We start from the raw sequence: 112,929 nt of genomic DNA, 5'->3' as shown, positions 1-112,929 counted from the left end.
GATATCTGTCCAAATCCACAACAATCGGAGAGGCTCAAGAGACAATGTTTTTGAGTGCAGTGTGTTCAGGGGTACTGTATAGTAGTCTGAGTTCCTGACCACTTTGGTAATATTTCTCTTGTTCTTCATTAGCAATCATGCACATACCTGGTTAAATAAAAAATACTACTGCTACTATATGCAGTACTTAAAATATCCTATTAATTCTATATTTTCCTTTTTTTGAGAATGTAACAAGACTGACATTTTATCAGTAATTTAAAACAGGCGCCTATTTAGAATGCAAATAATTGTTTTATGAAACTGGAGAAACCAGGGAGAGTTTGTTTCAATGTCTGTACATCATATATATTTCCATATTTTCTGTTACAGTTTAGAAATTTACACTTTAAACCAAAACTTATATTATTCGTAAATTACAGTGTCAAGCACAACTAGTGCTGTTTTTAATGCCCTATTACACCAATAATAATAATTAAAAAAAAACATTTTAAGATTTTAAGTGTTGTGCATAAATGTATTGGGTATAATAAATTAAGTTTTTTCAAATTATTTGTTGTGCCACTTCTACTTTTATTTTTCAGGAGCCGTTATCTAAAAGGAAAATATCTAAATTTTTCAGGAAATTATTCAGGAAATTATCTAAAAATCACAAACTATTTCATCAAAATTGACATGTCATGCTTGCAATGAAAAATATGAAAAAAATAACTTATAAAAATCAAAAGTCTCACCAGTCCCCCTGTGAAAGAGGATATTCAGCATAAAAGATGATATTACCAAATAAAATTATATAAATAAATATAAATATATAATTTATAACTTATTTATATAAAATAATAATTCAACCTTCAGTGGAATACAAATCAGAATATAATTTGCAAATAGCTGAAGTCACAGACCTTTCAGAATTTACACGTAAGGAAACACAATGTATATTGTATAAGTCAGCTGGCAAGAAGTGCAATCACACCCAGGGCAGGTTAATGGAAATATGGAAGCAAACATTAGCATAAATCACACGGTCTGAACAGTGTCACTTTGACCCAAACTGTGACAAAGAGTTTCAGCTTCCATCTATCTGTCCTCTGTGTCACAGTGAAGATGGATGTATAAGAACACCTCGCGTTACTGGCTCCTCCCCTCATCTAACAACACATGAGACCTGAGAAAAAGAGAGAAGAGAGGGAGCGAGGGAAGAGAGAGGGCTAGTGAATGTAAGAGATATGTTGTTTATACTGAGCCCAGCTCAAATTCAACGCCATCAGTGCACCGGTGCTCATGTAATGTGGGGAATTAAGGGACATTTCTTGGAATAAATGGCATGCTTCTATCCAGTGGATGCATGAAGAAAAGGAGCTCTGAATTCTGTGAAAATGAACTTAGGTGAAAGCTGCAAAACTCCCGCTTTACAAGTTCACACGGGATGGTGAAATATCTCAGCGCTCTTCATAAGCACAGCGGCTCTTCTGTCTACTAACCATCACAAAGAACAACTGCAGCTCTGAAGAACTGAACGAGGCTCCTCACAAAACACATGGATTATTGCTGCTGATTCAAGAGAAGAGAGTAAGTTTTTCATAAAAAAAAAATACAATTCATCTAAACAACAAAAAATGTATTTTCTTTTTGAGTTTGTTTTGCCAATAAAAATACATCCTTAAAACATTTATGCAAACAATTATTTGAAAAGCAAAATTCTGGCTTGTTTTCAGATCATATTCTGTAATTTATCTGGAATATCTTCACCCCATTGTCACCCCCCCCCCATCTAACAAAATCGAGTTTTACAGTTTAATTAATAGTTAATTAACAAAAACTAAAGAAATCTTGTTGAAAGGATGAGATATCAAAAAACTGTCAAATATTAAAGTGTAATTTTAAAAGTGCCAACAGACCATTTTCAGTGTTATGCAATATGCAAGCTCTGTACATTCCATTAGAATGGACACATAGTATATAAATGCCATATTGACAGGTCTATAGTTTTCCTATGCTCGGCGGTTATTTGATTTATTTATTTATTTTTCTTCTGAACTCAAGGGCACCTAGAAAGGTCACATTGAATTCTATTGAATTGTTAATAACTTGTGTTATAATAAAGAAAAGGTTTCCTTCTATTTGATTCATGCATTTTAGTGTAATAGAATAAAGTAGAAGCTACTATAAAAGTGATAAGCACGCACTGACAGAGCTGAGCTGAGCATGGAAGTTTTACTGAATAATTGTCATCCGTTAATTAAATAATTGTCAAAAATATGGGTTTTTGCCATGAAATTTGACATATTACTATATGACATGTTATAATATATATATACATTTAAGTAATTTAAAACATTTAAATTTTTTGAGTTCAAGTGGTGAAAATACTTTCCATATCATATAAATCATATAAACCTAAAATCTTGATCTTGAAAGTCCACTGACATGTAAACAACCAAATGTGGAAACAAAGCACTATTAATGTGTTTACATTTAATGGAAGTTTGATGAGTTTTGCTCATGCAGACTTGTTATGTGGTCACGGTGTGAGAATAATGCTTCTTTATCATCTAACTAATCCCTCAGAACATGGAGAATGTTACATTGCATAAACATTTCATTGTTATTTCTAGCAAAGTTTTGACTTCTGGAAAAAGTAAGAGTCTCTGAGGCCATGAGGATGGATTCCATTTGATGCCGTCAGTAAAGGCCTGAAGGGAACCCAGGGCTGGCCGGTAGCACAGCAGCATTTAAACATTGTATGTGTAGATAATGGCCATATCATGATCTAAAATTCAGCCTTTTGTGTAGCTCTTGTGTAAGTGTAGGTGAGATTTAGTATAAAAGAATGAAAGATGAAACAGTGCAATAAAGATGACAAATGTCATTTACTATTTTTATTTTATCATGGCATATTAATCTAGTTCTTATGGTTTCTCTCAGCTTTCTGAAAACTTTAATCCTACATGAGATTCCTTAAGATGGTTTTAAGTCTGTGAATTTGAAAGTAAATATTCTTATTGGGTGTGAGAAGCTGTTGCAATCCAAAAGGGAAGTTTTGGACACATGCTGATGCAATATTTAAGTGTGTGATTGATTGAATTAATAAGCTGGTGAATACTATTATATGATACAGCGCAGGAATCCATGACCTGGAAAATTAATTTGTAATTGCATAAGCCATTGGAGGATGAAACGAATGAAAAGTATTTTGGAAAGAAATTAAATTTTTAATGATGCACTCGATTGCTATTCAACCTGACCAGTTCTAGATGCTCACCATCTCGAGCAATTATTATGACCTAGGCATATCTGAAATTCTGCCGTATCGCAAATCTATTTCAAACCCTCTTTTAATTACTTTGCATTTAAATTTATTTATTGTCAAATATCTTTATATTGTCAGTATATAAGGTAAAAACAAGAGATACAAATAAAAGAGATATTAATTGTAAGATAATTTTATGGATCATACAAAGCTTAGACACACTGACACGTGTGTAAATTATATTTCACGAGTTCACCCTTACATCTAATCTGAAGGCAAATAGTAAGCATATTTTGGCGTGCTGTCCTGGGGGAGGGGTCCGGGCCCGGAGCATAGCCCGAACCTAAATAACTCCCCCTATCCCTAATTTGGGATAAATAGATTAGAAGTGAGGAGTTGGGGTGGAGGAGGGTTGCCGAAAAACTGTCGTGGGACAGTAGGTAGGAAGACTGGATATATATACGCTTGCGTGCTATTTAAGATGATTAGCTAAACGAGATGCACCTGTGCCAAATTGGATGATTATCTGATCGTGCTTCTCCCGAACTTTGTTAATAAAACCACATATTTTTAAAGAGTGTCTTGATGTATTATTGGAAATATTTTAATTAAAGTGCATTTGCATATCTGTCTTTTTTTTATAAATATGGTAAAATATTATATCACATTAAAAGGATGCAAAACACATTGTTATAAATGATCTACTATTACAATGACCATAATTCATAGTACAAATTAATTAATATATTTTTTTTTTATAAAAAAAAAACATATTCACATTTTTATTGCAAACCTCATATTAACTCCACGCAAAATAAAACTGCTCAAATAATAATTAGTTTGACCTCCACACTTTCTTTCAAAAAACCTTTCCATTTGCATAAACCAGACCCTGACGCATTTAATAAAACACAATTTGCTGAACAATTATTTCATGGCCAAACATTCTGAAGCAACCTGAGGTGATCTGTCCTTTGCAGTCTATCCATGTTTAAAACACTTTCAAATATTATGCATAAAAAGCAGCTTGCAAGAGCGAACTGCTTTTTCTGTATCATCAGCTATATTTAGTCTAGGTCAACATTTCTGCTGCACCATATTAGTGGATTCCTCCGAGGGAAAGGGATTCAAGGAAGGTAGAAAATGACAAAGCAAGGGTAAACTAAACAGCTCATGCATTAGCTGCTTCAGAGAATGACCTCAAACACTGCTGTGACAGGGACACTCGCTTTTATTTATGACTGGACCTGGAAAGCCAAAGCGAAAGACATCTAAAAAAAAAAAAAAAAACTAATTCTGTAAAAAAGCAAGAGTTTCAGAATGATACTATTTATATTTGCTAAAAAAGGATTAAGTGTTTCAGGTATTATTTATGAGGTGCTGTTAATGATTTTTCTAAATGAGATGTTCTAATTTCAGTCAGACCACTATTCAGATTCAAAGAGTTAAAGAGTTAAAATTTATTTCAGATCACTGATTATGTATATGTATATGTCTATCTGAAATTGATTTTCTGCCAGAAAATTTGAAAGGTGGATGACATAAAAAAGAGAAACTGTAGGCAGAAAAGCAGTATATTGTGCACCTCTGTTTTGAGATTACTGGACTATGATATATGATTCATTTCATCAGACAACCCATTCTCACTCCAAAGGCGTCAAAAACCGAAGCATGGTCAAGCGCCCCTAGCGTCACTTTTATGACGCCAAATGTGCCTCTCGGCGTCGACTATCGAAGCACTACGACCTTCATTGCTTTCAGTGGGAAACTTTTGGCGTCAGAATTCGACACGAGGACATGAGATGTTTATCGCTATGAAATCACGTTCAAGAAGTCTCATTCAGCACACATCGCGCGATACTTGCTATCAGTTCCACAGTTTGGGTGAGTAGTCGTATATACGCTCTTTTAATGCCTTTTATCAAATGTATTCTGTCTTCTTTATTAATCAGATTAGTGCCATATGTTTAATCGCTGTATTATGTCGGTCATCCGCGGCTGTCTTTGAGTTTCATTGCGTTTAAATAAATGAACACAGCTGCTAATTAGTGTGATTAAACTCTATCTGTCACGTGACGTGCCATAGACCTTCGATCCGTTTTATATTATTATTAATTTCAGGATCAATGATGTAAGTTGTATTTGTAGTAAAATCATGGTAATCACGACACAATAGTAATAAATGAAATGTGAAGTTAAAACACAGTAAATGGGACATTAGTAACTGTAACTGTAGTTTTACTATGATATATTAATAATCAATACAACAATACAATAATCACCAAACCAGCTATGTTTGTATCACTGTAATGTTAGTGTTTTTATGTGCTTTTATATGACAGAAATCACAGTAATCATGTGTTCTGTACCATGCTTTTAATACCTTTTAATGTGAACCCAAAAAAAAAAAAAATCAAATTAAAAATAAATAATAAAACATGTATTTTTCCATCTTGCAGTTCATTCATATCAGTTTATATATATATATATATATATATATATATATATATATATATATATATATATTTATTTATATATATATATATATATATATATATATATATATAAATATTTTGCTCACAGATCATTATTAACATTCTGTATATAATTCAATTTTATTTTCTCTCCCCTTTTTTATTATTTTTATTTTTAGCTGAAAAGACGTAAAGGCAGTCAGCCCAGTGGTGTTTCTGGAGAGGGATTCCTTCAGAAATGGAGAAGACAGAAAGCTGCGGAGGCAGATATTTGCAGCAGTTAGTCTGTGATAGTTTGTCTCTTTTATCAAAAATTCCTGCTGTTATAATTTGTACAGCATTTGTTGTTTCTTAAACTGTTGCACTGTCCAAATACCCACACTTGCCATCTTTTCACTTGACCACTTGATTACTTATTTGAAGTCTTTCCTGTATTTGGCCTAGTGTTCGAGTGAGCATGATGAGCACGTGTGTCGAACTTTTCATGACCTGATGACTGTGTTTCCCAATCCTGATCCTGGAGAACCCCAGCACTGCACGGTTTTGGCGTCTCTCTTATCTGCCTTGGAGTCTTCACTGATGAGCTGATGAGTTGAATCAGGTGTGTTTGATCAGGGAGACATCTCAAATGTGCAGTGTTGGGCTTCTCCAGGACCAGGATTGGGAGCCACTGCCTTATGGGACACTTATGTGTTTAAAGAGATTTTTAATATCTAATTATCAATATTTAACATACTGTACTAAACACATCACAGTCTTAATAATCCAGTTTAACACTTGTATGATATTGTACAAGCCCCAGGACGGTCTCATCTGACACTATCAAAAGAATTCATATGACTATAGCTTGTTATTAATTACTTGCTTTCAATAATGGATTCATTTAACATTTAATTTTACAGCATCTTTACAGAGGCTGCTTTTATGGTCTAAACAAAACACAGTGTAATGTATAAGTTGAATGTAATGTAATATTTCTGTTTTACAGGATTGTTTGAGGATAACACTGCAGTTCTCCATCATGCACAAGGACTCACCTCGTTAACTCTTTATCCCCCACACACACAGATATGGTCCCTGGATCAGTGATTAGACTTTGCAGTGGTTTGATTTTTGCAGAAGATGTAACTTTGTTTTATTTATAAGCTCATAATGAATACATTACAGAACCAGTGATGAAAACAATAGTTAAAAATAGTATTTTTCGTATTGATAAAGCATTTTGTTCTCTTTTTCAAGCTTCATACAGTGAACTTTTTAGACTTTAATTAAGAGTTTTAGTAAAGGAGATATTCATACACAGTCATCCCCTAGCTCCAGTCATGAAGTGAATTCATGATGTTATGTCAAAGCTAGCAGGTGTTTGTTTTCCTGAACACTTTCTCTGTCTTCCATTGTTCAGACAATCAGTGTTTATTTGATGCTGTGCTGATTGAGTTTTATAGATGATATTGCACACTTGACATGCATGTCTTCATGGTGTTTTTTTGTGAGTTTGAAACATTTACATTGTGTTGTATAACATTTTGGTCAATTTAATTTTTTTAATAAAATTGATCTTTTTCCAGTGTTCTCTGAAAGACATACTGTAATTACTGTTTTGTTTTTTAATAAAAGCATTTTCATTTGCATACTGAAAATAGTTAATGTTTACAACATAACTGCCTTTTTATTCTTTATGGTGGCAAAAACGAGCTTGGTGACAGAGGATGCAGTGTAGTAATTTGGGCATGTTGTCTTTAAATGAGTTTGACATATCAATAAATAATGGAAGATCCTTACAAAAATATGCATGTTTATTATGCTTTATGTATTTATTTGTTCATTCATTCATTCATTCATTCATTTATAATTTCTGTTTTTATTCCTAGGGTTCAAATGGTAGAGAATGGTAAATCACAGAAACACAAATGTGAACAATTTTAACTTTAAAACACAATGTAATATACAATGTAAATTTTAGAAGCACGTCATTTGATTAGTAAATATATTTGTCTTTGGTCAAAAAAAAAAAAATACAAATCTTAAAAATGTGTCTTATATTTAATGAGAGGAATCTATCTGTTGGATACAACTGCGACTGCTGGGCATGTGCACATCAATATTGCCCAATTTTTGTCAAGCTGAACAACGGAGGAAGGTGAAGACGTTAATAAAACAGTATCTTATAAGTAGCAAGCTTAATCTATTGTTAACCGAATCTATCCCTTCAGCCGAAAAACGAAAGACGTCGGACGTCGGTCACACATGGATAAGGAAGTGTGACGCTGCTGCTCAGCTTAGATGTCATTGGCTATGACTTTTCAGGACAGTCTGTGGTTGGACTATCTTTTAACCCATATTAAACAGCGCATCATGTTAAAAAGTATGTTTTGCTCCTATCATCACATTAGTAATATATTAAGTCAACAATGAAGTGTTGCTATCTTGAGAAAAATGACATCTTTAGCGAGATCCTAATCCTAACCCTAAGCATAACTTCAATGAACTACAAAAAACAGCCCCCTAGTGTTGCCTTTCTATAGATAGAACGACGGAGGCTTGTGGGTAATGTAGTTTAAAACTTTTTATTAACGAAACTAAATAAATTATTTATTTTAAGGTAAACTGGATATCTAAATATGTTTATTGTGCAAACATCTGTGATATATTTGAGAGGCAGGCTGAAATGTGGTATTTTACAGTGAGCAATATTTAAAATGCTTTTATGCCAGCTTTCCACTTATTTCTGAAAACTGAGCTCAACATTATTTTATCAGCATAGCATAAGTAATAATCCTGCCCATTTTCTCTTTGATATGTTAATTGGACTCTGATTTACAGCCATTTGAAATGTACAGTTTTGGGCTCTTCCGGGGGGTGCTACTGGGCCCCTGGGGGTAGCAGGGCAGTAAAACCTACATATATGTATTCTCCTCATCATGAACAACAAACTGAGCTGAGTCACATTTATATCTGACAGTTTTCACAGTCCTCTGTTTTCTATTCTATTCATCATGGCTATTATACCTTTTGACAGGACATTGTGAGGCCATCTGATGAAACATGGAAAAATTATAAAGAAATGATTTAATAATGAAAATAATAGATTATTTCTTTCATTTTTGAAGTAAATGGCAAGAAATATAATGGATGAACCTGCAACAACTTGCCATTATCTATTCCCCACTGTAAAGCAGTAATCAAGGACAATGTATACACATTGTGATACTTCACTATTACACAAGGACAAATTCATGCAGTGCTAAGAATATTAATTTATATATATATATATATATATATATATATATATATTAGCATTATATATAACTAATTAGCCGAAATCAGTGTAAAAATGTCCTCCTCACCCCCGTATCTTGCTCCTCAGGTGCTGGACATCAGTAATGTGCCTGCTCTTGGTTTTAATGCAGTACAAGATCCCATTGATAATTCCTGCTACATTCTCAGTTATCCCTCAAGTGCTTGTAACAATAAAGCCCATGGCACCATCTTGTAATGCAGAATAATTAATCTTGTAACTCCCTGTATTTCACAAAAAAAATGTGCATATTTGTTACTAAAATATAAAAAAATACTTTCTGGTGTACTGATGTCCCAGATGTTATTAATCCGATCAAAAATGTTTATGTCTTAAATAAAAAAATAATCCCAATAATTAATATGTCGTTTTTCCAAGTCTAAAATAAACACATATGAGCCTACCTAGTAAAATGATGTATTTACCAAGAATCTTCAGAACACAATATTCACCATTTTCATTTTATTGAAGCATAGACTATAAAGTTGATAAAGTAGCATCAAGACAAATAAGATTCAATGAAAATAATTATCATCAAAGATACATTAACCTCATATATAAATCAGTTCACACAGATGAGTGATGAAATGTCCTTAAAAGTCACACAGTCCCATCCAGTCAACTGTGATACAGATCATGTGATACATATAAGACATGTGATACTGTTCCAGAAAATAATGATTCCCATCATCACATCTAAACTGGTTTCATCTCCCCATCGTGATCTTCTTCTCTCATGTCTGGAAACAGTTTGTGGTTGATGTCCAGCACTGATGTGGTGTAGCTTGTTCTCAGCCAGAGGATCTCTCAGTCCTAACATCCCAGACCTGAAGTGAAACACACAATCCAGATCAAGTTGTTTAATGGACAGAGAGCGCAGCTTATGTTCTGTGTGATTTTAGCAGGGTGACCAACTATGACCCTTGTAGTACTGTACACTTACCATTCTTCAAGCTGTTTTAAGACCTTTTGAGAAGCTTTTTCTCTGAAGACAATTTACCACATCCTCTTCTTTCACTCCTTTCAAGAGCATCACTTGGTCAAAACCCCTCGTTTGGCTGAAGAGATCATCTGTACCAATAAAAATACTGCAATAATAATGTCATTCTGCAAGAATTAAGAAAAAGTTACAGAGGCAAAGATCTTGCTCATTAGACTGCATTAGCATGTGTAGTTCTCAGAGACTCTAGAATTCATCTATTGTTGCAGTAAAATGTGTTTTTTTTCCCTCTAGAATCTTTCTCCAAAGTTCCTGACTTCTCTCACAAATGTGTTTTAGTCGGTGCAGTGTAAGGCCTGGCTTCAAACCAATCAACTATCAATTCACAATTTATAACATAACATTTACAAAACAATGAAATAATGTCAATTGGTGTTTATATCAACTAAACCAATTTCGTGATACTTGTCTACTCTTAAAACAGGTGGTGTGTTTTTAAAAACATAATATTAAAAATGTCCAGTCACACTTTGCTAACATGCTGTAATTGTAATAGTATAAAACGAAATCAAGGCTGAAATGACCAGTTGAAAGGCTGAAATGATCATCATAAAATGTTGTATAACACATCATTGCTTCAACACACACATACCAGAGGACTTCTGTTTGTTTGAGCTCAAGATGGCCATCTTCATTCCTCATCCTGAGCAAATCATTTCCTTGGTCTTCCTTCTCTTCTGTCAAACAAGAAAATCTCTACTTACTCTGTGTGCAATTAATGTTGCTCATTAAACATAATTAAGTTAATTTAAAGTAAGATTCAGACCAGAGCATTTGATGAGTAAATGTTGATTAAAAAAATATTCTAAACAAATGTACCTGGGAAGAGCTGATCATGGCAAGATTCGCTGAGACTCAGTAATAGCTCTTTTAGTTTTTAGGAAGGTTTGTGAGGGTTGGCTCTTAAAATAGCTGTTGAGCTCGATATTTTAGACCTGAAAAAGAAGAACAGCATTATCTGGAAAAAATCCTGTAAGACACAAGGAAGGAAATATTATTAATTACGTGCAACTTGTACATTACACCTCTGTAAAGATGCTGTATAATTAAATGTTAAATGCATCCATTATTGAAAGCAAGTAATTAATAACAAGCTATAGTCATATGAATTCTTTTGATAGTGTCAGATGAGACCGTCCTGGGGCTTGTACAATATCATACAAGTGTTAAACTGGATTATTAAGACTGTGATGTGTTTAATACAGTATGTGAAATATTGATAATTAGTTATTAAAAATCTCTTTAAACACATAAGTGTCCCATAAGGCAGTGGCTCCCAATCCTGGTCCTGGAGAAGCCCAACACTGCACATTTGAGATGTCTCCCTGATCAAACACACCTGATTCAACTCATCAGCTCATCAGTGAAGACTCCAAGGCAGATAAGAGAGACGCCAAAACCGTGCAGTGCTGGGGTTCTCCAGGATCAGGATTGGGAAACACAGTCATCAGGTCATGAAAAGTTCGACACACACTTGTGGTCATCATGCTCACTCGAACACTAGGCCAAATACAGGAAAGACTTCAAATAAGTAATCAAGTGGTCAAGTGAAAAGATAGCAAGTGTGGGTATTTGGACAGTGCAACAGTTTAAGAAACAACAAATGCTGTACAAATTATAACAGCAGGAATTTTTGATAAAAGAGACAAACTATCACAGACTAACTGCTGCAAATATCTGCCTCCGCAGCTTTCTGTCTTCTCCATTTCTGAAGGAATCCCTCTCCAGAAACACCACTGGGCTGACTGCCTTTACGTCTTTTCAGCTAAAAATAAAAATAATAAAAAAGGGGAGAGAAAATAAAATTGAATTATATACAGAATGTTAATAATGATCTGTGAGCAAAATATTTAGATATAATAAATAAATATATATATATATATATATATATATATATATATATATATATATATATATATATATATAAACTGATATGAATGAACTGCAAGATGGAAAAATACATGTTTTATTATTTATTTTTAATTTGATTTTTTTTTTTTTTGGGTTCACATTAAAAGGTATTAAAAGCATGGTACAGAACACATGATTACTGTGATTTCTGTCATATAAAAGCACATAAAAACACTAACATTACAGTGATACAAACATAGCTGGTTTGGTGATTATTGTATTGTTGTATTGATTATTAATATATCATAGTAAAACTACAGTTACAGTTACTAATGTCCCATTTACTGTGTTTTAACTTCACATTTCATTTATTACTATTGTGTCGTGATTACCATGATTTTACTACAAATACAACTTACATCATTGATCCTGAAATTAATAATAATATAAAACGGATCGAAGGTCTATGGCACGTCACGTGACAGATAGAGTTTAATCACACTAATTAGCAGCTGTGTTCATTTATTTAAACGCAATGAAACTCAAAGACAGCCGCGGATGACCGACATAATACAGCGATTAAACATATGGCACTAATCTGATTAATAAAGAAGACAAAATACATTTGATAAAAGGCATTAAAAGAGCGTATATACGACTACTCACCCAAACTGTGGAACTGATAGCAAGTATCGCGCTATGTGTGCTGAATGAGACTTCTTGAACGTGATTTCATAGCGATAAACATCTCATGTCCTCGTGTCGAATTCTGACGCCAAAAGTTTCCCACTGAAAGCAATGAAGGTCGTAGTGCTTCGATAGTCGACGCCGAGAGGCACATTTGGCGTCATAAAAGTGACGCTAGGGGCGCTTGACCATGCTTCGGTTTTTGACGCCTTTGGAGTGAGAATGGGTTGCATCAGAGTATAATGGAATGAATGAACAAGAATTAGATCCAGATTAGATTAGTATCCAGGTTCAACCAGTCTAGCATCAAGGAAGATGGCATCAGTTTCACAAAACAACATAAAACCTGCAATAAGTCAATTTCTATTTAACACCGCCTTTCTTACTGTCATATATGGATAATCTTTACATTGGTATGTAAGGTCTTTCCTAATTATTTCTCTTTTGTGTGTTCTCGTCTCATGCCCTGTACCCCACCTCCTCTCCGTTTATTTAACCCAGTGTCCCATGCTACCATTCTTTCTCAAACTGTCAGTCTCGTTCTTGCAACTTATATTTTCATTTGTTCTATTTATTTGCATAGTTAAGAAAATAAACCAGATTTTATTGGGATCAAGGAGCAGTTGATAACAGACAGAGAGAGGAAGCGGTAGATATGGGATAAGAGAATGGGCGATGGAAAAATAGAGGGAGGAGGAAGGAGGAAGAGGACTCAGTCATGGATGAGAGAGATACTAGTGGAAGCGAACGTGATGGACCAAGCTAAGTAGGATAGTAGGAGTCAAATCAAGACAGGGAAAATTTAGAAAAGAAAACAAAAAAGACAAGACCAGACAGACTTGTTTTGGGGTGAAAAACAGCACCCTTGGGGAATTTAACAAGCCAAAGATTGTAAGAGGAAACAGATTGGTATTCTTTGTGTGTCTGTGAAATTGCTAAACTAACTGAGTGGCAAAAGTTCAAATCATGAAACAAGATTAAAGATGAGAGTTTCAATGCCATGTGTGATGGCCATGTTACATTAAAATATTTAGAAGTTCATTATAATTAAGATTTTTTACGTTCTTTGAAAGACGTCACATTGGTTACATTTATTTGATCAAAAATACAGTAAAAACTGTAATATCGCAAAATATTATTACAATTAAAATAAACTATTTTCCATTTTAATATATTTTTACAAGTAAAAAGTCTTTTTTTTCCTTCTCAAAGGCCCTTCAAAAATTATTCTAATATGCTGATTCTCATCTTTTCTTACAGTTTTGAGATAATCATGCTTTGTTTTTCTTGCAGATGGAGACTCTCTCAGGGGAGGCAGGTTGGGAAGGATCCCTCCATGCAACCGTTGCATTGTCTAACTTCTCCTCCTCCTCATTCTCTGAGCATACTGGACTCAACAGCACTTTCAAAGGAGGATCACACTTCTGGTTGGTGTCTCAAAACAGCTCAATAAACCCCACTCAGATGCCTGGTCCAGTCAGGGTGCGGGACATGTCTCTGGCTAAAGCTGAGATTGGCGTTCTGGGCCTGGTTCTCGCTCTCACAACACTAGGGAACAGTTTTATTCTGTGGGTTCTGTTGAGGCGGCGCAAATACAATGCACCCATGCACCTGTTTATGGTCAATCTGTGTGTTGCAGACCTTGTGGTGGCGTTTTTTCAGGTGAGCTGAACTTTGTATAATGCTTAGTGTAGCATTTTGTCTTTTAAGTGACTTGTCAACAGCAGTTCACTAATGTTTTTCAGGTGCTTCCGCAGCTAGTATGGGATATCACAGAGAGATTTCAAGGTCCTGATGTGCTGTGCCGCTCAGTGAAATATCTGCAGATTGTGGGAATGTTTGCATCCTCTTACATGATTGTTGCTATGACAGTGGACCGCCATAATGCCATCTGCTGCCCCCTGCAGGCTTACAAAGGAGGGGCAGTTTCACACTGGAATACACCCATCATGGTAGCCTGGGGTCTAGCCCTTGTTCTCAGTGTGCCACAGGTACTAGTCGTAAATATAATGTAAGGTTTAGGCCTACTACACTTAAAAAGTTTGGTAGTATCAGTCAGTAAATATGTATTCTTAAAGGTATAGATCACATGAAAATGAGAATTTGCTGAAACTGCACTTACCCTCAGGCCATCCAAAATGCTGATGAGTTTGTTTACAAACCAAACAGGTATGGAGAAATTTCATATATTACATTACTTGACCACCAATGGATCCTCTGTTGTGAATGGGTGCCGTCAGAATGTGAGTCCGAACAGCTGATAAAAACACAAGCAGCCTAATCATTAAGACTCCAGACCACTGATTAAGATTGTTTTATTGTGATTAAATCCATCATTAAAGGAGTTTTTCACTTCCAGAATGTACATGTTGTCATTTACTCACCCTCTAATTGTTTCAAACCTGTATGGCTGATGATACACGGGGCAACTTTTTGAGCAATTTTGCTGGGCAACTCTTTTTTGGGCAATGTTGCTTGGGCACTTTCCCACTGAGAATGGGTAACAAATTTTTTATCTGGATACTTTAGATCAGTCATGGGCCCTGTGTCTCACCTGATTGCCCATTGACACAAACTTTGGCCAAAGTTGCCCGGCAACATTGCTTAAAACGTTGCCCAGTGTATCATCAGCCTATGAGTTTCTTTCTTCTGTTAAACACAAAACAAGATATTTTGAAAAATGTTGATATCCGATTAAGAACAGTTCATTGGCACCACTAAATTCCATAGTATTTTTATTTTCCTACTATGGAAGTCAATGGTGCCCATCAATTGAATGAAATTTTCATTCTAGAGGTAAACTACTCCTTTACGATATTTTAACTTCAAACTGTGGTTTCTGGCCATTATAACATTGCTTCCTTGCCTCTGTTTCACAAGACATTAACTGATGCACTGGAGTTGTGTGGATTACTGTGTTTTTATCAGCTGTTTGGACTCTCATTCTGACGGCACCCATTCACTGTAGAGGATCCAATGGTGAACAAGAGATATAATACTAAATTTCTCCAAATCTTTTCTGATGAACAAACAAACTAATCTAAAACTTCAATAATCTGAGTGTAAATACTTTTTTTGTTTTGTTTTTCAACAGTTTTCCCATTATTTTTAACCTTCAGGTCATTACTAAAACCAATATGCTGCTGTTTATTCCATTCTGAAATGTGCTTCCAATGCTGTCTTCCCTACAGGTGTTTATTTTCTCCAGGTCAGAGGTCTCTCCAGGGGTGTTTGAGTGCTGGGGGAATTTTGCTGAGCCTTGGGGGCTGAAAGCGTATGTGACCTGGATGACTGTAGCGGTGTTTCTTATCCCTACCTTTATAATCACCGTTTGTCAGGTACTCCTGATGTCTGTGATGTCCATTTCTGTCTGTAAACCCAGTTTACTCATTCACCTTATAAAAAAATACATAAATATTAACACATTAGTTAAGAATTATTACTAGTGGTTGCAGTTTAAAAGTTAATAACGTATGATTTACTACAGTGTTTTTTTTTAGATCAACATACACTAAGAAAATAAGCTCTGTGACCAACAGAAGTTTATTATTCTTACACATTTTGTTCATCAAGATAATCTTCACAAATAAACAGAACTTTTATGAATTTTAAAGCCTATTCAATCACCGGATGTAACAGTTAGGATATATGAACTATGGTCGCATGACTTCAACATCCTCAACATTAAGCTTCTGTCAGCTCTTTCAATTTTTATTTAAATTCAATAAGTTGAAAAGTTTGAGTTGAGTATAATAAACATATTATACTAGAGCATAATAAACATGTGGTCTAGTGAGTAGATCCTGTTTGGTGTGATGTTGAATGTCCCAGAAAACCTCTGTTGTCCCATTTATCCGATTGTTAGCAAAAGCCTTTTTCAAAACACCTAAAAGCTTTTAAAAATCACAAGTGGGATACTGCTAAAGCCTTTCATGTCAGAAACATAAAGATATCTTGAGCTTGTGTTAACCACCAAACTTATTTTAGGCATTTAAGCAATTAAAAAAATAAATAAATAAAACTGACTTCATGACGATGGAAACAGCAGCACAAAAATATTTCCAGGCTGTTTATGAGAACTCGTTTCCAGGTTTAAGGACTCATTCCTGCAGCACTCCACTGAAATGTCTCAGCTGTGATCTGCATGGAAAAAGGACTTTTGTAATCTTGAGATAAAGCATGATCTTCTGGGGTGACAACAATTTGAGAGAAAGCGGATCCCCCAACATGTATCGCAATGCGTGTTTGGTGAGATTCTGCTCTCTGACATGGCCAAAGGTTTTTGGTCAGAGAAAATCTATTTCAGGAGAGGAATTCTCAAATGTGCAGATCTTACCCTTCACCAGCTGATACAGTTCCCAGGAGGTCATTCTTATTTAAGAAAGAGTGCACATTGCATAAACCAAACCTAAAACTGCTTCTCAGTGTGGACAATGTGTTTTTGGAAACAAAACATCTTTTGAAAACATTTAGCAAGAATCTTCTCAAGGCTGGTCTTGACCATTAAACTCCTGCAAAGTAAGCTTCCAGGCTAACGTCTTTCTGGCATGGAAAAAAATTCCCAGAAAAATCCACAAAGACTGCAGAAATGAACAAACTCTCACATTATGAACTTACATGTGTTAAGTTGTTTTTGCTGCTGACCTGCAGATGTCTTTTGACATCTTGTGAATGTTTGTACAAATGGTGTGTTTCACTTGCTGTTAACATTTCATACTTGTCACTGGTGATTCAGTTCAACTATACAAAGCTTTTAATTTACTTCAGTTAAACGTCCCATACGGGTTTGGTTTATAAACAAGATTTCCATTAAGAGAGGCTTTCTCCATAATTCACTTAATAAATGCATGGAAGAGATTGGAAAGCAGTGATTCTCAACACTGTACATTATGAATATCTTCTTTATGTAACATACCGGATCCAATTCATCAGCTCTTTGGCAGATGCTCAATGTTCTAAATTTGGACAGAATTCAGAACTGAGAACCGCCATTGTTCGTCTATAAAGTAAAGCTGTATCTTTCAAGTTTCAAGTAAGAATCCGTTTTTTGAACAAATTATTAAAGTGAATGAATCTCATTGGTTTCCATGTGCTGGCTTGTTCGTCAAAAGTCTTTTGCTTATGAGCCAATAGCTATCGAGTGCGGGTTGTGAAGGAAAATTTCATTTGCTGGAGCTACTGCAACCAGATTTCATAATTGGTTAGGATTTTATAACTCATTTAGTCCGAGTGTGGCTTAAGGCAGCATGTCCAGAGTTGACCTAAATTAAAGATAAATAGTCAATGGTCTTAAACAAAGCATTAAAAACTGCTAGATCTGATTACTTTTCTTCTCTTTTAGAAGAAAACAAACATAACCCCAGGTATTTATTCAATACAGTGGCTAAATTAACGAAAAATAAAGCCTCAACAAGTGTTGACATTTCCCAACACCACAACAGTAATGACTTTATGAACTACTTTACTTCTAAAATCGATACTATTAGAGATAAAATTGCAACCATGCAGCCGTCAGCTACAGTATCACATCAGACAGTGCACTATAGACCCCCTGAGGAACAGTTTCACTCATTCTCTACTATAGGAGAGGAAGAATTGTATAAACTTTAAATCATCTAAACCAACAACATGTATGTTAGACCCTATACCATCTAAGCTCCTAAAAGAGGTGCTTCCAGAAGTCATATGTCCTCTTTTGACTATTATTAATTCCTCATTGTCATTAGGATATGTCCCCAAAACCTTCAAACTGGCTGTTATTAAGCCTCTCATCAAAAAACCACAACTTGACCCCAGAGAACTTGTTAATTATAGACCAATCTCGAATCTCCCTTTTCTGTCCAAGATACTAGAAAAGGCGGTATCCTCACAATTATATTCCTTCTTAGAGAAAAATGGTATATGTGAGGATTTCCAGTCAGGATTTAGACCGTATCATAGTACTGAGACTGCTCTCCTTAGAGTTACAAATGATCTGCTCTTATCATCTGATCGTGGGTGTATCTCTCTATTAGTTTTATTGTATCTTAGTGCTGCGTTTGACACAACTGACCACAACATTCTTTTGCATAGACTTGAACACTTTGTTGGCATCCGTGGAAGTGCATTAGCAAGGTTTAAATCGTACTTATATGACCGCCATCAGTTCGTAGCAGTGAATGAAGATGTATCATATCGATCACAAGTGCAGTATGGAGTACCTCAAGGCTCAGTACTAGGGCCGCTACTCTTCACGCTTTATATGTTACCCTTGGGAGATATCATCAGGAAACATGGAGTTAGCTTTCACTGTTATGCTGATGATACTCAGCTCTATATTTCCTCGCAGCCCGGTGAAACACACCAATTTGAAAAACTAATGGAATGCATAGTCGATATAAAAATTGGATGACGAGTAATTTCTTACTGCTAAGTAGTCACTTCATCTACAGCGATATCGTTGACTTGATTGCAAATAAATGCACAGACACTATTTAAACTGAACAGAGATGACATCACTGAATTCAGTGATGAACTGCCTTTAACTATCATTTTGCATTATTGAGACACTGTTTTCCAAATGAATGTTGTTCAGTGCTTTGACGCAATGTATTTTGTTTAAAGCAAAATACAATAAAGGTAATTGATTGATTGATTGAAATACCTTGCATGAATGATTCCTGAATCTCTCATAACAAACACATTTATTTATTTATTTAACCTTTATTTATCCAGGTAAACTGTTAGAGAACCACTTCTCATTTACACACATGACCTGGCCAAGAAGCTACAGGAATAAATAGGAACATACTGTATAACTGTACTTAGTCAAACACATGAAACATAGAACAAGCAATTGAATTAAAAAAGATAGACAACAAAGAAAAACAGTAATGTGCTTAAGTATAACAAGTACACAAACAATATGCACAAAAATTCTGTGAAAGAATGAGTAAACCAATCTAAGTGAATCATTTCAGTGAACCAATTCAAACGATTCGAGTCACTGACAAAATCCCCACCACTAATTTGTTAATTATAAGTTAGCATATTATACAGCAACACCTACTTGTGATCTTTAGTAATAACCCAGGACTGAATGAAGCAGTTACATTGTATGGAATGGGTTAACATATTAAACTTCTTTAATTCATAATGTGTCATGTGCTCAGTATGACGGCCCTATTTATTTATTTATTTATTTGGGTCTCTAGGTACGAATATTCAAAGAGATCCATGACAACATCTACCTGAAATCAGAATGTGTGGTTTCTGCTGACATGAAAAAGAACCTGGTCATTTTTCACTTTCCTATCTTCAAAAAACGGGCTGGTACAGTCCGAGAGAGAGCTAGATGCTCACGCAAGATGAGAGACGCAAGAGAACTCCATAAAAAGAACACCATCAGTGACTCATCCCATTCACACACCTGCAACTCACCAGAGCCGGATTATTGTGACCAATCTGGTCAGGATGGCAGTCCCAAAGACCTGGCCTCACAGACTCACTGTTCATCCCCTGATGTGCTGCCTCGCATTCAGACCCACCCTAACGCTTTCTGGAGCAACCCTGCTGCTGTCCAGACACCACATGGGAACTCTGTTCCTCACAGGAACACTGACAACACCACCACTGAGGACTCCAGTGTTTCCTCAAACCCCTCTTTCCCGCCTTACCCCCTCCATCCACCTCTTAGAGGCGTATCGAAAGCTATGTCTAAAACAGTGAGGATGACTCTGGTGATTGTGCTTGTCTACACCTTGTGCTGGTCACCCTTCTTCATTGTACAGCTGTGGGCTGCCTGGGACCCCAATCCCCCTGACCAAGGTGAGAAACTAAAGCAGTCCTCACAAGAAAGATAACATAGCCATTTTTGGAGGTAAATGCATGAGGTACACTTCATTTGGCTGTTCCATAAGGGTATTATTAATTCCTTTACAAGAGGACTGACTCAGTGGATTGTGGAAGTGCTTTGGAATGGCTGCAAATTATCAGGAAAATGTGTAGCCTGTCAATGCAATGAGTCAAGTCAGAGTTTACTATAAGAAATGTCCTGCAAATGCCCTCCATTTCTCTCCTTGCTCTATCTCTTTCCTCGTTCTATTCTCCTAAAGCCCATTTCTTCACACCAATAACTAACCTATTCCCCTGCTGCTCTTCAATCGCCAACAAGATGTTGACATCTCTCACCACAGGCCACTGAGAGCTGCTAATACACACATCTGTGCTTTTACTCCAGCTGCTTTTGATTTGGTTCAACTGTTTACTTGCAGCCAAATTTGCAACATATCGCCACTGATTGAACAGTTAAATGTCATATAAACTGTTTAGTGTAAGAGATTTTCTTACTGCGTTTCCAACAAATGGAAACTTAAACTAGAATTAATTTTAATTGCCTTCCCATTATTTCCTATTCCAGTTTAAAACTCTATACCAAGTTTGGGTACAAGATGGGGCTGGTAAGATTTTTTTCGAATAGGTTAGAATGGGTCGAAAGAAGTCTCTTATACGGTACTGTAAAATACAGTAAAAACAGTGATATTGTAACATTTTATTTGAAATCGAAATATCTGTTTTCTATTGAGGCAATGCAACTACAAATAATGCTAAAATATAACTATAAATATCCTTAAGATTATAATACAGCACTTTGTAAAGGCTATTGCTGGTTTAATCAATAATTCAGAGAAAAGTGCAAGTATAAATGCTATATATATATATATATATAAGATGAACAGCCAACTAAAAAAAAAAAAACATTGTTATATGTTTTTGTGCTAATGTTTTGATAAAGTTATTAAAGACTTTAACTTATAACTTGGAACATTCTATGAACATTAATAGAAATTATTTTTTAAAAGAACCTTAGAAGAACATTAGCCAAAGTTATAAGGACGTTCCCAGCTAGCTTTGCAAGTTTTTCAAAAGTATAAACAAGGTAGTTGAGTTTTTAAACTTCTTTTAGATCAGCACATTTCAAGGAGTTGCTGTCTGTAATGTGGTTACACTTAAATAAGGATAAAAACTTGACCTGTACACTAATTGACTTGAAACTGATTTGACTTTCTCATTCTCAGGAGTGGCTTTCACCATCCTGATGCTGTTAGCCAATCTTAACTCCTGTACAAACCCGTGGATCTACACAGCCTTCTCCAGCAGCGTGTCCCGTGAACTTCTCGCTCTGCTGCGCTGTCGGCCAAAGCTGCCCCGCAGGAGCTCAATGCATGACCACTCCAGTGACATAAACACCTCCACTACCAAGGACAACCAGTCCTGACCCCTACAGAATAAACTCAAATTGAGTGTCAGCAGAGATGGCAATTTATGTGGGTGTCTCTGTCCTACACATGCGGAAGACATGTTGCCACATCTTCTATTCAGACTCAGAGTATCTGCCAATGCCACTTTAACCAAGTGAACTGTGAAGAGTGGCTTGTTAATGACCAAACAGGACCAATGCATGGCATGAAGATGAATTCATAAGAATCTTATTCAAAAATAGACCTCTGAGTATGAGACTGATCTTTGCCATCTCGTGAAACAGGATAAAGAAAAGCTTACTTGCTGACTGTCATAATAAACTTGAACTCTAAGAAAAATTTTAATAATTTATTAAACACTATATTTCATCGAAGTATTGTCCACTATTGTGTGTGAGCTGGAGATAAACGTCTTAAGTGCAGAGGAAGAAGAGATCAAGGCCTTAACCCCACAGCCAGCTGCTTCATCCCATTTATCTTTCTGCCATAAATCTGAGCTTACTGCATTCCTTATTGGACAAATATCTGAAATATGGCTTTCATAGTCATTCAGTACAAAAGGTACAGGTATAAAACGTTACATATGGTGAAGAATTGTATATTTAATGAGGCATATCGAATAAGAAAATAATAATGGTTTTATTCAGTGGTTTCAACACCAGAAGTGTGCAACGCAGCAACACTTTCATTTCCTCAATAACAGTCAGTTTATTTATAGAGCACTTAAAAGCTTATTTAAAGTTATGTGAGAATATACAGAAGTCATGAATGTGAGAAGAATGTGTATAGTGACATCAGGTCATACAGTGCCTTGAATTTAACTGTATATACAGATCCTGTCATCTGATACTCTGTGAAAATAATTTTCTTAATCAGTATTTTTGCTTAAAATAAGAACAAATAGTTTTCCAGTTGGCCAGAAGCATAAACCACTACAAAGTCATATATGCAAAAGATTGCTTATCAATTAAACATATCTTCTTTTAAGGATGGCTAAATATTTTTTTTGCTTTAAAACAAAACCAAAGTACTGGTTAAGAAAATATTTTTGTAGCAGTAGCTGGTTTGGCACTTCATATAAAAGCAACATTCACATATATATACTACATATAAAGGCTTAGAATACATGAAAACAAACAAGATGTACTGTAAATAAGTAAAATAAATCAATAAATCAATAAAAAAACTGTTGATACAAATGTTTATCTAAATATATTTATTTTTAATTTTAAAAGAGAAAATGTCTTTGTCAAATCCTTGTGATATAGTCCATAAACAAAAAAATAAATACTTTAATTCAAGGTTGAAAGTGGGGTTTCTTTAAGAGCAACTGAGCATTAATACAGCCTGAAATCATTTTTTTTTTGTTATCTGTAGACCTATCATTTGACTCTAAAAATGTGAGCTGATCTTCATTTAAATTGTACTGATAGTCAAAGACGGAAAATGTTTACACAATTACTTCACATCTATACATTTTTGTTGAGTTGCAACTCACTGTTGTTAGTCTTCACAGGAGTTGAAATGAGCAAAAGAAGCAGTCATATAGCACATACATCAGAAGGTCACTAATAACCCCAGGCTTAACAAAATAACCACTTGTCAAAGACCACCTGGATGATCCAAAGAGCTATTTGAAGAATGCACAGCAGACAGATAAGATGATCGTTAAATTTATGACATAAATTAGGATTGAAAGTTTGATGAAGACAAAGCACATCGCTGCAGACAAATTATCTCATTCCAGCTAAGATTTATGGTGATGAGGTTATCACCTGGCATCTGGACTGTATGAACAAATGATCTAAAATTCTTCACAAACTGATATGTACGAAAGATTCTTCAGAGTACTTCAGTATTAAAGGAAAAGTTCCCCCAAAAATGAAACTTTGTTGAAAATGTACTCACCAGTGCAGAAAGTTCAAACAGCTGATAAAATCCACAAATTATCCACATGACTCCAATCCATCAATTAACATTTTGTGAAGCAAAAATGTATGTAATGAACAAATCCAGCATTAAGGCTTTGATTTTTAAACCGTTGCTTCTAGAGAAAATACAAGTCCATAATCCATAATAATTCTCCATTTGTCCTCTCACAACAAAATCCACCAACATATTTGTTTAGAACTGTTTTGAACGGTTTTCACTTATTGTAAACAGTGCATATTTCTCTCCTGATTCAGTGAACAAAAACTAATATTATGGATAGAAGATAGAATATTTTAACTTGAAGCAATGGTTTGAAGTAAAAAAAATTTTTTTTTTTAAAAATTCACAATTATGTTTTTGTTTATTACAAACAAAGCTTTTTCACTTCACAAAAGTTTATACGACTGACTGGTGTCTTGTCAATTACTACTTGTGACATTTTTATCAGCTGTTTAGACTCTCATTCTGACGGCACCCATTCACTGCAGAGGATTTATTGGTGAGCAAGTGATGTAATTGCTACATTTCTCCAAATCTAGAAATTGACTCATTTACATCTTGGATGGCCTGAGGCAGAGTACATTTTGAGCAATGTTTGGCTGAACTATTCCTTTAATAATACTATAACTGTCACAGTTATGTTCGGTTTGAGTTTGATTTCCATCTTTGCTTTCTCCCTGCCTGTCCCTTTCATTATTTGTTTCCTTGGTTACTGCTTTGATTAGACATTCCATTCAGTTGTGCCCTTATTAGTGACCTTTGTTTGTTCCAAGTATTTAAGGCCTTGTGTTTCAGTTGTTCAGTTCTTCAGTTTCGTTGTGTTCTTTTTGTTTTTGGCCGGTCTTGCTTATACCCTGCATTTGTATCACTAAAGACATTTTGGAACCTTCATCTTCTTTGGGCTTTTGTACACAGCTTACCATGACGATAATCTTGTTTTTGTGTCCGTTTTGTTTCAAGGGCAAGTTATATGTGTTAATTATACTAACATAGCAATAATTGGATTATTTTCAACTGATCTGAATGATTTCTTTTTTTTTTTTTGGCCAGCTGTTCATTGCCAGTTGTTGCATAATGACAAAAAAACTGTTCATAACACTGACAGACCATTCATACTTAAAGAAAATGTTTACTTCATGGAGGGATAGTAATTGGAACATTCTGTTCTCACTTGCAAAACCCAAACCATGCCCTTAAAAGGGTTTCCATCCCTTCGACATCACCATATGTACGTCTCTTTGGATCCCAGATTATACACCGAATCCTTTTAAGCCAGTTTCCTTAGAGAACAGGAAAACCAATGAAGACCAGTACTGAACTAATGTGAACTGCTGGGCAAGTGAGCTTTATTAAACACTGTTTATGTGGCAAAAGAAAATACACATGCATTTTGAAGTGCAAACCTGAAATGGTCATGTGGGATAAATTTGGATCTCTGAAACATTCCTATGAATGAAACCATAATTTCTTCTCATCCCATAGGGTTTGTAAGACAGCTACGCAGGGCTTATTAATGGCTGCGGTTCAGGAGGACCAAAGAAATCCCGCCAGTGTTGGATAGCGCTTTGTGTCCGAGGTCATGCACCAATTCATTGCCATTTCTGGCAGTTTTAGAGATATAAATAAGGAGTATATCTGTTGAGAGGTCCGTGAAGAAGTAATTAGGGTCAGATTTAAAATGAAACTTACAAAGAAAATAAATCTGATTTCTTTTTCTAGAAGAATACATCACTCAATAAACAACGTGAAGTGACAACAAAGAATAGTTTCCAGGAAAGATTGGAATTCCACGCTGTAATTTTTGTGTCGGAGTGATGGATTCCCATATTTTCAATCCACGTGTGAAGTGTTGTTCACAACATTTTCTTTCTTTCTTTCCATTTTGGAGCAAAAGCATCTGTGGAATCTCATGCATAAATAATTATCATTCTGACAGCAGAATCCTTCAAATCTGAGTTTGGATTTTAGCACCTATTTACAGTTTTCATTCTAACATAAGGTAGTATATTATTCTAGTTCTGTTCTGTGTAACTGTTTTAAGCTGTATCCCTGAAAAAACAGCTGGGAAAACCGCAGTGTGTTAAACAGGAAATAGCGGTGTGAACTTCATGTAATGCAAAACCTGAATGAAGGCTATTGTCACATTCACTGATGGTTGTACACAACATGATTACAAACAGCTGGTCTACATTAGAACTTGTATATAAATGTTGAGAGAGGGCTGAAAGGATAATAAACAAAGTAAGGACGTTTAAATCTGTTGCTGCTAAAATTGCACACCTGATCAGATGCATGAAGATACAATCTAGAATCAGTAGAATCAGCTGCTCAGAATAAGATTAGTTTGTACTCCGTTTCATCACCAAAAATATTTATGTAGAAGCCCTTTGCAAGAATGTTTTCCAGAATTTCTGCAAGAATCCCTTGTTTATTTTACAGTATTGCATAAGCTTTGAGCATTACTCTCTAATAAGGATGAAATTACTTACACCTTGAGTTCCAGGATTTCTTAGACCACCCTGGCAGCCGGCCATGTTACTGGCACGCTGCTGAAAACTGAACGGACATTTAATAGCCTGTCTCTTGCAGATTTATTTGCAAATAACTATGAGTGTTGTAGTATAAAATACAATAATATTAATATATATATATATATATATATATATATATATATATATATATATATATATATATATTAATGGCCTATAAGATTTGTAAAAATGTAAAGCTGTCAGGTGAATACTACAGTGTTTGGAAAGTACTGTAGTCAATTATACTGACAGTTATATGGGGGGGGGGGGGGTTCAGGTTTGTGTTATTAATATTTGGAAAAATGATACTAAACTTATTAATGTTACTAAGTCTTGTTGAAAAGGAAACTGATGACGATGAATAGTCACTTTGCTCATGTTTGAAGAGTTTTGCTGCCCTCAGGTGTTCATTAGTCAGAACTACAGTTGGCTTTTAGGTTTTTTTTTTTTTTTTTTTTTTTTACAGGAGAACAAAATTAACTTTTTCAAAATAAACTGTTATACTAATTTGCAATTGACTAAAATGTCAAATATTTACACTAGTTTAACAAACCGAATGAACAACATACAATTGCAATAATACAACGATTCAGTGATTGAATTAGCTTGTTGCCGCAAGCAATTGCAGAACACTTTGTCAGGACTGAGATTGTGAACACCAGATAAAATCAATATCAAAGGGAAACTGACAAAAATAGGAAATCTATAGATTCCTATTAGACAAAATATTACACAGGAAATGGGACGACAGTATCCACCCAATAGCTCTAATGGCAAAAAATAAAATAAAAAGCTCTAATGGCTCTTAAAGGGTACATAACATACACAGTTTCACCTAATCTCGTGTTAATCTTGAGTACGTGACTTCTCATTCTCAATAGAGTAGTACTGAATCCTTCATATTTCCAAAAAGTCTTTAGTTTCATCATATTTATAAAAGAAAAATACAGCTTTCCCGATTCTTTCCGGGAAAGCCCAGCTGCTGATAGCGTGTCATGACGGAGCTATAATATTGTTTCGTGTTGTTTCCATTAACATACATTCACTTATGTGCTGATTTCCAACAAAAGACAGAAATCTGATGCACTTGTACTTACATGAGTGGCGTGTTTTATCACAGGGACGGCTCTATGTTTTAATAGCAAACGATGTTTAAATCCAGCATAGACTTGGGCCTTGTTTATAAAACGTTCGTCATTCAAATGACCAGAACACACAAACGCACTTGATGACACTCCGATAACAAACTGCATGTAATGTTCATGTAATGCTGGGTTCTTGGGGAAGCTGAACATTGTAACCTTTACCTCACATCCAAAAATGCACTTATTTGGAGGCATTCTCAAACAAATCCTGTGCAGCTGCCAACGATTTTGAAGCGCGTTGATGTGCGCGTCTCGCTCTCCTCTAGTCCAAACGTGTGTGCGCGGGCGAGCTTTTCAGGGAGAAATTCTCATATAAGGACTTCCGTTCTCGTCTACGTCATTAGATCAACGATCGAAAAAAAAAAACTTGTACCAACCCGGAAGTAAGATTTTCGGCACAGAAATTCTCAGTCATTCTTCTAAATTATTTTTTAAAACTTTGGCCATGTTTAGCATGAGAATCCATCTCTTTAACACTGTGAACAACTCTGAATACACGAAAACACCATTGTACCCCCACCTTTAAGGTCGGTTGTATGAGACCTACCATGTAGACACGCTGTAAACGAATGAATTCTGTCCTTAGTGGAACTTCGAATTTCATTTTTGTTTCTTCTTTCAGTTTTGGATCTCTCGGGTTTCCTAATCCACATGGTTGTTGAGCATTTGCCCACTCATACATATACAGTTTTGTTCAAAATAATAGCAGTACAATGTGACTAACCAGAATAATCAAGGTTTTTAGTATATTTTTTATTGCTACGTGGCAAACAAGTTACCAGTAGGTTCAGTAGATTGTCAGAAAACAAACAAGACCCAGCATTCATGATATGCACGCTCTTAAGGCTGTGCAATTGGGCAATTAGTTGAAAGGGGTGTGTTCAAAAAAATAGCAGTGTCTACCTTTGACTGTACAAACTCAAAACTATTTTGTACAAACATTTTTTTTTTCTGGGATTTAGCAATCCTGTGAATCACTAAACTAATATTTAGTTGTACGACCACAGTTTTTTAAAACTGCTTGACATCTGTGTGGCATGGAGTCAACCAACTTGTGGCACCTCTCAGCTGTTATTCCACTCCATGATTCTTTAACAACATTACACAATTCATTCACATTTCTTGGTTTTGCTTCAGAAACAGCATTTTTGATATCACCCCACAAGTTCTCAATTGGATTAAGGTCTGGAGATTGGGCTGGCCACTCCATAACATTAATTTTGTTGGTTTGGAACCAAGACTTTGCCCGTTTACTAGTGTGTTTTGGGTCATTGTCTTGTTGAAACAACCATTTCAAGGGCATGTCCTCTTCAGCATAGGGCAACATGACCTCTTCAAGTATTTTAACATATGCAAACTGATCCATGATCCCTGGTATGCGATAAATAGGCCCAACACCATAGTAGGAGAAACATGCCCATATCATGATGCTTGCACCTCCATGCTTCACTGTCTTCACTGTGTACTGTGGCTTGAATTCAGAGTTTGGGGGTCGTCTCACAAACTGCCTGTGGCCCTTGGACCCAAAAAGAACAATTTTACTCTCATCAGTCCACAAAATGTTCCTCCATTTCTCTTTAGGCCAGTTATGTGTTCTTTGGCAAATTGTAACCTCTTCTGCACATGCCTTTTTTTTAACAGAGGGACTTTGCGGGGGATTCTTGAAAATAGATTAGCTTCACACAGACGTCTTCTAACTGTCACAGTACTTACAGGTAACTCCAGACTGTCTTTGATCATCCTGGAGGTGATCATTGGCTGAGCCTTTGCCATTCTGGTTTTTCTTCTATCCATTTTGATGGTTGTCTTCCGTTTTCTTCCACGTCTCTCTGGTTTTGCTCTCCATTTTAAGGCATTGGAGATCATTTTAGCTGAACAGCCTATCATTTTTTGCACCTCTTTATAGGTTTTCCCCTCTCTAATCAACTTTTTAATCAAAGTACGCTGTTCTTCTGAACAATGTCTTGAACGACCCATTTTCCTCAGCTTTCAAATGCATGTTCAACAAGTGTTGGCTTCATCCTTAAATAGGGGCCACCTGATTCACACCTGTTTCTTCACAAAATTGATGACCTCAGTGATTGAATGCCACACTGCTATTTTTTTGAACACACCCCTTTCAACTAATTCAACTAATTGCCCAATTGCACAGCCTTAAGAGCGTGCATATCATGAATGCTGGGTCTCATTTGTTTCCTGAGAATCTACTGAACCTACTGGTAACTTGTTTGCCACGTAGCAATAAAAAAATATACGAAAAACCTTGATTATTCTGGTTAGTCACATTGTACTGCTATTATTTTGAACAATACTGTATATATGAATTTGTGTATAAATAGAATATCATCAAAAGTTGATTTAATTCCATTAAAAAAGAGAAACTTGTTTATTATATTCATTCATTACTCACAGACTGATATATTTCAAATGTTTATTTCTTTTAATTTTAATGATTATAACTGACAACTAAGGAAAATCCAAAATTCAGTATCTCAGAAAATTAGAATATTGTGAAAAGGTTCAATATCGAAGACACCTAGTGCCACACACTAATCAGTTAATTAACTCAAAAACACCTGCAAAGGCCTTTAAATGGTTTCTCGTGGGGAAGACTGCTGACTTGACAGTTGTCCAAAAGACGACCATTGACACCTTGCACAAGGAGGGCAAGACACAAAAGGTCATTGCAAAAGAGGCTGGCTGTTCAAAGAGCTCTGTGTCCAACCACATTAATTGAGAGGCGAAGGGAATGAAAAGATGTGGTAGAAAAAAAAGTGTACAAGCAATAGGGATAACCGCACCCTGTAGAGGATTGTGAAACAAAACAAATTCAAAAATGTGGGGAAGATTCACAAAGAGTGGACTGCAGCTGGAGTCAGTGCTTCAAGAACCACTACACACAGACAGCGTCAGAAGCGTCTTGCCTGGCCTAAAGAGAAAGTGTGAAAAGTGTGGTCCAAAGTTATGTTCTCTGATGAAAGTAAATTTAGCATTTCCTTTGGAAATCAGGGTCCCAGAGTCTGGAGGAAGACAGGAGAAGCACACAATCCACGTTCCTTGTGTAAAGTTTCCATAGTCAGTGATGGTTTGCGGTGCCATGTCATCTGCTGGTGTTGGTCCACTGTGTTTTCTGAGGTCCAAGGTCAATGTAGCCGTATACCAGGAAGTTTTAGAGCACTTCATGCTTCCTACTGCTCACCAACTTTATGGAGATGCAGATTTCATTTTCCAACATGACTTGGCACTTGCACACAGTGCCAAAGCTACCAGTACCTGGTTTAAGGACCATGGTATCCCTGTTCTTAATTGGCCAGCAAACTCGCCTGACCTTAACCCCCTAGAAAATCTATGGGGTATTGTGAAGAGGAAGATGCGATATGCCAGACCCAACAATGCAGAAGAGGTGAGGCCACTATCAGAGCAACCTGGGCTCTCATAACACCTGAGCAGTGCCACAGATTGATCATGTCACGCCGCATTGCTGCAGTAATTTAGACAAATGGAGCCCCAACTAAGTACTGAGTGCTGTACATGTTCATACTTTTCATGTTGGCCAATATTTCCAAAAATCCTTTCTTTGTATTGGTCTTAAGTAATATTCTAATTTTCTGAGATACTGAATTTGGGATTGTTGGGATTGCAACCTAAGTTGCCAGTTATAATCAAAATTAAAAGAAAGAAACATTTGAAATATATCAGTCTGTGTGTAATGAATGAATATAATATACAAGTTTCACTTTTTGAATGGAATTAGTGAAATCAACTTTTTGATGATATTCTAATTATATAACCAGCACCTGTGTATATATACTGTATATATAAATTTTAAAACATTAATTTAGTTCACCCAAAATACACTTCCATAAATCTATGATAATAATTTATATTTTAGAGAACTGCATACATAGCACATTTGTATCTGCTTGTACCAAGTTTTAAATCAATACACAAAGAAAAGTAGCTCTGTCTGTAGCAGCTTAAAGTTCATCACAAGGAATGAGAAAACTTGATCATGGATCGTTCATATGTTTTATACACTTCTGGACACTTTTTTTACTGTTTTACTGTTTAAAGAGATTGTCATGATATCTCAAGACCGTGTTAGTTATATTTTAGGGTGTAAGTGTCGTGCTGTGTGGAATTCAAAATTTCTTACAAAGTTCTCACATTATAAATAAAAAATATATTAATAATAATAATAATAATAATAATAAAATAAAAGATTGTTAAGAGTCTAGCCTTACTGTAGGCCTGATATCGTCTCATTTCACAGGGTAAAGTACACCAGAGTACAGTTGCTTGTTACTACAAAGTGCATCAATAAGAAAATAAAAAAAATGACAAATTAAATGTCCATACTACTGTCACATTCACATATTGAATTGAAAGGACCCCTTAAAACTATTTAAACTGTACAAAAAATACCATAAACAGAGATTGAGCTCTCACTCAGACTGATGCTTCACCTAAATTTTATTGTTACACAATTTTCCCCTGGTCCTCTCTCTCTTTTTTTCAGTCTGTATTGTCAGCTGATCTAAATAAACCTTTTCCTTTCCCTCCTGGTCCTTTGTTTGAAGGTGCTTGCACAGAGACGGTGATCTCTGAGAATGTAGATGTGTTTTGTTCTGGGGAAGATTGGCGAATGACGAGCTCTTTAAACACTGAGTGCATCATGTTATGCACTTCCTGCAAGATAGTATGGACAAAAATACACTTTAATAGAGGGAGGATGGAAAACTCATTAGGATTATAAATGAGATTGAAATGCCCTGACCTTATCCACTTCTGTTGAGAATTCCTCTCCGCTTCCTCCATCGGCAGCGGTTTCGTCTCATTTGAGGGCTGTGTAAGTTATAAATTGACAGATTTAGTCATGATTCTGTAGATAATAATCTGTGATTTTAAAATCTATGTAAAAAGCAAACAATCTAATTACACACTCTAATGTTTTCCGCAGAGCGCCAGGAGAATTTCCGGACACTGCATTTTGTCCTGTGGGTATTTGTAATGAAAACTTTCTAGAAGTGACAGGACTCGGCCCGACTCCGGCTTTATCACTAGTGACCTTGAGCCTAGAAAATGATTACAGAAAGAATTATTGTTCAGTTTAGCTAGTTATTAATGATTAATGAATTGCATCATTGGTCATCATTATGGAGTAAAAATTACATTTCATTATTTGACCATCATGTACTAAGAATTAATAAAGTTCTCTTAGATTACATGTTTGTTCCTTTCTTGTATTTATATGGAAAGTGTTCAAGTCACATGATAAACAGAACAACATACAACAATTGGGTTCCAGAAGTAAAAATTCACATTAATTTTCTCCTCATTTCTGTAACATTTAAAGACAGACCTACTGTGAGCTATGTGGTTGCTATAGAGTATTCTTTTGCGTAAGGCATTATTTAAAAAAACTAAAACAAATATTATTATTATTATTTTTTTATCGATTGCATTCAACAGCTCTGATTCCGCAGAACAATTTCCACCAATTTCAGTGCCAAATAAATAAATCAAACTCCCTACACTCTCCAAAAACTTAAAGGGGTCATATGATGCTTTTTTTTAAAGATCATTATTTCGTGTATTTGGTGTAACAGAATATGTTGATATGCTTTAAATAAAAATACAACATAATTTTTCAAATACTGTACATTATTGTAAGTCCTCTATGCCCTGCCTCTCTTAAATGCATCATTAGCCGTGTTTCCACTATCGAGCTAAGACCGGGCGTTCTAGTGCGAGCCAGGGCCAGTCATGTTTCCACTGTCACTTCCGGGGCTTGATCGTGCCTCGCCGGGGCTTCCTCGGGGCCAACGGGCAGGTTTTTTTGGCCCGACGAAAACCTTGGGCCAAAGCGGGCCAGCTGAGGCTAGAGGAGGGGTTATGAACAAAGGCAGAGTTTCTCCTTGTCTAGAGAGCGTCAGCGCAGATCATTTCAGAAAGATAACAGCTTTAACACCAGCATTAAAGACGTTTTAAAATAAGTTGAGCTCAAAACTCACTCTTAGTTAGCAGCAAGTGTTTGAAATAACTTGATCCGATGTGGATTATAATCACTAAACAAGGCAGAAATATTTATAAGCGATGTAAAAGACTATGCACGCTAAACATTAACGTTACCATAGTAAACATGGTAAATATGACCGCTTGGATAAATCAGACGTCAGCTTCTTATTCTCTATCACAATTGTGTATTTATTAAGTAACATTTTAACTGTCGTTTCATTTCGTGAGTTTAGCTCCACGTTGCATAATGACTTTTGTTCGGGAGCTTTTATAAAAATAGAGAGTCTGCACTACGGATCATTTCAGAAAGATAACAGCTATAACACCAGCATTAAACACTTTTTTAAATAAGTTGAGCTCAAAACTCTCTTTCAGTCAGCAGTGAGTGTTTGAAATAACTTGATCCAATGTGGATTTTAGAATCACCATACAAGGCTGAAATATTTATAAGCGATGAAAAAGATATGCACGCTAAACATGTTACCATAGTAAACATGGTAAAATATGACCGCTTGAATAAATCAGACATCAGCTCCTTATTCTCTATCACAATCGTGTATTTATTTAGTAACTTATATTATCTGTCACAAGCCTGTTCTCGAGAGTTTTTCTCACGTTGCCTATCATAAAAGAATATAGCCTAATAATGTTTTTTGTTCGGGAGCTTTTTTTAAAAATAGAGATATTATCATTCATTCTAGATGTGACAGCTACTGTGGCTAATGAAACAAAAACAGACTCGACTGAATAAGCAGCCTTTTTTCATGAGCGCAATTCATTTGCACAATTTTATTTCTTGTTGTAGCAGTATGAAACTAGACATAAAAGTCTTAAAGACTAAGGAGATGGTTGTTCATTTTAGCAGGAAAGCACTTGCACTTAATCTAGTGATTATTAACGGCACACAAGTGGATGTTGTTGAACAATATAAAGTATTTAGAAACAATTTTTGATAATATGTTGAAGTTAGCTAAAAATACTGACGCTATAATTAAAAAGATCACAGAGACCCATTCTTAGATCTTTTTAGAAATCATTTGTTGAAAGCATTTTATCTTTCTCTTTCATTTGTTGCTTTTCTTGCAAGGTATTGTAAATGTGCTCAAAAATAACAGGTGTTCCTTCACATAGTCTTGCATCTTGTTATGAACAGCAAGGGGTGAAGATATTGCGTAAAATAATGGGAGATAGCACACACCCTTTGTATTCTATTTCGAGTGGATGCCCCTTGGGAGGCGTTTAAGAACTTTTAGGCTTTCCACAATCCATTATAAATCTACTTTTGTGCCTGATGCAATTCGTTTATGTAATAAATATAATTAATTGGTTTATATATATGTAATGTATTTTGAATATTTGTTAAGTGTTGTCTCTACATCTGAAACTGACAGTCAAATTAATTGCCCCATGGGGATAAATAAAGCTCTGAATGAAACTATGGTAAATGGATGGCACTTTGGCACTCTATGTAATAATAACAGCGCTTTTTTAAAGAATGAAACAACCATGTGGTTTTACAAGTACATAAAACTCAAAATGGTTATGTAGTTCATGTCTCTACATTCAGCGGTTCGCATTAAACAGCCTGTGGGGGTTTTACCGTGTACTTTGCTCTGCTTTCTGCTCTTCTTCTGTCTGCTGTTTGCCACAACTGGATCTCAGAGTTTCCTTCCCTTTCTGATCTTGGCCTCCATCCACGCTGAACAACACAGAGGAAGATGACTGAGAAGTGTTATGCCACTCCAGACTGTGGCTGGTAGTAACAGATTGTGGCATTGACTCAATAGTGATACGTCTGTTGTTCCCATGAACCACAGCTCAATCTTCTAAATGGCTTTCATTTGCATAACACCAAATACAATCATGAAAAGACAGTGACATAAATGAGTATACGTAAATGCATTGATTATGGACAATCAAGCAAATAAACAAGTGAAATCATTAAGCGGTTTCTTCAGTTGACTCTTTGCACAGCTCCGCCCCCTTGGTTACTGTTGTTCATATCGAGAAGCTTTACATAATGTCCCATATGAATTTTAGTTAAATGTGCTCCTATATTTATTGTATATGTAAGTATATTATGTGTGTATTATTTGCTTTGAGTAATGTGGCTATCCAAAGAGATGAAAACCTACCTAGGCACACTGATATATTTACTTGGGATGAGACCCTTTGTTCCATTCAGCTCCCCTCTCCACCAATCAGAGGAGGCTTTGCTTTGTAGGACGAGACGGTCTCCATGTTTAAAGGACAGCTCAGCAGAAGAACGGCCTGTGTAGTTGAACAAGGCCACTCCTTGCAGCTCTGCACATCAAAACAGATCAAAAGGAGTTGGTTAAATTCTGCTAGTCCAAATGCTGATAAGTAAACCATGTTAACCCTACCGTCTTTTGCTTCTTTTATTTGAGATTGCTCTGATTCTCCATCTCCTTCGGCCTCACTATAGAGATGAGAAATATCACACATTGTTTCAAAGCAGCTTTACCAAAAATCATAACGTTAAGACTTTGTTAGCACATGTCCTTAGCACATACTATATGTGTGTGAGTGTATGTATGCACAGTGCACTTCAAGGCTGGAGCTTAATTCTTACCAGTCGTCTTCTTCCAAAGTCATGCACTTTTCATACACTGGCCCAGGTAATTCATTCTGGCTAGGGAAGATGCTCTCATGTTGGATAATGATGGTCTTGACCAGTGAGTTGATGCGCTGAAGCTCTGCTGCATCGCCGTTGTTCGGTCCCCTCACCAGACTGGGACCAAAACACACTGCCAGGTTATAGGGCTGCATCATGTTCTCATCACTGTACTGGGAGACACTTTACACACAAGTACAGACATTCAGATGTTGGGGGTTTGTGATTGAAAAAGAGCAAAAACCAAACACACCGTGTAATACTCACTGGTGAAGGAATGCGAAAAGATATCTCATGACAATGAGGAGGGAGGCAGGATATGAGGAGATGATGCACTTCAGCTGTGTTAATTTCTTTGTCTCGTCATCTATTTCTGTAATGGAGGTAAAGTTAAAGACTCCATATGATTAGTTAATTGTGGTTCTGTCTAGAAGTCGACAAAAATAAACTTTTAGCAGATATGCTTTTAAAACGTTCAGCCTTTTTTTAAACCAAAATATTGACTTTTGTCGAATAAGATGCTCTCTTAAATCTAGAATCTACTACCATTAGCTTGTAGCAAATAATAATAGCAAAATCAGTTAGTATATATATATATTTATTTGGGACAATATAAACATTTAGAAAGATATAAGTACCGGTAGTAGTACTTATAATAAAAAACAAGTATAAAATAGAACACACACACACACACACACACACACACACACACACACATATATATATATATATATATATATAAATAGAAATCAATATCTGTGAAATATAATATTTTTTTCAGTACGGAAAACAAAGAATGATTTATAAATTTCTTTATGTAACATAATACGCTAAAATAAAAATTCTTATGCTCACCAAGGCTGCATGCATTCTAAATGCACAATAAGACAATAATATTGTGAAATATTATTACAATTTAAAATAAATGCTTTCTATTTCAATATATTTTAAAGTGTAATTATTTTAAAAGCTGAATTTTCATTATCAATGTTAAAAAGAGTTGTGCTACTTAATATTTTGGTGTTTTTTTCTTTGATATATAGAAAGTAAAACAAAAAAAAACCTGGTATTGTTTGAAATAGATATCTTGTAATATTACAAATGTCTTTACTGTCACTTTTGATCAATTTAATGCATCCTTACTGAATAAAATCTTACTAATGGTAGTGTACACAATAAAGTAATTTGCTGAACTAAAAATCAGCCCTGCAATACGTCATGCCCACACTTCCTGTTTAAACAGAAAATCTCACCACAGGAAAGAAAGCATACACACGATCAACACACAAGCAGATAATGGTGTTGTAAAGTGCTCTTACGCCCACACTCCATCAGCTGCTCATAACTGTCCTCAGGAAAGAGTGGTTTCATTAGACCTCTAAAATAAAGTTTCAGCACTCCAGCCACAGAGTCCATGTCACAGCCCTCATCAGCAAGAGGGTCATCGCCTATGAATAAATACAAAAATCACAGCCTATTACTAATGCTCAGAGAAAGTGAGGAACATATCATTGCCCACTGCACATACCTTTCTCAAACGCATCCTTCAGCTGATTCACCACCATCTGAGATCCCGACACTCTGAACAATCCCTCATGATGTAGACCTAACCAGAGAAAACCAGTGATTAAGATAGAAAGAATGGTAGAAAGAGGCATTAACTACTGACTTAGATTTACCATTGAGGTTGATGAAGCGAATGCAGCTCTCCACCACGGCAGGAATGAGCTGTCCTGAGGCCTAATGGGGAGAAAACACAGAGTGAGTCAGATGCCTTGTACTGTTCTGAGTCAATCCAGAACACTTCCTGAATCAGAGATATTTACTTGGATGTATGATAGAAGATCCCCATTGAAAAGCTTCTGGCTGATCTGGGAACCAGGGTTACTCTTTTTATGACGCACAGATCTTTTGGAGCGTGTTCTAAATAAACAGTTTAATTGTGACAAAATGTTTAATTATAGTCATCACCAAAAATTAAAAAAAGGCATCTTCTGCTCTTGCTACCCCAATAAAAATGAAGGAACTTACCCAAATATTTTTACAGAACAAAATGTATCTATTTTAAGCTTCAGCTTCCTTACCTGCAATGGTTACGGTCAACACTTTCAGCTGATAAGAAAAAGAGCCAGAAGAACAAAGTTGAAGAAATAATTGCATTTGTTTGTGTGGTCTTTGCTTTACAACAATGTCTGTAAAAATAGGAGACATTATTCCACCTTTCTGAATGGCAACCTTTAGCAGGTCATGTTTGGCCTCCAGTTTTGATATTAAAGAGCTGTTACAAAGATGCTCCCTGACTTTCTGTAATATAAAGTCACACGAAATAGACAATCTCAGACGAAAACAGCAATAGAAATATAATACTACTACTAACAACATACATAAAAATTATAGAAACATAATAGATTACCATGAAGTACAAACTCTCAGTGTCTGGAAGGCTGGCTCTGCGCCTCTGCAGATATGTCTTGCTGACTGATACATCACCCTCTGGTGAGGATGGGCTGCTGGGAAAGTCTGGGGTGGATCCAAATGTGTCCTCTACAATACCATCCAGCATGGAAGACTGAGCTGACTGAAGTAATTTGCCAGACTGCAACACATTTGATGAGTATTAAACCCAATTGCTAAGGAGTACACAAAAATACAGTATTAAATTATACAAATAGCCCTAAGTACATCTATCCTATTTTTAGTAGAGGGCCACATAACACGTGATGGTTTTGTGTACCTCCTCAACCTCCATGGTGACTGAAGACAGCCTGGACTGCAGCTGATGGAAGCGAGTCACCAGCTCGCCCAACATTTCACAGTTTGCTGACACCTCCACTTCCTGGATGAAGATATATACATAAGCAAGCACACATTTCTCCACTTATACAGATATATTTTATCAGGCAGTACCTGGTCGCCTTCACAGGGTTGATACTGAAAGCGGAGGGGCATGCAAAAGGCTGAGATGTTAGCCTGCATGAGAGTGTCTCTGTCCTGGTTCTGATTTAGTTCTGAAACCGTTGTGTCCAGCTGCTGCAACCCAGTGCTCAAGTTCTGCTGGGCCCACTGGCGACTGGCCATGTAAAAACGAAACACCTTGGATATGGACTGGTGGTAACCCAGATCACAGCACTAAGAGGGCATGCAATGAGGGGTTGAGTTAAACCTGCTCAGTACTGAAACGTGATTGTATAGCTTGTGTAATGAACTCACATCTATGAGGGTGGAGAGATCCTGCAGATAGTATTTGCTCATGCATGCATTCGCTGCAGCCAAGTTGAGCAGGTAGTCATTGCGTGCTTTTGTGCACTTTAGCCGAATCTCCTGAACTTTATTTTGCCTCTGTGCACAGATAAAGAGATGAAATGTAGCCTCAGATGTAACTAGAACAATCACTTGTCCACACACATTTAGTGAGTCAATTCAGGTCTCACAATGTGACCACAATAACCAACTGCTGTGATCTAGTCTGCCTACCCTGTGCAGCTAACACTTGCCCCACACCATTCTGCACAGTGGAGGATGCAGCACATGTTCATGAAAGCAAAACATTCTCTTGTTCCCTTGATTCTGTCACCAGTCAGAGTTTTTGTGGCATAATGTAGATTAACATAAATTGCCACATTCCTAATTTTCTAGGAATGTGCCAACTAAATAATAAATGTCTACAAAGTGGTCTACATGTATGTATGCATGCATGCATGTATATATATATATATATATATATATATACACACACATATATATATACACACACACACTTGTATGCATAATATGTGGGGAAACATAGTGAAAATTCTCTCTCTCTCTTTTTGGTAATCAACATTATGCCACAAGTGCTGTTGATTAAGCTTAACTTGTACTGATTCATAGATGCATCTTTATTATAACCATTACAAACACAACAGTTTCATATGTTGGTATTAAAAAGGGAGTTATACTTTCTCTATTTGTCTTTCCATCTTTTTAGAAGCACTTTGCTTTTGCTTTTCCTCCAGTCTGACTGCATCCTTTAGTTTGCCTTCGGCAGACAGGAACTCAGTGTAGTACTGGTAATACGTCTTCAAGGTCTGGTTTTCAACATACACAGGAATAAGATTTGCAGTGACATTTTACAATCCATTAAATGTAAATTCAAGCAAAAATTGTTCTGAAAAAAGAACGTGGCTTAATGAGAGGACTGATGCGATAAACTCACTGTATGAAGTTCTGTGGTGACCTTCTGAAGCCCATCCTGTAGCTGGGTGCAAATTTCTCTGCTCTGAAAATATAAATAATGTAAAAACAGAAATATAAATGATAATTTTAGCAACTGTCTATTACAATGTCAGGCGAGTGGTAGGTGGCTATGCGAAAGGTGTCTGGCAATGTACTGCAAAGTATCAGTGCAGAGCAAGCCACATGTATATACATGGGCATGTTTGCTCCAAGACATTAAATATGTGGGTGTTTATTTTTGCAAATGTGGTAGGATGTAAAATTTGTCTGTGATGGTAGGTGTGTACCCGCTTGGCCAGGCGTTGGGCATGTTCAGCACAGTGTGAAAGCTGTTGAGGCAGAGTGTTACTGTAGCTGTCACTCAAGAAACTGTGATCTTTGCTCTCCTGCCGTGTTTGTGTCAACAACACCTGCCAGCAGTTAACCACTGACTGATGGCTGGGCTCCTTCCTGAGGGGCACAGGAACAGAGAACCGAGTTATCAAGTTCCTGGTAAGATACACAGCCATACAGGCATATACGTTTTGCCTAAAATAAAACCTATACAGTACCTTTTTAAAATTTGGTGTCCGTACCTTTTTTTTAAATATATATATAAATTAATACTTTTACTGAGAAAAGATGCATTTAATGAATTAAAAGTGACAGCAAAGTCTTTTATAATACAGTTTTCTAATTCAGATAAATGCTGGAGTAATGGCTTGAAGTAATCACTGGAATACATTACATTTCAATATATATTAAAATAGAAAACAGTTACTTTAAATTGTAATAATAATAATTCACAATATTTCTAATTTGACTGAATTTTAAAACAAATATATGCAGGGTTGGTGAACATACAAGACTCCTTTCAGCATAGTCCTTCAGAGTCACTTTACGATAATTTGTTAACACTGGCTAATGCATTAACTAACATTAACAATGAGCAATACAGTTGTTACAGTAATTATAAATCTTTGTTAATGTTTGTTAATTAAAATGCAACTGTTAGTTCATGTTAGCTCAGGTACATTAAATAATATTAACAGATACAACTTTTGATTTCAGTGATTTACTAAATGTTGAAATTAACATTAAGATGAACAAATTCTTCAGAAGTATGTTAACTAAAGTAAACTAACACGAACACATTGAACCTTATTGTAAAGTGTTCCCAAATATTCCAACCAACCCCAACCTTTTGATCAGTAGTATGGAATTATATATATAATACTTTTTGTGTAATTCTTTCTTGAAAAAAAGTGTTTGGGAAATCTTTCTTTAAAATAAATTACATTGTTTTTTTTAGGGTGGCACAAGTGCCCAATTTTTGTCACTATTTGGGGCCATTGAACAAATGCATTTATAGGTTAAGAACAGTTTTTCATGCATTAATGGTGATTTTTTTTCTTTGCATATCCTCACTTCCTGGTTCTGGAGGAGAACTTGTCACACAGTTTGTCCAGTGAACGGGCGTACTCCCCCTCGATCTCGCCTCGTCTGCGCAAATAATCAAACAGATCTTGCAACACCTGAGTCTTCTGCTCCAGCTGACCGTCAAATACCCTCAACTGATCGGCCAGCTGCAAACGCACCTCTAGTGGAGAGAAAAAGAGACAGCCCAATTATATTTCTATATATGTTATGTTTCATTTGACAGGTGTTCAATAACAATTAACTGGAACATGTTGGCTTCACAAAGTTTAACAAGACGGATGGCGATGGAATAACAAAAGCTAACAATGACAAATACTTCTACAACATTAAGATTAATAAATGCTAATTTCAATATTCAACAACATTGACAAGTTGTATCTGTTAATATTATTTAATGTACCAGAGCTAACATGAACTAAGTATGAACATTTTTTATTTTTATTAACTAACTTAATATCAAAGATGAGTAAATTGGTTATCTATGATTTCGGAAGCACATACAAAACCTGCAGCAGAAACGGATCAGCAAATTTCATAGCATTGGAAAGCAATCATTTTGGCTTTCCATTGCTCAGAAATCTTTAAGGGTATTAAATATTAGGACATCAATACCTTTTAACTGTGTATCATAGTCTGTCGTGCTCACTCTGTCCCTCCACAGTTTGACATGGGAAGACATCGTAGCTCCAGCTAGGTGAATGAACAGAAGCTTAATAAGAAGTTTAAAGAATATACTTGAAAACGATTTTCATTGGCACTTCATGCTTTTTAATTTGATATTTTGACGATCTATATGACTCACAGTAATGAGAAACATGTAAATTAACTTTCAGTGTGGACTAGTGCCAAGTTTAAAGCTATATTCAAATTTCTTTGGCTTTAAGATCTGAGTACTGAGGCAATCAAGCAACAAGTCTATAAACACTTTCTGCAGTTGACATCATAAAAAATGTCTTGCATAATATACGCAGATTCAAAAAGAAAAAATTAGAATTAATAAGCATAGCCTATATACTCTTCAAAGCAACTTCAGCACTCATTCATCTGTTCATTGCAGGAGTGTCCTCATTCGACATTTGACCGTGGTCATCCGTCATGACCTACAGTACGGTGGATGTACAGTGTACTGTTCAATTTTAGTGAACAAATTGCACATCTTTTGTCAAAAAGGGGAAGGTAGAAGACTTCCTGTGTCAAGAGCAAATCAGACAGCAGCAGCACATTCTCACCGTGAATCATGACAACAGGCCACCCCCTCAGACTCTCTCCTTCTGTCATTCTTCACAGAAACTTCCCCATTCACATCCCATAAAAGTAACCAAATGTTCACTGACATATCGTCAACAAATGTTAACAGGCATATTCAGAAAATGAAACATGCATGTTTCCGAATAAAAACAAAAACAAATTTTAATAAACTTTCTTGGCATAGCTTGCTAGCTGGCTTAGGTTAATAATAATAATAATAATAACAATAATAATAATAATAATAATAATAATAATAAATTAATGAATAAAATATAAAAATATATAATTTTATATATATATATATATATATATATATATATATATATATTGCTAAAATAACTTACTCTATATATATATATATATATATATATAGAGAGAGAGAGAGAGAGAGAGAGAGAGAGAGAGAGAGAGAGAGAGAGTAAGTTATTTTAGCAATATGTGTGAAAAAAAGTTTAATATGCATTTTTAATTATATTATATGTATTAACCAAAAGTAATGTATGGGGAAAAAAAGACAAATTAGCACGTGCAAACGGACAACTACATAAGTAGAAAATATTTCACACATTAAAACGACAAAATTACGCTATTATTGCATTTGTAAGTAAAACCACAACACTTACCTTAGTAATTCCTGCAGATGTTCACATTGGCATTCTCAATAGATCATCATAAACAACTTCCAAACTCCTTTATTATCGCACGTCCAAACCAAAGCCCTAAGAAACTGTCTTTGCCTCGCACATACATAAGCACTGTGAGATGCAGAGAAAGACGAGGCTGCTGTCCTCCTTCCTCACTCGGTCACTGTGTAGTGTGCACTGATGCGGAGTAAAACCTCACATTACTGGCCCCTCCTCCCTCACTGTGCCTTCTCACTTTCACAAACACTATATTTTCCATTTGGATGCAAGCAACCTGACAGACTTTATTTAGGGCTACACACCTCAGTAATGGCTATTGGTCTAACCGTTCAAACGTCTTAGAGGACTATTGTCATTCTGAAAGTAAGTTTCAGCTTCCTCTGAAGATCTTCCCACGCAGGCCGACAATAATAAGGTCGCTAAGACAAACATAAGCAGTGGAAAACGCTTTCATTTTGATGCATCTAAAATGCTTTGACCGTATAATGAGCATTACGACCTTTCTGTTTTCCTACTACAGCAGATTATATGGATCATCAGACTGCATCACATGCCATTTTAGTTCATTTACGCAGATACTTTGTTCCTGTTCCTTTAATACATCCCCAAGGACTGATAATAACCGTCGAAATTCACTATATTATTAATCACTATTAAGTGAGACCTCGCTTCCCTTTCACATTCTCACTAACAGTTCTATTGCTGATACGTTTTCTTGGTGTTAGGGTGTTAGGTCGTATTCATTTCCTTCCTCTCCTGAGTTTCTTATCTGTTTCCCATGATAAATCGAAATACGTCTATTTGCCACTCTATTAGTCTCATTATTGGAACTATAATTTTCATTATATATTTTATTTGTATTTTATTCACTAGAAGAGACACACGGTATGCAACTGGATATTTCTTAAGAACACATTGTGACAGCTAACCACAGTCAAATACCACAACTGGGCCACAAGTAGGCTACATTAAAAGTCTATTGTCCTCCTACTGCTGTGCACAGTATAACGCTAAAAAAAAATTATCAAATTGCACTTGTAAAATTATCAAGTTATCAGTGGTTTATATGTGTGAATTTTACCTTCTGCTTACAAATTTGTAAAGAGTAGAAGTGTGACGCAAACTGGCCCATCATGGCCTCCTAACAATCAAGCCCCATATCTGCTGATTGGGTTCATCACTTTCTCAATATCTTGTCTGGGGCAAAGTTCAAGCTCAAACCGGTGCGCAACGTTTTGCTACGGTTTCCGGTTTGACTGACATGTTTCCTGGAAACGGTGTGCAAAGGGGTTTGTGATACATTTTCTCTTGTTTTGGTGGGTGTATCAAAAAATGTCAGCCCAATCATCAGCAACGTGTCGATAACCCACGCGGTGTTAAAGAGACAGCTCGCACAATGTAATTAACATCAACATAAATTCACAGCAGAAATTATTTTGTTTGTACGGTTATTTACATTAAAGGCAAAATAAATGAAATAATAAGAGCACAAATATAGATCTGAAACTAATTTAAGTCTGTCTAGATATAATTAAGTAATTGCAATGTATTTGGTCCATACCCTTTTCTTAGGAAGGTGTGCTAAATGATGATTAATGTAACATAAAAATACTATACATATTTATTTATATATTTTGCTATTGTATTGTGGAGCGATGCTTTCATAAACTTGTCTATACTTCTCTGATTATTTAATGTAAATATTACAATATCATCAACAGCAGTGATCAGCAGTAATGATAAGCCTAATACTCACCATAAGTAGCCTAATAAGGTCATATAAATCATAACTTGGTAGTCTCGGAGGTAAGAATTTTAAATTCAATTCAGTTCAAGTTTATTTGTGTAGCGCTTTTTACGATACAAATCATTGCAAAGCAACTTTACAGAAAATTTAGTTTCTACAATATTTAGTAGTAGCTTATCAGTGGTGACTGTCAGTCTGTGTGCATATGACAGAAAATTATGGAAAAATAAAACAGACGATGAACACTATGAACAGCAATTATTATATGATGCAATCAAACTGATAGCAAAATTAGGTACATCTGTAGGCTATGTTGTTTCAGGGTTGGCATCATCTGAGGTCCTCTGTGAACACAGCCCTGTTCTTGTCGACTTGTGAATCGTCATCAGTCGTCGTTTAAGTACTGTTCCAATTCAAAATTCACATCTAGCCAATTACAGTTCAAATCCCTGGAGGTATTCTTGCTTCGCCCTTTTTCTCAATGGTGCATCCAGAGGTGACTTGTGCGAACTTGAGCAAAGAATACTTGAGGAAGCCAGGAATTCCAGAATGCATTTCACACCAATCAGAGAACGTTAATGGCGGAAGGGAAAACCTGCATCGTTTTCTAAATATTACTGTTATTGTATCATGAAATTCATTTCTAAGAAAATTTCAGACAAGAATGTCAAATCTGTTGTTTATTTGTAAAAAACGTTGCTTTGGCAATTTTGGATACGTGAGCTCCAGGTGATCACCAGGTGCTCGTTTTTTCATGTATCCCGCTGCAAGCAGCCTCATCTCCGTTAACATTAGTCCTTTTGACACCAAAAACTCAAGTTAGTTAATGCTCTGATCACATGGTTCAGTTTATGACATAAAAAATTACAAATGTCTTAATCACATTTTATTGAGTACATGGTAGTGTTCCTACTGCAGCAAAACAAACAAACAAACAAAAAACCTTCAAGTGATCATGACTGCGAAGACTGAAAATAGAGAAGTTTTCGGAGGACGCTGAAAAATCCGGGCATCTGTTTATACAACCCTTTGGCAGATATTTGGGAGACCGCATCATTTACCTAAAGAAAATAGATATTTAATATATATACTTTATTTAAATACACAAATTTTGAAATATATACATTTTATAAATATAATTATCTCTGCTTGAAAGTCAAACCAAAAATATTTATACATATTACATAGGCATAAATTATATGAATAGTGTCTGTTTTAGTCTAACTTGAATGTCTAACTTATGCGTACCTTAATTTTTTTTGTTTGGCACAAACCTAAGACTGAGTTTACACTGCAGGGCTTAATGCACAAATTCGATTTTTTGACCAAACCCAATTTTTTGTTCCACCTATTTACATCCAATTAAGTCACGACTCGTGTCTGATACTAACTGTACATTTACTGTATATGAATCTCTACCTAAACTAGAATGATTCCAATGCTGATCTCATACAGCAACACAGTTGACGCTTGGCTTTTGAACAGCTGTATATAAAAATTAATTATATAATTGACATGGTTCTTTGACTTTACTGCACACTGGCTGTGATTATCTCACTTATACCTTGATCACTTACCAGCCCAGCAGTTGTTTGTTTACAGCATTGATGTTTACAGCGCACAATTTAACTGAACGGATAAAAAGTTATTTTATCTACAGATCGTTAATTACTTAAGAACAGGAAAATTATCATCTTGCTGAAAAATATGAATGTAGCTTTTAGTAGTGAATATATTTTATTTATAAAATTAAGGGGACAGCAGCTCAAAACAAGTTTGTTTCGGTGTGCATAATCTCTCCTGTATATATAAAGTTTGCATCCCAATAAAAGAAGCTGAGTTTCTGCCTGCATACAGCACATAGGCAACTCCTGCTTTATAATGTGACATTAAGAAAGTTTAGTGTATATTATCATGTTTAGATGTGTCAAGATGTCCAGGTATCAGATATGTATCAAACCATATTTAGAAGCAGCTCAGAACGGATGAAAAAAAAAAAAAAAAAAATCACATCTCTCATGGATTTTTATGCTTAGATGTGTACAAAATCCAATCTGTCACATGTGAGTAAATAAATCAGATTTTTAGTTTCCTTTAAATGCAACACAAAAGCATGAGTTTATTTTATGTCTGGCACCAGTGAAAATATAGTACTTCAACAAAAATGTGTATGTGATGCATTTTGAAGAGCAGACTATAGTTTTTGCTTGGTGTCAGATCTTTAAAAAAAATTATCTATAAAGCTAGCAGAATATATAAGATAGCAGAATATCAACTGCTTGATATGGTACGTACTGTACCATCATACTGCTCTACCCTAATTGGTAGCATTATTATGGAATTTGCTTTGATTTGGTTTCTTTTTTTCCATTTTTGAGCATGTATTTATTATATCTATCAGTTGTTTTAAGAAGCTTTACGAGACAGAAATGTACCATCGTCAGCATGGTCACCAGATCTTCCGTGGCAGCATTCTCCTCAAGCACACGATCAAGATTCTCCACATAAAAGGATCCGGCCTGTGTGTCCCTCCAGGAGACATAGCCTGCAGGTGCAGTAGCATTTATCATCTTATTTGTGTTTAGCAATCAATAGGTTTGTTTCTGTAATGACCAAAATCACGGACCTGGAAAGGTAGAGTAGGACACCAGGATGTCGCTGAGTGTGGGCAAAGTGGCCCGAGCATCCAATTCATCAGGCGTGCGGGAGGATATGGGAATAGAAGAATGCTCCTTTTCATCCGGAGGAACCTCAAACCCTGTATCCTTCTTACCTACAGATGAGAAGAAAAAGTGAGGCAAACTAATAAATATTACATTTAAAAATCTCAAAAATTTTGGATTATTTTTAGGTGTGGCCAGTTCAGCTTGAACAAGTCGTGAAAGTGCGTGGGAAAACCATTTCTATATCTTTTCACATATTTATATATTCATCGCTTTCAGCAGCGTGAATGGCATGGATTTTGAACATGAAGATTCCCGGTAAATGTGACCACCAACCACCTTTTGGCTATGAGACTTGTGAAAGATTTCTGAGATGCCCACCTCCTCCACAGGCCTGGATGAAGAACAGCTTGGGCTTGCCCTGCAGAGAAGGACAGTTCTGGCCGCTGAGGTAGTTTGTGATTAACTGAACTGGGACAGATGGTCCATCAACACCATGCACTGCTCCAGGAAAATGAGTGTGGTTTGCCTAAAAATTAGAGAAGTGTAAAACACCAAAGCAGATTGAGAAAATTGCTCTAATTCTTTTTTTGTAATTCTTTGCAGGTTGTACTTCTTTGTTGAAAACGAATAGTCTTCAAAAATCTGAAGAGCAAATATAACATATCCTCTTTTTTGAAGAAAAAAATATGTGACTGGTTTTACCTCAGTACCATGTGAAAGTATGATCACCACACAGCAGTCATACGCAGAATGATCCCTCTTTGCTAAGAATGACATCTCTTGTTTTATGTTCTACATTGTAGGGGAGAAATGTTCTTAATCATTTTTAAAAATGTATGAAAGACAGACAGAATTTTATCTTAACTTTGTTTACAGTGAGAAGAAGAGGAAGTATTGTGCTTACTTTGTATTTCAAGTTCCTTTTTACAATAACCTCAAAGTTGAGAGCCTTAAATATTTTCTCCATCTTGTCGCAGTCAATGTTGGACCCCTTTCGATCTTTCAGATCAGAGGCTGGGTCAAACTTGAAATTGTTTATAATCAGGCAGATCCCACATGGACTGGCATCCATCTTATAGCACTACACAAAATATAGTGAGTGGTTAGGTACAATTCCGCAATTAAGATTCTTGGTTTGTTTGTTTTAAAAGAAGTCTCTTATGCTTACCAAGATGGCATGTATTTGATAAGAAAATACAGCAATTTATTATAATTTAAAATAAATACAAGGTTGTCATGAAACGTTAGATGGCACAGGCTGATAGCTCCTAACTCAATATAGTGACTTCATTATTCATATTGCGCAGCTAATTGGTTTTTGTTGCATATGCAGAAAATGAGCTTGCTGCTCAACAGTCAAATACTTGGCCAGTGTTTGCTGTAGCAATTTGCTGCACATTTCAGAAACCCTGCACCTTCCCCAGCTCCACCTGTCTAGATCTGCTACAGGGTAATTTCATATCTGTTATATGCCCAGCAACAGTAAGGCTTACATGTTCACAGCAGGATTTCTGTGGATGTATTGACAGTAGCAAGTCGGTACTTGCTCTGCGGCAGCAACAGCGTAGAAAATCTATTATAATTAATCGAATTAATCGCACATCAGATTTGGAGAAATGACTCTGAAAAGATCATTTAAAGTCATTGTTGTGCAAAGCATCAAACAGAGATTACAAAAAGTAGGTTCAGCATGAAATATCTTGTTTGATAAAATGTATTACATATACTCTTTTGGACCATGTGAGTAAATGATGACAGAATTGTAATTTTTGGTTGGGTGAACTATAACTTTAATCATTTATTTTCTTAAATGTATTATTACTATGAAAATATTAAATGATTTCTTTAATGAAATTATACTCTAAATAATAAACCAAAACTGCCAGTAGGTGGTGGTAAATGTCATCATCGACTCATTTATTCATTCATTTGATTCGTTCAAATGGCTGATTAATTCAGGAGTGAAGTAAAGGGTTCTTTATGAATGGTTCCTTGAATCATTAGGCTTGTTCGAATTGAAGCGGGTTATCACCATCAGACCGATCAGTGTGTGACATCAAAGTACCACAAGAGATTAGAGAGCAGATGACTCCTTGTACTTTTGAAGCCACTTCAAAGCCAACGCGACTATGGCCAATGGTTCAATGCGTTAAATGGTTCACCAAATTCGTTCAAAATGTGGATTAAGAAATGAAATGCTGCTGTGGGTTGCTCAGAGATTAACAGTTCTGATTTGTCTTTATAATTTGGTTGGCAAAATTGAGCAAAATAATACAATATTAACTTAATGAACAGTTGTGTAAGATGAGTATCACATTTGCACTTGGTGATATTACACTTAGCCTACAACTTGTGTCATATTTCTTAACTACGTGATGTAAATATGAGACAAATTTTCAAACAGGGCATTTTGCCCCATATCTTGAATTTTAGGGATATTTTCTAGGATCCATCACACAGTAAGTTGTTGCCTTGTCTCATATTAGTTATGAAATGCCAGATGATCCACATAGGTCTTGGGCAAGTGCGTTAAATGCATTAATAATTTTAACGCATAATTTTTTATCTCATTAAGACGTTAAATTACCAGCCCTAATATGCACATTCTTGCATACTTTTAATTAAAAAAAATTGTAGAAAGACAAGTCCAAATACACTTGTACTCAATTATCAGTGAATAAGAATAAATGACTTTTAAAACTTTCAAGATTGTTATGCGAGAGTGATCACGGTTACCTCTATACGGTCACGTCTGGACCTGTTTGGTCTCACCTCAGTTTCAGAAGCTGTGTATATGCATAAATCCAAATGTTATTCATGCTTTACAACCAAATTCCCATTTACTTTTTAATGGGTAGCATTTAACAGATGAAAACGAACATACTTTATTGAGAATTAAAACATGATAGTGACTCACATGTGCTGAGAGGCTTTGGCACAGGCAGGCTTTCTTGTCCCAGTGGTACTAACCGTGGAGGAGTAAAATCAAATCTGTCTGTTTTTTCTGAATATTTTGGATTCTCTGCATTGAATCATAAAATCTGATAAGATATCTCTATGTATCTTGTAATATACTTTAGGGGGAAAAATCACAGCAAAATGCCAGTTAAGAGGATCATGGGTAGGTGAAGGTGGTTTATGTTCCATTGTTTTATAGGAACATCCCAAGTTAAATTTATCCAAAGAAATCTTGTGTTTTCAATGGAAGCAACACACTTACGGACTGGCAGAGGGATCACTGAAGGCTGTTCAGGGACGGAAGAGGGCAGATGAGCACCATCTCCACTCTGAAGGAGCTCTGCGAGGTCATGTTGGCCGGTTTCATGCAGGCACTGCAGGAACGCTGGGAAAGCCTGATTCCCTCTCGTCTCTAAGATTATCAACAGTTGCCTGGCTTGGTCACGTCTTGTTATCTCGCTCTGTTAGGAGAACAATGTTTGCATTTGCAGGTTTGCACTCACACATGAATGGTTATATCGCCTTACCTTCACAATAAACTAATTATGCACAGTATTATCAACTGTGAACATCCTGTATGAAGCATGATGGTTTGAGATGTTAAACAGGTTGTTAGAAACTGACATTCTGAGTTTCCATTCACTTTCAGTGCATCATGTTCCATACATTTAATGTGAATGGCAACTGTGACTGTCATTCTTCATTTGTGTTCCACAGAATGAAAGAAAGTCATAATGGGTTAAAGGGGGTAAGTAAATAAATAACAAACTGTACTGTTCTTTTGTGACCTTTCACAATGACCGCATGTGAACTTTCACGATCCCGTTGCGTTCCCAGTTTCCCATTTGTAAACAAAGACACCAGTTTTACCTGTATTTCATCGATCATGTCCTGGGTGAAGACCCCCTTTGACAAAAACCCATCGCAGATGTCTGCAGGATTTAATCTCGTGACTAGATCTTGCCTATACAGCTGAAGAATCTGTCTATGTTTGTGGTCCATTCTACACACTGTTAAAAGTGTTTATGACTATGAGACGTTTTCAACATGACGGAATTTTTGCTAATTCATTTGCGGAAGTTAAATAAAAAACGCGTAAAAACAAAACTTTAACTCAGCCGAATTTACTTTTAATCAGCATAAAATGTATCTCTGCTCGCTCGGAGCTTCGATTCTCTTCCTCGTTTACAGCTTTCTGGCGAGGACGTCACGCTCCAGGTGTCTACAAAAGTACAAGTGAAACTGAAAAGTTTTAAATTGGATGTGATTTCGGTTTAAACGAAATGCAAAATTTCATACGTAGATAACAAAACGGAAATTTTAACTGTGGAAGTGAAAGTATGAATACAGTGTCTATGAAAAAGAAAAAAAACATTTAATATTAATTAGTGAGAAAGTTACATATACATAAAAACCCTATTTTATACGTAACTTAAAACAATAATGTAGTGCTTTGTGTAATTGTTGAAAGTAAAAATGTAATGGGAATAAAGTTATTATTAAACATTGTAATACTAAACAGCAAATAATTAATCAATATCTTATAATATTGTTTGCTTAATTTCACGATTAACCATCAGATAAATTAAAAACCAAAGAATAAAGCAATGAAGTCAAAAAGAAAAATTAGAATTTTTAAAGATTTTTTAAAAATTTAAAGATTTAGATTTTTTTTAAATTATTGTTTCTGTTTTATATCACCATGTGTGGGTGTACAATGTTTTCACAATATTTTATATAATGCCAAGTATTACTTGAGTGATAATAGCAAAACTGTAGCGCCAACTGCTGGCAAATGCAGTGAATGTTGCGAAATGTCATTTTGGCTCTTCATATAATTAAAAATGTTACAAAAATACTCGGAAGTTCAAATCTAATGCAGACGTGGAATAACACACATCCCGATAGATACACCCACCTCAGGCATCTTTTGCTTTGGTTCTAACTAAGGGATCTCAGCAAACATTCCAAGAGGCAACAAGATGGCATTTCAAATAAGTTGCATTAAAATAACCTAAATGCTAAAAAAAAATGGTCAATGAGAGACTAATTTCTTGACAAAAGTGAAACCCACTTTAATATTTTACAGCCTGCATTGTCTTGGTTTGGGAATGTGACTTGGTAAAAGAAAACAAAGACTCTTTCTGACACTTCCTTAATGACATAGACAATCTGTAACAGTACAGAAAATCAAGATGATAGTTTCCCATATGGATCTTAAACATGGAGCCATTCAACAAGAGATAAAGAAACAGCATATGAACTCATACACTCCATCTACCCAGTTTACAGTTCCAAAAGCCAAAATACTTGTGTAGATTTGTACATTCAATGGCAAATTTGACCTCAATATTTAGGGTATACAACAAATACAAGGATAGAAATGTCATTCACAGAAAGCAGTGTTTATACAGAAGAGCTTAGTTATTTGACTTTATAAAACCAGGCCTTGTCAGTCCTTTGTAGATGTGAAGCTTTCCTGCCCCTTGGACTTCAAAACTGTAGTCTGTGGTGACGTAAGGTAAATCTCCTTCAATGCCATCCTGGAGGAAAAAAAAAAAAGAGAAAGAGAGAGTTTAAGTACAATTGATAACAACAAAGACCCATTAGGTTTGTTAACATTCAACACTTAACCATTTTGCCATCACACAAATTATTATCTCTCTTTTGGACCCTTATATTCAATGAGTAAATTGTAAAATGCACCCTTTGGTTATTTTATTTCATGGATTTCCATAATCTACACTACTGCTGAAAAGTTTGTAAATTCTTTAAAAAGTCCATAGAATATTTTTTTAAAGAAATTAATAAAGACTTTCACATTGCTACAAAAATATTCTCTTCAAATAAATGCTGACATTTTGAAATTAATTAAAAAACCCTGAACAAAATATTACAAATATAAAATATTATATCCATAAAGAATTAAGCAGTACATTTTGTAACTGTGATGTTTGAGCACCAAATCAGCATCTTAAAATGATTTCTGGACAATAATACTATTTTTGCTCAAATAAATGCAGCCTTGGTGACCCCATTAACCCCATACCTATGAAGGGTAGTGTATAGTGCTGATTCACGTACCTGCTTGGTGAGCAATATTTTAGGCAGAGTGATCTCTCCCAGCAGGAGACAGTTCACGTGTCTCAGGACAGAGGGGGACACTGGAGAAACCAGAAAGTACAAACCACGTGCCATGTCTACCCCTCTCAAAACACCTTAAAAACACAACAGCGGGTACATTATTTTTAAGGAAGATTACATAGTCTTGTTTTGATGTATAATGAATATTTGTAATGTCACTACATATGCTATGTCATTTGACCGATCAATTCAATCTCAGATTCATATATGTATATATACACACCTAAGCCCACACATTGACAGATTGGAGTTTGGGAGAGTACAACAGGACCTTCTCTGCCCACAACCTTTTCACTCAGACAGCATAATCCCACTACACTGGCATTGGCCACATAGAGGATGTTGGTGGGTGCCACCTCACAGTGTGTTACCCCTATAGCCACTGCTGAGAGTGGGACCTGCAATTATTGAGCACAAAAAGACTTTCATTTGAAAGAGTCATGCATTATCAAAATTAAAATTAAAATTAAATTAAATAAATCCAAATAAAAAGAAACAAAAAGTAAAATACAAAATAAATAATGAATAAATAATATAACAGTCATAATCAGAATAAAAAGTAAAATACTAGAATCAAAAGAATGAATAAAAATGAAATAAAACTTCAAAATAAGAAAATAAATATAACATGAAAAACTATTAAAAAAAATGAAATAAAATATGAAAAATTAAATGAAAATTAAAATAAATGAAGCAAAATGTTTTTTAAACATAAAGAATAAAACCTGGTAAGGTGTGAAGCAGTGGAGCGGGAGGACTGGGCCAGGTTCTGGGGACTGCAGCTTACTGAAGTAACTGAGCAGAGCCAGGTCTCGCAGCTCGTTACTGCGCTGATGCTGCCTATGAGGAATACAGGATGGGAATTTATTTTAGTTCAGATCATACATATCTGGATATTAATACTTTACAAATCAGTTACGTGTTCACCAAATCATTTGCCAACTGAAAATAGGAACAGTTAAAATCCAAAGTGGGGAAGCTGGCTGGCTTACATTACTCCAGATGTCCCAGCACCTTCAAATTCTGACTGGACACTGAGTAACACATGAGATCGAGTGGAGAGGTGACTGACTGGCTCCTCTGTCAGGGTGGGCGGCGTCAGTGGGTGCGTCTGCCAGCCGTGGGCAGTTCTGAGGAAGTCTGGGGTAAGATGTTGACACTGTGGTGCGTTTCCATAACTCAACTGCACTACATGCGTAACGGAAAACAGGCGAATGAGGTCGACCAGTATCTGAAAGCCATGGCCTGTGAAAGAGAGAAAGACACGTGTTAGGATGTCAGTACCATAAACTCAAATGAAAACTATTATTTAGGGCTGTCGCGGTTAAGAATTTTCCCCTGCGGTTATTATGGGTGGCTCAATAGCGTGATATGCGGTTTTACCTTCGTTTTTTGTTTTTTACATACCTAATTTATCCAGATTTTGCTGCATACAAAGCTCTATCGTTGAGTTATGTAGCATATATTTTTGCTTTTTTAACTTACAAGTAAGTTTTAAAACATTTTTGTTTATTGTTAAATGCCAAACAGCAACAAGATTTTTTTTAAAAAGAAATTATAGAGTTCTAACATGTATTACACGTATTTGCGCGCAACTTTGGGCAGCAGCGGAAATCTAGACTGATTATCGTGCCACCACTGGCCCACCAGGACAGTGGATTCCCGCTGGAGTCGATGCACTCCTCATGCAGATAGCGTGTGAGGTCGCATTCATTTTTTTCAGTTTACATTTTCAGGGATCATCTGATTTTTTGTAGATAGTATACTTTATTAGTATGATGTTTAGTGAGTTTGGTCTGTTAATATCACTGTATTAATACATTAAACCACCTTAAGCGTTTTTCACATTATGCGTTTCAGAATGTCCCAATGACCTCAAATTAGATGTATTGCTGCGTCACAGGAACCTTTTTGCAGCAAATTTTGCATATCGGCTCATCTATATTCGCTGGCTCGCCCTTTTCATTGGGTTGAAAGCCAAAATGTTCCCAAACTGGTGACGTGACATTAGGTTTGGGACGAGATCAAGCGTCTCCCATCGTTTCAGCCGGCCTATTCAAAACAAACGAAGCACCATAAAGCTACAGTACAACGGCTCGCGAGAAAATTACAGTCATAATATTGTATCATTCATTTATTTTACATTGAATGCACAGTGACAAATTGAAAAAACAAGAAGGCCACAGCCTCATTAAAAAAAAAAAAAAAAAAAAAAAAGTAGTAAAAAAATTGAACACGCGGTTGTTATCTTTCCTCTGCGGTTTGCTTGTCAATAGCGTGGTATTACAATATTGCGGTTATCGCGACAGCCCTACTATTATTATCTGTTAAAAAGAAAATGATCAATATTAAATATATTTAATAGTGCTACAAATATTAGAAGAAAAAAATACTTTAATTATTCCTCTGACCCATCTGACTCAGTAAATCATTTTATTAAACTGATTGATAGTCCTAATATTTGCATAAATAATATTCAAGATCCATTAATAAGTCGATATACCGGTCAAATCAATATTCCTATTTTATGTGCAATATTTGTATTGCTGACCTCTGATCCAGCCCATAGTATTGATGATGACAGGACTTTCTCCATTGACATGGCGCCAGAGGGATTTGAGAGACTCCAGATACCGATCGATGTCAGCCTGACAATCTGCCTGACCATAGTACACCATGTGCTCTGGGTCACGCAGGTGTGTGAAAGGAGGCCCTGAGAAATAACACCACTATTACAAACATATAAATGAATATGCTAAATGTAAGATAGTTTAGATTTTTGCAGCACAATGGTCTTTTGAATTAACAGAATCTTTTTAAATGTACCTCGTGTGGCTATATGGATATGGAGGATGATACTTACCCAGCAGCGGCTCTGTAACTGTGCTTAAGGAAAGGCACCCAGGAGGGGTGAACTCAGTTTGGCCTAGATCACACTCCAAATACTCTACGCCTGCAGTACTACACACAAAACAAGGTAGACAGCAAAAATACCACTTTAAAATGACAATATATGTCAATTCCTTATATAACTTTGCATGCAGGCTAGTCTACAAAAACACAACATTTACTCTCAATTTATCCTCTTATTACTAAACTGATGAGAACCAATTGAACTCACTGATTGAGCAGGCTGTTAATAAGGTGTCGATTGAAGGTGGATTTTCCAGAGGATTTCCCCCCACATACAAGAATTATGGGACAGCGGTCAAATTCCCCTATGGACAAAAACATTTTATATTAAAACATTTTTTGGACACTGAATGGCTTACGTGAAAAGTACATTACGTGACACGGTTTACGATTTAATGTAGTCTTTCTATGATGATTGATACATTTCAGTAAGTTTTACTTTTTCTTTTGACATTCCCTTATGATGTCCATTTATGTTTGTTTCGTGCTATAACTAGTATTAATAAGGAAGAAATGATTGGTTCGCATTGAACTGTGTGATCTATCACACCACATTAAAGAGGGGCAAAACTGTATATATTTGTATTTCAAGATTAAACTGATAGAATTTGAAAGCTAAGACTTTGTTCCATATCAAAAGTAACAGAGCACAAAGCTCATTGTGATTAGTGGACGGCAGGTGCCCTTCATATAATATTTAGCGAACTGAAGTGATTAATTTACAAAATAAGCAGCACAGAATAAATGACTGATCTTGAAATCGATATTTTCAACCCAGACCTAATTTATTCATAATTTAATTCCAAACATTTTTTATTCTGTGGAACTTAAAGGAAGATATTTCAAAAAATGTTGGTAACTAAACAAACACAACAAAACAACGAATTTTATTTTAGACTTTTTTTTTGTGTGGCACGGATCCAATATACTGATACACATGTGTTTTCTTTCTAAACTGTTTACATAAAGACATATGTCTAACCAACTGTGTTTACAAGGATAATCACCAAGACATGCATTTTATGTACTTTTGTCTGTATTTGTTCGTCCTGGCGAAAACAAGCTCTTAAGTATTCGTGTAGACGGACATTGTGTGAATGTGTGGAAAGTGTCAAAATAAAAGTGTCTATTTATACTACAAAATTACGATTTTTTACATCTTTGCATCAATACATCATATCGTTAAAGATTTGATGTGTCAATCCATATTGAGGGATCGTTATATTATTAATTATATAATTAAATTATACAGGTGTGGAATGACATGAGGGAGAGTAAATGATGAAGATTTTTTTTTTTGGTGAACTATTCCTTTAAATATTCCTTCAAAATAAATAAGGAAAATAAAATGGTTAACATTTACCTGCCCAGGCACTGAGCAATCTGCTTATAGCTTCTCTGTAGCTACGTGACATCACCAGACCCTGTGCACAAGGTCCACGCAGAGCTGTTACACCGACAGCTGACAGAACAGGATTATAGACGGCAGCCTGAGACTTCAGCTCCTTCTGCAAGACGTATAAACACAGACACAAATATATCTTTGTTGCTATGCCAGGATGCTCAAACAAACAATGTCAAAAGCGTCACAGAGTCACAGTGTTTACATTCTTCCTTCAAATGGCTTACTCATAGTTGCCACTGGATATTACACTGAGAATGTATTTGAACATCACAAACCATATACACATCAGCTACTTTAAACATGAACATACAAAATCTGAAATGCCACCAACTTACCGAGTTGAGACCAAAGATCTCTGAGAGTTCTGAGAAGCTGGTGAGAACGCGGGTGAGCGGCGTGTTCAGAGGCTCCAGAAGCACCACACATGAGTCAGAGTCCAGCTCACTCATGAGCTTTTTACTCGGCTCTAAACATTAAAAAAATCAATCGCAACAGAACATTAAAGAAAAATAGACTTTAGTGTAGATAGAAATTAATTTAAGGCAAGACACTGCATTAAAAAACTGCACTGGCCAATTTTGACATTTCGGGCTATTTGGCTCTTTGTGTATCCAATGTGTAATGTGATTAATATTATTATTTTTTGGCAGTTAACAGTATTTTCTGATTCATGGAGTGATTGAAACCCGCCTCTGTAAAAAACAACAAAATCTGTTCTGAAACACCGTTCTGCAAATTTCATAAAATGTATAATTTTTAAATGTATATTTAAACAAGACGTTTCTGCAATCTTGCAATACCATTTTTTTTTTGTAATTATGTAATGATCAACTAGAAAAGTATGGTGATATCTATTAATTGCCTCTTTACCTTATTTACCTGCCATATCTTTCCTTTATGTAAGATATGATCGTGAGAAAATTATATAAAAATAAAAAAGGTATTTAGAAGGGAGGACACTGCTTCTGATGATACCTGAGGAGAAATATTTGTGAACAACAGCTTTTGCTTCCAGCAGCCCCTCCTTCTTGTTCTTGCTGGATGGGGGGTTGTTTCCTAAGGCAGTGATGGTGAGAGGGCAGTGGGACGGTGGTGAGAACAGGGGGTAAGGCTGTTGGCCCTCCTCTATGGTGAAGCCCAGCACCTCTACATGACCATAGAGGCAAGTGAGCAGGCACTTCCCACGGAAACACAAGACCTGCACAGATATCAGACACAAAAGTCAGTATACTTATAGAAACTAGTGATGGAGGACCAATATAAGTAAGTGACACAAGTGCAATATATATATATAAAACCCTAGCATTTAAAAGTGTATAGCTGAGGTAAGCAGTCTACCTGGCCTTGTTTCATGACTAAAACAGCATTATTGCGGGTCTTGTCAAACTGGGCATGGAACTGAAGACCGTCCTCCTCCATCTGGTCTGTCTTAGGTGAGGTTGAACTCTCCATTCCATTACGAAGAACACTATTGGCATATTCACTCCATTCTTGAGAGTCCACTAAACTGCTGCTGCCATTCAGCTCTGTGCCTCCATTTGTGTGGACATGAGCCTTAACCTTTCTCTGCTCGGCACAGCAGTTTTCAGGGATAGGCTTCGTATACAACTTCTTCAAACGTTTTAATGTGGTTTTCTCCCTTTTGGGTATTGGTTTCTCCAATTTTGCAGTCCCAGTACTTGTGTTTAGGAGAGTGGAGTCCAGACTGTGTGTCTTTTTGCGCCATTTATTCTTGCCGTGGCGCTTGGTGGCATGTCGCTGCTCGTGTTGGGACTGAGAAGAAACCTTGTGTACTTTCATTGTCATCCAATGAACTCCAACAAGACTGAAAACGTCATAAATCCAGGGCAGGGAGACACCTGTGAATGAAGACATGCAGTGATGACGGCATCAGAACATCTGGAGTAACTAAATAGATTTTGTCTAGATCAGAAATGCATAAAAAAACTAAAAGTGGATGGCTAGATAGACAGAATAACTAAAAGATTAAACAAAATATCACTAAGTTGGTTTGGTCAAGTTAACATAATAGTTTTTTCCTATCTGTTGGCTTTACTTTATGCAGTTAGTAAAGTATTGTTTCACACAGTATTATTACTAATCACTAGTAAGATCATATGTTGTTGTGAAATGATACAGAAAGCAAGTTTCAGGGCTGTCGTTAGTTCACGTAGTTAACGTAACGTACCTGTTTAAAGTGGGAAGCAGCTACAACTGGTAATACTAACAGATTCGAATCAAATCAGAAATTGATTTTGTGTGGAGCAGCTGTTGATTCTCTGTGACTGGCTTTGAGCATCACTTCACGAGGCACGATGCTGTTTGTGCTTCCACTCCTCCACTGATCGAGACGAAGCTGCTAATTTCCCACTTTTCATCTGCTTTGAAACCGCACTGTCACTGTATAATGAATAGGTCTGAAAGTGTAAATATGAAGAAAACGTGTAACCCATGTCAAATATACAACTCTGTGGATAACGGAAGCAATTTTGTGCAGCGCCGTGCGCTCACGGTTAGCATGTGTGCCGTGTGATGGACAACAACAGATGTTACGGAGTTCAAAGGAGCTTTGATTCTATACTACAATCCTGAATAAATCCACTTCGGTATAAAATACTTCACCATAACGTTCAAACATGTTATAAAATTGAAGAATTTGTGTGCAGTTTGAATAAAATAGCTAAATTATTCAATTAGTTCATATTTGAAGAAATTCGTTCCCAGCGTAATGGGGTGAACGGCCAGCTACCGGCCGGAGAGGGCCAACATATTCAACGTCACTTCCTGTTTCTGTTTCAACATGGCTTCTTGTTCTTTCGCCTAAATTAAGCTTTTGACGCTGTGTTATTTATGATTTACTCAGTAGGTTACATAACGCATATATGTGTGCTTTCAGCATATGAAAAGAAAGATGAGAGCAATGATCTAATGTACGCTAAATGGTGAGTCGTGAACGGTTGATTTTGCGGCGAGTAGTTTAGGGAGCGTCATTAAAAAGTGAGCATCGTGATTAACGTTAAGGTCGTTTTAATTGATCAAGCAGTCTGTGACCAAAGTCATCCGCATCATGTGGGGAAACTTTCTTGAGCATGCATGAAAACGTGCAGAATTATTCTGTGCACTGTTTTATAAAATGAACTGTGCCAAAATAAGCAAGAACTTGCAATACCCAACAGTGCTCGTAATACGATAATTTCAGTTTTTCGTGATTTTAGAAAATTACTCAAAGTTGTACGACCTCTACAAACATTATATCTTAATGAAACATTTATAAATAATGACGGTATCATAATAAAACCAGAACAGACACACTTTTTATTGTACTTTTACACAAATGTATTATATTTCTGAGCATAAACTCTTTTTATCATAAATATCTATGATTAAATTAAGTAAAAGTAGTTTCAAATGTATGTATTTAGTATTTGTTTGTAATTTAAATATTTAATTTAAATTAAAATGTTCATAATTATTCTGTGTACTTGTAATAAACTGAACTACGCCAAAATAAGCAAATTATTGCTATAAACATATATTCTTGTAGTACAATAATTGCAGTATTTCATGATTTTATAAAATTCTTTAAAGTTGCATAAAACATTTATTAGTAAATTAATCAAAACAGAAAAAATACATGTTTTTGAATCAAAATAAGTGAGCTCTTGTAATTACAATAATGGAAGATTTTCATCATTTACTTTTTTTTGTATTTCATAATAATTACAGTATAGTAATAAAACTAGGACACACTCTTATTGTATTTTAAATAAATGTATTATAACTATGAGATCGAGCATTTTTTTATTATTATAAATGCTCATGAATTAGTAAAAATCATTTGCATTTTTATTTAATGTTTATATGAATTATTTAAGTATTTCATTTTAATGCATACATTTATTAATCAATAAATGTATGTTATGTTGTCTTTATCTAGAATTACATTTTGATAAAATCACTAATAAAATGAAACTGATGTCTCCTGCTTTTCTAGATGGCGATACCTGCTCAAGGCACCTCTCACGCTCAGCGGGTGCTATCCTTGCTCAACCATCAGAGGGGTCTTGGCCACTTCTGTGATGCCATATTGAGCACAGTCGGTGGGAAGGTGCATCTGGCCCATCGCAATGTTCTTGCCTGTTTCAGCCACTTGTTCCAAGACTCCAGTTCAGACACACCATGTGTACAGATGCCAATAGAGTGCCCTGATGATGGACTAGAGCTACTTCTTAACTTTTTTTATACTGGTGAACTCCACTTAGATGATAGCAATTTAGAAAAGATTCAGAATGCAGCTAGCGGACTATCAGTGCCAGAGTCTCTCATACCTTGCCTGAGTTTGCCATGTGTAAAGACTTTGCAGTCACCTGTCTCGAGTGAAGATGATACAGCCAAACAACTATTGACTCTCATATCTGCAGACCCTCAGCCTGATCACACCCCGAAAGGAAAGACTAGTTCTTGGCCGAGGACGAAAAATAAACTTGATGCATTCCAGATAGGTTCGGTGGTCACAGCTAGTGATGATGACCCTCCTGCCTCGACGTCGACTACCACCACACGTTCTGGAAGGCTTGTAAAAGGGCCCAATCGACTAGTCGGGGAAAGTCACATGTCTTCTAACACGAGGCAGAGAGCAGGACGAAGAAAACCATCATCTCTAGAAGACAAAGAGCAGGAGACTGCTGCCACTGAGGACGGAGATCACCTCAAACATCAAGACACCAGTGAGACTGAGGTAATCCATTTTCAACCAGAAGTCATTTATTCAAATAAAATAATTTAAACTTGATCATTTCTGCACTGATCTGACAATGAAAATTGAATGCATTGATTATGAATCTGTTGTACATTTTCTGTTAATTCTCCATTAGCAGGTGGATGGATCTGTTGACAATGAGGATGATGATGACAGTGATAGAGGTGGCAGTATGGACATTCTTATTGAGGGTACCGATGAAGAGTATGTGCCTCATGATTCACCTTGCTCGACGTCAAAGACTCCACGGGGAACATGCAAACGACACAAAAGAAGTACCAATAAAAAGAATGGGGAAGGAACATCTAAAGACAGCAAGAAAGGCTCTGTCCAATGTCCTACATGTCATAAAACATTCCTCAGCAAGTACTACCTGAAAGTACACAACAGGTATCTTCCTCTTTGTTAATTTTATATACCGTATTTTCCGGACTATAAGTCGCACTTTTTTTCATAGTTTGGCTGGCCCTGCGACTTATAGTCAGGTGCGACTTATTTATCAAAATTAATTTGACATGAACCGAGAGAAATGAACCAAGAGAAATGAACCAATAGAAAACATTACAACATCTCCAGCCACGAGAGGGCGCTCTATGCTGCTCAGTGCTCCTGTAGTCTATCACTGAAGACATAGAGCGCCCTCTTGCGGCTGGAGACGGTAATGTTTTCTCTTGGTGCTTGGTTCTAAATAAATGCGACTTATAGTTCAGTGCGACTTATATGTTTTTTTCCTCATCATGACGTATTTTTGGTCTGATGCGACTTATACTCAGGTGCTACTTATAGTCCGAAAAATACGGGTGTATATAATTTAATAATGTATAATAATAATGATATAAGATAATAATAATAATAAGAAGAATATAAGAATAATGTAATTTATTCCTGTGATGCAAAGCTGAATTTTCAGCAACCATTACTGCAGTCTTCATTCTAATATGCTGATTTGCTGTAATCACAAATAATTTTGTGGAGATGGCGATAAATGTTTTTTTTTAGGATTCTCTGGTGAATAGAAAGTTCATAAGAACAGGATTTATTTGCAATAGAATGTTTTGTTACATTATAAATGTATTCACTGTCACATTTGATCAATATAATGTGTTTTTGCTGAATAAAAGTATTAATTTCTTGACCCCAAACGTTTGAACAGTAGTGTATATTTCTATGAAATTTTTTTTTGTAGAAATATATAAGATTAATGTTATATATAGAGGCAGGTGTTTTTTTTTTTGTTTGTGTGTAATTGCTATTGAATAACTTTTTTTGTAATTTTTTATAAGTAATTAATATGACTGATCGTGCCTCAATGCAAAGTTCTGTCTTTCCTTCCATCTTGTTTTCTGCAAGGAGACATACAGGAGAGAAGCCCTTTGAATGTGCTAAATGTGGGAAGTGCTACTATAGGAAGGAAAACCTTCTGGAGCATGAAGCCAGGAATTGTCTTATCAGAGCAGAAATGGTGAGTTTGATAGCGGGAGACAATTAACAATATGAATACATACAATAAAATAACAATAATGTGTTATTTTTGGTGGTTTTATATTACAGCTTTTATATTACTAGTATTTACTTAATGCAACTTTCGGTTTGTGCCAGGTGTTTTCTTGTTTGAAATGCACCATGACCTTTAAAAAGCGACATGAGCTGCGTGTTCATATGGTCACACACACAGGAGAGATGCCCAATAAGGTACGTCTTCCATTGTGGAGGCCAGATATGACCTTTTGTCAACAGACATTATGCCAATGTAATCTTACTTGTCATATTAGTGCACGTCATGCCCTGAGCAGTTCATGCAGAAGAAAGACCTCAGGATCCACATGATTAAAGTACACGGAGCTCCCAAACCACACGCAGTAAGTGACTCTAATGCTCATAAATTGTTTGCAATACAATAATGCCCTGCCATTCAAAACTAAATACAAACTTAAATTTAATGTTTTGTGTTGTGGATTATTTGTCATGTGTCCCGTTTAGTGTACATTGTGTCCCAAGCGCTTCCTGTCCCGCACTGAGCTACGTCTGCACGAGTCAGCCAAACATCGTGGTGAGAAACTCTTTGTGTGTGAGGAGTGCGGTCATCGGGCGTCCAGCCGCAACGGCCTGCAAATGCACATCAAAGCCATTCACAGGTTAACATAGGACATCATTAAATATTTCCATAAAGAAACAAAGAACTGAAACGTGCTTTATTTATTGTTTAAACTGATTGCTAATTATTTTTTGCCTGCTTTTGAAAAGCAATGCTAGAATTATGCATGCATGTGGTGAAAAGACTGAGTGGAGTAGTGCTGAGCTGTATTTGTTGTGCTTCTTTCCAGAAACGAGCGTCCTTTTGTGTGTGAGTTCTGCAATCATGCTTTTACACAGAAAACCAATCTGAACATGCACCTTCGCACACATACTGGAGAGAAACCTTTCCAGTGCCACCTGTGTGGCAAGACATTTCGCACACAAGGTAATTTTACAGCCAAAGTGATTTAACTCTGGCCTTTTTGATTTCCAGTTTTTTTAAAAAATCTGAAACCATGCATTTTCTCTGTTAGTTTTGTATTGTTAACAAGATGTTTGCTGATTGTGTGAGCAGCGAGTCTGGACAAACACCACCGCACGCATACAGGAGAACGGCCATTTAGTTGTGAGTTTTGTGAGCAACGCTTTACTGAGAAAGGCCCTCTCTTACGGCACATAGCCAGCAAACACCAAGAAGGTCGACCACACTTTTGCCACATCTGCAACAAAACCTTTAAAGGTAAGATTTAAGTGTGTGTGTGTATTGCATTTTATTTATTTTATTTGACAACAAATATTATTTTCATTATAGATTTATATACTGTGTATATATATATATATATATATATATATATATATATATATATATATATGTATGTATACACACAATTTATATAGAATTTATATTACATGAAATAACATTTATTATTAAAATTAGCTAAAATTAACATGTTTTATTATACATTATACGATATGTATGTGATTTGACAACACACACACACACGTGTGTATATATATATATATATACACACACGTGTGTATATATATATATATATATATATATATATATATATATATATATATATAAATATATATAAATATATATATATATATATATATATATATATAGCAATAGTTTAAAGTGATCAATAATGAATAATAATTAAATATCCCATAATGCCCCATCAGCCATTGAGCAGCTTCGTGTTCATGTACGACGTCACAAAGGCATGAGAAAATTTGAGTGTTCTGAATGTGGTTACAAGTTCACCAGACAGGTATGAATCAGATGTATTTATGGATTAAGATATCAGAAAAATAATTTCCTAGTTTATGTCTAAGATCTCAGCATCTCTATCTTGCCTTTGACAGGCACATTTGCGACGACACTTACAGATCCACAACCGCGTGGAGAACTACAACCCCAAACTGAGACGCTTACGTAACCTGGTAGTGAAGGATGAGAGTGCAGCTGCCTCATCGAGTCCTCCCGGCCAGACAGAGGCTCACGCAGGACCAGCAGACATGGATAACCAGCCAGAGGAGGTTGTTGTGAAACAGGTCGTCTCAGCCTCTGCTGGAGGAACAGGAGAGCAGGCCACGTGTTCAGTGACTGATGGAGCAGTGAGTGGTGAACAGACTGGAAGGACTGATGGGGGGGTGGAGCAGACTCTGTTCACTGTAACAGATGTGAACGAGCAGACCCTGCTGGTGACTGATGCGTACCCCATCCATCAGTCCAGTGTGGTGGTGGAACTGCCCAGCTATGGAGCTGATGGGAAAGTTTAAATGAAGGGGACTTATTGATTCCAGAGCAACGAAGCTACTTGACAAAGGTTTAAGAATTTGAGACATTCATTGTAAATGAAAAGCTTTCTTGCATGAAGAAATCATTTTCTTATTCATTTATCTTCAAAGAACTTGGAAATGACAGAAGACTTGGTTGTATCAAGCATGACGATGCAAGATCATCTTGACCTTTCCAGAACTACATTTTTGGGATCAGTAGGAGATTGGAGTCAGCAATTATTTTGAACCCAAGTCATTTGTAACCCAGCTTCTGCAAAAATGTTTAGCTGTTAACCAGCTTTTCAAGTCAGACTGTGTCTACAGCTTTTGTTTGATAATTTTCTTACTCTATTTGGATGGACAGATAAAAACTCAAAAGTTTTGTACTAAATAATTACCTGGCAATTACAAGATGTTTGACAAAATTGGATACAATAACATGTGACCAAATTTCTTGTAAGATAATGTCTAGATTTATTCAGCATCTGGATGGCAAAATGTAAAAGAAAGACTACTGTAAAACAGGCAAAACAGTCACTAGCTTAATGTATACTCTTGTTTTAATGGAATAATTCATTGAAATACAAATCTATTTTTATTCACTTTTCCATGCACATCTTTTTCTATGGTTTTAATGAATTTAATTTCATAAAACATTATGTACAACTTAATTCAAATGCTAAATACACTAGATTCAAAAGAAAAAAATAATCAGATTTCCTACATCCCACTTTACATCTGTAATTTGATGTATTTCAGAGTGAAACAGGATACTTAATATACTGTACTGAACACTGATTTGGAATAATGTGCATAGATAAATATTACACCTTAAAACCATGGTCAGTTCTGATTATATGTTTACTATTCTTTATTGAGTTCAACTTTTATGTGCTATTGTGCTCGAGCTGAAGACTCTGTGAGGGGCTTTGCAGAACATTCAAATGTTAAAACTGTATGTCAGATAGTTTGTCTCTCACGTGATTGTGATCTTATTACATATACATGTGAAAAGAGCAAAAAGTAACAGTTATTGGTTCACCAAACAAACAAACATTACACAAATCATCGCCTTGTCTGTATTGTACAAATTATTTTAACTAAATATTCTAAGAAAAATAAAATCAACATCAAATACTGCTTAAGCGTGTCGTAAATAATTAGTTTCACACTGGTAATGTCAAACACCTACATCTATTCAAGAGTAACGCGATACTGAATTACTACTTCCAGTTATTAATATAGCATTTTAATACAATTTGGCACAAAAATACAATACCTTCATCTATTCCTCATATTTTTTCATGATTGCTGTTTCTCATAAACCGTTACATACCTTCCTCTAAAATAAACAATGACTAGATAATAATAAACTTAATGTAATATTAAAATATGAGAGTTGAAAGGCAAGTCGGATACAAATTCAGTAAAAATGTGATCACTGCATGCCCACTGTTGTCTGAAATGTGATGTTATTCAAGCAAGATGAACAATAATCAATGGGTTATGCTGGGACACAGTCACAGTGTTTATCTGTCAAACAAAATTATGGTGTTTTTGGAAAACCTTGGTTTCTCCCAAATCTCCGCGTATATAAAATACTTTTTGTTTTCCACATTGCAGAATTCTGTCTTACTGGAATGACTGTGGTCTCAAAACAATATTTTTTGAAAATAGACATTTTTACTTTACGGTTATGATATTTATATTGTATTGTATTATTATTTTATTTTTTTGGGGGGTGTTGAATTAAATTTGCATTGTTGTGGATCACTTTTGGAGGTCCATGCTGAATTATAAAATACATTTAAAAAAATGAGCATAACCATAACCAAGGGTTGGATTGCTTGAAATTCACCAAACATGATAGGCACTATTTCATGAATCACTTCACTCAAGTCTCTGTTCAAGGTGAACACAGTCAGCATTAGAAATGCATGCAACAATTAAAGCTGTAGATATACTGGGTAACTGGGAGAAATAATGCAAACATTGATTGTCCATTCACCAGCCCCTTTTGCTGCCCAGCTGAGGTGAATATTTGATAAAGTGCAAAACACCTAGTAGTGAAGTCACATTGAATGTCATTCAGTCTCACATTTAGTAAAGTTCTCAATGCACTTCATTGAGATCTTGGTTGTGGTTCTGATTGACGTTGTTGTGGTTGTGAAATGCCTGATTGCGGTGGTGTCTGTGGAGGTGGATGTAGTTGGGCTCAGGTATGTCGATGGGTTCGAAGGTGCTTGGAACAAGAGGCATAAACTGTCGGAATATGCTGACACTTCCATGCCAGAAGGTGGGCTGGGAGAGCCGGCCAGCTGGGGACCAAGATCGAGTAGAGGGGTCATAGACCTCCACCACATCAGATAGCTCAAAAGTGCTGTCATAGCCACCGGACACATAGAGTCGACCACCCAGAGCTGCTACACTGCCTCCAACATGAACCTGTGGGAGGTGAGACTTTTTAGTTACCTCTGTGAATGCCTAATGTGGGTCAATGATGTGATGCTCATTTTTTGTCTTATTAAGTTGTTATACAATAACCGTAATTAAAAAGCAACAAATCTATATAGTGATTTAAATACACCTGTTTTATGATCATGTTTTTAATTTATGTATTAATATTTTTATAGTTTTGGTGTGTGATCCAACTGTCCTAGTATCACAAAAAAAAGGAAATTATTTCTTAGAATTTTTTTTTAAACTGTATTAACTTATAATTAAGTAATAATTAATTTGAAATGCTTTTAAGTCTTTTGTCTGCTAAATCCAGGTTATGTTGTGTTGCCAGAAAAATCATGGTTCAACCAACATGCAGAAATGTGCAGAAAATAGAAAAATAAATAGGAAATGACATCATAGAGAGGACTACTGCAGGAAAAAGGTCCTTTGTCAATAGTGATGCAGTGACTTGAAAACCTGATGCAAAATCTGTGTGGAAAAATGTTTTGCCCTCAAGAGAAATTCCAGATCACTCTTAAAATTACTCACTTTTGACCTGTGAAAATGTTATGAAAAACGGTAAATGAAATTGCATCTTTTAAAAAAATGAAACAAGGTCAAATGTACATACTTGTGTCATGGGACAAATCTTATCCCATTCGTTTTTCTGTGGATTGTAGACATCTACTTCTGCTGAATCATCCCTGAAACAAAACCACTGTCATGAGAAACATGGAAAAACAAAACACTTCCTTTATCGTTTATTTTTTTCTGCATCTTATTAGCTACTGGATATTTTACAACTGTGGGGAAAAATAAATACCTCACCTTACAAAGTAAATCAACCCATTAAGAGTGACTGTTTTGGGGGCAAAGGACCATGGAGGCAGTTCTCCACAGTTGACTAGTGACCAGCGGTTGCTTACAACATCGTAACACTGAATTGCCATTGTGTCTTCTCCAGTTAAGGAGCCAATGGCATAGAGCCGTCCCCTGCATGCCGTAGTAGAACAGTTATCCATGGAATGTGGCATGGGCGGAAGTGCCTCCCAGCAGTCTAGAGTATGATCATAGCGCTCTGTGCTATCAGAGGCTACAACATACAGCTGACCCTTCAGGACGCAGGAGCTGTGGTACTCTCTGGCTTTCAGCATGGGGGAGACCTCCGTCCACTCATTCACACTGGAGTTGTATCGCCAAACGCAATCATAGAGACGTGATCCATCTGAGCCACCTGTTGTAAATGAAGCAGGTTGGACAGCTTAAACACTTCATCATTTATCAACCTTAATTTCCAAACTTCCACACATGTGCCACTGTTTAGGGTTACTGCTATAAATAGGGATAATTTGGGATTATTGACGATAGTTGAAAAAAGTAGTTTGATTCTGTTAACCTCTTGTGGAGCCTGATTACAGGTTTAATTACTTCTATAAATCAGTTCTTTCTATTAAATCAAACATACAGCTTGAGCTTACAACTGCCATCAACATCGGAACCGGAACTGTTGAATTCCATAGTTCAGTGCTCAGTCACCTTTTTAAACACCACTTGCATAACAGCAAAGAACACTTAGAATAGGAGCAGCATTGGACTGCATGAGATGGCTTCTCGATTGAATCACTGTCTATTCCTGAAGGTCCGTTTCATACATGTCACCTGAAATCATGTTGGCCACTGCTGATCTAGCAGAACATTATGTCCCATCACCACACTTTAACATAGCCGAACATACAGGGGTTTATTTATACATTGGCCGCCATGTTGTAAACAGTTTGGAACGAAAGACACTCTGAGCCTGCCTGGGGATTTGTGCTTTCTTCTATTACATTAGCATGATGACACAAGTTGCAGTTGATCATTGAGTAAGGCTAATGATACATGGAGCAACTTTTTGAGCAATGATACCGAGCAACTTTGCTCAATGCTGCCATCAACGGACTACCAGGTGAGGACTACCAGGTGTTACCCATCCTCAATGACAAAGTGCCCCAGCAACATTATACAAAAAAAGCTGCCTGGCAAAATTGCTTAAAAGTTGTATCCCCATGTATCATCAGCCTATAAGTTTGTCCCAACAGGAAACTTCATCACTGTACTAACCTGTCACGTAAATGTCATTGCCCAGGGCGGCTATGCTGTAGCCACCTCCAAGGTGGTCTGGGAATTCTGCTAAATATCTCCACTGTCCGGTCTGTGGGTTGTAGCAATCCACAGTAACAAGCTCATCACAGTCTTGATCACATCCTCCCACCACCACCAGAATTTCGGCCAGGCCGGTGGATGGACGTGGGCGCATTCGATGGCTGGGTCGGTCATGTCGGTCATATTCGTAAGACTGAAAGCTGCGTGCCTCACTGACTAACCGTAAACAGGCTGGCGACAAGTAGACCAGTGGATCGCTCTCCACATGGGCCAGAAGGTAGAAACGGCGAACAAACGGCAGCCGTACTTGCTGCAACAACTCAGGCCAGTAATGCAATCGGTGATGCAAGTCAGCTTTAACCCAGCGCACGGCAATCTGGTATGTCGTTTCTTCCTTATCCACACACAGTCCATCATCAGACACAAACTCAAGCAGCCGCTTCCACGACAACCGTTCAAAGTCCATGCTCTTTGCCAGCTGCACAATGTTCTTTAGCACAAAACAGCGAGCACTAGCCGCTAGCTCACGACAGGCATAAGCCTCTGCGAAGTCCTGGATTTCCAAGCAGTTGGAAACATCAAGTCTCTGCTCCAGGAATGCGCAGCATGCTTCCTTGACGGATGGGAACTGGAAGAGGTCCGCTGTCTTGAGCAGCAGGTCCACGTTGTCGTGCGTGACGGTCACTCGACCTGTGTAGCAAAAGTCCACCAGGAGGCCCAACAGTTCAGCCGATACTTCGTGTAGCACCACACGGTCCATGACACTCTCTCGTAGCGTACCGGCAAACATGGCACGGAAGTAGGTGCTGGCAGCTGCTAGAACAGTTCTATGGCAGTGGAACTCTTTGCCTTCAGCACACAACGTGACATCAAAGAACTTGCGCTCGGCGCGGAGCTCATGGATGCCACGAAGTAAGTTGACAGCGTGTGCCGCGTCGAAGAAAGGCAGCATGGAGGGCTGGGTTTGTAAAACTGGTTTCTCCATAGCTTACTTTACTTTCTCTTGACGTACGTCTGGTCAGAACTCTGGATTCTCCTTTAAACAAAGAACAGGAGTATATTAGTAGTCTGTAGTAGTGAAAACAAGTTTTAAAAACAGAAAACCACAAATTGAAGTTTCAGCCTACCTGTGGATCTTCTCAAAGCTTTTAAATTTGTGTAAGGGATACGGAGCTACTAGAATTGAATATCATGTGTTTATTATGAATGTTAGCAACCACTGGTCTCTTAAGAGAGGGTGCTCATCGTGTCTGGCCTATAAATACACCAGCAGTGTCCATTTTCACAGGCTGGGTGAGGGGGGGTCTTCACACACCCTTTAGCTTCTCTTACTGAAGATTACAGAAACTTCTCCACTCTGAATCTTACAGCAACAAATCTAACAAAGGTTTACAGGAATAGTTCAGTATTCATCATTTAATCAATCTCATGTCATTCCATTAGTATTATTCTTTTTTCAATGAACCACAGAAGAGTATGATCTAGCTGCTCTTTTCCATATGAAGAACATGAATTGTGAAAAGGACACAAAGGAACAATAAAACCATCACAGAAGTAGTCCATACAAGCTGTGTGCTATAGTATAAGTAATCTAAAGCAGTATGTGAGCTTTGAGTGAGAAACAAAGGTGTCATTCACTAACACTGTTCAATTTGTCTCATTGTTGTAGCTTTAAAATCTCATCTGCCTACACTAGAACCGATAACTACATTAACATCCACCAGGGTTTCCCATACATTCATTAATTCATGAGTTCACACTTACATATAATTAGCTGAAGTATTATAGTGCATATTTGGCGTGCTGTCCGGGGAAGGGGCTCCAAGCTCGGGAATGGCCCGAACCTAGAGTACCCCCCTTATATGTAAAAGTGTAAAATGAACTCTAGTGGAGGAGATGGGGATGGAGGGGGGATGCTGACAAACCATCAATAGAGACAGGTAGGCTAATTCAGCTGTATTTATACCCTAAGGTTGATTATATTAAGTGGCTCCACCTGAGTTAATTAGGCTAAGTATCTGACGTGCTCCTCCTGAACCTTGTTATGGAACTGCATTTTGTGGCGGCCCGCCACAATATCAAAGCTGACTGCCACGGATTGATTCAGATTTTTTAAATATTTAATATGGGTACAATTGTATTTTATTGTGGATCTGCGTGCTGCTTGCTCCCTCCCTCTCACAAACTGACAACGGAGGCACGCGCGACTAGCCCCTCCTCTTCGAACACAATCTTAATCAAAACATGAGCATGTGTTAGTTAGAGGACCGATCACCGGTGCTTAATGCTTATTCTCCCAGCGAAGATTCCAGAATCAATCCGGAGTTGAATGGTTAGTAATGAACACTGTTGCTCAACATAACTCTGAGAAGTTAGTCTATGTTAAGCGCTGTCGCGTTTCCATTACAGATTCGCACAAAACTTTTGTGTTTTTTTTTTCTTCTAAATATCGATAAACAAAATGAAATTACGGCGTTTCCATTAACCGATGTTATGCGACTAAAACCTCATTTTTTTCCTCTCGCGATCAGTCATTTCATAAATCATGGCAACGGATATCACAGCAACCAGGCTAGACATTATATTATTATTATCTCCAGGTTCAGGTTTGTGTGTGTGTGTGTGTGTCCACCTCCAGGTCCAGTTTTGTTTGTGTGTGAGCCTGTGTGTGTCTGAGTCTGTGTGTGAGTGAGTCTTTTTGAATGTTTGAGTGTGTGAGCGAGAAGGGTATTCCTGCACAACCGGAGGCTGCAGTTTCAGGACCGCAGTTCTTGGACCGCAGCTTTAGGACCCTAGTTTTTTTGTGACAGCGCCACCTACTGTACTGGATCAACACTAATTAAAGATGGACGACGTGGACAGCAATCAGACGGTGAGTACCGATATTTAATTAAGTTTTATTTTATAACGTTTAAACGGTGCAAAGTTTACATAGTGAGAACGTTACCTATGAATTAATAATTAATTCCCACCAAATTAAGAATTTGTGAGCTAGTTTTATTAATTACTACGACGTTAATTCGTGGCCATGATTTCATAAATCCTTGTTGAGTTTTAATTACGAAGTATTATAAGTGAATCTAGCCTGCACATTAATTAAACTTACCAGATGACAAGAGCATGGTTGATGTAAGGTTTGTAAGATTTACTTGCAGCTTAATGTATTAGTGTGAATACTAGCTTAATAGTCATCGTTTTACCATATTTATGTATAAAATATCTTTCATAACTAAACTGCACTGACTGCCTACACTGTAAACCCTAATGTTGTAATTAATAAATAAATCAAGTTAACATAACTTCACATTACTTATAACACCAAGTTTTGCCATCAAAACTTAAACAGGTGTGTTTAAATTACTCATTGGCAGTAAAAATCTTTTGAATTAAGATTTTAAGTGTTATTAACTCAGAATTTCCATTTATTTAAATTATTCGCTACGTCTCTGTTTAAAAATGATTGGTCGCGCTTGAAATTCTGCCTTGACAACAGCGCCGATTGGCCAATATAACACAAGGCGGGAATTGTTTGTCGAATTTGCTGAAGACGCAGCACTGACTGCGGTTCACAATCATTTGCAGGAACACCTGAAAGAAGAAATAAATAATACAGTTTAAAGTTAAATAGGTAAGTAAAGGTTTAAACACAATGCATAAATATACACACGTTGTTTTTTTTATTTCCTTATACGTTTTATTGTCATATTATTTGCATGTTGAAAATACTTTTCCGTTTTACTCTGGCAGCGGGCCAGCTGCACAAGCAGTCAGACAGGCGTTAAAGCAGGCGGGAAGAGAGTCGTCGTGAAAGACCCAGAGTACGCTGGTAGGTAGAATAATGGAAAAATATATATTTAAATTTTGCTTAGTTGCCTTTGAGTATTTTTTTTTTTTTATTAGCCAATGTTTTACAGACTAACTTAGCGCTGTTGTTTACAATAGACCTAAGCGTGATATAAGAGGTCGGGATCGTTGCGTCACGTCGCAATGCATTGTGGGAATCGCGGTACAGAAGTAGATGTACTGTATAGTAGGCATTAGGTAACGTTGGTCATTTGGTCATTAATTTTGATTATTTTTTGGAAAATGGTTCAGTATTGCTGTATTGTGAACTGCTGTAATCGGTTTCATGATCGACAGGGCAAACGCCTCGTGAATCATATTAGTTTTCAACATTTTCCTACTTGGAAAAAAAACACAAGGTGTCTGAAATCACCAAGAGGCGTCAGATGGCTTGGGTCGCCACTGTACGGAGGGAAACCGTCACCTTCGATAATATTATAATACATAGTTATGGTGAGACATGTTGTGTATGGTGTCTCTCTCTCTCTCACATACACACACACAAACTCAGACACAAACACATTACGTTTTCTCTAGTTTTTGGCCAGTAAGGGAGTCAGTTTAGTGTCTGTATTTTTTGTTTAAACATTTTCTTTTGACCCAATCCTGAACTTAATTTGCTTTTTGATATTTTTGTGCTGACTGTATTTAACAAATTTGAACAACTTGTTTAAAAAAAAAAAAAAAAAAACTGGAACGAACTTCAAAATAGGAAGTTAAGCGTCTTGTTTTGGTGAATGGTGGGTTGTGTCTGAGGTGAATGTTCGTCAATATTATACCGGATTACAGAACTACCGGAGGAAAACAGTGGATTTTTGCAAGTATGATAGGTGAGTAATTACTCCTGAAGTGTAACAAACCCGCATAGACAAGCTTCATAGCTCGCAGAATATGATAAGTGTGTGTGTGTGTGTGTGTGTCACCACTGATGCTTGGTTAATGTTAACATTTCCTTAGTTTTTTCTCCACGTTTAATTTGCAGATCCATTTATGATCTGCAGGTGAGCCTCCAGTGACTTTTTAAAAAGTGAAAGTGACATTTTTAAATTGATTGGAGGTGTAAGCGCTCACTCCACAGACCAGGATAAATTAACAGGGAAACTGAGGCTTGGTAAACTTTCATGTGTTCATAGGGATCGATTCCGCCTACAACCTCTTTTTTTTTTTAATTAGCGTTGTTTGGCTTCATTATTAAGTTTGTCCGTATAGGTATAGGCAACTTTTTTTGTCACGTTCTATAACTTTTTCTGGAGACTGGCTATTATCTTATTACAAACCTGCTTTGCGATGCCTCTAAAATTGCCGCCGTTACCCACAATGCACCATTCCATGACGTCTACGCCCGAGCTCTATTGCGGCTCGAACTTCGAGAAAAATCTATTTCCAGACACTGAAATGTCTCTTTGTGTAATTTGTGAAAGGACGTTTCTTTTATTTGGTATAAAATTGGGCTGCCGCGTGAATACTGACTTATGCCTAACATTAATCGTTATAAGAATTTCTTTGGTCGGTATGTTACTAAAAACCGCAGACCTTTTCCTGCCTGCGACACATTTACAGAGATATTATTAATTAATGAATAGTTATGTGGAATGAAATTATATGAAATGATAGGTCTATGCAAGAAGCTAAACCTCATATATTACCTTTAATTCACAGCCTCTGCAAACAAAGCTGAATTTGTTTACTACAGTCTGGAACACAAGCGTAAAGATGTATATCAAACTTTGGGAATCTGTCAATCTTCCCGATTTGAGATCACACATGTGAATGTAATTTTGCTTTTTTAAACGGGTTGCAACATTAAGGATAGCAGCAAGTATCATTTTGATGAACAACACAACAGACCCGTCTCCTCCTGACAGCCTGGAGCGCAAGCGCCCTGATGTGTGGTTTATTTACAACTAGCAGGATGTGCAAAATGGTACTTGCTACTATCCTTGATGCTGCTACCTGTATAAAAAAGTAAGATTGTTCACATGAGTGATCTCAAATTGGGAAGATTGAGTTTTCACATATTCCCAAAGTTTGATATATCTTTACACTCGCTCTCCAGACTGTAGAAAATACACTCAGGGCTGTTTGTACAAGGTAAAGGTAATAATGTTATAAATAATGTTGCTTGCATAGACTTATCGTTTCATTTCATAAGACACAAATATATCATCAGGAATCACAATTATTGATTTTGTTTTGCTTGTACACGTTTTTTGACAATCAAAGGGATGGTTACAGTTGACTTTCATTATATGAATAGCCAAAGACAACAGTTTCAGCTAAAAATCTCCCTTAATGTTCTGCTAAATAAAGTCGCCCACATCTTGGATGGCTAGAGTGAGTAAATTGACAGCAAATTTGTATTCATGAATGAAAAATCCTTTTAAATGTAAGTAAATAAATAATTAACCTTTTTTTAATTAACACATTTTTGTACCTTTGACTGGAATTGACTTGTTATCTTAAAAAATAATCAAGCACAATAAAAAATAATTGTTACTTTCCCCTTCTTAATTTTTTCAGGTCTACGTGGAGTTTAATAGGATTGCTGGTAAGATCTTGAAAAGGGAATTTTACGGGACCCTTGACCAACATAGTACATGGCTCTTGGACATTTTCAGAGCCAGAACGGGAGTTTGCTGGTCAGCTCTTGATGAACCTTCTGAAGCAACAAAGGTTAGTTAGAAGTCCCAATAATTTATCCTAGATATATCTTAGAAGATAGTAGATTGATTCTTTATAAACTGCAATATAGACTTCATAGTTGATCTCTGATTAAATGTTTAAAGGCTATAATAATGTATTATTATCAAGTGGTTGGATTTAATAAAATTGTATTTTTTTCACACAAGCTATCAGAGCCAACTGAAACTGAACTTTGGTGCTTAAAGGACTACCCCTTTGGTTTGGAGATGACTCCTGCTTTCTTTAAGATGTGTTTGGTAAGTGTTCCAAGGAGAAAATGTCCAAAAGACACCCTCTCACCCTCTATACACACTCTAACACATTCACAATCTCGGTCATTCACACACACTGTATCAATCTAAAGGGTTAATTCACTCAAAAATGAAAATTCTGTAATTGAATGACCCTTGTGTCATTCCATCTTTAAGACACAATAGATTTTTTTTAATGATATTCTGTAACTTTATGTCCCTCCATTGACATCCAACACAACTACACTTTCAAGGATGATAGGAAAGACTTTGTTGCAGTACTCTGTACTACTGTACTCCAGTGGTTTAACCTCAATTTTATGAAGCAAAACGACTGCTATGTTTGTGCAAAAAAAACATAATTTACCAGTGTAATTGTTTATCTGCAACGCCCGTTCAAGACAGTATCTCATATAGCACCAAAACGTTTGAGTTTTGTATTCATGTGAGAGCAGACGTAATTGCGTGACCGTGCATTGGAGATAATATTTTTTTATAAGTTGTACTTTTTTTTATTTTTTTTTTGCACAAACAGATTACTTGTGTAGCTTCATGAAATTGAGGTTAAACCACTGGAGTCACATGGATTACTTTAGTGATGTCTTTCATACCTTTTTGGACCTTGAAAGTGGTAATTGAATTGGATCTCTAGTATGGAGGGACTGAAACCTCATGGGTTTCATTAAAAAAAAAAAATTAATATGTTCCGAAGATGAACGTAGGTCTTTCAGATGTGCAACAACACAAGGTTCAGTAGTTAATGACAGAATTTTACATTTTGGGTGAACTAACCCTTTTAGGTTGATATTGATGCAATGTATGTGAGACATCGTGTGAATGTGTAATAAAAAATGAACATTCTGTCATTAATTACTCACCCTCATGTTGTTCCAGACCTGTAATACTTTCGTTCATCTTCGGAGCACAAATTAAGATATTTTTGATGAAATCTGAGAGCTGCCTCACTCCTCCATAGGTTTCTATTGTAATTGTAACTTGCCGGCCCAGAAAGTTAAAAACATTGTTAAAATAGTCAAAGTGACTACAGTGCCTCAACCTAAAGTTTATCAAGCGATGAGAATACTTTTTGCAAAAAAACAAACAAAATAACTTCTATTCAACTATACATTGTCCTCTTTGTTTCTCTGAGTGAGTTCAAGAAGTCTAACAGTGCAGCACTTCTGGGTTGTACGTCAGAACGTAGGCTCACTATTGGCCAGCATCACACACATGACCAGCGTGAGCCTCCGTTCTGATGTACAACCCAGAGGCGCTGCGCTGTTACATAACGTAACGCTACGCTTGATAAATTTCTGGTTCAGCCACTGTGGTCACTTGTACTATTTTAACATGTCTTTACAAACTTTCTGGGCTGGCAAGTTTAAATTACAGAGAAGCCTATGGAGGAGTGAGACAACTCGGATCATCAAAAATATTTTAATTTGTGTTCCGATGATGTATTACTGTGTTGAAACAACGTGAGGGTGAGTAATTACTAACAGAATTTTATTTTTTTTGGTGAACTAACCCTTTAAGTTGCACCTTTTTGAAATGTAAATGAGCTTGCATGTATGTGAATTAATTTTAATTTGTTAATGTTTTTTCACTAGATGTCCGATGATCACCGCTCAATTCTTTATGTGCCAGTGGGGATTGTGATAGTTGAAGATGGGACAAGATGGGTCTCCCTCTTCGATTGGAGTCGTAATCGAGGGAAAATTAGTGATGGACAATCTACATGACCTTCCTGAAGAAGCAATGTGCCTTCTGTTCGGACTTATATATGCATTGCACCTGAGTTACCGAAAGTCACTGGGATAAATGTTTGACTTCATTCAGCGGATTCTACTTTCCTTGGGGCAGAAAGACCTGCAGCCTAAAACACAATCGTTGGCAAACCAGCTGTTTGGCTAAAATCGAGAAATTGCTTGGCGCACTTTTAATTGCAACACATTTACATTAAACATGGTCTTTTGAAAATGAGACTTAAAAATATGAGCTTAATGTTTTTTTTTTTTTTTTTTTTTTTAGTGTAATGTTCTGTAAAAATGTAAGCTTACTGTTAAACATGAGCTCAATATTTTAATGTGACTTAAAAATGCAGCTTGCTGTTAAAAATATGAGCTACTGTTTTCTAAAAATGTGAGCTTAAGTGCTGTTCAAGTGTCTAAATGTGACTTAAAAATATGAGCTTGATATTAGTAATGTTTCTTAAATTAATGTAAATGTATAAACCAAATAAAGCTGTTAATGGAAGAACAATATTTGTATTACATCATTAAAACAAGTAAACCATATAAAACTCAAAAATTTAAGTTAAGTCTATTTGCCTTTTTAAGTTATCTGTACTTGAACATTTAAGTTAATTCAATGAAGAGACCAACATTAGGTCAACTCAATTGAATTGAGTTGTCAATTTTGCCATTACTCAATTTTACTTACGCAACCACTTTCCTCAAATCATTTGAGTAGTCTCAACTTATTAGGGTTTACAGTGTAGTTGCAGTATGTGTTAGCCTGTTGTTTTGCCATTGTTTTGTAATGATGAATGAGGCGTTTGGCAATTTTAATAGCTTGTTACAATTTGGCCTAATCTGCAGGTCTACTCCACATACAGTCCATTGATTTCATGTGTTCCTGTCATGTTCTGCATGGCCAATAGGAAGTGATTTTATGGATTTGGTTAGGCTCATTGTAGGACAGATGATTAAAAAAGGCACTAGGGATATTTTCATGATCTCAAAATATTCTAACTAGGCACTAGGCTCTCTTTTTCAAGATACATATACAGTAACAATCCAAAAAGGGAGATCCCTGCCAGAATTGAAGAGATGCACCACATGCTGCAAGGACTTTCATTTTTCATATATATATATTCCAGTTGAATATGTTAAACAAATGTTTCTTATTTATCTCTCTCTGTCTCTCGCTCTCTCTTTCTCTAGAGTTGAAGCCTACAGCCATTCTATCCATGCAGCGACTGATGGAAAAGGGGTTCACTTTGGTGCTGTTGTCGCAAAAATGAGATATATACAGTACAGACCAAAAGTTTGGACACACCTTCTCATTCAAAGAGTTTTTTATGACTATGAAAATTGTAGAGTCACACTTAAGGCATCAAAACTATGAATTAACACATGTGGAATTATATATGGAATTATATACATAACAAAAAAGTGTGAAACAACTGAAAATGTCATATTGTAGGTTCTTCAAAGTAGCCACCTTTTGCTTTGATTACTGCTTTGCACACTCTTGGCATTCTCTTGATGAGCTTCAAGAGGTAGTCACCTGAAATGGTCTTCCAACAGTCTTGAAGGAGTTCCCCGAAAGATGCTTCGCACTTGTTGGCCCTTTTACTATATATATATATATATGTACATATATGTATATAAATAAACATTCTTGAATCCTTCTTGTGTCTGGTCTTGCCTCTGAACAACTTTTAAAATATTGGCAGTAATTTAGTGACTCCATACGCTGATTCCAACTTTAACTTACCTGATAATGAGCTAATAATGAGGTTAATCAATATACTGTATAATTCAAGAGACTAAGACTTTTAAGGTTCTTCATTTTTTTACAATTGTTTTAAAATTGATATACATCAATTTTACAAAATTTATAATTTCATTTATATTTTGTTCAAATTCAGCCGATTTTAAATTTAAAATTGTGACTCAAAGAACACTTAGTAATTAACCTCTGCTGCATTTTGAATCAAAAATCACTTTTAAAAACAAATACAACTGAGATTATTATATTGACGCTATATACAAAGTAACGTGACTGCAAACTAAACCAACAGGGTACTAGAACTGCGGTCCTGAAACTGCAACCATCGCTATATCGTCCAGTACGGTAGGTGGCGCTGTCACGAAAAACTAGGGTCCTAGAACTGCGGCCCAGATCCGCGGTCCTGAATCTGTTACCTCCGGTTGTGCAGGAACATACTATTGGTGTGAGCCTGTGTTTGAGTGTGTCAGTAAGTTTGTGAGTTTGAATGTGTGTGTGTGTGTGTGTGTGTGTGTGTCCATCTTCAGGGTCAGGTTTGTGTGTGTGTGAGCAAAATTTGCAACAAGAAGTCTGTGGAGCAGTCATAGCATAGTTCACGAGTTCACACTTACATCTAATCTGAAGGCAAATAGTAGGCATATTTTGGCATGCAGTCCTGGGGTTGGGGTCCGGGCCCGAACCCAAATAACTCCCCCTATCCCCAATTTGGGATAAATAGATTAGAAGTGAGGAGTTGGGGTGGAGGAGGAGGACCTCCTGTCCCCTGTGGTGGGACAGGAGGTAGGAAGACTGGATATATTTACGCTTGTGTGCTATTTAAGATGATTAGCTAAACGAGATGCACCTGTGCCAAACTGGATGATTATCTGATCGTTAGGGGTGTGCCGGTTTCAGAATTGGTGATGACGGTTATGATGTGAGTCAAATGTGACGGTTCATAACATAACATAACCGTCGGGGGGGGGGGTCCAAGTCAATTGGTTGTTCTTGGAGATAGCGGGTTAACTCCGTGTTAGCGCGCGCTCTGATCGGTAAAGGGGCAGAGATTTCAGACCTCCGTTTATTAAGGAGATCTGTCACAAAACTCATCATCCGCGCCAACGTTTTTAAAAAAAAAATTCAAAGCCGCAGCCGCCCGCCATCCGCTGATTGTTTTGGGGTCTATGGCGATGCAATGCTTTGCTGATGCGAGCCGCAAAAAAAAGCCATTGCCATTTGCCCATTAGCTCCGCCCACTACCGGAGAAACTGGTATGTCTTCTGCTTGTTCGAAAATGAATATGAATATTTCTAAATTTAATCCATTATTTTGACAGGAGAAGACAACAAAGAATAGTTTACATATAGCGTGTTGTTTAAGCGTGGTAAGACTCTCGCTCTCTCTCTCTCTTTGCATGTGTGAGCAAAACATGAAACAGTAAAGTGACGGTGAGTCGTGCGCATTCACAAAGAGTTAACAGAGTGTCAAATACAGGTGCGCTGTGTGTCCATTGAGATGAGCTGAAAAGTTCAGATCGCTTGAAGGAGAGAGAACTCTGAAGCTCAGATGCTGAAATTAATGCAAGCGTCATGCGCTTCAGTCTATGTAGTAAACAAGCCTGCACGTCTCTGCCATTCATTAATTCACACAGAGACGCGCAGAACACGGATTTATATTTTAAACAACTTTTGCGGCTTAACATTTACAGATACTGGTCCATATGGAGATTTGATTTGATTATTTTATGCTAACTTTGGCAAATTCCATGACTGTCCATATTAAAATGCAAGTTTCATTTTCATGACTGGATTTCGAGATTCCGTCCTTGTTTTTTGCTTCATGGAAATCATAGAGCAAATTTCAAAGCCGCATCCGCCCGCCATCCACTGCTTGTTTTGCGGTCTATGGCGATGCAATGCTTTGCTGATGCGAGCCGCAAAAAAAAAGCCATTGTCTGTTCTAGAAAGGATGCAGCAAAGATATTTAATGCTAAAGTATGAGGCATAGGCCTACGCTGAGTTTCATTTACGATGAGATGCGCTCTAGTTCACAGTGCAGTGCAAGTGAACGCGGCGCGCTGGTGCTTCCATGTCACGGTTATCATTGTCTGCTATATTTGCTTTTTATTTATTAAAATACATGCAATTGGTTGATGAAACATCTATTAAAATTAAGATAAAATTTGTACAAAACGAAATTCGTTTTTAAGAAAGGTTTTCTACAAAGCAAAATTTTATGAAGTGGTAAATATCATGTCTGACGATTTACAAAACTTCATTAAGTGGTAAAAACCATGTCTCCCTATATATTGCGCATCTTATGATCCTATCTAAAAAATGAAAATAATTTTTGATAAAAAATGTTTGTAAAAAATATTTTAATGACACGGTTTTGGCGGTTATAGAGTTCTAATGACGGTGTTCAACTATACCGCCGGTCTCACGGTTATATACTAACCGTCACACCCCTACTGATCGTGCTTCTCCCGAACTTTGTTAATAAAACCACATAAAGTGTAGCAATGGCATAGCAATGTAGCAATAGCAATGTCTTTAAAGGGATAGTTCCCCCAAAAATGAAAATTCTATCATCAGGTTTACTCACCCTCAAGTTGTTCCAAACCTGTATGAGTTTCTTTGTTCTGCTGAACACAAAGGAAGATATTTGGAAGAATGTTTGTAACCAAACAGATCTCGGTCCCCGTTGACTACCATGTTATATATTCTTTCCTACTATGGAAGTCAATGGGGACCGAGATCTGTTTGATTCTGTCATTCTTCCAAATATCTCCAAATATAACCAAATTATCCCTTTAAGGCAGTGATCCTCAAATCTGGCTCGCGAGATCCACTTTCCTGCGAAGTTTAGCTCTAACCCTAATCAAACACGCATGAGTTTGCTAATCAGTGTCTTCAGGATCATTAGAAAATCACAGGCAGGTGTGTTTAATTAGAGTCGGAGCTAAACTCTGCAGGAAACTGGATCTCGCGAGCCAGATTTGAGGATCACTGCTTTAAGGTATCTGACACTAAGTGTACTTGTCACTAAAAATATGATATATATATATATATATATTATTTTTTTAACTTAATCCCTTACGAAAGTGTGACTTACAGAAGATATACTTAGCATATGAACATGTCGGGAATCGTGCCATAAAGGTTAAGAGAGAGGTTAAGGAATAGGTTAAGAATTATTTAGCGATAAGAGCGTTTTGGGAAACCGGGCACTGTCACTTTAAATGCTTAACCTCAACCTGTTTTTATTGTTCATCCCTTGGAGAAAAAAAAATAGAGGAACAATATCATTGGAATCATTTTCAGAACTATGTTGTTGTTATCATTATAATTGTGGTGTGGACTTTAAGAATTAAGGCCCGTTCACACCAAGAACCGTAACTATACAGATGATAGATTATGTTGTCTGTTTATTCCAAGCACACATTCGTCTACTGCTTTAAATTCTCAAGCTGATGCCTGAAGGTCTGGAATTCATGGCAGCTTTCATTGGCCAAGGCCCAGAGATGGGCACTAGAGTTAGTGACTCGGACTCGTGTCTTCAGACTTGACTCGACTCGAGGAAAAGGACTGTTGAATATTTTAAAAGCAACTCGACTCTAAATCCTTGTATAACCTAACTGATATTGAAAAGGCAAGTCTATTTATCTATCTCTATAACTTGTTCAAACCATCTGTGGCAAGATGTTTCTGATCTACATTTAGCATTATTAATCTTTAGGCTAAGAACATTTCAAAAGAATCTTGTAATTATAATTGGGTAATTGTTGTTAGGTGGCTAGGATAGAACTTAAACTTTAAAAATGCTGGTTATCTTTCTTTTCTGTCTTAAGATGAAAACGTTTTGATTATTGTAGACATTTTTAGTTAATATAGCTTTTAAGTAAAATATCACAATGGTATAGATTTCAGGATGAAAAGTCTGAACAGAAACATTATTTTTGTCACATGGCCTCGCATGTATCTAAATGTAAAAAAAAAAAAAAAAAAAATATATATATATATATATATATATATATATATATATATATATATATATATATATATATATATATATATACTCCAGACCTCTGCTTATAAGAAATCATAGAGCCTTGGAACTTTAATTGAATACCCCTGACTTCAAAAATAAATAATTTATTTGTATGGTTTAACCTCACATCTAAACCTTTATTAAAAAAAAAAAAAAAATTACACCATCATACATTTTGTCTATAACCTATTAAACTTTTTTTGTAGGATTTTTTTTGCGAGCCATTAAATGACTTGAGACTCGACTCGTGACCAAAGACTTGAGACTTGAATCAGACTCCAGGTTAAAGACTTCAGACTTGACTTGGACTCCAGGTTAAAGACTTCAGACTTGAATCAGACTCTAGGTTAAAGACTTCAGACTTGAATCAGACTCCAGGTTAAAGACTTCAGACTTGACTTGGACTCCAGGTTAAAGACTTCAGACTTGAATCGGACTCCAGGTTAAAGACTTCAGACTTGAATCGGACTCCAGGTTAAAGACTTCAGACTTGAATCGGACTCCAGGTTAAAGACTTCAGACTTGAATCGGACTCCAGGTTAAAGACTTCAGACTTGAATCGGACTCCAGGTTAAAGACTTCAGACTTGACTCGGACTCCAGGTTAAAGACTTCAGACTTGACTCGGACTCCAGGTTAAAGACTTCAGACTTGACTCGGACTCCAGGTTAAAGACTTCAGACTTGACTCGGACTCCAGGTTAAAGACTTCAGACTTGAATCGGACTCCAGGTTAAAGACTTCAGACTTGAATCGGACTCCAGGTTAAAGACTTCAGACTTGAATAGGACTCCAGGTTAAAGACTTCAGACTTGAATCGGACTCCAGGTTAAAGACTTCAGACTTGACTCGGACTTCAGGTTAAAGACTTCAGACTTGAATCGGACTCCAGGTTAAAGACTTCAGACTTGACTCGGACTCCAGGTTAAAGACTTCAGACTTGACTCGGACTCCAGGTTAAAGACTTCAGACTTGACTCGGACTCCAGGTTAAAGACTTCAGACTTGACTCGGACTCCAGGTTAAAGACTTCAGACTTGAATTGGACTCCAGGTTAAAGACTTCAGACTTGAATCGGACTCCAGGTTAAAGACTTCAGACTTGAATCGGACTCCAGGTTAAAGACTTCAGACTTGACTCGGACTCCAACTTAAACACTCGTGAACATCTCTGCCAAGCCCTGCCCATGAGGCTGTTTGACCAACACGACAAACAACCAATCACAGTTTGTTTTGTTCAGCAGCATGTTTCGGGGCATGCAAATGTCACCAAAATAACAGACCGGTGTGTAAAACTCTCTGATGTATTTCTACTTTTGTGTCCCATATGCATCAGTCGTTCAGCCAACAGTCCAAGGGCGTGACGTCTGAGACTGAGACTATAGTCCTTGGTGTGAACAGATCTTAAGAATGATTATTAAAACTTCAGTTAGAGTTAACATTATAATTATTGTCCTTAATGTCAATGGGTCTTAATGGCTCAAATTTAGGTCATTTTATTGTAAAAAAAAAAAAAAAAAGCTATTGTATATATTCAGAAGATACAGAACAGTTACATGATTTTTGAAATTGCCAGTATAAACTAACGTTCACTTGCACTGTGTGGAAAAGGGCAGATCAGACATTCTGCTTAATATCTACTGTTGTGCTTTAGAGAAGGAAGTAATATAAATAATTTGAGCGTGAAAAAATAAGACAAATTTTGGGTAAACTATCCTTTTAAAGTAATGAACAAATCCTAAATTATACAATATTCTGATTAGGGCAAATTGCACAATCGATCGGACCAACCAAAAAAAGTTTCGAAAACGAAAATAGGGAACTGATTTATTTTAACCAAATATGTACACTATTAATTTTAAAAAATAATTAAACAGTTTAAAAAATATAGGTGTAACAAAACTCACAAACAAGAAGAAAAAGAAAATAAAAAAATCTGAAAATGCAGTATGCTTTATAGGCGCAATTTTACGTGCCTAAAAGACCCAGTTACTTCAAAAGCGACCTCTTATGCTGCGTTCACACCAGGACCCCGAAAATGTTGATTGACTTGTTTTCCTGTCCAATAAATTTGTAATGGCCCTAGCCTTTTTTCACATTTCATGCCTGCCTAGTGCCACCTAGCCTAAGTGTCGATTACGTTAAAAAAACACACACATGGCCTGTTCTCAAGTGCATTTAAAGTTTAATTTTTTGAACAGTTGTTTGAAACGGATTAAATCATTATTTAAAATAATCTTGGAGATTTTTTAATTGCCTAAATCATAAATGCAGCCGGGTTTAAGCCTGCAGTGATGTTTTTCTTTTGTTATGGCAGCCGTCCCTTCTGCATAAATATATTTTCGAGAATGTTGCACTCCTGTTGCCGTTTGTTATTCTGCACAAAACTAGATGCCAATAAATAAGAAATATTGCTGACTTGTGCGTTTCCAGTGCTCTCTTTATGTTCGTCCGTTATTTGACGTTGAAAAAGTAAAAGCTTTTTTTAGACATGGAAAATCGATTTTACAATCGATTCAATGAACACTTATGTCTTAAAAATCGAAAATGATTTTTTTCAAAAATGTGACAGCCCTAATTCTCATAACAAGTTAGCAGTCTGTGTAAAAATGCCCTATAATGTTTCTCCTGTATATTCTGTTTATATTCTCAACAAAAGTCACAAGTGAGGGTTTATTGTCAATGGCAGTGTGAGTTTAAAATAAAATGGCATTTCCATCTACAGGGTAAGGTATCAAAACAGGCTGGCAAACACACATGCTTCCTTAAGGCATAACAACCAAAGCTTATACTGAAGATACATGTGACATTATGCAGCTCAATGATGTTTTATGAAGGTTGGCTCATCAAAACAGATGAGAGAGGGAAAGAGAGGGAGGGGCCCCAGTGGATGAACAAACTGCAGAGAAATAGACCTGCTCTGAACAGCATAGCTCTACAGTTTTCAGTGTGAGACTTACATTATGCATTGTAGGGTTGAGGAATAACGCATTCATTTGTGCATGTACTGGGTTCCCAAGAGGCTGGGTATTTTTGGAATGCATTAGATGCCAATATTCTCCATAATGCAGTGTCGCAGTTCTGTGTCTGTTAAATAAATTAATTACTGAATATATATATATATATATATATATATATATATATATATATATATATATATATATATATATATATATATATATTAGGGGTGTAACTGTTCACAAAATTCACGGTTCGGTTCGATACGATACACTGATGTCACGGTTCGGTACGTTTTAGATACAGCAAAATGTAAAAACATCTCAATTTTTCAGAATGCCGCAAGCGCACCGTGGGTCATGTGACAAGAACTAACCAATCAGCTTCATCCTTTCCCGTAACAACGTTGAAAGCTCAGCCAAGATGAAGGAACAGCTGATCATAGTTGTATATGGATTGCAATTTTGAAATAAATTTAGTAGCAGAGCTAGCCTACTGCAAGCGATTTTTAGAGCTGCAAATCCATTTATCCTTTGCTGAAATATCCGTGTCTTCATGGAGAGAGCAGCACGTAATTGTTGCTTAGCAAAGGCAGATGCATCAGGGGCGCTTCTGCCCGAGCACTTTGGAAAGAAGGAGAAAGACGCGCCTAGCGTTTTCCACGCATTTTTAGGCGCGATATGTGAACGGCCCTAAGGCGCTCGCTTACTCAGCACGCGCTGAAGGTTCGTTGCAAAATCGCTAATGCATTTAACAGACCAGAAATACAAGATCCTCCAATAACCAACAGGTCTGGTGTTGGGGTGCACTTTGGATTCCCTGTGATGACAGAATGAATGGTAAATATTAAGTTTTTTTTAATTCCCGCTGGTGTACCCTATTGTCATGTAACAGATGTGACCGTTGTTTTTTTTATCCACCACTCTCTTGCCATCACCATTATAGCTTACAGGGAATCCAAAGTGCACTCAAACACCAGACCTGTTGGTATTTTCTGGTCTGTTAAACGCACTGGCCACCGCGTACCGTGCATGAACTGCTCGGACACTCAGCGCGTACTGAGTGAGCGAGCGCCTGACTGAGTAGCCTAACATAAACATATAAGATGGTGTTTTTTTCTTCTTCGGGGGTGTCAGGGGCGTTGCCTGTTACGTCGTTTGGGTTATTGGGCTACCTTGTTGAACGCATATCATTATATTTCACTTTTTTTTATATATATATATATATATATATATATATATATATATATATATATATATATATATATATATATATATATATAATTAATTAGTTCAACGAACCATTCGGTACATAATGCGTACCGAACCGAAAGCCTCGTACCAAACGGTTCAATACGAATACGCGTATCGTTACACCCCTAATATATATATATATATATATATATATATATATATATATATATATATATATGAGTGTGTGTAAATGCAGCTGTATTCAACAAAGATAATTATAACATTGATCATTTATCTTATGCCTGTTGCGTTTTAGACAACTCGCATACCAGGGTGCTTACTAGTAATCGGTTTACCAGTTGGTCCGAGAATAGGATGGCTGACAGTGACCAGCACTAGATTTCTCCTGACTTACTGTCCTGCCATGTCAATACAGCGTCGTGATCTAGTTATGAGACATGAATCATGACTCAGCGTTTTCTTTTCTCCTCTCCTCTCCTCTCTCACGCTGCAGTTTTCCACAAGGTCATCAAACAACCGCAGTGAGAATATTTCATCAAGCACGGTGAGTAATGGCTTCTCCTACAATTGTTATTTGCACCTCTTGCCACATGTACAGTTTATCTATCTCTGTCGCTGATGAGGGATTCACATGTGATAAATGCAGGGAAACAGTTAGGCTGACAGAGAAGATTTCAGAATTAGAGACACGCATCCAAACTTTAATTGAGGACAGTAAGAATGTTAGGGCTCTAGATATGGCTTTGGATGCGTCTAGCTCAGGGATTCCTGTACATTGTCCGGTTCCAGCAGAGCCCCTGCAGCAGGGCAACTGGGTGACGGTGAGGCAGCGTAGTCGTGGGTCAAAACACCGCTCTTCTGTTCCGATCAAAACATTAAACAGGTTCTCCCCACTCAGTGATGCACCCACTGAGAAACCTGATGAAAGTGCTCTAGTTATTGGCGATTCTATTGTACGGAACGTGAATATAGAGACACCAGCCACCATAGTCAAATGTTTACCGGGAGCCAGAGCGCCTGACATCTTGGCAAATTTAAAAGTGCTGGCTAATGCTAAACGTAAATACAGTAAGATTGTTATTCATGCCGGCGCTAATGATGTTCGACTTCGCCAGTCGGAGATCACTAAAAATAACTTTAAAGAGGTGTGTGAACTTGCAAGCACGATGTCAGACACTGTAATATGCTCTGGTCCCCTCCCTGCTTACCGTGGTGATGAGATGCATAGCAGATTGTCATCACTCAATGGCTGGATGTCTAAGTGGTGCCCACAGAATAACATAGGTTATATAGACAATTGGACGAGCTTTTGGGGCAGACCTGACCTGTTTAAAAGAGATGGTCTTCATCCCTCCTGGGGTGGCGCCACTCTTCTGTCTAGAAATATGGCAAATAGTCTTAGTGTTTATACTTGACTAACTGGGGCCCAGGTCAGGAAGCAGACAGACTGGCTAAACCGACCGTCTGCTAGCTGCCTCCCATCACAGAGGTCAGTTAATTCTCAGCACATAGAGACTCTTTCACCTAGATATCACACTATAGAGACTGTGTCTGTTCCCCGAACTAGAAAATACAAAAAAACGTCCAAACCAAGTTAAGGTTAACAATTTAATTGAGGTTCAACAAATAAAAAACAAATGCAATATGGATAAACAAATTATAAAGATTGGCTTATTAAATATCAGATCCATTTCTACGAAAACACTTTTTGTAAATAATATGATAACTGATCATAATATAGATGTGCTCTGCTTGACAGAAACCTGGCTAAAACCTGATGATTACATTATTTTAAATGAGTCCACCCCCCAAGATTATTGTTATAAACACGAGCCGCGTCTAAAAGGCAAAGGGGGAGGAGTTGCTTCAATTTATAATAACGTTTTCAGGATTTCTCAGAGGGCAGGCTTCAAGTATAACTCGTTTGAAGTAATGGTGCTTCATATAACATTATCCAGAGAAACCAATGTTAATGATAAATCCCCTGTTATGTTTGTACTGGCTACTGTATACAGGCCACCAGGGCACCATACAGACTTTATTAAAGAGTTTGGTGATTTTACATCTGAGTTAGTTCTGGCTGCAGATAAAGTTTTAATAGTTGGTGATTTTAATATCCATGTCGATAATGAAAAAGATGTATTGGGATCAGCATTTATAGACATTCTGAACTCTATTGGTGTTAGACAACACGTTTCAGGACCTACTCATTGTCGAAATCATACTCTAGATTTAATACTGTCACATGGAATTGATGTTGATAGTGTTGAAATTATTCAGCCAAGTGATGATATCTCAGATCATTATTTAGTTCTGTGTAAACTTCATATAGCCAAAATTGTAAATTCTACTTCTTGTTACAAGTATCGAAGAACCATCACTTCTACCACAAAAGACTGCTTTTTAAGTTATCTTCCAGATGTATCCGAATTCCTTAGCATATCCAAAACCTCAGAACAACTTGATGATGTAACAGAAACTATGGACTCTCTCTTTTCTAGCACTTTAAATACAGTTGCTCCTTTACGCTTAAGAAAGGTTAAGGAAAACAGTTTGACACCATGGTATAATGAGCATACTCGCACCCTAAAGAGAGCAGCCCGAAAAATGGAGCGCAGCTGGAGGAAAACAAAACTAGAGGTATTTCGTATTGCTTGGCGGGAAAGTAGCATATCCTACCGAAAAGCATTAAAAACTGCTAGATCTGATTACTTTTCTTCTCTTTTAGAAGAAAACAAACATAACCCCAGGTATTTATTCAATACAGTGGCTAAATTAACGAAAAATAAAGCCTCAACAAGTGTTGACATTTCCCAACACCACAGCAGTAATGACTTTATGAACTACTTTACTTCTAAAATCGATACTATTAGAGATAAAATTGCAGCCATTCAGCCGTCAGCTACAGTTTCGCATCAGACAGTGCACTATAGACCCCCTGAGGAACAGTTCCACTCATTCTCTACTATAGGAGAGGAAGAATTGTATAAACTTGTTAAATCATCTAAACTTACAACATGTATGTTAGACCCTATACCATCTAAGCTCTTAAAAGAGGTGCTTCCAGAAGTCATAGGTCCTCTTCTGACTATTATTAATTCCTCATTGTTATTAGGACATGTCCCCAAAACCTTCAAACTGGCTGTTATTAAGCCTCTCATAAAAAAGCCACAACTTGACCCCAGAGAACTAGTTAATTATAGACCAATCTCGAATCTCCCTTTTCTGTCCAAGATACTAGAAAAGGTGGTATCCTCACAATTATATTCCTTCTTGGAGAAAAATGGTATATGTGAGGATTTCCAGTCAGGATTTAGACCGTATCATAGTACTGAAACTGCTCTCCTTAGAGTTACAAATGATCTGCTCTTATCATCTGATCGTGGGTGTATCTCTCTATTAGTTTTATTGGATCTTAGTGCTGCGTTTGACACAATTGACCACAACATTCTTTTGCATAGACTTGAACACTTTGTTGGCATCAGTGGAAGTGCATTAGCATGGTTTAAATCGTACTTATATGACCGCCATCAGTTCGTAGCAGTGAATGAAGATGTATCATATCAATCACAAGTGCAGTATGGAGTACCTCAAGGCTCAGTTCTAGGGCCGCTACTCTTCACGCTTTATATGTTACCCTTGGGAGATATCATCAGGAAACATGGTGTTAGCTTTCACTGTTATGCTGATGATACGCAGCTCTATATTTCCTCGCAGCCCGGTGAAACACACCAATTTGAAAAACTAATGGAATGCATAGTCGATATAAAAAATTGGATGACGAGTAATTTCTTACTGCTAAATTCAGAAAAAACAGAGGTGTTAATCATAGGGCCTAAAAACTCTACTTGTAATAACCTAGAACACTGTCTAAGACTTGATGGTTGCTCTGTCAATTCTTCGTCATCAGTTAGGAACCTAGGTGTGCTACTTGATCGCAATCTTTCCTTAGAAAGCCACGTTTCTAGCATTTGTAAAACTGCATTTTTCCATCTCAAAAATATATCTAAATTACGGCCTATGCTCTCAATGTCAAATGCAGAAATGTTAATCCATGCATTTATGACTTCAAGGTTAGACTACTGTAATGCTTTATTGGGTGGTTGTTCTGCACGCTTGGTAAACAAACTACAGCTAGTCCAAAATGCAGCAGCAAGAGTTCTTACTAGAACCAGGAAGTATGACCATATTAGCCCGGTCCTGTCCACACTGCACTGGCTCCCTATCAAACATCGTATAGATTTTAAAATATTGCTTATTACTTATAAAGCCCTGAATGGTTTAGCACCTCAGTATTTGAATGAGCTCCTTTTACATTATACTCCGTTACGTCCGCTACGTTCTCAAAACTCAGGCAATTTGATAATACCTAGAATATCAAAATCAACTGCGGGCGGCAGATCCTTTTCCTATTTGGCGCCTAAACTCTGGAATAACCTACCTAACATTGTTCGGGAGGCAGACACACTCTTGCAGTTTAAATCTAGATTAAAGACCCATCTCTTTAACCTGGCATACACATAACATACTAATATGCTTTTAATATCCAAATCCGTTAAAGGATTTTTAGGCTGCATTAATTAGGTAAACTGGAACCGGAACACTTCACATAACACCGTACTTTCTACATCATTAGAAGAATGGCATCTACGCTAATATTTGTCTGTTTCTCTCTTGTTCCGAGGTCACCGTGGCCACCAGATCCAGTCTGTGTTCAGATCAGAGGGTCACTGCAGTCACCCGGATCCAGTACGTATCCAGACCAGATGGTGGATCAGCACCTAGAAAGGACCTCTACTGCCCTGAAAGACAGCGGAGACCAGGACAACTAGAGCCCCAGATACAGATCCCCTGTAAAGACCTTGTCTCAGAGGAGCACCAGGACAAGACCACAGGAAACAGATGATTCTTCTGCACAATCTGACTTTGCTGCAGCCTGGAATTGAACTACTGGTTTTCGTCTGGTCAGAGGAGAACTGGCCCCCCAACTGAGCCTGGTTTCTCCCAAGGTTTTTTTTCTCCATTCTGTCACCGATGGAGTTTCGGTTCCTTGCCGCTGTCGCCTCTGGCTTGCTTAGTTGGGGTCACTTCATCTACAGCGATATCGTTGACTTGATTGCAAATTAAAACAGACACTATTTCAACTGAACAGAGATGACATCAATGAATTCAATGATGAACTGCCTTTAACTATCATTTTGCATTATTGAGACACTGTTTTCCAAATGAATGTTGTTCAGTGCTTTGGCGCAATGTATTTTGTTTAAAGCACTATATAAATAAAGGTGATTGATTGATGACTATAAACAGGAAGCCCAACTCTGTGATGTAGTGTGAGCCGCCATATCAACAAAAAAAGCAATAAAAAATGCTGTATTTTTAATAAGCATAATAAAGTCATTGTTTATTTATATTGTTAGACTGACTTTAAAATGTGTCTGTTACTGACCCTTACAACCAGTGAAATATAAATATAATATCTTCTTTGTACAACTCTAGAATAGAAAACACCTTTATGAACCCCTCAGGACCTCTCTTCCATCTGAACAGCCTTTGTACACCCTGTGTGTGTCTCTAACCCACCAGTGTCCTGCAGTCTAATGTTGCACCTGACTGAGTGATGCCCATCATAACACAGCTGCCATGGCTCTGCATTCCATCAGAACAAAACCAAAGGAGCCGAGCAAGTTTAGGACTCAGGACAACCAGGATCAGGCTCTGTTTATTCTATATAATAAGTCAGTCCTCAATAATTTCAAATCATCATGAACCATTACTTTAATAAATGTATGCAAGTGCACACACACACATACATACATATATACATATACACACATACACAAAGCCTAGCATTTAAAATTACACATTTAATTTGAAGAAATTCTAATATATATATATATAAAATAAACACCCACTCACTTTCAACTGAAAAAATAAATAATTAAATGATTTTTTTTTTTTTCAGATATACCAACCCCCAGCACCGCGTATAAAGTTAAATGTTTACAAATATATTGATTACAGAAATGTTAACAATGTCTAGACCTTGAATGTTGGTTTTAAAACCAGTTTTACCCTTTCATCAGACTTTTCTGCTATAGTTTAGAGCCAGGAGACCTTCAAATTCCAGTCTATTTTAAGATTTGACCCGACGGTTGGTGTCACGCATTGCTCATATTCACCTACTGCCAACTACATCAAGGCTTCACGTAACAACGGAAATGTTTCTAATATATATTTTTATCCATTAAATCAAACACAAAGACTTGAGCGTGATGATCAATACAGAAACACGGGTAACATAGTAACTGTCTGCTTTTTGTCTGCTTCGGTTGAGAAAAACAACACGAGAAGCGTCACATTTTCACCTTCATGCACAGGCTGTTCCTGGCGCTTTTCTACTTACCTAATCCAGCTGTTAGCGATTTCGGTTGCTATCCGCCTCGGATAATTTGAAAGATTGTTATAATTTGTCCTATATCCTATAGAGGTCGGGATCGTTGCGTCACGTCGCAATGCATTGTGGGAATCGCGGTACAGAAGTAGATGTACTGTATAGTAGGCATTAGGTAACGTTGGTCATTTGGTCATTAATTTTGATTATTTTTTGGAAAATGGTTCAGTATTGCTGTATTGTGAACTGCTGTAATCGGTTTTATGATCGACAGGGCAAACGCCTCGTGAATCATATTAGTTTTCAACATTTTCCTACTTGGAAAAAAAACACAAGGTGTCTGAAATCACCAAGAGGCGTCAGATGGCTTGGGTCGCCACTGTACGGAGGGAAACCATCACCTTCGATAATATTATAATACATAGTTATGGTGAGACATGTTGTGTATGGTCTCTCTCTCTCTCTCACATACACACACACAAACTCAGACACAAACACATTACGTTTTCTCTAGTTTTTGGCCAGTAAGGGAGTCAGTTTAGTGTCTGTATTTTTTGTTTAAACATTTTCTTTTGACCCAATCCTGAACTTAATTTGCTTTTTGATATTTTTGTGCTGACTGTATTTAACAAATTTGAACAACTTGTTAAAAAAAAAAAAAAACTGGAACGAACTTCAAAATAGGAAGTTAAGCGTCTTGTTTTGGTGAATGGTGGGTTGTGTCTGAGGTGAATGTTCGTCAATATTATACCGGATTACAGAACTAACGGAGGAAAACAGTGGATTTTTGCAAGTAGGCTATGATAGGTGAGTAATTACTCCTGAAGTGTAACAAACCCGCATAGACAAGCTTCATAGCTCGCAGAATCTGATAAGTGTGTGTGTGTGTCACCACTGATGCTTGGTTAATGTTAACATTTCCTTAGTGAAAAATATTGTTTTCTCCACGTTTAATTTGCAGATCCATTTATGATCTGCAGGTGAGCCTCCAGTGACTTTTTAAAACGTGAAAGTGACATTTTTAAATTGATCGGAGGTGTAAGCGCTCACTCCACAGACCCGGTAGGATAAATTATCAGGGAAACTGAGGCTTGGTAAACTTTCATGTGTTCATAGGGATCGATTCCGCCTACAACCTCTTTTTTTCTTTAAGTAGCGTTGTTTGGCTTCATTATTAAGTTTGTCCGTATAGGTATAGGCAACTTTTTTTGTCACGTTCTATAACTTTTTCTGGAGACTGGCTATTATCTTATTACAAACCTGCTTTGCGATACCTCTAAAATGGCGCCGTTACCCACAATGCACCATTCCATGACGTCTACGCCCGAGCTCTATTCAGCGGATAACTCTGCTAATGTGTGTTTTCTCTCCGCTCATGTCAGCGCCATGACGCCGCATCATCAGAGATCCTCATTGGACACTTGAGCAGCAGTTACATGGTGACGTGATCTCAAGTTTGACTGTCCAAACTGTTGAACTGACGCCGCACACGGATGCATCTATTACTTCAGAATTACACTGAGAGCAATGAAGAAATTCTATATATATATATATATATATATATATATATATATATATATATATATATATATATATATATATATATATATATATATATATAGCATTTGTAGAGTTTGTAGTATTTCAGTTGCATGTTGTTGGCATAAGATTTTTAGATTTAGCTTGAAATTCTATGTATGCTGCAGATTCCCATTCTATGTCACAACATGCCCCTCTATTAATTAAATAAACTGTACATATTTATTTATTTTTCTAGGAAATAATAGTGGAAATATTCTGTCGACAGGATTTCATAAGTAACACCACTCTGAAAATATTTACTGGAATATAAATAGTGAGATTTAGCCTTGGCCTTTCATTGCTAAATACACACACACAACTATGTTTCAAATCTGTAATCAGATTGAACAGTTTTGTATTTTAATGTTTGCTCTTAATTGTTTTGGCTTCAGAGGAAAGGGATTATTTCGCGCTCTGCTTGATTTGGATTTAAGATGTGAGGCCCCCTGGTGCTGTAAACTAATCTTTCTGCCAAGACTAAGTCTGTGCATGCAATCAGAGGTAATTATTTGAGTGAATGAATGGTTACATGGAAAAACAGCAATGTTGTCTTTTTAAAAAGTACATTTCAGATAAGATTTTAAACATGATAAATAAAGCTGTTGGATTCGGTTGTCGGTTCTAAATCTGGATTTAGTGTTTGTGCTTTAAGTGTGAAATGAGATATGATTTTTGACATTTAAATTTAATTACAAGAGATCCAATAAATAAATCTAATCCTGAAGCAGTTTTGTGCCATAAATGCAAATGACTATACATTTAATCAAGTTGCTGTTAAATATGAACATTCTAAGAATGTCCATGTTTTTTTTCTCAATGTATTTGTTAGAATGCATCTTCAGGGCGTAGCAACCGGGGGGGACGGGGGGGACACGTCCCCCGCACTTTTAGAAACAGGTGATTCTGACCCCTGCTAATTTTTTTTTTTTTTTAGGATCCAGCGTGAATATTTCCTGTAGTGTTCTCTGATTTGTTACTTAGATTTAAATGCTCTCCTAATTGTCACTTTGGATAAAAGCGTCTGATAAATAAGACGTAACAATATTATTGGTTTCTGCTGTCTTTTGTTTGTCTACGTGCTGCTCGCGGAGTAAAATTATCATTTCACAATAAATCATATTTGTTTTGCAACGAATATCTTAAAATACTTTATCAAATTTTATTCTTTTAATTCATAACTGTTACTTTATGTCCTAACTAGTCTGTAGGAAAGGCAGACTGTGACGTCACTGGCGGAGAGAGGGGGCAGTTGCTCAACCTCTCCAGAATGTGTACAGGTGAGATTTGTATAAAAAAAAAGCAGATTGACTATCTTAAGCTGCAGTAGGGAACTTTTGACGCTTTAGCGGTTAATACACATAACTGCTTGCGTCTTGCGGAAGAACATCGTAGCCGGAACTACTTCTCTCTGTTTATGTCTATGAAGAATCACAAAGGTACTGGGTTACTCCGCCGCGGTACCCCCGAAGCAATCTAAAATAGTCCGAATATAAACACTTATTATAGGTGCACCCTAGTGATTCAGGACAAGCCAAAAACACGGTTTGGAAAATAGATTAATGTTGTACTCGCTTATTATATACATTTTTCTACATTTTGAACACAAACAAAGTTACGGACCGCAGCTCTGATTGGTTGTTTTTTACCGGGAGTGATGTATTTCTGCAAATGGCAATAGGACCACTGGGAGGAGCCAGAGGAGCTTGATTTTTTCACAGATTATCTGTCTCTTATTTTTCATAAAATGTATGTTGTATAAAATTACTGTAGATGTAATCTGTATACTCATTTAACACCTGTTTTTGTCCAACTGTTAAAAAAACAGTTATTGTTCAAATGTAGTGCAACTGAAATATTGTAAATATCATAAAATATCTTTATTTCATAAAAAAAAATTATAGATGGTCTCCCATTGGTCTCAAAGTCCTGCAGTATTTTTTAATTTCGAGTATGATTTAACAAAAATAGGTTCCTGTAAGCTATCATGTCATGTTCCCAAATTTGAAAAAGTAAAATGCCAAATGGTATTCTATTTAGAATTTATTATGAACATCAGCTTTGGGTCAAATCACCATACAGCTGTCCCCCCCACTTTTAAAATGGCTGCTACGCCCCTGATCTTCACATTACATTTCTTCACAGTTATTTAAAAAACAAGCAGTCCAACATTCCCATGAACTGTGTGGCTATCATCAACTTTCATTGGCCCAGAAAATGCTGACATTCCCTTTTGAGAGAAATCGCTTTGACTCTGGCCTCATGCTGCTGCTCCTTATTGATTAGCCATGACACTGAGTGCATTTTAACAGGCTTACAATTGATGTGGTGAAGAAACTGCCACATAACTTTAATGTATTCATCCTTGAGAAGATATTTTGCCTTTAAGCAAGTCTTTCAATGCAGAAATGCAATGACTAGGGAGGAATGGGCTGAAATGCATTTTGCTCAGCCTGGTTTAAGAACACATGTTTATTTCTGCGAGCTAAGACTGGGTTAGATAGATTTCTATCTATATCCATCTGAAATCACTGTACAGGAAATTTTTACTCACTAGATGGAGCTATTTCACATATTGTATGTATTTGTTTTTTTAGTTAAGCTGTATTTAATTTGTTTGATCGTTAAAGTCATTATAGAAAACATTGCAGGCAATGCTAATAGTATTTTTTTTATTATATAAAAACAAGCAATGATCAATTGACTGCAAACCTGGACCTGGATAGGCTAAATGTATGCAGCAAAATTCCATTGGCTATCATTGCATGCCAAGCATAACTGCTTGCATAAATCCAGTGTGCAATATATTCTCATTTCCCAAACTTCTTGGCAATGACAAGCATGGATTTACAGCTTTGCTTTAGATATACATTACCAGGTTTGCGCATTAATCATAAGAATTAATAAGAATGTCCACAACATTAGTAATTTTTATAGTTTGATGATTTAAATGTAAAGCTAGGTTTATGCACTGAAACTGATCAACAGTAAATCAGTGGACTATTTTGTTCTATTATCATTCTGCTGAGCAGAGCAGTGGGAAAAAAAAAACACCACTGTCAGACAGTCAGAGCATAAATTATTGATACAGCTGTTAAATCAGAGTGTGGCTGAAAATGCCAATAAACACTTCAGCCGGCAGGGAAAGCAGAGAGAAGGGAATTGGTTTAGTGTATCATTTTGCAAAGTTCTTGGCACTCAGAAACAATCATATGAAAAGTGTGTGTGTGTGTGTCAGTCCACGTCTGATGGTAAAACTCACTGAAGAGCCTGGTTGAAGGGGTTAATGCATTCCAACCTGAACTAGTAAATCTCCAGGGAAACGTTTATCATCAGGTGATGCTCAAGGGTGTTGCTTGGAATTCAAGAGGACTTCTGAGGACTGTCTCAGCTATTCTAAGAATAGCAATGTGTTTTTCTCATATTTTTATATATAATATATATATATATATATATATATATATATACCAGGCTCTTCAGTATATATATATATATATATATATATATATATATATATATATATTATACATTATATCACAATATAATAATAATAATTACTTTTGACTGATGGTAGCCTATATATATTCAGTACTTCAGCATGGTCCAAATGTTTATGTTCAAATGTGTTAATCATGAAGAAAAGGTACAGCTCAAAATTCAGCAATAAACACCAGAGTAATTATTATGCTGAGATCATGGAAAATCATACAACAGTACAGTTGTTGGTTGTTGTAGCTAATTTATTTCCCTGGTGCAAACTATTAGTGGTTAAAATTCAGATAATTTGCTAATTTGCTCCCGAAGTTTGTCTAAAGTTTAGCTATTACACCTCCATTTATCAGTGTTTTATTCTTTTATTTAACCATGATTAGTTATTCGGGCCTGGGGTTTATTGTCCTTCAGATAGCAAGAGTACCGTTGGCTTTTTTTAATTTGGAGACTGGTGACCCAATGGAAGCTGGACTGATTCCCATGTGGATGGCCTGGCTTGGGGACAGGAGTTAGCTGTTATTCTTCAACTAAAAGGCTGTGTGTCAGTTAAAAGAAGGTCCAGCTTCTTTCATCTTCGGCTGACAGCAAAAAATAAATTTACAGCTGCCCTTCACCTTGAAGCTGAATGTCAATGTGCTTGTTTAGGCTGCTGCTTTGGCAATGTTTTAACTCTGATTTAAAATGTTCTGTGCCCAAAATATCAGGTCAGAAGCAGGAATAGTTGTAGCAGTTTCTGGCTTTTACTAATTTAGTCAGTAATGGTGAAAGACTAATTGCAGGTTAGTATTACTGGAGGTTTGTATTCATCTAAGATACAATAAGTCATTTTTATCCAGAACTCTGTAAACTGACTCAAACAATCCTTATGCCTCATTACTTTCCTCGGGCTGCACTGATGGAAGCTGATTCTCTGTCTAATTGACCTGAAATGCTCTCTGAACCCACAAAGCATACAAAATGTTTTCAGACATGAAATATAAAAATTTAGGTGTGTATCATGCACATTCAAGTCTATCTTCAAAAACGTGAGTGACAGTTATCAGGTTAAAATACTACAATGGATTCTCGATGTGGGTATTGTTCATAACGCAAATTCAGTTATCCTGCTATTTTCTTCACCTTTAGAAACCTTATGCTGTTTCAACCCTCATGGTGATAATATGCATTTCTGAGACAGATAAAGAGGTTAAAGGAATAGTACACCCAAAAATGTAAACGATCATCATTTACTCACTCTGTTATTATTCCAAAACGATGACTTTCTTTTGTGGACTCATAAGAAGAATTTTTAAAAAATGTAAATGTTGTTTCTGACCCCACTCACTTTTTTTTGTATGTGTACAAAAACAGTACTTCCAAATATCTTTTTTTGTATTCTTGTGTTTATGTTTTTCTTCTGAAAAAAACAAAAATAAAAAATTCTGAAGATGAGATGAATTTTCATTAAGTGTCAGCAGAGATGTAGCTGAAACCCTTTCTAGTCATTTAACACGGTAACTTATGGTTTGTGAACTTCTATATCTTGCAGGTGTCCCTCGTTTTGTTCAGTGATTAAATCGAGTCCATATATATATATATTCATTAAACACATGTTCTATTTGATAAATCTCCATCAGCTGATGTGTAGGCTTCCTTCGGCTCTCTCTGTCAGCTTCTCTGTAGTCATGGCAGAATAAGATCATTTGCAAGGCTTCACTGACTCTAGATTTAATACTGTCACATGGAATTGATGTTGATAGTGCTGAAATTATGCAGCCAAGCGATGATATCACAGATCATTATTTAGTTTTGTGCATAAAACTATAAACTATAAATTCTACTACTTGTTATAAGTATGGTAGAACCATCACTTCTACCACAAAAGACTGCTTTGTAAGTAATCTTCCTGATGTATCCCAATTCCTTAGCATATTCAAAACCTCAGAACAACTAATATTATTCTGTTTCTGTCTTATTCTGAGGTCACAGTAGCCACCAGATCCAATCTGTATCCAGATCAGAGGGTCACTGCAGTCACCCGGATCCAGTACGTGTCCAGCCCAGATGGTGGATCAGCACCTAGAAATGACCTCTAAAGCCCTAAAAGACAGCGGAGACCAGGACAACAAGATGAGCCCCAGATACAGATCCCCTGTAAAGACCTTGTCTCAGAGGACCACCAGGACAAGACCACAGGAAACAGATGATTCTTCTGCACAATCTGACTGCAACCTTGAATTGAACTGCTGGTTTTGTCTGGTCAGAGGAGAACTGGCCCCTCAACTGAGCCTGGTTTCTCCCAAGGTTTTTTCTCCATTCTGTCACCGATGGAGTTTCGGTTCCTTGCCGCTGTCGCCTCTGGCTTGCTTAGTTGGGGATACTTCATTTACTTGATTGCAAATGATTGCACAGATACTATTTAAACTGAACTGAGCTAAATGATGACATCACTGAATTCAGTGTTGAACTGCCTTTTTGGATTATTGACACACTGTTTTCCTAATTAATGTTGTTCAGTTACTTTGACACAATCTTTTTTTTAGTGCTATATAAATAAAGATGGCTTAACTTGACTTGGCTTGGAGTTTGGTCTTTGCTTTTTTGACTGAATTCCCCTGATGTTTCCCAACATTTGTGAAATGGGATGGAAGTAATTTATCTTGTTTCAGTCACATTAGGGGGACTAGCACTTCCCTTCACTTGCACAAGAAATGTATTTATTGCACACACACCTTCATTTTGTCAAAAACGCATTAGTGTTTACTCTTGTTCTTTGGTCACATTTTTCAGAATCTGTGCTTTTATTTACACACTTGGGAAAGGGAACAACGGCCTCCACAGAGTGTCCAGACTCGACAGACATTCATCCATCCATTTACTCCTTTATCCGATGCAATCAATCATCATGTTGGCAATCAAAGGAAAGGACAGCGCAGCATTACTCATTTCTGTAGTAAATGTCTCAAAACACTTACTAGACAACAGGTCTTATTCACATTTCACACATGACCTCTAAACAGAAAATGTGCTATTAAATGTATGTAAAAGGCCAAGGTTGTATTTATTAGATTTAAAAAAATTACAGTATATTGTAAATTATCATTACAATTTAATATAACTGAATATATTTAAACATTTCAATATATTCCTGTGATGGAAAGGTCACTGATGTTTTTCAGCAGCCATTAGTCCAGTCTTTTAATGTCACATGATTCTTCATAAATCTTTCTAATATGCTGATTTGCTGCTCAAGAAACATTTCTTAAGATTATCAATATTGAAAACAGTTGTGCTACGTAATATTTTTGTGGAAACTGATACATTTCTTAAGAATTCTTTCATGAATAGAAAGAACAGCCTTTATTTTAATCAAATTTGGTTGTACAAATACGTGTCTGCCGCTTGATCTGGTTCTGTCATGACAAAATAACAAGATGTTACACCCCAGGAGACTTCGAGAAGACTGAAGTACAGTTTTGCCTCACCCTCTGGAGGACCCTTCAATTAGCTGGCCCATCACAGAGCGACTACACAGCTGTGTCATTAAAATGCAGCCTCAGTGGGCAGAGAATGAAGTCAACTGATCGTTAACAGGAATAAAGTGGGGCTTCACATTGACTAAACCATTTTGATGAGGCTTCTGACTTTGGCAAAGTTGCAGATAAGGATTCAGTCTGAGTTCTTCAGACACACAGCTTGGGAAGGAGTCTGAAATGTTTGTTTCATTCACTTTTAAACTCTTCAAATTTGACCGCTGTGCCTTTATGAATCAGTCTGTATTTCAGACCAAGTATGCTTTTCAAGAAGTTGCTAAACGGATCCGTTTTGTTTTGATTATTACAGTATCTTAATTATATGGTATCTCAATTATGGTATGTTGATTATATGGTAGTGGTAACACTGTCTTTCCTGTCAGCACAGTTCAAGACATTCAATTACAACTCAACTCCTATAGCAATCTCCTCATCTTTTCCCGTGTAATTCACTGTCATGATGAGGTTTCTCTCTCACACCTCCAAAACTTCACACTCCATTTGAACTCTGACTCTGCTTTCGGTCTTTATTATATTGCTGCTCTCCCTCAAATCACCTCTCTGCCTGCAGCTCTCTATATAATGGGGAAAGAAGAAAGGAACAGTCTGGCTCAAAGTCAGAGGTGTATGTCATCAAGTCTTCAAAGGTACTGAAAGTAAAAATCACACTGATGCATCTCAAATGATGCAGTTTGTTTGGTAGATTTCAAACACTTTTTAAATAAAATACCTGACTCTTCTAAGATGTGCTATGTCTAATTACATAGCTATAATTCTATATGCAAAATACACACAATGAAATCATATTAAAAATTTTATTATTACATGTAATAACTATTCAATTCAATTCAATTCAAGTTTATTTGTATAGCGCTTTTTACAAAACAAATCGTTACAAAGCAACTTTACAGAAAATTATGTTTCTACAATATTTAGTAGTAGCTAGTAGTTTGTGCACATTTGACAGGATTTTAGAAAAAATTAAAATAATAATAATAATAATACAAGACGTAGTCAGCTAGACGATGAACTATCAATATTATTAATTAAGTTATTATATGATTCAGTCACACATTTAGCAATAATTGTTAGTTCTGTTGTTGATTCAGGGTTAGCATCATCTGGGGTCCTCTGAGGGTCATCTCTTCTCAGGTGTTCTGGATCCAGACTGGAGCTTGTGTAAATCCTAGTTACCACGGGATGTAAATCCCGTGGCGAAATATAGAAACAAAATACAGACATCATTAGCATAGCTGCTGATCCAACAAAGTAAAATTAGTTTAACCCAAGCTAATGAATAAAAAAGCACCTTTGATCAGATGCAACTACACTCACAATTTAAAAGATACATTATTCGAATGCTTGGCGAAAGAGATGTGTTTTTAATCTAGATTTAAACAGAGAGAGTGTGTCTGAACCCCGAACATTATCAGGAAGGCTATTCCAGAGTTTTGGAGCCAAATGTGAGAAAGCTCTACCTCCTTTAGAGGACTTCGCTATCCTAGGAACGACCAAAAGTCCAGCGTTTTGTGACCTTAGGGTGCGTGATGGGTTGTAACGTGGTAGAAGGCTAGTTAGGTACACTGGAGCTAAACCATTTAGGGCCTTATAGGTAAGTAATGATAATTTGTAACTGATACGGAACTTAATAGGTAGCCAGTGTAGAGACTGTAAAATTGGGGTAATATGATCATATGATCACTATTTAAGTGCTTTGATTGTTTTACTCTGATTAGACTATTACATAGTCATGTTTTAACCATGTAGTAATTCATATTTGTATCATTTCTATAGATTAAGATGGACAAGGGTAGAATGCTAAATTATATATGATAAAAAAGGTAATAAGTGATGAATGCATGGCAAAAAAAAATAAAAAATTTAACAGAAAAAAAAAAACCATTTTAAAGAATAACCATTACAAAGAAAGTTTTTATAAAAATCAACCTCATGGACACAAGAGTACACAGAGTTGAATACACACCCATAAAAATTATTTGTACAGGGGTTTAAATATGAACATGAGTTAAATTAAGTTAATGAATTTAATTGTTGCAGGTGGGTTGAGTTTTCTGCATGATCTTTCCTATGACTGTTTCTGCTTTTTCTTTGTACTGGCTGCTGGGAAACTGTTACCCTGTGACCTAGTTTTACTTAACCTCCTAATTGTCATTTCGTTCACCTATGTTTGATTAATTAACTCATTAGTTATTTTGTTTGTTCCCCTACAAATACGTTTAGTTTTCCCTTAGTCGTGTCCTTTCTTGTTTATGATATGTTGGTTTTCTTGCCTTTCTGAGACAGTGGTGAATGTTATATTTATCCACACAAAAAGAAATCTCCCATTCCTGCATCACAGCCAAACATCACATCATTCCACCTGGCTGATTTCAAACATTAAGCGACTGCTATTGGAAATTTGCACTCTCTTGTCTGCTTCGGTGCAGTCAGACTCAGACGACTCTCGCTGTTGACTCACTGGCTGACCGCACAGCACCTGTAATTTCCATGTCCATCCTAGGCTTTCAGTTACCAGGGTGAATTGGTGCCGTTATAGTCATTGGCCAAATTAGGCAGGAGACTTGGGAGAAAAGTTTTTGTGCAATAAAAGTTTTAAAACTTGTATTTGCCACATAATATTGACATGAAAACATCAGTCAGCAACAAAAGCCAGGTTAATAAGGTGAAAAATAAGGTGAAAAATAAGGTGTTTTGAAATAAATAAATGGGGGGGGGGGGTTGCTTGACATTTGAGGAAATGTAATTTAAATGTCCAGTTGATATGACTTCAAATCTTCTATCATTGCAACCATCACCTGTGGATTAAGTTACTTAGAAGATTTATATGTAAATTATTTCCTTTATTTTAATTTAGTTCTTTAGTTTAGTGCTTATTGATTTTCTGTTGGAAAACACTGGTGTGGCTATATGTCTGTCTCTGATAAATAAATAAAAAGGAATATATAAGCTGTATTAGTCACCTGAACAAACAGTGGCAGTTTAAAGTATAAACTACCAGATCTGAGATGACAATGACACACAGCCTTGACTTAATTCCACATCCTCAGCTCAGGAGATGCCACGGTTTGTTTGAGTCAGATAGGTGAAGGAGTTTTGACATGCTCTTACAATGTATCTCTCACATCGCCTATAAGGTGGAGCAACGATGAGACAGGGACATTTATAACAAAGTATTTGGAGGGAGAGAGAGGCTCCTAGTTGATTTTAAATTTGAATGTGAATTAAAAATGATAAAAAAAAAAAAAAAACCAATGGTTTCTTTTTGGTCATATTACAGATTGTGATTGTATTGAATGAGGACTGATTGTAAATTGAGATAAAGATTGTAACAAACTCAACTTAATCTGTAAAATGAATTAAATGTACACTTCAAAACGATCAGCTGCTTGAAATTGGAGGCAGCAGGTGACCAGCATGTGTCCTAAAGATCAGCTTCTGTCTTTGAGGGTAATATTCAGTGCCTGGTCTTCCTTAAAGTGCAGCACATCATTTGCGTTCCACCTGTCTCTGTGATCTCCTTTTGGATGAAATCAATGTTGGCCATGCTCCTCTCTTTCATTTGCTCTCATCAAAAAGGTTGATTGTGTACAACCTTTTTCATTTTGGACTGAAATTAAAGCACTGTGCTGGAGAAAGGAAATAACCAATTGCATCTGTTACTTACTGTGCAGCTTTGATTTTGAATATTTCATGCTATTTATCAATAAAATTATTACATCCAAATTTGAGTTTGACACATTACCTATGTAACTTCACCTGTGTCATCCAAACCAATGTTTTAAGTCGGTTGTAACCCAAAAAATCTTATCAATTTATCATTAGCTTATCAACAAACGTTGTTGTAGCTGTTAAAAGCTGTGCATTCAATTAAACCTTTTTAATGGGGTAATTCTATTTGATTTTGGTACATATGTATAAGGTTACGTTCACACTGCAGGGCTTAATGCTCAATTCAGATTTTTTGAAAAAATAAGATTTTTTTTGCAAGGGCGTTCACATTTCCAATTAAATGCGACCTTTTGCGATCTTCTGTGTGAACGTGAAATGACCCAAAAGTGACCCGCATGCGCAGAAGAGTACTCAACAGTGAACGAAGTCACTCGTTGTTTGCGGAAGTAGCTAACATTAAACATGGATGTTTGTATTTGGCTCTGAGGCTTTTTATTTTTCGCTGGCATTGGAGCCTGGATCGTCTGTAACCACGCTCGGCCATTCCGCTGGAAATGTTTTCGTAAACCGCCCGGTTCTGATACGAGCCTTCGAGTTTGGCCTGAATAGATGTGACCCAGGCCACTTGGGTATGTGGTCCTGAATCCGATACGTATCCCATCTTTTGAAATGCGACCTCCGTCTGAACGGCCAGGCCACATGTATCCGACCCGTACGTAACTGATACGCTACAAACGTCATAATTCTGCGTTGAAGTAGGCGGTAACGTTCACACAGGAGATCACAAAAGGTAGCATTTAATTGTAAATGTGAATGGCCTTGCAAAAAAATCTAATTTTTTCAAAAAAATCGGAATTGAGCATTAAGCCCTGCAGTGTGAACATAGCCTAATATGGCTTGTTTATGCAGCTGTCATGTTTCATGTTCTGTCTATTCAGCCTCCATGTTGTGTTCATTCATGGGTCATTTTACCCAGAGAGGGGTTCCTTTTTCCTAAAAAATGTAGTTAAAATGATAATTCACCCAAAAAACCTTCTGTTATCATTTTCTCACCCACCACTCGTTCTAGGTATTTTGAAAGATACTAAAAGATATTTTATTTACTGTTGTATGATAAATGAGTCTGTTAGTATGATGATGTAAAATATGAGTCTTGAAGCAAAATCAACTCTGAACCTCTGATTAACTTGTTCATAGCAACAGTAGCGTAAAACGATTTATATATATATATATATATATATATATATATATATATATATATATATATATATATATATATATATATATATTTAAATTGTGTTCTTAATATTGTACCTTCTTAAATCACATCCACATTAAATCATTCACTTAAGTGTTAAATCATTCTCTTAGATGCAAAGAAATATGTTCTATCCTCCAAGAGGTGCTTATTAAGAGAGATTAATTAGCATGCAGTTGGAGATGTTTGATTACAGGGTTCAACATGTAGTCCAGATGAAGGCTCATGTTTTATGCAATCAAATGTTACTCATGTCCTTGTACAACAGTGATGAAGGTATAGTGTTGGAAATATGATGCTTCAGTAAACGTAGAATGTGATATGATTGCAGAAAATGAGTTAAACTGCTGCCCTCGTATCCTTTGCTTCCAACTGATGGTGAAAATGTAATTCCAGTAGGTTACTGCATGGTTCCCTGTAAGCTTTGTTTAAAATAGGATGCACTTCCACTGGGGTTTGATTTTATTTGCTCACGGTCAGGGTTATGTTTTATGGATGTCATATTTCCTAGTTTCTTCCTTGTATTCATGAGGCCACAAATTTACTTTGCATCATATTCTTCCATTTGAACAAAATGCATTCTGTGTGTTTATAAATACAGCATTTCTATCTGTGCCATTAAACAGTACTTGATTAGCATGATTGGAATAAGCAACCTCGTATGCCATGTGACAGCTAGACAGAGAAGTTTTGCACCTGCAGGTACGGCCTTGTCACTTCAGAGATTCATCACTGCTCATGGACCAACTCCAAACTCCTGGAATTAACTTTAGTTATCTGAACTAAAAATCTATTTGGGGTAGTTTAAAATAAGACCTAATATGACATAATTTGGTGGGCAATTTTTTTATGTTAAAACAGATTATTTTTCCAAGTAGTGTAAATATTTCCATTGTCCGTACAAAATCATCACTAGTATTTACTGTAAAAAATAATAAATAATAAATAAAATCAAAAATTAAAAATATGTTTTTTATACCTTAAAATGTCACATTTAATTCATTGCTGTTTCTTTGTAATTCTTTGTTAAAAATAATTATAATAGTTCTTTGAAAGAATGCCATGGCATTTCATTATGAGTCATTTCAGGAAAAAAAGAAGTTTAATGCTATTGATATTTCAATTCTATTTAAAAATAATTTTTGTGTGTGTTTCAACATCATTTGTGTTTGAAATGAAATGACGGCGCTGTATCAATGCTGAGATTATGGTTTGTGTCAATATTTAGTTTTTTAAAGCAGACACTAGCAGGTTTACAATAAACCTCAGATTAACTGTCTTCAGGGCTACAAACAGCATCCTAAATGGTAAAGAAATATTTTTATTTGTAATCAAGTTATGGCAAATTCCTAGAAATCTGAAAGCTGAAAGAAACATTTGATCAACAATCCAATGTTGATTGTAATCAGACCGAGTCAGTTTTTGATTAGTCTTTGTTTATTTAGCTGGAATTGCTCTAATAAAAAAAGGTGTAGTTCTCTTCTGTTTAGGTTATAGAAAAGAGAGATTGCCTCAATGGAGTGATTTGAGTTATTGAAGAAATTAGTGAACATGAAGGAGCATGAATAATTGAAGTGTCACCTCAGCCTTTCCTCTGTGGCAGAGTCTCTAATGCCTGTTGTCCCTCACTTTTCACAATCAGATCAGTGCAGCCAGAAGAAATAACAATCTAATGATGCAGAAAAAAAAGCACTGCTCAACCCTGTGTGGTCAGTGGAAAAAATGCCATTGCCAAAAGCAGGTTTATGATGCTGATGGTGGTACTGGAGGTGTGATTCTGATCAAGTTACAAAATATTATAGTATATATAATACACTTGTATGTGTTCAGTATAAAATCTAACAATATTAGTTTTTTAAGGTGACAATACAAATGCTCTGATTTCTTTTTTCAATAATCTTTTTGCCATTAAACACAATACATTATTTGTGATGTGATGGAAATGGCACTGTTGTGGAACAGCAACACACTTTCTGTGTTTAAATGTACACTATTGCATATCTTTGTAGACAAATAAAGCTAGTGATGATATGAAAAGTGTGTTTTTAATTTCTAAGTCTACAGGATCAAAAATGACAACCACAGGCTGTCAAAAGCATTTCATTTCTACTTGATTTTATGGGTTTTAACTCGATTGTCATCAGTAATTAATTTCAGTGTGTTTAAAAAAAGCGCAGTGAACTCATCACTGCTGGTCATCACTTTGTTTTTGTAAGACTGCAATTCAACTTTAGTCAGTTTTAGTGGGTTGCCATTTTCTCACAGTGCAATGGTGCAGTGGAGGATTTGTTGGAGTTGCATTTTTAATTAAATTAGTCCATTAGATTGTTCATAATTTTTTTTGTATTTTGTACAATGATATGGTATATTTATACCTTTTTACAGTATCTGTTTTACTTTACAGATACAAAATAGCCCATAACACTGATTCGTCTTGGCAGTTCAGTTGCATGAAGTTAGTACGGCTGTTGACTGAGTGCTCTGAACATATTAAAATCTCTATATATCACATCGGCAGGGAATATGTAAACACAGTTAACTACAAAACAGCCACATATAGTTACAGTCATCATAAAACAGAAATTAGAGTAATGAATCATAGTCGCTCTACAGAAGTGTCATTAAAGACATACACAAGTACACACACTATTCCCTCTGCTCACACATATGCACACAGGGCTCTGATCTCTGAGGACAGGCTTTGAGGAGGAGGAGGCAGCGCTGAGGGAAACATCGACCTGAGAAAAACAAGCCCAATGGTCATAATGAGAGGCTTTTCATTACAGGACGCAGGAATTGTTTGGGAGAGCAAAGAGGGGCTGAAGGAGGCAGATGCTCAGCGCTGTATAATCACAGCCTCCCTTCTGCACCACTGGACTCATTTGGTGCATTTCATTTGTGGATCTTGAGATTAAATGTGATGCAATAACGCCATCTCTGGAATACC

General features: G+C 36.5%; 5 protein-coding genes, 1 long non-coding RNA gene and 1 pseudogene across 9 annotated transcripts; 2 read left to right on the top strand and 5 right to left on the bottom strand.

Moving 5' to 3' along the window:
- The first annotated feature begins 1,184 nt into the window (after nt 1–1,184).
- LOC113065548 (vasopressin V2 receptor-like) lies at nt 1,185–22,950 on the top strand. The gene is made up of 6 exons (XM_026236881.1): nt 1,185–1,569; nt 13,854–14,222; nt 14,306–14,551; nt 15,752–15,898; nt 19,754–20,366; nt 21,617–22,950. Exons 2-6 carry the CDS (start codon nt 13,854–13,856, stop codon nt 21,814–21,816), a joined length of 1,575 nt encoding a protein of 524 aa, XP_026092666.1. The 5' UTR covers nt 1,185–1,569; the 3' UTR covers nt 21,817–22,950.
- Nucleotides 9,829–10,670, bottom strand: LOC113065549 (uncharacterized). Its single transcript, XR_003279055.1, has 3 exons — nt 10,615–10,670; nt 9,966–10,093; nt 9,829–9,849 (listed from the first exon to the last, which is right to left on the bottom strand). It is a non-coding gene; the product is annotated as an uncharacterized LOC113065549 (long non-coding RNA).
- An 8,320-nt stretch (nt 22,951–31,270) lies between the features above and the next one.
- Nucleotides 31,271–44,754, bottom strand: LOC113065547 (SLIT-ROBO Rho GTPase-activating protein 3-like; annotated as a pseudogene).
- A 1,246-nt stretch (nt 44,755–46,000) lies between these two features.
- LOC113065546 (caspase-9-like) lies at nt 46,001–52,169 on the bottom strand. 2 transcript variants are annotated; one of them, XM_026236879.1, is made up of 10 exons: nt 51,828–52,169; nt 51,220–51,418; nt 50,917–51,021; nt 50,736–50,785; nt 48,904–49,080; nt 48,702–48,791; nt 48,378–48,525; nt 47,960–48,106; nt 47,769–47,878; nt 46,001–46,394 (listed from the first exon to the last, which is right to left on the bottom strand). In XM_026236879.1, the coding sequence occupies exons 1-10, from the start codon at nt 51,957–51,959 to the stop codon at nt 46,287–46,289; spliced, it is 1,266 nt and encodes a 421-aa protein (XP_026092664.1). In that variant the 5' UTR covers nt 51,960–52,169; the 3' UTR covers nt 46,001–46,286. The 2 variants fall into 2 exon arrangements, with proteins under 2 accessions (XP_026092664.1, XP_026092665.1); XM_026236880.1 differs by having other exon boundaries at nt 50,917–50,964.
- An 838-nt stretch (nt 52,170–53,007) lies between these two features.
- LOC113065544 (polynucleotide 5'-hydroxyl-kinase NOL9-like) lies at nt 53,008–60,943 on the bottom strand. Its single transcript, XM_026236875.1, has 13 exons — nt 60,608–60,943; nt 59,758–60,278; nt 59,395–59,617; nt 58,755–58,885; nt 58,378–58,522; nt 57,223–57,319; nt 56,965–57,062; nt 56,653–56,814; nt 55,094–55,346; nt 54,827–54,941; nt 54,325–54,499; nt 54,042–54,175; nt 53,008–53,500 (listed from the first exon to the last, which is right to left on the bottom strand). Exons 2-13 carry the CDS (start codon nt 60,223–60,225, stop codon nt 53,378–53,380), a joined length of 2,124 nt encoding a protein of 707 aa, XP_026092660.1. The 5' UTR covers nt 60,226–60,278; nt 60,608–60,943; the 3' UTR covers nt 53,008–53,377.
- A 266-nt stretch (nt 60,944–61,209) lies between these two features.
- LOC113065543 (telomere zinc finger-associated protein-like) lies at nt 61,210–67,580 on the top strand. Of its 2 annotated transcripts, none has more exons than XM_026236873.1 (11): nt 61,210–61,361; nt 62,414–63,157; nt 63,294–63,568; nt 64,529–64,640; nt 64,778–64,870; nt 64,951–65,037; nt 65,159–65,313; nt 65,503–65,639; nt 65,769–65,933; nt 66,383–66,471; nt 66,566–67,580. In XM_026236873.1, exons 1-11 carry the CDS (start codon nt 61,359–61,361, stop codon nt 66,980–66,982), a joined length of 2,277 nt encoding a protein of 758 aa, XP_026092658.1. In that variant the 5' UTR covers nt 61,210–61,358; the 3' UTR covers nt 66,983–67,580. The 2 variants fall into 2 exon arrangements, with proteins under 2 accessions (XP_026092658.1, XP_026092659.1); XM_026236874.1 differs by having other exon boundaries at nt 61,218–61,349.
- A 142-nt stretch (nt 67,581–67,722) lies between these two features.
- Nucleotides 67,723–96,572, bottom strand: LOC113065545 (kelch-like protein 21). Of its 2 annotated transcripts, none has more exons than XM_026236877.1 (5): nt 96,465–96,572; nt 71,528–72,605; nt 70,253–70,658; nt 70,056–70,128; nt 67,723–69,427 (listed from the first exon to the last, which is right to left on the bottom strand). In XM_026236877.1, the coding sequence occupies exons 2-5, from the start codon at nt 72,552–72,554 to the stop codon at nt 69,095–69,097; spliced, it is 1,839 nt and encodes a 612-aa protein (XP_026092662.1). In that variant the 5' UTR covers nt 72,555–72,605; nt 96,465–96,572; the 3' UTR covers nt 67,723–69,094. The 2 variants fall into 2 exon arrangements, with proteins under 2 accessions (XP_026092662.1, XP_026092663.1); XM_026236878.1 differs by lacking the exon at nt 96,465–96,572 and adding an exon at nt 72,697–73,266.
- Between the last annotated feature and the right edge of the window lie 16,357 nt (nt 96,573–112,929).

This window comes from Carassius auratus, chromosome 48 (assembly GCF_003368295.1).
Source record: "Carassius auratus strain Wakin chromosome 48, ASM336829v1, whole genome shotgun sequence".
NCBI classification, from domain to species: Eukaryota; Metazoa; Chordata; class Actinopteri; order Cypriniformes; family Cyprinidae; genus Carassius; species Carassius auratus.
The sequence above is the reverse complement of the archived record's forward strand: the minus strand, read 5'-3'. Positions and strand labels throughout refer to the sequence as shown.

Coding starts and splice junctions, on each gene's coding strand:
- LOC113065546 (XM_026236879.1), bottom strand. CDS start 51,959: ATGGACCACAAACATAGACAGATTCTTCAGCTGTATAGGCAAGATCTA. Junction 48,526..48,701: donor TACTTTCACATGGTACTGAG/GTAAAACCAGTC, acceptor TCTAATTTTTAG/GCAAACCACACTCATTTTCC. Junction 48,107..48,377: donor CATCCAGGCCTGTGGAGGAG/GTGGGCATCTCA, acceptor TCTCATCTGTAG/GTAAGAAGGATACAGGGTTT.
- LOC113065548 (XM_026236881.1), top strand. CDS start 13,854: ATGGAGACTCTCTCAGGGGAGGCAGGTTGGGAAGGATCCCTCCATGCA. Junction 14,223..14,305: donor TTGTGGTGGCGTTTTTTCAG/GTGAGCTGAACT, acceptor AATGTTTTTCAG/GTGCTTCCGCAGCTAGTATG. Junction 20,367..21,616: donor CCCCAATCCCCCTGACCAAG/GTGAGAAACTAA, acceptor TCTCATTCTCAG/GAGTGGCTTTCACCATCCTG.
- LOC113065545 (XM_026236877.1), bottom strand. CDS start 72,554: ATGGAGAAACCAGTTTTACAAACCCAGCCCTCCATGCTGCCTTTCTTC. Junction 70,659..71,527: donor CAATGACATTTACGTGACAG/GTTAGTACAGTG, acceptor CATTTACAACAG/GTGGCTCAGATGGATCACGT. Junction 70,129..70,252: donor GGGTTGATTTACTTTGTAAG/GTGAGGTATTTA, acceptor GTTTTGTTTCAG/GGATGATTCAGCAGAAGTAG.
- LOC113065543 (XM_026236873.1), top strand. Junction 63,569..64,528: donor TACCTGAAAGTACACAACAG/GTATCTTCCTCT, acceptor GTTTTCTGCAAG/GAGACATACAGGAGAGAAGC. Junction 65,038..65,158: donor GAGCTCCCAAACCACACGCA/GTAAGTGACTCT, acceptor TGTCCCGTTTAG/TGTACATTGTGTCCCAAGCG.
- LOC113065544 (XM_026236875.1), bottom strand. CDS start 60,225: ATGACAATGAAAGTACACAAGGTTTCTTCTCAGTCCCAACACGAGCAG. Junction 58,886..59,394: donor TCACAAATATTTCTCCTCAG/GTATCATCAGAA, acceptor TTTAATGTTTAG/AGCCGAGTAAAAAGCTCATG. Junction 54,176..54,324: donor CTGTCAATGTGTGGGCTTAG/GTGTGTATATAT, acceptor TGTGTTTTTAAG/GTGTTTTGAGAGGGGTAGAC.